Here is a 144,179-nt window from a genome sequence, read left to right on the forward strand (position 1 = left end):
ATCCCCATATACCATAATTTTTTTTCCCCACAGTGATGGTGACACAGCTGTGGCAACAAATTACTTTTCATTGTTTCTGTTTTTTTCTTCTGCAAAAGAGTCATAAAACCTGAGATTTAATGCCTCAAACTGAAACAAAATACAGGCTATACAATGTCAACTGTAGTGACTGGCGCGGCCTACATTTACCCCCTCTGCTCTGGGCATTGTCACTGACACATTTTACAAGGTTTGGGGATTTTTGTGGCATCTATTCATTAGGAGATTGTTTTTTGGAATATGTCGGAATTTCTGTGACAACTTGCGCGGTGAACAGTAAATGGCAGGTTAAAGACATTTCTGGCACTTCAAACTGAACGCTGACACAAATGAGACGATTCTTTGAGAAGCAGTTTGCTTGTAACAAACCACAAACAAATGAAAAGCAGCAGCTGTGTTTTAAGATCTTTATACACAAATTGCAAATGTAAAAAAACCCACTTGCCTCTTAATTCGGTCTTCGTTTGGTTTAGTATGCTATCTCAGCACCATTTTCTTGAATTGCTGGATGTGAAACACTCATGCCGCACTTTGTGGTGAAAGCCAAGACGTGTAATGAGAGCGCTATTAATTGCTGTTTATTCCACTATCTAATGTGTTTGACATCTTGTAAGCAACACTTGGCTTACAAGATAACTGATGAGTACTCAAAAAGCTGTTTTTCATAAGATACTCATCTGTGTTTTTGTCACTGGCGAATGTAGCACTCGTCGTAGCTTGATAAAGATGTGTCGCAGTAAAATGATAGCTCAATTAGCAAAGCTGTCAACCTCGAAGTGATTTCGAGCACTGTCCTGGGTGTGAAGTTTATCACTCTGAGACTTGGCTAAGTAACTCTGTGTGTTTTCCCACATGCACTGGAACCCTGACCTTTCCTAGACAGGCCTGGCAAGCCTGGCACATGGCCGATGCAGTCGGCCATTGATTGAGCTTTAATCCGCTAGCTTTCCTAGAGCAAAGTTGGTGTGATGTCCGATTACACCAGTGTGAAAACAGCGCAGGATACACTTCATATTTGATGAACTAACAGGGTCCTGCTTCATGTATGCTCAAAGTGAGAAAGAAGCGTCACTGAAAGAAGCATTTATGAGCTAGTTGGAAGTTGGAATGAGTGTTTCAATGCTTGTTTTAAGGAATTTCTCACTCATCTAAAGTCTAGATATTTTTTCTTATTTTAAGAAATCTTACCCTGTGTTATCATCTTACTACGCTGGCAGATTATTTCACTTGATTATAGTCTGGATCTTTGAAAATTTTTCTTCTTATATTTAGACTGCAGATTTTTTGCAGTCATCCAGACCAATAGTGTGAATACTTTGAAAGCAGGCTGCCTCCCATTGTGTAACTTTAGGCCCTCTGTTGGTATTGTCTGGAAAATTGCTTTAAATATTTGCTTTAATTGTCAAATTTTTCTTAAGTGAACAATGTAGCACACCATGCTAATCTTGCTATGATACATCAACAGTTAAGCCTTCATTAAATAACAATAGCAAAAGCTGGGTCATTGCTTTTTGTGGGTCTGATGGCTGTGGTGATGAAGACAGCTGTCCACCAAGTTGCAGGGGTTGCAGACTCCAATATGTCACTTATGGCAGGTGAGAGCACCCACTGGTGAGGATGTGTCTGGTGAGCTGTAAAGTGAACTAGCTAATTGTAAAAGGAGCTACAGGCAGTAAGGGCAGACCATTTGCAATTTTATTTCAACAAAACACATGATTTCCTTCTTAGGGCACAATCGCACTAACATCATTAAGAGTGGTCAGACCAGACCATAAAATGAACACAATACAAATTCCAGCATATATAAACAGACATAGTGACAAATGGAACAATGCACTAAACTGGAGTATGCAAAAAACAAAACAAAAAAAGGAGCAATGAGACAGCTGGGGTAACAGATCACTTAATATCATAAAGTCACTAAAGGACGATGGTAGTTATTACTGGTACTGAGATATAGACATATTTATTCATAGGCCAAAAGCAGTCGATATAACATTACCATTTAGATTCTTACACAGTACAGCCGAGCCTTTTGTTGATAGATCCAAGAACTTCTCTGATCAAAGTCTTTAAGTTTATGGACAGATGGTGGAGAAACAGTCTTCTTGCCATCCCATGCTGTTCATAAAGAACATCTGGACCACAGTCAGGTCACTCCTAAATATTTACACAGCCAGGCTACAAACCACCGATGAGAAATATACACTTCCTCTGTGTAACTATAGGTGCAAAGGATTATTTTGATTTTGCTGGTAGGTTAAAAAGCCATGGGGTAAAAAAAAAAAAAAAAAACCCTGTTATTGTAGTGTTATTCTTGTGGTTGACTTTATTCAGCGAGTGTGAAGATATAATAAAGCTGGAGCTATGCAAGAACCAGTGACTCAGATTTTACACTGCGACGCAATGCAGTATTTTTTGTTTTTCCGTCTTTCAGTTTCCCTGGTTGCCACAGAAATAAAGCTCCTTTCTTTTCTACACCCTTGTCATTGCTGCACTTTTCATTAGGAATTAGATAACTGGATAGCTTTGAATGTCATTTATGCATGGGCATGCATCAGTGTTTGTTTGTCTGTGTGTGCATCTGCATCTGCATACGTGTGCTTATCTCCTGATTAGCGCTTTTAGTATCTCTTCCTTTGAATTCCAAATAGCATTCTTCTTATATATATTTAGACCTGACATGAGTCCAACTTGACACAGTCACATCTCAGATCTAACTTGTTGACATGCTGAGAGCAGGCGGGTGGCAATGGAGCAAAGCAAAGCTAATGCTGAGCAGAAAGAGAGAAAGAAAGGAAGAGAGAGTGAGAGAAAGGCTACGCAGCAGCAGGACTCAGCTGTGTGTTCGCCGTTTTATCCACCCCAAAGTTCAGACGAGGACAGACTCGTACACTCGCTGCCTTGAGATTAGCCAGTTTTTTTGGGGGAGGCAGCAGACATGAGAAAGGACTGAACTTCAACCATATAAAATGAATCCTATCTCTAAAAATAGGCGTTTTTTGCCCTATTTATGTGACGATGCACAAGCCAACTGTTTAATCCGGGTCATGTTTTTTTGACCGTCTCAGCCCTCAATGTATTAACAGTTTACGGTGAATATATAGGCAGCATAGGGGGACATTTAAGGCTAATCGAGGATCAGGGGAGGATCATATGTTGAGTTACACATCAGACCGGGCTGAAGATGAAGTAGACATTCATCTGAGACAGAGATGCTTCTCCGTGGTAATTCAGTTGACACATAAATGGCTATAAGGCTATAGGCCTAGGGAAAGGATGGCCCAAACATAATGAGAAGCATGTAAGTGAGCTTAATGAGAAGCAGAGCGTATGTGGAGGGTACGTGCTCGGCATGTGTGAGAGCCAGCATATTTGTTAACTTGCTTATGTTAGACCTTGCTCTCTCCCCACAGATTAGCCTCTCAGTTTTCTTTGTGTTTATCAGATGATGCTCAAAGAGCACTAAATTTTCTCATTAATGTTGTCTTAAATGTTGGAGTTTGATGCAAATTGACATAGAAAATTGCACATTCTGTGTCCTGGCCTATGCACTCTGTTGTTTTTCTTGCATTTACTGTGAACTATTCCCTGAGGTTTCCATAAACTATGCAGTGAGGCCCTCTTTCTATAGCCTACAATATGAAGCTTTCCAAGAATCTGGGGGGCTGTTAACCTAAAACAGCTTTCCCTTGCCAGAAAAAAAGAACTTTTGAACGTCAGCCCAACAGCTTGCCCTTGAAGAGCTGGAGTGAATGAGAGACCATGGTTGATTTTCACATTAGCCAAAATGTTCAGGTTTGCGTTTGTGAGGTGAGTTTAAAAAACAACAAGATGGCCAGTGTGCAAAGCTACAGTTACTTGCACAAATTCAAAGCTTTCTTGTACAACTTAATTGCTGTAAAAGACAGGAAGAGCAAGTAAATACCTCTAGATACTTAGTCACAGGGATCATTTTTGGTACAAAATCCTGGATGGACTTTTTCTTTCATTTTTAGTGTTTGCTTGTGCAACATAAGGCTCTTTCATCAGGATTTACGGGAAAATTTCTTTTAAATGTCTGGCTCGTGACTAATTGTTCTCAATGTCTGGGATAAGGTTTTCGTGAAAACAGGCATGCTTTTGTGATGTGCTGTTGCATCAGAGTTGTCTCAACTTACACTGTGGAAGAAGTCATGCATTTCCAGTAGAGACGTGAGACAAAGATACTGTTACTGGAAGAATCGGCAAGTGGTTAACAAATGTAGTGACTCAGTTCAGCTATAACAACACTGGTTCCGGCATAACGCTGTTGTTGCTTAAGAGTCAACCTGGTATTAGTTTTCTTTGACTCCTGAATTTGCATAAATTCTTCCAAAATTGATTTAAGTTATTTTGGCAGCTGTAAGTGAAAAAAAAAAGAGGTTGTGGATTTGTTGATTTTGCAGCTGCTTTTTGTAAGAAAGAAAGAAAGATCAGAGCAATCAAGTGTTTATCTGACTATGAGACTCAGCCCACACATGTCATATACAAGGTGTGAATAAAAAATTTACAAGGACAACAAAAAAACTCTTATTTAAATCTTATTTGAATCTCCCCTTCAAGGCCATCTTCTCTGTTATGTCCAGACAGCTTCCAGTTCGGCTACATGGAGCGCTAACTTCTAGAAGGCTTAAACGTCAAACATTGGCGTCTCTTTAAACCAAATCATTTTTGAGTCGATTTCCAGCTGCAACCTGTCAATTTTCAGCATAACCTGAAGGCTATGCATCACATCAGGACAGACTGACCAGGAACATAAACACATAAACCATAAACACAACAGTAAAACTGTCAATGTGGACTTTTCCTGTAATGTCCTGATCCAACTGAGGGACAATATTTAGCAGAATGCTAACGTGTATATTGCTAACGTGTGCAGGCACAGAGCCTACTGCATATGCCATCTTTGGTTTGCGATCTTTGGTTGCCACCTGCTCTATTTTCCCCAGATTGTCTGTCGAAAACAAAAATCAAGAATAAAGTTTTCTGTGCTGACAGAGTGGAGAAGATCCAGCATTACAAGTATGAAGGGACATAACAGGACTACTAAAAATAGCAGGCACTGAATACACTGCAGTCACACTGTATATGGGATTGTAGGAGATCAGCCAAATTTAAATCTGACCAGGTTTTTTCATTGTAAGAGGCGCACCCCAGAATTGTTTGATCACGCTTTATGTGAATGTTAATGAAAGTCAAGGGTCGTGGTTATATCATATGCAGAAGTGCACCATAGACAACAATTAGACTTCCTGAACATGTATTGATAATCACCTGGGGCATGCCATATGGGTTGACAAGTCAGCCAGGCCTGCTTAATGAAATTAATGAAAGCATCCACCTTAATGACAATTCTAAATAATGTATAAAATGCACATCAACCTCCAGGATTGAAGAAGGCTTTGGTGAGTGAAACAGTGCGTTATTTGTATGTTCTTAGCACTAATTTGTGCAATGCACCTATATGTGTCTCTGATGCTTTTTCTAACTAATCATAATCTAAATGTGATCTTCTCAACATCCCAAAAAGCAAAACAAAACAAAAAAACCCCAAAAGATGTTAACATAATAGAACTCTAGGCTTCAAAGCAGGATGATGTCACAGGGGTTTTGTGCATTTATTGCAAAGGCCCACAGTGTGTAACTAAAATGGAACAAAAAGATGTGTGTGTCTATAGGGCTGTTATTATATTTTGCAATTCATTTGCTGTCATGTAACTTGTTAAAGGCCCCACCACTACATCTGCCAGTTGTCTGTGTATGAAAACTGCATTCTGTTCACAAAACGAGCTCTGGATCATTTCAGAAGTGAGAAAAAGCGAAAAAAGAATCACTTCCAGCACCTGTTGCACAGGCTCCACTTTGTTTCAGCCCCAGCTGAAGGAGGTGAGATCAGGAAATTTATGGGATGACTTCATGATGCTGAGCTTCTCTGTTTAGATTGTGTGTAAAAGGGAGAAATACGGTTATAAACAAAATGACAGACCATCAGACAACTTGAGTAAGCCACTGATGCACGCTTGCATTTTAATATCACTTTTTCAGTGATTAGGGGCCGGCAGTAAACATAAAAAATTACCATCATCAAAACCTCAAAGAAACAAAACTCTGTGTGGTCCATCTTTCCACCAACTCATTGCAGTCTAGCACAGCAACATCAGCGGCACACATCAAAATAGAAAACTCATAGTTAACCTACCAAGTTATGCTAAGAGCTAACAATCTAGCATAAATGTTCCTGTCCATGTGCTTACTGAAGCCTGGGTTCAAAGCAAGGGCTTAATGTAATTCTCTAGCACAACAGGATTTGTATTAGTTCGAAAAGGGTCAGTGGGGTTAAGAGGCGCTAAGTAGTAGTGTTTAAATCCTTCCTAAGCTCAGCCACCACAATGCAGGGCCCCCCACACTCCTCTGGACTCGTTTCACCTCAGGGTGTGGTTTAGACAACTGGAGAGGCAAAGGGGACAGTTATGGAAAAACAGATATGCAAGTCAGTTATTTCCTCCCGGATTTGTAGACAGACATTTCCCACATGTCCCAAAACCAGTAAGTATGGTTGGTTTGGTTTTGGTGCACTGGTTTTGACTTAATTGTTTAGTCAAGCTTGTTTACTAGAGCTCCAGTTTGGAAGGGTCATGTCGGGTTATACACACACTCCTGGGGCTTAAATGCTGCATAGTATCATTGGCTCATGTGACTTATCTATGCACTGGTTGTCACTGATAACTGGTAGGACTCTCATCACCACCCTTCTGGATCTTCTTTTCCCTTAAAAAGGTTGAAATTTGCGTGTTCTTTATTATCATAATAAGAAGTATGCACGCATTCAAATGAACAACCCTCATACAAGCATCAACACTGAATCATCAGACGTTTGTTGGGTCTGCCCTTAAAAATTGACACCTTGTGCCACATTGCAAAGCTCACGTTTGCCGTAATTAAGGACAGATTAACGTGAGATGCAGATTTTATTAGACTGCGACACTAGGCATTACGTTCCAAATCACCAGGGTCAGGAGGATTGTGACCTGGTTACAGATCAGGTCAGTGGACTAGGCATCCAGGGAATCCCTTAACAACATGACATAGTGCCCCATTATTACCTTCACAACAGCAGGAGATGAAATAGAAACATTCAGTGGTGAGGTTGATAAATAACCCCTGTAACTGGAACGTTACATTAATGTTGAAATCATCTGGGATTGCGCAACGATGTGATTATCAGCCAGTTGTGCTTTTTGATCAAACAGCTTTGTCCAGAGAGAATTACCACGAAAGGGATTGCTGTGAAGTTTTGTGATGATATGTTAACCACAATATCACGATGCTTGTGAGGCTAAGGACTCATAAACTCAAGGCAGTTAGACAGGTATGCGTGGAATGAGTCAAATCTGAAATGTCCTCTCATCTGGCGCCATCCTAAGGTCACACTTTACAATGTGTTACCCCACTAATGGAAGGTTCAGTGTGTCATCAATTTACTAATAATGACAGGGTACATCTCCAGTTCTGCGTGTTACTGTGAGATGGGGTAATGAAGACATGAGAATTACAGGTTTGGAAGCTACCTCTAAGATGCCATGTAAAGATGTCGACCTTTACTTGTCAGTGACATTCATACAACCAGCTGTAATTAAATGTTAGAAACATGTTTGAGGGGTCCATCTGCAGACCGAACACCTGTTGGTTCAAAAGAAGTTTTCAGAATCCTGGTCTAAACTGCATCCACTGTGGTGGTGATTGTTCATCCAGTGCAGATTTACCTCGGATGAACCAGCATTTGGCTGCAGATAGACGTGGGCGAGAGGGAGAGAGAGAAAGAGAGACAGAGTGTAGGAGAGAGACTGAGAGGAAAAAAAAGAGTGAGTGTCAGAGAGGAAGAGAGCGAGAACAGTGTGAGCAATCTGAGGAGACTAAGCAGGAGGTTGATTTATAATTAGAGTGAATGTCGGCTCGATACCCCTGCTGTTTGGGTGATGGCTCGACTGCGTAGAGAGGCAGCTTGGCTCCTGTGAACTTGATTTAAATTCTGAAGCACCAAACATCACCCAGCATTTACGGACAGTCTTGCATGTCTAAGGCTTTGACTTTTGGGTGTCCTATCTCGGTTATGACAGTCATGGGATCAAAAAAACAGACACTAAGATATAACCTCAGATTGGTGCTACAAAAGCTCAAATAAGTCAGAGTTTTAGAAATGATAAGGATACAGTAAAAGGACACCATATGGTTGGGTATAATGAAAATAATTGGAAAAGTATTTAAGTGATTGTTGAAAAGATGTGCAAGTTACTCAAAATACTTAAAAGTGGGACAGTTAAAAACAAAGTTTGTGAGGCAACTCTTATCTATGAATAGTGTCAAAATTTAAAACCTTAATTTGTTTTTATAGTCAGAACAAAATGTCTAGAAAATAGTCATTAGAATCACTCACACATTCTTCTTGTCTAATGTTGAATCAACAGATCTTTAAGTGAATTCAGAATTCAATCATATTGATGACGACTTATCGATAGAGTTAACCAGCAAGTGTTTAGCATTAAGTTGAAGGGAGCCATTGAACCCAGCCACCCTCACACATGAAGATGAACACGGAAATACATGATCTGGCCACAAAATTCAAACTCAGTGTGAACTTCTGACTCAGTGTGCCACCTCTGTTTAATAATGAGAGACGCTACAATGGAAAAAGCCACCGGACACACCATCATAAAGATTCAGCTAACAAGGATGTTGTTTTGCACAGTTGTCCTTTCTCACATGTAGCACACAGCAGGAAGTAGTCTGTTTTAGACATGTTCACACTACTGGGAATACTTTTTGTGGGTTAGGTGTGGGAGCTGCCTGGAGCGTGCAGGAGGCAGCAAACAGGAAGCCTGCTAGTTAACGGTCAGTGCACAGAAAATCAGACGATCTGTTCTTACACAGCACAATCCACCATCACAGAGACTTTGTGAGTAGCAGGTTAAGTTACTGGCTAATGTCTGGTCTGATTATGCTGGTATGTGGCGTGTGTGATCACCCGAGTTAATGTATAACACATAAAAACCTACAATTTCTTCACATTTTCTTCTTCTAAGCTGCTGCATAGACAGCAAGACTGCTGAGATAATGAACCAATCCTGATGTTGTTCTCAGCTTCATGCAGTTTATACATAAGGTATCAATGTTTGCACCAGATGATGGCATGGATATTAAATGAGCACACCAGGAGACACTTTATAAGTATGTAGGTATTGGCTTGCACCGTCATCTTCAACATCTGTCTAAGAAGAGAAAGCCGAATTTTATTGGGACTTTACTGGCAGTTGTGCTCATTAATTTGACATAAACATACGAAACACCAATGACTACATGTTATGTTTTAGCAGGTTTTCTGTCATGTGTTCTCAGAGTCTGTATACCACCCAAGAGGCTTGTTTGTCTGTTAAATGTTGCTTTTTTTCTTTTCTAAAGAACTTCCAGTGATAGTTAAGTGGTCATAATAGGTTTCTGTACGTTGATGTTTGCGTTGCTGCAAGATTTCAACTTTTAAAACACTGGAAATATACGTTCTCTGTCATTATGGATATGGGAGATTATTGCCAACTTTCTAGCAATTACAGAAACGAATGATCTGTGCTGTTTTCCCTTTAAACGCCCGCCTCTTCAAAGAGGAATATAGACATCTAATAACTATACACACGACTAAAAAAGATAGTTAAAGATGAATAAAGTTTTCATCCTTCCCATCACCAGGTGCCTTGAATCTGACTCAAATCTCCAGGATATTTCTCTCATAAAAGAAAATGGTACCCTTTCTCACCTAATAAAAGAGACAAATGAACCCACATCCTCAGGTTATGGAAGGGCATCTAAATAAGTGAATGACTCCGACGTTCACTTCAGCTTCCCCAGCCAAACCTAAATTATCCGTATGTCACGTCATGTAGGATGTGGATGTATATAATTCCACAAACATGGTCATTACTGAAGTGTCAGTATGAACTGCTTACCTTTTCATCAACGTGATAATTATAGCTCAGCCCATTAACCTCCCGTAATCAAGACATATACATGAAGCAGTATGCATTTACATTGTATGTCTTCAGATGTTCGCCACAGATGCCTTGTAAAATTTGCAAGCTTTCACATGATTACAGATTGAAGCAGGCTTGATCAGTAGCTTTCAAATATGTTGTCCATTACCATTCTGTTTCATCTCTGACTGGAAAGTGATGGAGGAGATGTGTGAGACATGGGATGAGAACACAACATGTGCAGTAAGTCCAACATGTTAACCATATGGACGAATCAGCGGGAGACGTAAATGCAGAAGAAGAAAAAAATGTCAGAAAGGCAGTTATAGATGGACAGTATTTTTTTCCCTCCATCACTGCTGCATTCAGCTACAGATATACATTTATATTTATATTTGAAAGAAAAAAAAAGTTGTGACAAATATACAATATAGATAAATGTCACAATATGGAAGGCATTTGAAGGTAACATGAGGCTACAGTAGAGCTAAATTTCCCAGGGATTCAGCAATCTGTGATTTTAGAATGACTGTAACTTATAATGGAAATAATTTGATTTTAACAGCGTTTCAACTGCCATCATTATGTATTTTGTACTTTTTTTTGTCTTTATGAAAATTTCTGCATGATGCGCCTTAGGTGTGAATGAATGTGAATATCTGCTGTATAATGAGCTAAGATGGTTGCTGCGGAAGGATTCATTCATCTTTCTCTCATATCAGCAGGCCACACCTGTGGTTCTTTGCTTGACAGTCTGAAGGAGTGTGGCGGGGCAAACTGCCATTTATTTTCAGTTGTTTTTCACCTGTTCGTGTTAGATAGAGAGCTAAGCTGTCGTATTTTCATTTGTTTCTTTGGGTTATGTTGTTAGGCTATAGTTGTTATTCATTTTAACAAGTTGTTCTGTGGCTGCTTGAGACTTTGGGACTTGGATATTTCATGTTCTGTCTCCTTAAATGAGTCAAAAAAATAGAAAATAGATAAGATCAATACATGATCAATAACATGCCTGTACTGGAGTCTGGATTACTGAATCTGTTGCTGAAGTTGTAAAAAAAAGAGACAATATTTGTTAGGCTGTCCGCTATGAGACGTTTCATGATTAAGAAAAAAAAAAAAACATACCAAAAATTCATTTCTTTTTCTGGCTCATTCCAATTCACTTAAAGTCAATGGCCTGTTTGTTCAGCTTATATTATGCTACATGAGCTCAGGAATACGTTCATACAAGGACATAATACATTGTCACTATTATAACAGATTATACAGTAAAGCCACTGTTGGACGTAATCACTTTGTTAAACACACTATAATAGCGAATCTCAGTTTTCCATCATAACTGACTTATTTGGATTGAGTTAACTCAAGGTCAAAAAATCAGTGAAACATAATAGTTTGGTAACATGACACATTATCCTGTTGAAAGCACCTGTTATACTAAAACCATAAAGGAATGGCCATTGTTAACTACCATGCTCACGCTCTGGTATTTGGATAATATACAAGTGCCACTAAGGATCTCACAGAGTGTCACAAAAGCTTTGCATTTACAACACCAGCAGCTGCCGGTTAAGCCAAGGTTTCATGTTGTTTGCACCAAATTCTGACCCTATCACCTGAGTGCCACAGCATAAATTAGACCAAGAAAAATTTGTAATGTTACATTTTTGCTTTGTTGAATTTTGTGTGATTTTGTCCCCACTTACCAGCAGGGTGTGGTCTTCTGTTGCTCAAACCCACCTGCTTTAATGTTTTTGACATCCTCTGCATTTAGAGATGTTGTTCTGCATATCTTAAAAATGACAATAGTTTATTTATATAGAATCTATTAAGAATTATAGAATCAAATCTGCTGTGTTCAAAGTCTTTGAACATAAACTTAGCTAACTTTTAACTATGTGCAGTTGAACAAGTTTAAGGACAAACACTAATGTAACTGTTGAGCCATTTAAAATGCACACTTGTGGATCTACCTGCCTTGACGGTAGATTCTCCAGTGCAACAAATCAAATATCGTATAGCTCATAAATAAAAACAGGAGACGTGTAAGCTAAATAAAATCTAGTTAGCGTTGGCCAAACACTGCTTAATCTACACCACTGTGAATGTAGTATGAGTGTTGTGGCTCTCCTGGGATTTTACCCCTGCAGTTTCTCCCCCCAAAATGTTGTAAACGACAATCCATCAACCCAATACGGCTTTGAGATGTGTTTATCAGAGAAAATTGTTTGTCAGTGCACAACAATATACAAGATTGTATAAATTTTAAATGCGGATTCTTTTAATCGGTGACTGTTTGTTTGCATAACTGTTAACTGAAATGTTTTCTTTTTACGTGCTTTGCTATAAAATGAGGAAAGTAGAACGCGCTTATTCAGTTAGGTCTGAAAACAAAGCAATTATATAAATTGGCTTCTGAAGAATTTTCTATTCAGTTCTCAAGAAAATCCGATGATAATTCAGCTCTGGTGATATATCACAATTAAACACTAATCACTGTTTTTTAAATTTTCTTTTAATGTTTTAATGTTTGGTTTTTATATAAGAAAAAGCATTAAACAAGGACAAGGTTGTATGCATAAAAAACTCCAAATGTATAAGTTAACAAGGATCCAGTCTATGTTTTGTCAAGAACACATAATAAACACAGTATTATACTTCTGTAATATTGTTTGCAATGCTAAAATAATAGCAGAAAATTCTAACTATTAACAATTACAACTACTTTTCTTCATCTTAATTATCTGGATAATCTTGTGTTTTTACACAACTTATAATAAAACCTTTCCACCTTTTAACAGCTTCAGAAAAAAAAGGATGTAAGAAGATGTCAGTCACATAAATTCAGTGCACATCTCAGCAGCAGTTTGGCAGCTCTTTGAGAGATGCCAAATTCTGCAACGAGAACTGAAATGTGGGTCTTAGAAATGTATGAAGAGGTCTGCTTTGGTGTTATGCTCTTTAACTGCTTTTAGATGACCAGTAAAGTGGTATGTTGCTGGGAAGTAACTATGACAGCTTTAACAGCCGCACTCTTCAGTAGCCCATATGGCATTTCTGGTGTAAAATAGTAGATAATGTCTTTATCCTGTGGGTCAGTCTTTCCCACTGGGATTTTTCTGTCTACACAGTGTGGAGAAAGTGTTGAATCCTTTGTGGTAAATGCTGTCTCTTAAAGACTTTTTTAGATACTCTGATATATTATTTGGTAGAAGCTTGTATATGAGCCATTCTCCAACTCCAAATCATTACGTGTACACTAAAACACACAATATTGTCCTGACTCGGTATCAGCATTAAATTAAATTACCTTAATTCTGTAATTTTCATGCCAGTAAATATCGTGAAACCTGTCTAGATTTCTAGACTTCCTGCAGGGGATACCCAGGCATGTTTATCTCTTGTTTTTATAGTATTTGAAGATAATGAAACGGAAAAGATCACTTAAAAAATGAAGAATAAGCTCATCTTATTTCCCAGAAAGTGTGTGAGAGATGGGGATAAGAGAGTCTCGGAAACACCTGATTAGATTACCCTTCCAGACTGTGTTGAGGCTTCGGGCTGTGGCTTCTATCCCGCCATTCACCTCAGCTGCACTCTCCTCCCTCTCTCGTCTTTCTCTTCCTCCCTTCATCCAGGTGCTCCAGCACCTGCAGAGTAACAACTCCCCCTGTAGGATTAAGCCAGGAAAATCTTTGAGCTATCTGCGATTACTGGCTGCAGTTCATCGAGGCTTCACTGAGGCTTTTGGGGTAAGTAAAATGCTGCCGTGCATGTTTTGAGTGGATTAGTGTTCAATTTTCTTTCATTTGTCACGAATTAAGTCATCATGATGGTATTTTAAGGGTTATTCACGAGTAAACATTCCAATATTACAGCTTATTTGTGACATGACATTTAAATATTTTCAAGGTTTTCCTATCCACTTGAAATCCTGCATTTCTAATCAAGTCAAAATTCGACATGAGCATAATTTTTCCTATCTCTGCTTCATTCATACGTTTTATTTTTTCTTTGTTTTTGTTTGTTTGTTTTTATTTATGCAAGCTGTCTGATACTTGATACTTGATACATTTGATGTGGGTCATCAAATGTGAAAGATCTATGTCAGCTCAAAACATAATGACATGTAGATGAGACGTTATTGATCCCACGCTGGGGAAATCTACTGGTTACATCAGCTCAAAGCAAGAAAAATCGAAAAAGAATTTAAAAAAAACTTGTATCATGTGTGTCTGTGTGTGTACAGTATTGTATTGCTTTGCATTACACATGTTCAGAGAAATGTAGAGCACCAGATTATGGTACAGTGCATTACTGTAAGCCCCAGCGACAGCCTGGCAACCTGTACAGGGTGTACCCTGTTTCTTACTCTATGGTAGCTGGGATAGGCTCCAGCTCTCCCTGCGACCCTGATAAGGATAAGCAGAAGAGAATAAATGGATGGACGGATGGCATTATTTTAATATTTGTTTATTCACCCCCACAGCACTGTACTTTGTTTTTGAACCTTTTCTCGCCCCTGTAAAACATTTCAGCTTCACTGATATTTGGAGATTTTAGGACGAATCCCGATACGCAACAAGAGCCAGCCTCACATGTCATCTGCATAATAGCTTTTATGTCTTCCTTTCACCTTTGAAACAAAAGCAAACATAAAAGAGTGCACATGAATTGTAATAGCTTGAATATGCTAATTTAAGTAAAAAGAAAAAAGTGTCTCATCCCCAAGAGACAAGCAGAAGAAGATCCGTGGATATGACACTCTGTGGGTGGCTCCTATACAGTAGATATTCTATATTAGAAAAAAAGTGTTGTTTACACCATAAAAGCATGCATAATAGCTTAAACTGTAAGCCTGGAGTTCCTGGCAAACAAGAAAGGGACTGAAAAAGAAAATTATACATACTAACGAGGCACAAAATATGCGCATGGCAACTTGTGGCTTGAGAAAGAAATCATAACCAGCACTTCGGATCCCCTAAAGTATATTTCCTCTCATAAGGTATTAGAAATATGTGCTTGTTTAAATGTACGGTATTCCCTTTAAGCTTTGCATTTTTTCCCTATGTGTAAATGCCACATATATGTAGTAAATGCTACATATATGTGGCATTTACTTAACACTTTATCTTACATCAAATGGATTTTAATATCACTTCTTCCGTGTGGATAAAATAATAAAGAAATAGCTTTACTTTAAAAAGATGCATACCGGTCCACACACAATAGTAAGTAAATGTAACTTTTGTCTGTGAGCTGGCTGCGGTTGTTTCTGGCAGGCTGTGATATTCCAGATGGTGGCGAGTTTCCCTTCCAGCAGTCTGTCAGGCTTGGCTCCGAGCCACCTGTGAGTAAGGTAGGGGCAGGTGAGGACAGCTTGGCAGGAAAACACACTGCGATACACAATCCCAGGAGATGCTGTGGGATTTGACAGAGGAGCCTGGTTTATGACCAGGATCAGTAAGAATTAATTTCAGCATTGGCTTTATTCCTACAATACATTTTACAAACAAGACTATCAGTTAGTGCAATGTTAAAGTCCTTGAAAATATAAAGCAGCATTCCAGCATTTTCCAGGCTCCTTTTGTGAAGGTGTTCTGCTGCTTTTTTCAGTTTTCTCAATTTTCATACTCTGTACTCATTTTCTATATTCATAGTCTGTACAAGGACTGGACCTAGAGGATTATAATCCCTATGGGCGAGTCTATGGAATGTAGGTCAAGTTAGAAATATAAACAGAGAAACCAAATGTGATGACATATAAAAAGTATTTTGTTTCTAGCATATAATGTTGGGGACCGTCAGTAAAACATCTTTGTCTTTAAGAAATTGATCAGTGATTGCACTTAAGGGGACATGGGGACTCTTACAAGGAGCGTAAAATGTACAAATCCCCTCATAATCCTGACATCTGTTTTCTAAATGCGTGCTGCTTTTGTATTCCTACATGCCATTTAACCTTTTTGCATTCTAAAAACTTTCAACCTTAAACACTTCAGAGGTAAGCGACGTTTTTTTGGTACATGGTCCCTTTCTGTTACCATTCCTACAAAATTATCTTTTTCGTCGTGGTCCCCAGACCCCACTTTGAGAACTGGTGATATAAGCAAACCCTCGATGATCCCGCTCAATAAGCCCCGAGAAAAGAAGCAGGCTGACACCCAGACTGCAGGTTTTCATCAGGTCACAGTTAATATGCAGAATCATTCGCAGAAATTGCGCCGATAATCCTTCATTATAACTGCAGTCACAGTACATTAAGGGGTTCTGCTTAGAAGTGTTTGGCAGCTGCACTACAACAACTGATTCTCCGGGCCAAATAAGGGCATCAGAGAAACACTAAAGCTCTCATATTTATTTCGCTTTTTTACAGTTTGATGTTGACATGTGACAATTTAGATCTTCGCATTTCGGCTCGTGACCGCGTATCATCTGGATGTAATTGTAATCTTGCTGTTTTGGCTTAAATCTTCAATTTCCTGCAGTCTCCATCGGACGTAAAATAGGATTACAAGCAGCCGTGGGATGCTTTTATGTTTCAGCGTGTATTTTTATGTACAAAACCTGAACATATAAAAAATATATTACATCTGTAATCTAACCTACCCTCATGTTTGTTTTAGCATTATCTGCTTTTGTATCTTTTGTGATTTTATATTATACTGTCTGCAGCTTTTACTGCTGCCTACTTGGTCACAAGTCCCTTGGAAATATGCTTAGTGGGTCTCATCTCGTCAAATCTGGGCTAAACTGATTGGATAAAATGGAATACTGGTGGTTACCTTTAATAATAAAATGCAATACAATATTGCAGACATATGTATTGTAATGTGATGTTTATGTTTTACATTTGTCATACTTTTATTGTTGGACATGGGAAGTATTTATATTGCAGAGCTTGTAAAAGTGTGCCTGTGGCTCTTCGCAACCACGACAGAATTACGTTAAACATGCTGTGAGAAGATGTAAACTGTCCAAGTTGATTGTTTTGGTAACTTTTAATGTAATAAAAACCCAACTTTACTCTATTATCCAATTATTCATGAGGTGCTGCAATAATATAAACTGTGCATGACTGTGATCATGACCCATCAGATTGTAATCATATAAATGCATCAGTCACACAGAGACGACACACGTAGGATAATGATTACGTACCGATGGTTTTAGTGCTGCGTGCTCAACAAGTAAAATGCTGAAGTACAATCAGCCCCCTGTTCACTCTCTACCTAACTTACCTTCTTTTAATGAAGTTAGTCTGAGTTTACAACATTGGACCCTCGGGCCAACTTTGTACTTCAGGGTTATTTTCATCAGTGGTGTCAGCTCAGGACAAGGCAGCAGATCTTTCCAGAAATGTCTCTGGGGAACAACCAATGTCTATTTTCCCTGAAATCATCCTCTTCCGAAAAACAAACAGACTTGTTTACACTTGGCCTTCCGCTCACCAATCCTTTGTGACTTCATCTTCACCTTGTGTAACATCAAGATTTAATACTCTTTCTGCAAAGGGAGATAAGCTACTACAGCCAACTGTTACAGGAAGACAATGACATCAAAAACAAAACACTCATTACTAACAGGAAGTTTTCCAGAAAGCACGTGCAGTAATAAAAAAAAGAGTGAGTCCCTATTTTCTCTTTCTATCTCTCCAAGTGAAGAGAATTTGCAGACACACACACACACACACACACACACACACACACACACACACACACACACACACACACACACCACTTTCTCAAATCCAATCTGTTCAGTGCGGAAGTCATTACACTGAATAACTGCATAACTATAACTGGCAGACGAGATAAGATATAAATAATGAAATAAATCACATGTTGACTGTTTCTGCAAAATTTGCTTGATTTTTAGTTACAGAATTTCCAGTTTCGAGTATTAACCTACTTTAACACAATAAATTGTTTTGTATTTTAATATTGTTTTGATCCTCCATGCTACACTTCATGAACCATGACTGTATATTAAGGGCAGTGGGATTTCATGATGATTGTACACTGTAGTATATATTTATATTCTAGTATTCTGTAAACTTTCCTTACTAATAATATAGACAAATTTCTCTTATATTCTTAAGTGTACATAACTTATACATTCTATATCCTAGAAGTGATTATTCTATTCTATTCTATTCTATTCTATTCTATTCTATTAACAAGGATATTCATCTATTACTGTTTGATGTGATGCCACATATATTTAAGTAAAAAACAAGTATGATATCTTCTTAATATAAATAGAAAAAATGTAAAACTTGTCACCTAAATATGATAAATTCTTACAATCTTGGGTATTCATTTACAGTGCTGTAAAAAAACTCACCCCTCATTTCTTTATGATATCATATTTTACCTGGAAAATGCAGTGATTTATTGGAACATGTGTAAACAAATATGGAAATATAGCAGATAAGATACAATACCAGATGGTATCAACGGTGGATCAAAATCTGATACGTTTCTGTTTATGATCCCATCAAATTTGGGAATAGCACCAACACCACTGGCTGAAACGGAGCCACAGATCATGACAGAGTCTCCACAGTGTTTTACAGATGGCTGTGGACACTCATTGCTTTACCTCTCTCCTGACCTCCACCATAATTTGAACTGTTGCCACTGGTTTTTCAGTCCAGTTCTGGTATAAACTGGCCTTTGTATAATTCAGCCTTTTCTCCCTGCTTCGCTTCTTGATAGCTATCCTTTCACTGATGATTTTTGATGAGGCTTTAGTTAACATTACTAGTACTAGTCTATATACTGTAGTTTTTGTAGGCCTGCCACTTCTTGTTTCCTCCTCAATATGTCCAGTTTCCTCCATTTTTTAATGACATACTGCACATCGTGCTGAAATATCCAAAGTTTTCAGCTAATAGCTTTTTGGAAATCACATTATTGGTGGAAAAAAATAAAATTCATGCCTGTCAAACTTTTATCGTTGGCATTTTTGTTTTTTGTTTCAGCTAAAGAAATTGGAACCAAATATGTGCGTTTGCAACGCAGCCAACTGGCAAGGAAAATCAAACAATCTCCACATAATCAAGTCAGGTAATATATTGGCTCTCTTTCTGCAGTTTTTATATTGGAAAATAACAAAAACATCAATAATAATAATAATGATAATAATAACAAATATTGATTGCAAACATGTTTCACAGTAAGCACTGATAAATACGTCGTATCGCGGTGCTGCTGTTGCTTCAAGCAAGACCGACATTTTCTTTGCTATGTATGTGTGAGGGATTGATTATGAGAAATTTCCATTTGGTTGAGATGTGAATGATATTGGCTTTTATTTACTGCGAATGCATCCAGACGGTCTGGATGACCTGCACATCTGCATCAGTGCTGAGATGCTTATAGTTTTAAGTGGTACTGCAGATGTTTCTGTGCATCTTCTAAGACTACAGCAAGCGATTTTCAGTGATCTGCCTCCCCCTAGTGGCCAAAACAACGCACTAACACGGGTTTTACTTGCCTGTTGACGTTAGAATTTAATCAAGATGTTTTAAGTTGATGCTGGCTGTAACTTCTGTTTCTTACGGATTTGTATCATTTATTTGTATGTGATTATTTGTCCCTTTTTGCTTTTAAATAGAACATGCAGAAAAATTTAAGCCAGCTATATGCCATTTGACACAAACATATTCATGTAAAATATGTATTTTTATGCCAAAAAGCATTCAATATATATTATTATGTTCCAATATGTATCCAAATTGTGCCTTTAGTTATATTTTGTATTACCTCAGATTTATCCTCATTTCAGTTTATAGTAACAGATATTTAAGCTGATGAATCTGGTGTTTGGAAGTGTATCCCTGTGTGGCACACTATTAAAATCTGTATAGATTTACATGCATGATTGTAAATTTGTAAAAAAAAGAATAAATAACGCAACACCCTGATTTATCAATGCTGAGCTTTTTGTGAGCCGATACTCTTCATCGCTGCTGTGGTAAATGTGCATATCACGTGTATTTCATTCAAGACGTCTGGATAGTAAAGTCAGAATGGATGCATGGTTGAAAATATATATTCAAATAATCTCTTTATTCATTTGAATTTTTACACCACTAAAGACAGGGATAGGTTCACACAATGGGCATGGATATTTTTCAGTTATTTAATGGAGGAGGAAACTTTTAATAATAAAAATAAGACCCATTTCCTAAATTCTCATGATGCTGAAAGTACAGCCAAAAAGAGGAGCAATAAGACGGTATGTGCCAGATTGACTTCTTTCACTTGCTATTGATGTTTTATTCTGTACAGAGGGACAATTTGTACAAAATTAATCTAGATATATATAACACTACATGAAACAAGGTAAATCATATATACAATATTAAATGAAGCATATAGTACAGGTCACATACAAAAAGGACACTTTAAGTTATGTTTTGGAAATAATATGTTAAAATTAAAAGATCTGAGAAGATCCTGCAGAAAGAGAACAAGCCACCGAATCGTTTTTAAATCATCTCTTCTCATCATGGTCGACTTGTTTTTCAGCACTAAAAGGAAACCTCCGACCTCTGACTCAAACTCATTAAAACATCTCTCCCAGCAAGCAGGACTGTTTCATAAACAGAAATCAGTTTGGTGAATGGCATTCCTCCAGGGTAAAAGGTACATGTTTAACATGGTAGTTTTAATTTACATCTTTTTGCATTCAAGCAAATACAGTATTAATACAGTTAACAAGCCAAGTCACAATGTCAGTTTATTTTCAGCATCTGGTATTTTTGCGGCCGTTTCACGCCGGCGTGTTTCAGCACGGAGCAATCCGAACGGCCGGAAAAAAAGAAAGAGAGAAAAAAAAAAAAAATCCAAAACCTGACATCCACACTATTAACCTCCAGAGACAATACAAAGAAATACAACACGTCAAATATGAAGACCTCTAGCAGACCTTGGTTTAAACAATGGTACTGACTGGAAAATATTTCCTAAACTTTAAAAATCTTCCTCGCTGAGAAGGACACAATTTATAAAACCTACAAACTAGAAAAGTGAAAGTAGGACTGGTAGCAAAACAAACATGCTACGTCTTTACATTTGGTAACTCTTGTGGGCGGGCTTTAAAAATCAAAACAAAAAAATCGGAATAACTTCTGTTCGACAATAAACCAATTCCATATTTAATTCTTGGAGGATATTAAACCAACTTATTCAATAAACATAATGAGCAAATGTTCCGAGTAATGCTAAAAACCAACTAGTTGAGTTTGCAGGTGTAAATTCTCTCTATTCAACACAAGAAAAACTCACCCTCTATTGCATTCCCTTTACATTTCCCCCATTTATTTTATATAAATATATTTATACCCTATCTTACATCATCACGTGAATGCACCATGCTCTGCATTTCTAGTCAGCAGGCACCTGTTACATGTGACTGAGAGCTTACAACACCTTGCTACAACCAATTCCAACAACATAGGCAGCAAATACACAATTTTCATGCAGTACCATTGTTTGAACTGTAGGCTTTACCATGGTCTGTTTTTTGTTTTGTTTTTTTTAAATATTGCCAATGAATGTCAGGTAGCAAGCATACAAAAGAACGGCATATGGCACAAAACAAATAAAAAGTGTCAAGATGTCCACAGGACAACTAAGTCTTTACTATCCATCTTTTCTGGAGATTGCAAGGCTAAGGACAGGCCTCAGTTTGGTCTTAAGTGGAAAAAGAAACCAAAACAACAACAACAACAAATAAAAAAAAAACAACCCAAAACACCAGTGACTGGAAACAACGTCAGGTCTCCCTGTTAAAGTCACGGATACAAACATGAATCGAACAGAACACAACAGTCTTGGCACTGACAAGATGCGTGTTACAGCAAAAATAAAGAAAACATACAACAGGTAACAGAAAGTTGCGTCTTCTATCTGAACCAATCGGGTCTGTTTTTGTTCCCTTTGACAGAAAACAGAGAAAAGACCAAGAGACGATCCTTAGACGTTTAGTCAGGCAGTTCCTAATTTTCAGTATCCATCCACTGTGAACACATTTGTAAGAAGGAATGAAGAACCTGTGTTGTGCTGTCTGTACTCTCAGGTTCCACATTTACAGTGAGCGCACTGTGACGTGAGAGGAGAATGGAAGGTGAACAAATGAGGAAAATGACGGGAAAATACGGGTCTAAAAGTCACACACATATACTACTACTCCTCTTCAAATAAAAAAAAAAAAAAAACCTGAGAAAGCAGAAATCTGAGGGAGGTGGATACAGGTTTTCTGTGCTGGAGCAGCAGGAATAAGGAAAACTAAATATTCTAGGAGAGGGGAACTGACGGGAGGGGATGGAAAGCCCAGCTTGGATCGCCAGTGTAACTCTGGCACCCGGGCATAAAAGATGTCCATGGCTGTAGAGTGTAGGAGGGTTAGTTGAACCAAGAGCCAGCAGATGGTGGGACCTAGAGTCCATCGTGGGTGGTCAACATGTCTTCAGCTCTGCGGTGGGACTCCAAGGCTTTTGTGGTGTAGATATCCTGAGGCAACTCCGATTTGCGTCGCATCATGGGTCGCTCTTTCCGCTGCTCATGCTGCAACTGTTCGAATAACAGAAAAGAACAAGAGGCGAAAAGTTGGGCTCGTTTTTATTTTCAGGGTTATTAATAAATCTTCAGGACAGTGACAGATATCACGATCCAACAAGTTACAACTACACAATAGCTGAGTTAAGGTTTAATGCAATATATTTTATACAGTTCTTAGTCATTTGCATAATACTGAACTCTAAACTGCCATCACAACACACAAAAAGAAGCATGGACACACACAGACAAAAAAGTGGTTTTCCAGTAGTCCATTGTAGCTACTAATAACAATGATACCCCGATTCCAAAATGTTGGGACGCTGGGGAAAATGTAAATAAAAACAATGTAATGTTGCTAATCTCACATTTTATACACAGTAGAGTATAGAAAGCATATCAAAGGGAAAAAAAAGGATAATGTTAAGTAAAAAACATTACTCATTTTTAATTTGACGTCAGCAACACGTCTCAAAAATGGTAAATAGCCTGTATTTGTACAGCGCTTTACTTAGTCCCTAAGGATCCCAAAGCGCTTTACACTACGTTCAGTCATTCACCCATTCACACACACATTCACACACTGGTGATGGCAAGCTACATTGTAGCCATAGGTGCCCTGGGGCGCACTGACAGAGGTGAGGCTGCCGGACACTGGCGCCACCGGGCCCTCTGACCACCACCAGTAGGCAACGGGTGACGTGTCTTGCCCAAGGACACAACGACTGAGACTGTCCGAGCCGGGGCTCAAACCGGCAACCTTCCGATTATAAGACGAACTGCCAACTCTTGAGCCACGATTGAGCGAAACAAAAGGCTACAAACTTAAGTGGTACTTCAAAAGAAACAGCTGGAGGAACATTTGGAACATTTAGCAGCTAATTGGGTTAATTGGCAACAGATCAGTAACATGACTGGACATAAAAAGAGCATCTAAGAGAGAGGTTTTTTTAAGAAGTAAAGATGGGCACATCTGCAAAAAACTGCGTCTACAAATTGTGAACAATTTCAGGATAATTGTCCTGAAGACTTTGGAGATCTCATCATCTATAATATATAATATCATCAAAAGATTCACAGCATTTGGAGAAATCTGTGTGTGCGAGGGACGTGTCCAGATCAATACTGGATGCCTGGGATCTTTTGACCCCTCAAGCAGCACTATGTTAAAAACAAACATGGCCTGCCATGAAAATCAGTGCATGAGCTCAGGAACACTTCTACAATTCACCATCTGTGAACAGAGTTCTCCGTGCCAGCCGCAAATACAGATTAAAGCTCTATCATGCAAAGAATAAGCCATATGTGAACATGTTGAAGAAATGCTACGGTCTTCTCTGGGCCAAAGCAGAAAACTGCTCTATGGTCAAACGGATCGAAATGTGAAATTCTATTTAGAGAACAGCTTGCACATCTGAAAAGGCAACCTCAATGTTTAAAGGAGCAACATGCGGTCAGATTCAAAATATGTCTTTCAGTAAAGGCCTTGCATATTTCAGCAAGACGATGCTAAACCACATACTGCATTCTAATACAACCCCAGCTCATAGTAGAAGCTGAACTGGCCTGCAGTCCAAACGTTTCACCAACTGAAAACATTTGGTGCACCATGAAACAAAAAGACAAACAAACACAAAAAAAGGAAAAGACAAAAAAGACCCAGGACAGTAGCTAGAATCCTATAAGACAAGAATGGGACAACATTCCTCTCCTGAAAGTCCATTAACGGGGTCGCCTCAGTTCCACACATTTACAGACAGTGGGGTTTTTTTTAAAAAAAAAAAAAAAAAAAGAGGGGCTATAGAGTGGTAAACATGGCCCTCTCCCAACTGTCTGAGATGAATGATGTCTACCATCAAATTCAAAACAAGTTCTTTTTTTCTTAACATTATATATTTCTTGAGTGTAAATACTTAATATTTTCTGTGCTCTACCGCAAATAAAATATGGGTTTATCTGCATTTTACAGTTTCCCAACTTTTATGGAATTGGGGTTGCAACAATAATAATAATAATAACAATAATAATGAATGACGTCCATTTGTAGCTAGTTTTAAAGTATTAGGTAATTTTAAGGGAAAAAGATAGACAGAGAGAAAGTCAGGTTTACCTGAGTTGCGCCCTCCTCAACTGTCTTTTTTAACCTCTGAACATCTTCTATCAAAGGGACATCCGTCTCCATTGCTACAGGACTATTGAGGTCAGAGGAATGAACATAGATAGAGAACTATGATGAAAAAAAGAAACAAAAAGAATGGAGAAAAGACTTTCAGTTGCATGCAAAGAAGAATTAATCCAAAAGGTAGTGAATGATTTAAAAAAGGAAGAGTGTGTCGGGATCAAAATGATTGAAAACATTTTAAGTCATGATTTTAGAAATTTGAGTTTTTACTAAGGAAATATAAAAAAATATTGTATCACACTTAGAAAATAAAAAAAATTCTAAACTAAATATTTGATTGTGCCTCCACAATGAAGCCAAGTTGAGCTCTTTGGGGCGAAAATGTTACGTTTTTGCTTTTGGAAAAATATGGAAATATCCTCATTCATATTAATACCAGCTCTCATGGTTATGTTGTAAATAAGCTACAACTAGCAGGTGCTTGTAGCAACTAGTTTAGCATAAAACCACTAGCCAGTCTTGTGCTAAGCTAAGCTAATCAGATGCTAGTTGTAGTTCCCAGTTTAGTCTGAAGGTATAAGAGTGATATCAATCTTTACATCTGAATGCTGAAATATTCCTTTAATGACGCCTAGCAACCAAATATCATCGTACTTTATGATGATTTCAGTTTTAAAGAAATGATTTTGGATTTCTAACACCAAATTTTTAGCCCAATTCAAATGCCTCCCATAGTTTATCAGATCTCTGTAGAAGGATAGAAATTCCCAATTCAACCATTCACCACAAATACACACACTGTTCCTCATAAAGATCTTTCCACTGTTACTACTGGTAATACTAGGGAAAAATGAATTTCCAAGCTAGGGTTTAAACAAAAACCACTAAACAAAACCTCAACAGGAAAGAACAGAAAGGAAACTACAATTCAGCAACACAATTTTACACACAGGACACGCAGAAAACACACCTGGACCCAAGTATTTGGACAGTTTTGCACATTTTCAGTTTTTCCTTTAGGCTCTGTGTTTCGGTAATGACATCACAGATGGCAAAATAAATTCCAATAAATTGGCTTAATTGGAGTGTGTATGCACTAGAACAGAAAGAACTTTGTATTTGACTGCTTTAAGACAGTCCATTCACTCACCCAAAACCATTATTTTTATAAAACCTTCCTGATGAATCCATCCTCTATCAGACTGATGCCATTTAACTGACTCATCAGACTGCAATCATCTTTAGCTGCTTGCTTCTGTATATCCTGCAGAATAAGGAAAATTCGACTATCACACACACTGCACCTCTATACATCTGCATTCACCATGCACCATTCACTGCACATATCCAAGCTGTGTCAGAATCACCACCACATTTGGAACAACCTGGCCTTAGTTCTTTATGAGGAGAATATATGTAGCATTTGTTTTTAATGCAGTATTTATCAATTTACCGGCAGCACTTCGGCACAGAGACTATCTGTCCAAACAGTTAGGGTCAGGAGTGCATATCATATAGTTTGACACACAAACAGACTCACAAACAGTTAAGAAGGGATTGTGTTTAAATAACTTCACACACTGCTCACCTGTGGATTTGATTTGGCGAGGTTCTCAATCTTGAGCCAAGCCTCTTCGCGTTCTTTTGACTTTGCCTTCTCCCTGTTTAACAAAGCACCAACCCTCCTGTCACTAATCGGTTCCAATCCTCTGATTAATGCGAAATCCAACACAACAACTCATCTGCAGCATTAAGGCTCACTGTAATTATGCCCCACTTCAGCATCGCTTTAAAAGACTGAAAGGAAGATGAGACTTTGATGCTTACTTGTTTTTCTCAGCCCTGTACTGCTGTGTGCAATCATCAAAGAGCTTTTGATTCATCTCCATGAAAAGCTTCAGAGCGTTGTAGATGAGGCCGTGGATGGTCCTATGAACACAAGGAAAAGGTATTGAGAGTCAAATAAGAGCAGCAGCATTTGTGTAAAGGTCACTTTTGCCCTGGAGGATCAAACCTAAAATTATTACCACAGACTGACTGAAAATTTAAAACATACATTTTAAACAGGTGGCATTAAATGAAGCATATTGACAGAATGAGTGCAAACATGTATGGGGATTACGCCTCCTTTAAGCCAGTTTTAATTTGAGTCTAGAGTGATGTGAATAGAGTTGAGATACGAAAGTTCAGCAGATGAAAAGTAACTGAGAGAAATATGTGAACTACTGTGCCAGGCATCATGTCAGATTGATGTTATGTGTACTCAAAAGTACACACAGAACCATCTCCACACCAGATGCAGCTTACTTGTTCCAGTGGGTTTTTGAGTTGCGGTACAAAGCGGGGAACATAATTGGCAGAATCTTTGCTGCGTTGTCGCTGATCAGGCTCATGATGTACTCGTTGTTCCAGTAGTACAGAGCTCTCTCGGCCACCTAGAGAGAACATATACAGAGTGTGTATTTAGGACACACAGCCACTACAACTTAAACACTTCTTTGCAGGGTTATGAAAATTGTGATTATCCATCCGGTACCTGGAAGTGGGGGCTTGAAACACATTTGGCCAGCTGTCTGAAGAGAGGCTCTTGCACCTTAACAAACTCAGAGGGCTCAATAACATCCAAGATCTCCTCCAGCTCATTGAGGAACATCACTTCCTTGGGGCTGTGAGTCTTTGGCCAGTACTTTAGTAGAGCCATTACCACCTAAGTAACCAATCAGGAAGAATAAACAGACAGCAGCTTTGAGCTTAAAAATAAGGAAAGTACACTGAATGAAAAACAAGGTGTCACAGTGTAAAAATCAAACATGCGCATAAATTACAAAGTTTCGACAAACAGCATTAAGTTAAATGACAGCTACCCTAGCATGTTTTTATTAGACATACCGGCTCAGTTAGAGTGCTGTCCTTCTCCAAAAACTGCACCACGCAGTAGGCCAGCTGCAATTCACAAACAAATACATTCATTGGACAGTCAAAGTATCTGAACCTATGCACAAGCAAATTAAAAGGAAACGCAGCAGGAGACACGAGACGACTGGCTGAGACATGTAGCGACTGAATGACCTGCTGCTTTCATGAAAACAGGAGTGTCTACACAAATCATGTAACAAGAACATATGTATACATATATATTTTAAAAAAAAAAGCTTGTATAGCTTACCTGTGGATGGTAGACACTGAGTGATTTGACTTTGTGCAGAGGCAATAAAACCTTCAACAGGAAAATCTTGTGCTCTTCTTTTAGTGGTAAGGCAAATCCATTGATTATGCTGTCAAAGAAAAAAAGAAAAAGCCATTAAAGAATCATTAGAACATCTAAAACACTGTCTGGTATGATGCAACAGCTTGAGAAGAACTTATAGCCTTTATATTCAGAAAGCTTTTACATTTAGTTTAATGTGTTTTGTACTAAAATAAAAAAGAATTAAAAACAACAACTCAGATTTCATAATAAGCACAAGGTGTCCTTGTGCACCATACCTTCCAAGTATTTCCAGTAGTTCAGCTATGCCGTTATGGTGCTCCGTCTCATAGATAAACCTGTAAGAACAAATTCAGACTTGTTCAGTAGCAATAAACAAACTCTAGATAAAGGAGCATTTATCTTATCAAAAATGAACTCACCTATAAAAAATGTTATTGATCTGTTTTCTGATGTATGCTCTCAGCCCCAGGAACTTTCCATAGATCCTGTGGAGGGTGGTCTTGAGAAAGTCTCTCTCTCTGGGATCCTCACTGTCAAATAGTTCTAGGAGCTTTGACGGATGGAAAGTGAAATATTAATATTATTATTATTTATTTTGCTTTTCAAATTTTTTGGTTACTACCATTTTCTTGATTTATTTTTACCCACATAATAGATTTTCAGAGTTCCGTTAAAAAAATATTAGGCCCTCTTCTTACCTGCATAACAAACTTCTGGTCAATGTATTTCTTCGCTATGTTTGGCTGGAAGTCAGGCGATTCTAAAAACCTAAGGAAAAATTCATAGACGAGCTGCAACAGACAAAAGCAGAATGCATGCAAGCACATTTTAATCAATCTCCGAGTGTCTTCTAGGTAAGAAATAAACGTTTTTCGACTGCAGAAAACCGAAGGGAATAAAATGTCAACCTGGAGGTGAGGCCATGCAGCTTCAAGTGTTGGCTCATCCTCTTCAGGATCAAACTCTGCTCCAGTTGGGTTGGATGATGGAGGCAACGTTCGAAACATATTCACAGCAAACTGAAACAAGTAAAAAGGAAAACGATAGCTTACTGTAAATGTTTATGTTTACTGTAAATGACCGCATGCAATTTAAGCAGACTTCCATTTGTTGTTTTGTTTGGGAGCGATATGAACTACGACTTTAGGATATTAAAAAAGATATTTTTGAAATAAAATATTGTCCACCGTTAAACTAAACATAGTTATAAAAGATATTTCAAATAAACAAAAAAGAAAAAAAGACTGATTGACCATAAAATATGTTTTCTTTCTAGGGTAATGGTAGCTTTGTCCTTGTAATTGGGCTCCAAGGGTTTAGCCCACAATAATCCAAGTATCTTGTGTTTCTGGTCTCTCACAGTGTCAACTGACTCCCCTGTGGGCTTCTTCCCCACAAGGCAGATCATGGGACAGTGCAGGTGGCCTACTAAAACACTGAGTGCCTTGTTTGAAAAGACAGGCTTACAAGGTAGATAGACTGTCTGCGCTGTGCTGTGCTGCACTTCAACCAATAACCAAGGGCATTTTCTTCATTTTAGAATGAAAAAGAGAAAAAAAGAAGAGGAAAAAAAAGAAAGAAAAAAAAAAAGAGCGAAAGCCACAAATAAAAATAGGACACTGCATTTTATGTAACAATTGTACAGTCTGCATTTTGTTCAACCTCTATATGCATTTCTGATCATTACAGGTAATCTTTTCAAAATGGGAACAAAGCTATAAAAATACGCAATTTAAAGGTTACGTTGTGTGCTGGTTAATAATATAGAAACACAAACACAACTGCTACACAACTACGAAAAAAACTTATCAGCCGTCTTCTCTCGTAAAGACTGATAGTTTCAGGTAACTCATGAAACAACTGAGCTTTATTCCCTCAAACAACAAGCCGGCATAAAACTCAAATATTCTGTTTTGTTTTTATGCTCCATTTAACCGAGTTAAATGCTTTATTGTTGACGTGAACAGATGAATGCAACTGGATACAATAATTCACAATTATATTGTTTCCATCATAAACAATTTAATTTCAATTCATATTTATCATAAAACACCGACAAGTTAACAGGGCCTTCATTCAGACAAATGAGCTAGCTGGCAGTGGTGTTTCCATGTTATGTTCAGCTCTTTCATGTACATCAAACAATGAGGACTTAATAAGCATTGTTATGGCCCATCTAGGGGTGGCCAGACCACAACATAAGAGTGATCCATCCTCGTCAGACCCCAAGCAGCCACATCACACAATTGGTAAAGTTTGATAATTATTTATTTACATTTTGTTGATTTGTTAGTTTTGTTATTAAACCAAATGACAGCAACTTGCCTTCCAAACTAAGAAAAACATGAGAAAACTATAATCAAACAAAAAGCCAGTCCACCCCTACACACTCCTGTGTAAGGCGAACAGCACTGAGCAAGTGACAAAAGGTCTGCTGGTTGGGATGAGCTGAGGATGAAACAGCCTTATGTTGTGGTCTGGCCACCCCTAGACGGGCCATAGCGTAATTGGGGGCTCGTCCGGGAGTTAAAGCCCGGACCTCTCACATTGTACAATTTGAACTAATAAACGGTTAATTTAACTGAAAATTGATGCAAGTCAAATAGACATTAGACCACCAACCCGCTGAATATATATACAGATTGACACATCTGTGGAAATAAGGAAAAGGCTACAAATGATGGCCGATTACTGGTGAATACATTAACCCCGTAATGTAACCAAGTACATGTTACATTTTGCTTTCAGGAGGAAGTGGATTGCGTAAACGAACATGTAGACTGCGTGTTTGGCGTAATGCTATCAAGCAAAACGACAACAGTTGCTGTCTGTGGTGCATGATGTGCAATAACATTTCTAGACAGGCGAATCTCAGGATGTGGTAGCATGGAATCGGATATGTGTGGTACTTACTTACTGATCAATTAGTGCATCTCTAGTTAGCACAATTCCTCCTGTCATAACAATCTTGTTTTACTTTGATTCATTTTTTAAAGGTTAAGTTGCTGCCGCAAAAAATGAAAAGACCATTCTTTCATTACTTCCCAAAAAAAACTGCTGTAGCTCCTGAAAATATAAAATGCATCCCTGTGTGTGCCAAGAGAAAGTCCTCTGCTGGAAAAGACCCCTTTTAATGTAAGAGCTTTCATGTACTTTTTCTCTCCCATTCCCAGTGGCTTTAACCTACTTCATTCTTTTAGAAAAAAAAGTCATACAAGTGACAAGAAGAGATTTTCTTGTTTAGAAAGGGCTTACACATCAGTAATGCAAAGTTAATGCTAGAAGAAAGCAAAAACTCAAACTTACGCCTTCAACTTCGGATGCTTTCTTTATATATATTTGATAGGGTTAAAAAGCCTCATATTGCTCGTTTTTCCTTAGTCATTGGTAAAAAACAAAACAAAACAAAAAAAACCTTTCAGTTTCCTGTCTGGAAAAATAAATACTGAAAGAAGCCTCAGTAAAAAAAATATGTGAAACTCGAATGAATGGGAAAAAAAAAAAAAAAAAAAAAGGATAAATGGGGGATCTGAATGACACCTGAAGCAAGCCAACCATGATGTACAACACAAACACTCCACTGAAATCTTATTGGAAACATTAGCAGAGACATTGTTCTGCTGGGCAATCCATGCTCAGTTCTCTCAAATTGCCTCTGTCGTGCAACAACTTATCAATATTCTTAGCCCAAGTTTCTACCTCATCTTTAGCATTAAGGACAAACGTAACTCCCTTCAGCTCTACTGACCATGTGAACCACCTCCGGGTAGATGGGCTCTGTGATGACGTTCCTGTTGTGGGTAATGTACTCCACCATTTCGCTTAGAGCCGCCCGCTTCACTTCCTTCCATTTCAGGTCACTCAGTGGGTCAGACAGGAAGTCAAAAAGAACGCAGCACTGTCGCAGCTTCTGGATGAAGAGCTTCTCCTGTTCCGCAGGGGCCACATCTAAAGAAAGATGGAGAGGGGGAAAAAATTAGGTGGGTGAAGAAAAGGCGGAGGGAGAAGAGTCTTGGGACAACTGAAAGAGTGTTGAAGGCTGAACAGTGGTGATGAAATAAAGTGGTTGAGAATATAGAAGAAAGGAGCCGTATGAGGGTGAGCGAGGGGGTCACAAGAGAAAGAAAGGGGGGTGGTTTATCTGTCAAGGATGACAGCTAAAACTGCAACATGTAAAATGGCAACAAAGTGAAGAGTAGCAAATGAGTCACGAAGACTGAGGGCACTGAGAGAAAGACTAAGATGGTTAGGCTAACAGAGCAGAGCAGAAAAGACAGGATGGAGGATAGAGGGAGAAGGATTTGGGAACTAGGTGAACGGTCACACTAACCATTTCACACACACTGAGAGATGTCTAAAGGAACCTTAGCTAGTCATTACATTTGTCCATGGTGGTTTGAAGACTCTCTGTTTTGCTTTGATTCCAACTGAGCTCAAGAGCACAGGCTTACAAACAAACAATCTTTGCCAAAGTGCACACTTCACACATGAAAACCCAAGGAGGAAATAACCATTTTCAGTGCTACCTGCTCATGGGGTGCAGTAATAACACATAGTGACACCATAATTATGTAGTTACTTGACACAACTTTGATGTAGCCCGTTTCTCTCCCTCTTTTATGAGGTTTAATGTTACCTTTGAAAATCAGAACTGAAGAAAAGTCTTCACAAAACCCCAATGCCAACAGAAAACCAGCTGCTTATCTAAAAACTATAAATGAAGACCAAAATTCTGAAAACAGAACTGCATTTTTTTTAAATATTGTAGGCATCTACAGTAGCAAAACACTGAAAAAACAAGAAAAAAATAAATATACCTAGTTACTAAAACTTAAAGTGGTAAGGTATTCATTTGCAACCTTACTGATGCCAATAGTGGCATCTTTGCGGCCTCCAGCTGACATACAGCAATGCTACAGACAGGGAGGCACAAAGCTCCGCCCCCCCACTAGCAGCTGAACATGTCAATATTTGCACAACTGATTGAAGCATCTTAAAGACCGACAGTCTGGGCTCTAAAAGAATGAGAGGTCAGTAAAGCTTCCTTTTCAACAACAATAAAATACTAAACATTACCTAGGTGGTGCATAAATTAAAATTAGCCATTTAACTATTACTCACATGAGCTGTCTCTATCATTAAGGTAGCGACTAGTGGCTATGGCTAATAATAAAGTGATCTTTTATTACTGTTGAAGTTGGCCAGCACTGATGTTTGCTGCCTATGTGCAACACTAATAAATAAATGTTGAATAACAGCAAAAAAATATCTATTTGTCTAAAATGTGGTCTGTTTCCCATAACATCCCAGACTGAAGCTTCAAAAAGTCCTCCTTTTTTTTTTTTTTTTAAATGTTGCCTCTTAATTTGGTCTTTTTTTGTAACCCTATGTGGCATCACAAACAGTATTTTTTGAGTATGAAGTTTAATGCAGTCTAATTCATATACATGATGAGCAACTTGCAGTAACAGAGTCCTCTGTTCAAACCCAAGATGCCTAATCTGTCTTTTCTATGTGGTGTTTTCGTATTCCTTCTCTGCTTGTGTGGTTGTTTCTGGAGCTCTTTTTTTCCTGATCATCAGAAACATGATAGGTTCAATGTTGTTGTTGAAGTGAACTTGAACAAGAAGTCAGGGATTCATAAATGTGACTTAACATTATTTAAGTGTGCAACTTTTTCAACAAACATAAAAATGCACCCTCAAAATACCCCCAAAATACACCATCTATGCTGACAAGCCAGAAAAAACTAAATAACAATCACTCCAGCGCAGCAAAACTGCCCCTGTGCCACATAGTTACTAATCAGTAAAGGTGAAGCCTTTACTGAGCACTGGCACTTAGACTTGGATGCAGCCTGCACTGGAGGAGGCTGATGATGCTATGGGTGACTAGAGGTACATCATATATATGCACAGCAAACACTCGAGGGGTTGGTGGGGGGGGAGGGTATCCCATTTGTCTTCCATGAGTGTACTGCAACTTGTGGGCTTAGAGCTTACAATTACTGAGATAAGCAAATTAGGTTGTGAGGCAAATTATGATTTATGAATTTAGCAGAGGACTAAAATGAGAAAAAGGTGTGCATATGCACCAACCAGCAACCAGCTGATAACACTAAACTGAGCACTGCAAACTGGTTACTTGAAATCAACATATAATCATATTATTCTGAGATTAATTAATTCCATCTAGTCTCATTATGTTTTTCCATCTTGTTTTAATTAAAATTCAATTAATTAGCAAATAAACAAACAAGTAGGCAATCATTGCGACTTGATAGACACTTATGAGGAAACAGCTAAACATATTCAGCCCTGCCCTACTTCTACTGAACCTACACAAAGAGCGACAAAGTCAACAGCACACTATAGAGGATGGTGCACATGCACGCGCGCACACAAAGCCTGTGTGTGTCACATTCTTGCAAACAGGCAGATTCTAGGTAAGAAGAGAGATCTCCTATTCAGACATAATGGAGACTTGGCTCGGACACTCACAAATACACACACACACTTCTGCAGTGTCAGTTTCAAGTTGGCCAATTTATCTTGATGACAGTAACAGATTGGGAATTCCAGAGGAGAGGGCAAGTGTGTGCACAGCCATTATCAGCCACTTCCATAACGATTTGACAGTCGATGGGGCTGTCGATGGAAAACACAAGGAGTGAGACAGAGCTTCATCCAAGACATATATCTTTTTTCATTATCCCGTCAAAAGCAGGTGAGAACCATTTCCCAAAATTGACACAGCGTTTTTTTTTAGAAAAAGGCCTGTAGACTAAACTTGAGGAGCAGCATTTTAAACTCCCAATCTGAGATAAGTGGAACTCTAAGAAGGCTTAAATTAACATTTATTATCTTTTTAAGCACCAAAGTCCTTAAGTGAACCATTCCTATCTATAGCCTATAAGAACTGTGTTGTAACATATTTGGTAATTGGACCTGCAGGACACGAAGCTGTCCTGGGATCAGTTGCCATGCATTGCATCCTTGACCATGCCAGGCTTGTGGCACTCTTATTACATAAGCCTGTCTACGCTGTAAAGTTTCTGTGCACTCCTAATGTACAAACCACGTTGTTGTGTAACACATAAAAAGGCCCAGTGTTGTGGTCTCAAAAATGATGTTAACCATAGTGTGACTTCTATTAATATAACTCATAGAAGCCTTAGGTGGGAAGAAGCATGTGCATGAACACACAAGCCCAAGCATCATGTCTTGTGGAGAACAGAGAAAGATTTATCTTAATACCCCTCTATTCAATCCTAGATAATAAATAAGTGGGAGTCACATTGGAACCATAGTCAATACGGTTTCCTCTGTAAATGGGTCAAATGAACAGCTGCTGGTCTGAAGCCGGGACGGGTTTGGCAATCTGCCTTATTGACGGTACGATATGATCAATGTAAACACTGACCAATTACTATTTACAGCACCAAAGAAAGAAACTGTGTCATAGGTTTGACAGTGTAGGAGGAGCCAGTTTGGCCACTTTCTGCCATTTCAACAAATTTGAATGGGCTGTAGGCAACACCTAAAAATACATCCATGATATAGATGCTGTCAAGTGCAGCACCCGGATGAAGGTCCCTTTTATTGTTTGGCAACAGTTAAAAGATATGCATCATTGACGCCCTTGAGCCACATTTATAGCTGGAGCTTCCACTGTGACTAATAATGGCGAGGAGTGCGTCTCAGTGCTTGCTGTTTAAATAATGTCTGACGAAACAGACAAGGAGGCAAATAAAGTTTCACATATAAACTTAGCTTTGGATCGAGCCCATTGTTCATGTTTTCAGAATATTTGGGAGACAAAATGTATCACCACACATTTCATTTGTTTACTTTGGGCTTATTTTTCACAAACTAAGTACATAAACCCACATTTCTGTCAAAGTATCGGTGGAGTGCCTAATTTACCACTGTTCAGCTAACTGTGTCAAACGAGTATAGTGTGAATGCATTTGCTCTGCTAACAATACTTGTAGTGTAGTGCGTGGAAGGCTCAGTTAATCTCCTAAGACTAAGCAAACATAGATGCACGTCTTCAAGTCTATCCCCGAGATGAGTCACCATATTCCGGTATGCATTTACACACCTATGCAAGTGTACATACCTTTTTTGTTTAGTAACAGAATAAGTGTGTCACAAAAAAATGCAAGAGGAAGAACTGAATTGAAACACAGCAATTAGCCTGATTCATTCATATGCCAAGCATGAATGGCTATCAGTTTCAGCTGGATCAGGATTTAATTTGCAAAGGCTGGGATAAGAGATGTTTGATCTGAACACGGCTGGAACGACGGACTCACAAAGAGAGGAAACAGAATGAGAAAGAGAGCCCGATTGTACCACAACACTGTTGTCATTCAAGGCATTTGCCTCTGTGGCTCAATAGAGAGTAATCAATAATTGCCTAAGGCTTCATCTAACGCTGGGCTGCACCCGGAGTACAGTGGTAACAGGCTGGCCCTTTCAGACATGACTGAGTACATTGTACAGGCATTAAGAGGCAGAGTCCGATGTTGTAATCCTAAAATATTGCTGCTATGCTCTGACAAAAATGGCTGAGTTACAGTGTTTTGCTTACAAGACGTGCACCCGTGAGATGCCTTCTGCTTTGAATTTCTTGTTTTGAGCAAAAGGTTGCCTTCAAGCATGCCACTGGCAAGCCGGTAACAAGGGAAAAGGGTGGGGGAGCTGGAGAAAGGGGTTGCAGGCTGCTGCAGAGCAGTGGCTGCCTATAGCCCACTCACTATAAGATGACAAAAATACACTAGGCCAGTTAAGAGTCACCGAGAAGGTGAAGCCATCAGACAATAGATGACTTCCACTTAGCTCTTCCTTACGGACAGCGATTTCCAGCTGCACAACAAACCCAGAAATACACAATTACATCCAAACACAAGAAAAACTAAAGAAGAGACCCTTCCCTAGGCTATGACCTCACTTCCTTTGACATCACTAGCTTGGCGGGGGGATGGGCAGCTAGCTACTAAAACCAGATTTTTTATGTAGCTCCCGGATCTCACGGCTAACCACCGAAACATTAAAAAGCAACGACTGCTTCTCCGATAAAACCGCTCGCTTTCTAAAACTAAGACGCAATAAGCGTACACTAAACGGCTGACTAGCCAAGCCAGTGAAGGGGAACAGGAGCGCAGCAACACACATCTCTCTCTCGCTCTTCTTAATTTCCATAGGACAATACAGGAAGAATAATTTCTCCTTACATACCTCTGAAGTGCACAAGAGCCACCGGCTGAAACGGCCCATTGGAATTGGGTGCATCCACAACCATCCTGTCTCCAGATTTATTGCATGTCAACATCTAAACCTCAACCAGGAAGGCGATTCCACTCAGGGCGAGAGGCCAGCCTCCATTTTAGCACAAAAGCAGATCAGAAAATGAAGCTCTGTGCCGCTGGAGGGAACTGGCTAGTTAGTGACGTAAACCGCGAAGGGGCCAGCTGATTGGCTGAGCCCATGTTGCTCTGGATCAATCGAGACGAGGACTGCTGCGAGAGAAGGGAGATGATTGGATGAGAGCTTGCATAGGAGGTGGGTCATACGTCGGATTTTTTTTTTTTTTTTTTTTTGGTTTTGGTTTTGCTCCTCCTTTCCACTCACTGGTCTCCTGTGACGCTCTGCAAGGCAGGCCCTGCTACAGATCTTAGATCAGATTGACTTGAATCTTTTCTACAGTTCAGCCATTAGCAGGGGGCTCGGCATAATCTGACTTAGGATAAGCAGCTGGAAATAACTTACTCTGAGAGAGAGAGAGGCCCTGGCTCAATCTTCAAAGTCTTTCATTGTTTCCTCCTGTCATTTCTCCTTGGTTCTTTATCAAAGGGAGCTGGAGAAGAGGGTCAGATGGGGGCTAAAGTCTCTGGATTCAATGAGCAACACAGACAAGCGGAAACCACATGAGAACTGAGACCTGGACGGCTCAGGGTTGAAACAACAGTGGTCTCCAGCAAGAAGAGCCACAGAGAGCCAGTGGAGGCACTGCATACAAGATGAAAGACCCATTTCTAGCATGTAAAACAATGTGAAATTAAATAAATATAAATAAAATGAAGCTGCAATAAAATTTAGTTGGTGCCTGACATACTTTGTGAAAGTGCCTTATGAATCGCACACTGTTCTGAGCAATGGCAGGACATACTGCATTATGTTGTGAGTGATGCCGGCATTCTTAGTACAATTAGCTGTAAGCAGGAAATGAAAGCGAGAACACAGAAAATTAAATGCATAGAGACACAGAATAGAAACTCCAAACAGCAGTGGTTTCCTGTCTCACAGTTTACCTGATCAGACAAATGTTAAAGTTAATTAGAAATATGAGACAAATACTACATATCTGAGTATGCCATGTCCTACATTAATCTGTAAAATGTAGTATTCGGCTATGCTTATTTCTTCAGTTACTGTTAATAACGTGACAAATGTTTTTGTTTGTGAATAATTACTTTGGGAATGTTTACTCCAGCACAAGTAATTCTTGAAGACACTGAATGATTAATCTGCATTTCATCTTTACATAATGAAGAGGCTGTCCTGCTTTTCATGTGATTTATCAGAGGACACAGTGAAACCACATTCACACCACAAGACAGACCAGGCTTTTCATAACAGAAAGGGCTTCACAAAGCCATTTTCACAGTCATTTCAAAACAAAGGGACTGTGCTGTGTTGCAACAATGGACACAGTCAGACAATTAATTGGAATTTAATGAAGAGTCCAACAAAAAGGCCAAGATGTACAGTATGTTCCAGCTATCCTGAGTCTCTTATTAGTCAGTGTTCGCCCCATCCTGATTCCACTTAAAAAATGTTGGATACGTTCAAATAATTTACAAATCACAATTAAGCAAACACAGAAGAAAATGCATTAACTCTAAAGAAAATGTGTTGCACAAAAAATGTTTTATTTAAAAGACATGTATATTTTGCTTCCAAGGAGACACACTTTGTTATTTTTATAGTGGTCTTGAAAAATAGTTCTTCAGGCATTTTGAAGGTCTTTCAAAGTTTTTTCAAAGGACCATTTTCAAAGGAATGGTCATGTTTTTTCACTAAGCCACTTAGCATTGACCTATGAATCATTCAAGCATAAAAAGGCCCCTAACGCAAGGGATGAAAAAGAGTTGTGCCCACACATAACACAACTTAGCAAAACACCCTGCCTTGGCATATCTCCCAAGGCTGTGCAATGTGTCCTTAAAACATTTGAGGAAACTGAATAAATGGATCACAGAAGCAAAATGACAGGGTAAAAATTGTCTACAGTAGATGAAGCAAAGACCTGACAGAAGACGCCGTAAATGCATCTGGTTCTTTAGTTGATCCATTTACTGTTCTCTAAAGCTTGATCAGAAATGGTCCCAGTGGAAGGGTGGCTGTCAATAAGCCATTCTTAAGGAAAAGAACAAGGAGAAAAGGCACCAAATTACACAAGAACTGGACTCAAATTTAGTGGCAACATGTCTGATGAAGTGATGAAATTTGACATTTTTGGTTCAAATTATTGTTAGTATGCATTCAGGCCCTGTCATGGTTTGGGGCTATGTTGGAAGCATCTGAGTGGCAACAGTCCAATTTTCGTAATCTGACAAACACACTCTCAGTGCAGTACAAGCATACCTGGATAGAAAAAACACACAATGGTACATTATCAGTCATGAGCTGTCCTCCTCAGAGCCTGAACCTTAACATTAATGAAGCAGTGTGGGATCATCTTGGCAGAGAAGAGAACAAAAGGCAGCCAACATTCAAAGAAGAGCTTTGAACGTCCTTCAAGAAGCCTGCAGAACAATTCCTGAAGACTACTTTAAGAAATGACAAGAAAGCTGCCTAAGAGAGTTCAGGCTGTGTTGAAGAATAAAGGTGGTCACACCAAATATTGACTTTCAAGCTTATTAGAATTGTACAAACTCTATTTTTGCCTTATGTACTGAAATTCCATGTATTTTTGCACGTTTCAATCAATCGCTACACCTATTTCTCATTTTCCTAGCAAAATATATGCCTCAAGACCTTTGCACAACACTGTATATTGCTTCACTTATAACAGAAAAATAAATGTCTTCATTATTTTAATTGGTAAAAATTTCTCTTGGCAAGTAATTTCTGCATTAGCAGGTACAACAGTAAGTTTACTTTGGGTTCTCTGCACCTCATTACAGTGTGAATTAAAAGTCATTGAAAAGAAGCACCCAGTGACACAGAGGAACATATTAAGTAATTAAAGCAAAGGCAGAGGAGAGGAAGGCCAAGTGTATCGCAGTTCTTATTCTTGTTGTTCTCTTTCTCAGGGGCCAAAGCCTCTCCAAGAGGTGCCATTACATTCCACAGCCATGACAACGGGAACCAGTATTTACTGAAAGCTGCCACTTACTTCCTACAAATTGGACATACTCAAAAGCTTCAAATACCACTGTTACTCTATGAGAAATACTTCTGGTTTCTGACATCTAGCATATTAGTTCACTGTTAAAAAGTCCCACTCAAAACCCACAGCACAATTTATCCTATTGACACGTCTGAGTGGTCAATTATACATTATGTCTCTCCCCTAAGGCCTCCACTGTTGTACGAAAGTGTTGAAAATACAATAATAAGCCATACTGTTGCACTTGGTGCCATACATACACAAACTGTCTTTTACTCAACAGATATACTATTTATACCTATTTAGAGTCACATGTCCAGGGAAATCATACAAAAAGTAATTAATTTGTTGAAAAAGAAATCTATTTAAATAATGCTACTTGTCTTATTCTCAATATACAGTCAGCCATAGGGCAGTAAGGCTTGAGATTATTGAGATTAGAATTCAATGAAAAATCTCAACATTACAGCTCCCAAAATAACAGCTCTTCCATTTTCAGTCAAAAGGTGGCAGCACAGACTGGGCCATCTGTGCAAGAGCCTTCTGAAACACAAAGCTACTACTAAATGTTTTACTAACACCTGGTGCAACTTGCTGTTTACTCGCCTTCATTAAACATGCAACGTTGTCCTACTGACAAGATTTTGTCCATCGCACCAAATGAGACCATGTGAACCCACGGTCGCGCTCCATGTAAGAAAGAAACAGATAAAAAGTTTCATATATGCAGCAGATCTAACACATGCATGACCTTTGTACACTTGTAACAAGTTTTACTTTTCATTACTATCAAAAGCATATACACAGAGGACAAAAGTAGTGTCTATTTTTATGTATTTGATTACTGTGAGTATTGGGACTCAGTGTACTCTTGGGGCATATCTCATGATATATTAATATAGAAGAAAACATTTAAATACTTTCCAATAAGAGTGAAGAATTTTAACCTAACCTCGGCTAAGCTCCTGCACGTTGTCCTAATGAAAGACCTTCACAGTGAGCTGCTGCTCAGAGTAAGTCAGTAACTAATAAAGTGTGTGGGTGGTACTCACTTATTTTTTTCAGTCATTGATTAATAACTTGGTTTAAAAAATCTGCAATGAAAATGTGAACAACAATAATCACAATCGAGTTCATGTAAGTCAGGGTGTAACATGTACATATATGTTTTAGCATTTCCATTAATATTCATGTTAACATTTAAAGCTCTTCAGTCTCTGCCCTGCATATCTCACTGATCTGGTCTTCATCAGCAGGTTTATTTGCAAGAACTCTCATTAAATCTCAGAAACGTGGGTGTTCGGGCCATTTCTTTAAGCTACATGTGGAACTCTGTACCTCCTCACATTCATGCACTGGACTCATTGATATAATTTAAGACTGCTCTTCAAACTTTTTAAACAAGTTTATTCACTTTGATTGAAGCCATAGCCATATTCTCTTTGTTTTATTTTATTTATTTTATGATACAACTTTAAATACTACTTTTAACTAACTGCTAAGCTACACTCTGTTATGGTATGTTTCAGGTTTGCTGTTTTAATTGTATAAGCCCATTAAATGTAGTCTTCTTCTTCTTCTATTATTATTATTATTATTATTATTATTAAAAAACTCCCAATACATGTCCAACATGTATCCAGTGCTGTTAATATGACTTATGTAATTTTCACAGTCATCAGACAGCTTTATTGATTTGCAGCCATCAGATCACCTCACTGCAGGGTTCAAGAGAACATTCGGTAACAGAAACACCAAGCTAATTATTACTTTTCAAATTATCATTAGACAAACTGCCACACTCTGCCAACCGTGTGCGTGTCTCACTCCACCTCACAAGCTGTCTGTGCTGCACGCCTCTATTGTTCCTTTGTAGTGTCACCCACCTCATCCAGGTATGAGAACAAAGCATAGCTGGGTATAGTTTACAGGAAACCACTTAGGCCAAATCCTGTCTGTAATGTGGGGTGTAAAGAAAGAAGCCATGAAAGATTGATGCAAATGTTCAAACCTCAACCTAACTCAGAGTCAGCATCCGTGCAGTATGTACCAACTGAATCAGTCAATACTGTAAATTGACAAACTGACAGTGGGACATAGTTGCTATAATTACAGGTGTTTGTTTGCTGGTTTGTTTAATATTAATACTAAACTGACACTGAGACAAGTACAAATCTCCCATTGCAGTTATCCACATGGCTTGGCCAGGCTGTGTTATAACATTAGCTTATGCAACATTGTTTATCTGACATGATTAACGTTACGGGCCATGCTCAAGCTTACGTTTAATGTTTGATTTGGAGTTTTTTTTTTTTTTTACTGTTATCCAGTGGCCCAGATTCAAGGATTCTTTCAGTCCATTCGTTCAGTGTTATCTTACATGAGCCCTCCACGGTGGGTAATACCTGCTTCTTCCAGGTACGATTGCAGATACAGCTGATTGCACATCATTTGCATTACAGATAAAGCTGATGGGCAGTCTGCTTAGATATAAATTATGTAGTGAGACCTCAAGGTTAAAAAGATGGTTATGAGGATCCACCAAGGCTATGAATTGTTAATATGATTCCCTTCATCCATAATGGCCAAACGTGCAATCTAAGATAAAGGTCAGCTTGTGTTTTCCAGAAGAAGTGTAGCTTATCTCTGCATATAAGGGAACTGTAGTTGAGCTGCATTTGTAGAAGACAAGAAGAAAAGAAAGACAGCTCCTTTTTGGGATACTGTATACTGAAGGAGGCATACCGGCTAGCTCGGGTAGCTTCTGTAGTTCTCTGTTAGCACTGAGGGGGAAAGAGGAAGTGCTGAATCTCTTCTCCCTCTTGACGGCCGATTGTGACCCTGGCTGCTTTACCCTCATCAGCTGAGTTGCAGGAGGCACTTTCTTGTTGGAGCCCTGCAGAAACAAGAGTCACAGAGGAAGGGCTCTTGTTACTAGAGCAAGGTAGGGCAAGGTAGTTCCTGCCCCAAAGGAAATGGCACAGGAATTATTTTTCTCAAGTGTCACTGCAGAGTCCAAGGGAGGAGGAGGGGGAGCAGAAGGGGCGAGGGTGTTGCAGTTAAGGCTCAAGTTCCTTTCTGAATCAGATCGGGCGATTCTCAATTAAGCAACCTGATCACAGCCGGCGGTGTGCTGTACTGCATCTCCTGACAGAGATTGTGATGGACCTCAGTGGATAGAATAATTGAACACAGATGGAAAGGATACAGCTGTCAATGGGAACACACAGCAGGTCCAGGAGTCAATCAATCAGATCTTTTCCAAACTCCACTCAACATCACCGATGTACAAATGACAAAGACAAAAATAGCCACGACAATGGCTGGTATTACATGCAGATGTCAAACAGGGCACAGTGGGGGTAAAAATAGGGCTTGAATGCAAGCATTTTCCAAAGAAAATAAAGTCATAAGATCATGCCACAGGTCACATGAGTAGGTTTGCCTGAATTTGAGGACAAAAAGCCATTATACTTGAAGAACAAAAGTGCAATGCTCACAGAAAGCAGTAAAAGCAGAAATAGTCGAGGTAGCGTTATAATATGTGCTCATGATGCATATGATATGCATGAAGTCTGAAAACTCATAAATCAACAGAATCAGAATCAGAAATACTTTATTAATCCCGAAGTGGAACATGCTTGCAGATCTCCTCTCTTTCACCTATTAATGCTGGTAAAGCATTTAAACACAATAAATACAAAGAATTGCATAAATAAACAATAAGTAAAAGTGTCAGAAAAAATAAAAGTTTTGGCCTACAGACATTAGATCCACGTAGTAACAAATGCTCAGTAACCTTAACTTTAGTACTTATAGTTCAATGCAGGTCCTCGCTGGACAGTGAGAAGTTTAAAAATACTTACGTCTTGGTCACCTGCAGGCCCATTTTTACTCCCAGATTTCTTAGATCTTCCAGATTTGGAGGAGTCCTAAAGAGTGAGCACGGGAATTAATAAAAAAAAAAGAAAAAAGAAGAAGAAATAAATAAACAGATACATGAATACAAATATTCAGTATTCCTATCCAAGTCCACTTTACCTTTTCTTTTTTGCTCTTGTGAGGCATACTGACATGGGAATCCCCAGTGTCAGCAGTGAAAGTGTGGCCACACACTGACAGCAGGCTCCTGGTTAAAACACGTCTGCTCGTATACACTAATAATGAGGCTTCCACGACTGACAATTCAAACACCATGTGACTAAGTCGGAGCCGCAAGCAGTCATCCTATTTGTACGGCGGCTGCACAGCACTACTCACCCTTTGTAGAGATGTAGTTAACAACTGAAACAAATACAGTCTATGTCCGCTGTCAACACCCAACTTACTCTGGCCATAGCTGCACTTTCCAGCCCTGAACGAGTGATGTGTCTCCGGTGTCGCTTGTAAACGTGGACTACCGCCACAAGAGGGCAGGGTTGTACATGGAAAACCGGAGGTAGCTCTCTCTCTGTGTGTGTGTGTGTGTGTGTGTGTGTGTGTGTGTGTGTGTGTGTGTGTGTGTGTGTGTGTGTGACCAGTTCAACCATCTCCTAAACGGGGGCAGTCATGCTCTGTCAGTGTCCCGGGATGGCCTGCAAGGCACCCACTTAGTTGAGGCTTTGACAACTTTTAAAAGTTATGTAACAACAGATATTTTGCAAATATGACCGCCAGAGGGGGACTGGACTCCTAACTTTTCCCCTCAGACTGGAGAGGAATTGGGCTCAACAGTTTTTAGTATCTGTTTATCGACTTAATTTCCTCCTGCAGGCTCGTATTCTGTGTTTTTTTAAGCATACATAATAATTAACATTATTGGCTATAAATTATAACTATAAGTCAGCTGGCTAAAGTTGCTGTAGGATCCAGTCAGTACAGTCGCTTGCTTTGGAAAACAGCATATAACAAATAAAAAAAAATTAAGCACACTTGTTTCTTCAATTTATGCCCACAATGCAACATCATTCCTACAAATCCTCAGGACTTAAGGTGTGACACATTTAAATGAAAGAAAATACTAATTGGATTTGCTAACTAGTACTTTATTTTTTTTAGATCTCGTATTTTTCCATTTTTTTTTACACTTAAATCATGAATGCAAAGTTTGAACACTATGTTTTATTGTAACTGAGCTTCTGAATCAATAGACCAACTGAGTAATAACAAAATGTCAAAAATAAATAAACTTTTACAATTATTATTAAAAATTCACAGCCTGTGAATATTGTTGCATTGGAAGTCAAAAAAGCCACCCAAAGCGGCTTTGTGGTTTAGTGACCTGACACAATTTATACAGCTGGAAAAGATAAAATACGCTCTTAAGGGGTCGAAGGAGAGATTTTTTGTTGTTTGGGAAAACATTGCTAAAACATTTAGAGAAAATTAAAACCATACCCACCTGAAAGAGGCTTGACAGCTGCCGTAAATCCTTGTTTTTGTGTGTGATTGGGATTAATTTTGTGCAAACTATTCCCCTTTAAGTGCACATCTTCAAATACGGTGAATTTCCTTGTACTTCATTTAAATTCATTTTATTCATTAATTCATTTTATTGATTTATTTATTTACTTTTTCCCCTCTGGATCGGTGTCCAATATGTTCTTGGGGTGGGGTAAATATGTAAAAAGGAGCATTGTGGCCTTGCTATATGTATGTCTTTGTACTACATTGTTGATGCTCAATTTAAAAAAAAAGAAAAAAAAATTCACAGCCTCGTTGCAAATTTCAAGTATTTTTTAAACTTTAGCTTAAAAGGGGTCTCAAAGACAAATCGTCACATCTATAAATATATAAAAACACCAATTCAAGTTTTTCAGCCAACAGAAAGCATCGTGAATGAAACTGTATCTTTTTAACCATGTTTGATAAAACTTTCCCTGCCCCCTTACCTGACCTATCTTCAGTAATTGTATGAATGGATATAGCAGTGACATTAACTAAGTCTTTTTGCAAACAACTGTTTAATTAACTAGTTGTCCTTGGTTGATTATCCCCTTGTTTTTATCCCCATTTAACTTGCTACGTTGTTGTAATAGGCATCTCTGTCCATAGGGTGGCAGTGGTGCATCCTTTTGAACTTTGTGTAACATTCATTCCTGGTAAAATGTATTTGCCCCAAAGCAGGTGTTAATAAGAAGATCAATATAAAATTTAAACCGAGGACAAACTCTTTCATCCGTGAGTGTTCTGTTGTGTGTAGAAAATTCAGCAATATTTATGCAACCCTGACAACCCAAACACCAATTACTAAGTGTAAACTTGTAGTAAAAATTAATTAAGCCAACCTCTGGGAGATTAGGCTTCTTGTTTTATTATTTTTTCTCTGAAAACCTTATGAACTCCTACTTAAACCAGAGCGAGGATACAGTTCACCTCTCTTGACACCTGCTTTTTTTTGGCAAATACAATGAGCACAGCGTTTTATCCTGACTGATTGGAGAAGAGAGTGCAGATTGACATGAGTAATAAATGCATGTGTGGGCTACAAACAGAGTAGGATTGTTTTCTATTCTGGTTGTTGATGCGGCACGCTGGCGTGTATTGATTAGGTTGTGAGAGTGTTCTGTTCTCTGAATCATTGTGTTTCCATCTCCCTCCCTCTCTGTCCATGGTCAGAGCTTCTTCATCATCGCAGTGTTATTACATGATGATACGGCTCCCTTCATTTCCTGTCTCACCAACAGCAATGCAACAACATAAGGGGAAAAAGGGTCTGCTTTTTGTGCCTGGGTGCTTGGGTGGATGAATGTGCATGAGAAAGCACAATCTGTCCTCTCCTCCCAAAGAAAGATAATAAGTGGAGTAGTTTTTATAGGCAGTCCTTGTAATGACAAATTATCCGTAGTTTGAGGGGTGATTTTTTTTCTCCTTTTTAAACTTCCCAGTAACCTCTTCCTGTTTATCGACTTAAAACTTAGCCTCACTCTTCTCTGCTCTCTTTTCCACGCTCTTCATTAGACAGCTCTTTGTGAGATCCCCTGATGTAAATTATTTAATTATTTGCTACAGCCACTGAACCTATTATACGGAAAGCTATGTAGCACAGTCAGTGAAGTGAGAGTTACCATAACACCAGCTTTTTTTGTAAGAAAACTGTCCTGGAAAAAGAGGCTAATGAGGGGGCTGATCAACAAAAAGCTTGTTTATTTTTCCAGGAGAGGGAACAGAATGACAGGAGAGAGAAATGGGCCGCTTGTTATAATAGAAGAAGATTGCTTGAAAGGACAAAAGAGAATCGGTAGGTAGAAATGGCTTGGTTGACTGTAATCATTATGCTTTATCACAGGTGCACGATCTCCATTGATAACACACAAATGTGTATTGATTATGTCACACAAGCTGGGACTCATATGCTGGTCTGTTTGCTTGCTTTCACCATGAAAGGGAACTGTGATTGTTCAGCAGGTTGATTAAGTGGGTAATTAATTTTATTTGGAATGAATCAGAATTAGTTTTGTGATCCTGTATGTGCAACCAACAGCTCACAATTTCCCCTTTCACAGCAGGTTGAGTGCCTCAAACCAAAACCTGAATTCTCTTCTTAATGTTGTATAAAAGTGTCCAGTTAACTCGTATAATAGACAGAGTTTAATAATAACTAATGATTAAATGCAAAGTGGTTACAACTTCATGGTTCACTTTTATACCCTCATCCAGCCCTAACTATAAGTTCTATCAATAAGGAAAGTTTTAAAGGAAAGGAAAGGAAAGGAAAGTGTATAACCTTAAAATTAGTGAGTCTGTCTCCTAAATCCAAACTGGGAGCTGGTTCCACTGGAAGAGGGGCCTGAAACCTCCCATTCTACTTTTGTAAACTCTAAGAACCACAAGCAAACCTGCAGTCAGAGAGGTGTTGGGATAATAAGCTGTCTTTAATATATGGTGGGCCCTAATTATTTGAGATTTAGCATGAGAGGAGAAGGGTTTCAAATTGAATTCTTAATTTAACTGGAAGTCAGTCAAGAAAAACTAATATGGGTGAAACATGCTCTCTCTTTCTAATCCCTGTCAGTATTTGTACTGTGGCATTTTGGATCAATTGAAGGTTTTACTAAAAAGTCTTCAGCTGATCCTTTACTAAAAAGCTTAAAAGGAAAGACAGTAGTTATGGCAAAACGATAATGTGTAAATCACAGTACTGCATCAGGGCATGCTTACGCCTTGCATGATGCAGCACTCTCACACAATGAATAGAGGTAGCACCCTGCTGCTTTCAGTTTGCTTCAGCAGATGACTGGCTTGATGATTTTGAAAAAACAACATGTACCACCTGCTTCTGCAGCATCCTCCTCCGGGATTCAACTTTCTGGTTTCTTCAAGGTGACCTTTAACTCTTTTCACCTGTAGCTATTCTCCGCAGTCACTTTGTTGTTTCGTGCCATCTCCACTTGGTCTCAACTCATATTCTGCAGGCTATGGCTCATGCTGCGCCAGCGTCCACCTTTTTTCCTTTCCCGTGGGTTTTGGAGAGCTCTCCAGATAGCTTTTCCCTGGACTTTACCCTTTGCGTTTGTGTTTCTGCCTGACGTCTGTCTTTTACAGAGATTTTATACTCTACAGTTTTTATCAGCCAACCTGAAAAGTTCACATAACATATTTTGGTTGATTTTATATCTAAAGAATGTAGCTTTAACAAACAAAGTGATAATTAAAATACTGAAACAGACTGGACCTTTAAGTACTGACGATACCATGTGCCATTTAAACAGAAAACAACAACAGCATTGTCAAGACATTAAAAAGAAAGGAATCTTAAATTTAAACAAATTTAAAATTTAATGTATTTAATAGGAAATATATTTTGCTATTCTCTGTCTCATCTACGGGCTTTTGGACTTTTTTTTTTTTTTTTGTCCCTGTACACCGCTGTGGCACGGCGTGGTTTGTGGCGCGGCTGTGGGGAAGGCAGACACACCTGACCTCGATCGGCTCATCACGCCTCCCATATTAAACCTGTCGGGACCGGAGGAGTTTGGTTGTTGTTGTTGTGTATGTGTGGCTGGCAGCTGAAAAGCTGCAGCTGAGTATTGGACCAAAGAGCAGCAACCAGGAAAAAAAGTCTGTAAACCAGTGAAATATGTGGTCAGGTCCATCATTCCTTTTACAACCACCAAAGTAGATTCCAAATCAAACAATCAATATGAGATCGACACGCAGCTTTAGTTAATAAAGATACTGACACTAATATTGGTTCCCAGAAACATTTTGATTCCTCTTTCGGAAGAAAAGATGTGGATGAACTTTGGAGCTGCAGACAAATGCATGGCAGAGATTGCAAGAATGAGAAATATATATGGTTGTAAAACATTTAAAACATCACCACATACATGAAGGATAAAAACAAAAACAGTCTAAATGGACTTGATCCAGGTTAAACACATACACTATCCCACACAAGACAAAAGCGGAATGATTTTCATATCGCTTTATGTCCTACACTTGGGTCTATGATCATCCCTTCTAGCTAAAGCCCTCCATGACCTTTCGTGCAATGATAGTATAGAAGCCATAGTAGCTATTGATGTGCACAATTTAGCCACAGTCTATGCTACACAGCAGCAGTAGTTGTATGTAGTCAGTGTCAAATATATTCCAGCTACGTTACCTCTCAACGGGAGGACTGCACAATCATATTCATATTTTTGATACTACTGATGCAAGGGAAGAATGCAGCTGATTCCATCCATCCATTCTCTTACTACATTATACAGTATGTAAAATACTATCAACCAAGACCAGAGGCACTTTTCTTCTTTCTTTCTGTTTTTTTTTTTACCAGTTATTCTAGTTAGATTTTTCATAGTTCACTGAGCAAACCTGCATGTTACACAAGAAAAGACTGACATCTGGCAGCATGTGGTGCACAGTGCAACAAGGTTTCCTACTTTATTGCTGAAACTCCTTGTCAGTTTAATAGAAAGACGAGTATCTACATTTCCAAAAGCATCACCATCTGAATTGCTAAGTAAATCACATACAGTAATACTGTTATACCACCCAAGTATTGCACCTTCTTTCATGTGTTTGTGACTTGCTATCTCTTCTAAAAGGGGCAGTCAGTTTGTCATCTCAGTGTTACGTTCACACAGACACTGACACTGTCAATCTTTGTTTGCAATGAAAGAGGTACGTTTTGTTCAACAGTTTACGTTCCTGCTGTCCCGAGTCATTTCTCCCACTGCTCCAGCGAAAGAAGAGAGCGCTGTTCTCCACTGGGATAAAAACTGCCAGTTCTTCAACCCCATGGTGGACATCAAGAATAAAGTTGAATTCCCTTTCATTATGTAGATCAGTCCTTTCTTTTATTTTTTGCCTTTGCCTCCCTTTATCTGTTAAAAGAAAAAAATTGGAAAAGAAAGACTGATCAAAAAGGCTGTCACAGCTGCAACTGTCAGTGCCATAAAATGAGAAATAGAAAGAAAGAGCAAAAAGGTGACGGCTCAGACTAAAGACAGGAAGAACATTTTAATCAGATTCAACTGCTAAGACTTAACATAAAAGCTTTTCTATCTTCTTTTCACGACAGTCGATATGATTGATTGTTTGGCACTCATGAGACAGTTCAGTGTTTTCTTACGCGTATGTGACGATAGCACTGGGTCACCAACACATTACACATACAGGAGCAGGTTAGCCGTGGAAACATGCCATGAAGCTCCCATTGCACAGTTTTGCAGCTGATGTTAATGCCAGAGGAGATCTGGACCAATACAGACTTTCACACACTATGTGTCATGATGACTAGGGTGGACTCAAGCGCAGGACTCAGAACTGTGCAGACAGAACAGGGTTTATTTACAGCGCCAAGTGGAATATTTACATGTACAGTGAGAGGGAGAAAAGGGGTCCAGGGATTCCGGGGGTAGCTCTAGGGCTGGGGAAACATACACGCTCACACTCCTTTTCAATCTGCTCATGAAAAACACACACTCAGTCCAGATGTCCACACCGTGCCTCACTCACGCTCTCGCTCATCCAAAGGGTTTCCAGGGAAGACAGGCTGGGGTCCAGGGAGGTCTGTGCAGGAGGAGATGGAGAAACTACGATTAGCCACAGAACCAGGGAGCACAAGGAAGAATGTCATAGAGAACTGGCCTACACAAACTGAGAATAGTACAACGATCAAGTGAGTAGAAGGAGGGTGAGGATCCAGGGAGGTGAGTACCACATCCAGAGCAGCCACCCAGAACCCTGACACTATCCGTCTCAGCACTCCGTAGATACCTTTTTACTAGTATTTCAAAGCAGTCTTGTTCTTTTTCAAAATCTGGTACTGCCATTATTTGCAATACATCTTCCTGACCAGCAGTTATTTCAGTGTGTCATGTAGCAGATACTCACCCTTAAGCTATGATTAAATAAATGTTTACATCTTCATGACATATGATCATGTCTTTGCCCAATTCCATAATTTATTATGCATAAACACCATTCAGTGTCACAATACATCATGTTAGTACCTGAAAAAAATAACCTGCTGCTGTTAACTAGGTAGCTAGCATTAGCTAAGTTTCTCCCTCCTGCTTGCTGAATTTATGATCCCTTCCTTTCACGCTGATTTCGGGTTGTGGAGCCACAATTGGCTGTATGAAATGTCCCCACTTTTGCTATCATACACTCATGTTTCTATTTTAAATATTAATTTAGTTTAATTTGGGTGAAGCACAGTGTTCTAAACTTCCTTAAAAACATTCATATTGCTCTTCTCCAGGGACTATTAGTCATATCTCTTTAAATTCCATCAACAGAAATGTAAGCAATGATAAGATTTGAAGTTTCGGGCATTGTTCCACTTTCCTACAAGTGCTTAATTTGAAATAAACCAACGCTTTCATGGTTTCAGTACACACTAGTAACAAGAGCAACGCACGAGCATGCAAATTAAAAGAGACAGCTAACATTTAGTCTAACCCTGATTCTTTGAAAAATGCACACAGCAGACTTTAAGAGAACAGCAACAAATCAAATATGCTCCAGTCAAGTAGTGCAAGTCTGCTTTGAGTAATTTCCTTAGAGAGAGCTTGTGATGGTTTATCCGTGGCTGCTGTGTTGGTGAGAAATGCGGGCTTGTTGAAGGTTGTGTTACCATAGAAACAAAACAGGATAAAGGACAAGACAGGATGCCTTGCATATTTCCCCTTGAATGTTCCTTTTGAATGTTTTGTGATCCTAAACACCTTCTAAAATATTATTCCAGCTTGGAATCAACTTTAGCATTTATAATTGTCTCATTTCGTTACTTGACTTTTAGATTTAACGGTACCTTGACAAATGAGTGGGGAAACGTGTGGGTTATGATAGTGGCTTTTAAGAAAGCCTCAATTCTCTGGAGTTTCTATCTTGCTTTCATACCCCATATTTCATTAGAGATAAAGCTCGAGTGAAAAGCATTCTTCTGAAATGAAATACCACTGTCTCATTCAGTGAGTCAGTGGCTCCTCTGACTCCTCTCTTCTGCACCGCTGACTCTCTCAGAGCGACTTTGCTTTCCCGTTTTCCTCTATCCTATTCACATTTCTTCATCCTATCTCCTCCTCACACTATCCTCTGCATTCTCTCTCAGCCTCTGCCCCGTCCTCTCTGCTTGGGAGTTACTCAGGTCAGAAAATGAGCCAGCTGCCCAGGCTATAATCTGGGGAATACAGGCAGCTGAAGACCAAGACAGAGGTTGACAGAAAGGCCAGCTTTTCCTGGTTGATAAAAGGCTGTGCTCATGCCTCAAGTCAGATACCATCCAACCTGACCTATAAATGTGCTTGACCGTTAGAAAGAGAAATGCATCTTCATATCTAGAGAGGCTCTATCGCCCAGAATGTGAAGTTCAGAATCACTTTGTAGAAGTAGAAATTTAAATTTGACTTTAAGACTCCGACAGACAGAAGAGATGATGCTGTATATTGGTTATTTTGAGGTTAACAAAATTCACCAATAACAGGAGAATAATAGGAAGCCTTTTTACATCAATCATCTGTCTACAAATAAACAGCTCTTTGAATGGGTAATTGCATAATTGTACATTACTTTATGTGTGGGTGTTGTGGATCGCTAATGAGGGTTTTGTTAATTCATGCTTAAAACCTTTTATCACTGCAGTGAAATTTTTTTTGAGGGAGTTCTTCACCTAAGCCCTGAGCACAGATTCAGGAATGTAAAATGTGATTCCTGCAAAGTATGGATTCACTTAATTAGCCTTTAATGGAGTATTTCAAAATGTGCAGAGAAAAAAAAGAGTTTTCTTTTGTCATTCTGCACTAATTAGTCCCTCAGTTACTTTGCAGGCAATACAGCAAGTATGGAAATTACTTGCCATTTTATCTCGCTCCATGGTTGCATGGCAGCACTGTACAAAGACTGGAAATTGGGATGAATCTTTTTTTCTGTCAAAGTTAGGCAGAGAGGCAGTTCTTGGAGGATTTGTGTGCCCTTTAGGTAGCGCAATGATCTGATAAGTGTGTGTTTTGTGTGTGAGAGAGTGTGAGTGTGTGTGCACAATTTGGCTGCAAAAATGGTCAGGACTGTTCAGAATATTTCTTCCTGAGACGTCTTGTGTGCATGCTTTAAAGCTGGAAGAAAAGAAGATTTTCTGGAATAATAACGTTCAATAAATTCATTATTTCTACCTCAGTTATTTGAATTGCTCATTTTTACTAGTAGCGGGTGTTTATAGGGATGGAAATTTTGGCCTGTCTGTATGCTACATTTATGTAGCATGCTTCATATATATCTGTATGACATGGTAAGTAGCAAATAAAAGAATGTAAATATGATATCTTCTTCTGAAAACAAAGCCTAAGGGAATAATGAATTTCCATTGACAACTGCTGCTGCCTAAGGTCTGAAAAAGAGGACATTTTCATTCCAGGATGAGCTTTCCGGAGCAGCAGCAGCGATGAAGTATTTATTGGAGCTGTCACTGGCCAGCGTAGGAGGATCACTGGGGTTGGGTTGTCCACTCAGCAGTGCAGTTGCAGGCATTATGTCCTATTATAATTAAATGAGAGCTGAAACTATAGCAGCTATTAACAAAGACAGACATAATAAAGGCTATTTATCTGTAATAATGCCAAAAGCCATTTATTTTTGGAGTGATCATTAATATCAGTATTTATTAATATGAATTTCTATAGGTGAAGCTTTTTTCATATGAATATCAGAGATTCAACAGCTCTGTACAGACATCATCTAATATTGACTCTGAATAATACATGCTTTAATACATGCTATTATGAGGATTATTGTGTTTGGTTGTCACAAAATCTTTCTTTGTATTTATAAGGAGACTCAGTCTAAGAATGACAACACCAGATTAGTGAAGCTATTTGTTTATTGTGTATGTATACAGTTTCACACCCCATCTAAGAGCAGAAAATAAATCACTTTCTCAATATTTGTTCAGACAAAAGTTTAAAAATGAGCATGTTTGCAGACTTATAAATAAATATGATTTCCATGCTTCATTCTGTTTAGGTTCACCTGTGGTTCATCTGCTCTAAACTAGGTAGATAATCTTGAACAGACAACCCTTGTGTTGTGTGTGTGTCTGTATATATGTGTGTCATTCCCGACTTCCCTTCGCCCTTCCACTTTCTCTCTCTACTCCTCTCACCTTAAAACCCAGTATTTTCTCTGCCAGGAACTCCTCATTGTGATTAACATTGTTGGGAGCAGAAGCCTACACACTGTCACTGGAGAATTTTTTGTATTTCCTTAAGTGCATCAATCCTTCACTGTGTGTTTGTATCTGTGACCTGTATTCAGTATTAGTGTCCTTTGCTGTTGTTATGGTAGCTGACATTACTGTCTGGCATTGCCGTCACTGCGTAAACAGGTGGGTAGATTTAAAAAGGGGGTTTATAAGGTTAATGTGTACTTCCTTGGTGACTGTCCAATTCCTTCATGAAAGGCTTTACCTGCCATGTGTTTGTTAATTGCTAAAACCTCAGTGACCAAAATGTTACAGTGACCTTTAGTCACCTTTAATATCATGACCTTTTCCTGTCCTGCATCTCAGAATCATCCAGTGGAGAGAATATCAAAGGTTAATTGTGGCATGACAATGCAAACTTGCAAGGTCCACATTAGCCTATCCACTACAACTCAAGGGTAGGTAGATTTTGGATATCTCCGTTCTGAAAATCACAAAGGGAATTTTTTATCATTGAGATGGCAACAGAAATAATGTTTCTTGAAGTCTGTGAATTGCCAACACTTAAAAATACCATTACACAAATGCATGTGTAATTGCTGACATTAGGGACAATTCTATTTTGCCTATGTTGCCCTGTTATAGTTCATTGTTTATTAGATTCCCCTTGTGTCTTCACGCTTGTGTTTAAGTCTCCCTGGCCCTTCATGTGTGTCATGTCTGCATCTCATTATGTTTCCTGTTTTATTTTGAAGGGGTCTGGTGTCCCATGTTCATTGTGCTTAGCTTCCCTTGTGGCATCATTATGTTCATTCTAATCAGCTCTTTCCCCATGTGTTTCCACTTCCCCTCATCATCTCCTGTGTGCATTTAGTCTGTGTATTTTCATTCCTTCCTGGTCAGGTTGTCTGTTGAGTTCTCGTCATGTTTCCATGTCTCCATGCTTCCAGTTTTTTCCATGTTTTTCTATGTTCAAGGTTTTGTTCTTTGTCTATTGTGTTTAGCATTTAGTTTTTCCTAGTGTGCATCTGCCTTTTGTTTTGTACCTTTTCCCAGCCACAAATAAATGGCTTGTCTTTTGTTAAATTATAGTTTTGTTCCAAGTGTCTGCGTTTGGGTCCTCTTCCTCCTTCCACACAATCTGCCAGTGCAAACAGAGACAGTGTAGACACAACACTGGCTCATTCCTCGAGTGTAGTTAGTGCTTTTTTTAAGCTTGAAAGATTTGTAGGTTGGTGTTAAGCAGCTTAACAGACAACAAATATTTTTCTGAAAATGGTTAGGTGCGGGGACTGAACTGAAAATGAGTAAAATACCAGCCAAAGTCCAAAGAAAAAGCCTGGAGAACTACTCAACACGACTTAAATGACCAAAATGCCTGGCTTATTTGAAGCTTAAGACGTTTGCACAGTACTGTAATTTGTTATAGCTGTGTGTGTTTTTTCACTGTTACACCGCAGTTCTTTATACTCTAATCCTGCTTTAAACAATTATCATCATCATGAGACTTTTTGTAGCTCTGAAAACTCTTCAGGACCGAAGACTGAATTGCTGTATCACAGATCTTTGGAAAGCAGTACAAAGAAGTAACAGATCTTCAAAAAGCTCTATGAAGGTGTGCTTACTGAAAATTTACTCAAAGATTTGTAGCGTTTGTAGAATCCACATCAAAGGATAAGTGGTCTCAACTGGTTGCAAATCCAGGCTTTCTGGGCGTAGAAAATATCAGGTAGTGTCACAAATAGAAATTTGATATATGAAGCTTCTTAGCTGAATAAACACAGAATATTCACACTCAGAATATTGCCGTTGTGTAACAGCACCCCGAGGATGCTATGTTTATATGTTTTGGTGGTGGTGGTGTTAATAGCATCGTTTGTTGTTATTTTCAAAAGAAGTTAGGCCCTTATTACAATTGTTCTTTTTATCCAGCACTCACGAGAGATTTAAGAGCGTTAGTGGCATTCAGTAATTTTCTCATTTTAAGGCTGGTCATGCTTTTGTGCAGTGTGCCTGTCTCCACAGGGAGAAAAACAATTGAAGCGCACAACTAAGACAAGCTTAATGCAAGATTAATAGTTTATCCTTATGGTGGTTTGCACTTTCTAAGTATCATTCTGTGTTTTGGTTATACTCTATTTATGTACCAGCTTTCAGTGAGACAGGGGATGCTGGGACATAAAGACAACGACTGGCTTTACAAGGCAATCCAATTAAATTAAAAAAAAAAACCAAACAAACTAAGAAAACCATCTTAACGAAAGTCAAATTCTATACATGGTTTAATTTTGGATGTCATACATAATTATGGCATTTTGTGGTATCCAGAAAACCAACAGTATCTTATTGTAAAAACTGATCTTGTACAAATGTACTGCTCAAAGATAAGAGAGGGAGAGGGTTTGTGTTCACATTTTGTGATTTTCCCATTTTTGAATTTAGCCTCTTCAGCTATTTATCATGTTTTTAGCCCATCTGCCGTACACCGGTGTTTCCTCTGTGCCCATTTTCGTGCTTGGTTAACCTTCAGTCTCTGTAGTTTCTTGTGGATTCAGCAAATCGTTCTTTCCCCCTACTCCCTGATTTTAACTCTTTGTGTACTCTTTATATGAATTTGAAAGTCTCATTTGGTGTTGAATGGTAAGCTGGGTGGCTGGCATAACTGCCACCAGATAACTTACAGTGCTGATGCCAATACTTGACAATGCAATCCACTTGAAATAAACCAAGAATAACTTACCTGTGCCATAAGGCAGAGTTCTGCAGAAATGTGTCTGAAGCTCATACATGTTTTAAAGAAATATCTTTTACACACTCCTGCTGTTCTGTCTTCATACATTAAACATGAGTTCCCAGCTCGGGTAAAAAAATTAAATAAAAAAATCTGTAGGTATGTATCTGTGCACGTACAGGAGAGGAATAGAACAAGATAATCTCTGAAACAATCCATTCACATTACTTATTCATTTGTATTTTGAATATTTCTACACTGAAAGCACGAGTATACACAAGTGACTCTAATCTCAGTCGACTTAGTTTATCACTTTTTATAAAGCTATGATTCAAGGTTCACAGATTCCTGGTGGTTGGGGAAATGCATTCAATCTACCGACTGATTGCTTTAGTTTATGATGTGATTGCAGTGCTTTTATTCTTGAACAAGTCCTGTTAAAACGTTCACTGACTTAAATGTTTGTTTTGGTCTAAAAGAAGATTGCTTCTTTTATTCTAGTATAGCTATTGTATCACCATAATTAATTTAATGTCAGCTTGCTTGTTGTGGTATTACTACTCCATTTTGTGATTGTGATATTGTGTCTGTGTGTGTGTGTGTGTGTGTAAAGACCTGCAAAGACTTTTGAACAGCTGTTACTTTTAAGTTCATGTGGTCTTCAGGCACATTTGGCTCAGTATTTTTTATATTTCAGGACTTTGGTTCATGACTACATCGCCTACAAATAAAAAGCAGTCCTCTGAGACAGTAAATACATCCCATGATTCAGTAGCTTGCAGAATCACCTTTAGCAGCAATAACTTGAAGTGATCAGTGTCCATTTGACTTTATTAGTCTCTCACATCATTTTGGAGGACTCTTGGCTCGCTCTTCTCTACAGTATAAAGTCTTTCCACAGTATTTTAATAAGGTTGAGGTCTGCACTTTGACTGGGCCATTGCAACACCTGAATTCTTTTTGTTCACACATTCTGTTGTAGATTTGCTGCTTGTCTTGGGTTATTATCATCATTGCCTCACATTTGACTCTACAGTACTCTGAATACGGAGGAGTTCATATTTGACTCATAGACTGCAAGGTGCCCGGGTTTTATGGCTGAAAAAACCATCACAAATCATCACCTCTGTGCCCCTATCTGTTGGTGTAAGGCGTTTGTGCTGCAAAATGTGGTGCTGATCATGACCAAACATCTTCACTTTGAGCTTGTCTGTTGCAGAAGTCTTGTGGTTTGTTCAGATGAAACTTTCTGCCATTCTGCAGTGTTCTTTCGGAGAGAAGAGGCTTTCTCCTGGCAATCTGTCTAAACAAGCCAGACTCACTCAGTCTGCTTCTAATGAATGAACTTTAACATTTAACATCCTAAATGAGGTTGGAGAGTCTGAGATGCAGCTCTTAGGCTTCTTGCAATTTCTCTGAGCATTTCACAGTCTGACTTTGGGGTGAATTTGCTAGTATGTCCACTCCTGGGAAGATTATGGCACTCACTCACTTAACACATAACTGAATGCTCCAGATCAGCAAACAGCCAACTTTAGCTTTTACACTGTGCTGATCTGAACATTTCGTGAGGAAGGTGCTGAGAGAATGTGCAATTTTTTTTGTCATGACATTATGAAAACATCCAATTTGAGTTTATATATGTAAGTTTGCTATTTAAACAAATCTAAGGACATTTTTATAGAAAATCTGCCAAAATACTTAGTAATATAGTAATATAGTGTGTATGTTATATACCAAGTGGTACTTTATTACACTTTGGCCTGACTTGGTTAGCAGTTCAACAGTCTGTTGGACACTTTCATTTTGTGAGCTTGTAGGACTGTCACTTGCTTTAAATTCACTTACCCTCTTGCAGCTGTTTTCCTCTGTGCTCCCTTTCAGCCTTGCTCAGGTCGGGAAGTGGCAGTTCCCATCTCTTAAGGTTAAGTGCATCCTGACATTTTGGTTTCACTGCTTCAGACAGCCTTTCGTTATCTGAAGCCATCTCCTGTCCAAGCTCATCCAGAGTGACAGGACTGCTTTTGGCTTTCTCATTTTCTTCATCCATATAAATGTTTGGAGATTATTTTAGAGAACTCAGTAAAAAGAGACACGTGCAGCCTGATTTGAACCCAAGATTATGTGGTATTTGTCTGAGCAGCTCAGCTGCCAGAACACTTCTTTTGCTCCTTGACTTATATCTTTGTACAGATATTCTTTTTTCTGTGATTTGTTTTGATTTCTGCTCAACATTTATCAATTAAATTAATTTAAACACATATCTATGACCTCAGAAATCCCAAAGGCCATAGCCATCTTACTAAATGTGGCATGTTTAATCCTGTATCCTGAATTACATGATCCACAGACAAATTTGGGCAAATGTGACCTCTTTTCACAGATCTTTGTATATTCACTGTCTAATTAATTTGACACTGTGAAGGCCATTGGCTTTCAAAACGATTACTTATTTAAAGTCTAGCTAGAATGTTAAAGGGAAAATCTGACTACATGTTGTCCCCCTTTTACTTCCGCCCTTATTAACAGTCAGTGTGCATTGAAGCAGCAATTCTGACCTAAAACCTTTTCTCCTTTGATGACTGGGGCAAAATTAAAAACTACTAAAATGACTAAAATGATTGCTCATTTTTACACTAGATCGCATTTCTGCATGTTTGCAGTAATAGATCTACATACAATTACCACCTGGCTTTGGAGCTATCGTCAGTTTTACAGAACATTTTAAAGTTATGAGCTTGATTAATTTATTGTTCAGGCCTGCTTTTACTATTTCAGTTCAGGCTCAATGCTCCCATAGCAGTATGCATCTATTTTTCATGGCTAACAAATCTCACCTGCACTAACTGCCCAGCATTAAATGGTAGATGATTGATGATATGCTAATATTTATTTACTGGATTTGCAAAGAATCGGCTGTTTGTTTCTGGTGTTCACAACTTCAGTCTGATACTGAAGCTTTTCAAATAACAATCAGCATATTTGCCCCCAGTGACACAAGGCTAAAGACTGACTGACTGATATTCTGATTGGCTGCTCTTCATCTGACATCTTTAAAGAGAAACTAGAGCCTTGCCTCCTCTAACTGAACCTGTAATTACCACGTATGGAAATCCATGCCAAAATGCCAAACAGCAAAAAGTAAAAGAAACATTTTGACAACCAAACATTGTTAATAGTTTTCAAATCAGATTTTTTCTCAATTCTGGTTCAAAGCTAATACATATGGTTGCCTTTTTTTGTTTTCGTATTTTTTAACTTCATCCATGTCAAAAATATATGAACGTCCAAGCATTTAACAGTATGTAAATGACAGAAAATGAGGAAAATGTACACCATTATTGAGATGCCTTTGCTGAGCTCAACAAAAAAGAAGCATTTCATTAAAAATACATTTCGCAGTAAGAGAGCTTTACTCTGCTGCACAATGAGCTGAAGTATCAAAAAGCACACTCAGGAAATGTAAACATATAAATTGCACATAAATAATATATTCATTTTAAGGGTCTGAGCTGGTGGTTCAGCATAATATCTTCAAAGACTGTCCATTACACTGGGCAATCCATCCGATCATTGTCAGACTGATCTAGAGACAAAGTGAAGCTACCACAAATATGTACATGTATAGCCAGCAGTGTGTCCACCTTGTGTTGTTCCTCATGGTAGGGAGCTCAGGGATTCTCTAAAAGTTTGCAAATCAGTCATTAATATCAGGCCAGTATTTGTGTTAATCAATAAATTACAAAATAAACAGAATATAAGACTATAGAGTCACATTATTTCACATCTATCAACAAGGAAATCCCTCATTGTTGCATTTTTTACAATCCAAATAAAAAAAAAAAAGATTATTCACTCAGTTAACATGAAGCAATGACGCTGATGCTGCTTATTTGTTAAGGAAAACGTTTTTGGTAAGTAAATTTCATTTAACCAGATTCCATTAAATGTAACATTTTACATTGTACTCGTAGCAAAATTACATCCAGATTAGTTAAAGTCATTATTTTGGGCAGAATTCCTTTTGAGCATACATAAAAAGTTGGTTACGTTAGTCATCTTTTTAATTAATTTTTTTAATGTTTCTTCATGATCAAATCACATGTCAGATCTGTTTTTCGTTTGTTTGTTTCTAAAACATGAATGGGGAAATACATGCACGACTACTATAGCTATTATGCCTTGGTGGAAATGAAGCACGTGTAATCCATCACAAAAACCTGAATTTCGCCTCAAGTCTATTTGTCACAATTAATATTCAGACTTGAAATGCAGTTTCCTTTTCAAAATCCTCCTTTCTTCTTCAAACACATATCTGCCTTTACTCACATGTGCGCGCACAGAGCTCCCACCACCAGCACACACATTTAATGCACATTTGCATACATGGACAAAGCTTTTCTGAGCTTTTAGAAGTTGGAGTCTTTCTAAGTACTTTACTGTTCCACAGAAACTTTACAGTACATAGGAAAAGCAGCATACAGTATGACACAGAGATGAAGACAACATACGGTTCATGGCTTTTCTTTTTTGGCTCGATTGAATTCAGTCGTTCAGAGTTTGCTCCTTCCAAACAGTCGCACTGGTCCTTATCTGTGTACAAGCTTTTCCTTGCTCCAAGAAATAGCAATAATGTCTCTCTCATATTAAATAGATTTCCCAAACTTCTTTTTTAGTTTTTCTTAGGTTTGGGAATTCTGGTGCATCGCAATGTCTGGAAAGGGGGGGGGGGGGGGTCTTCTTTAGGATGCATGCACAAGTCTTTATAATTGAAATACTGTAGGTATCTAAAGGCCTATGCACAGATATTTCATGTATTTAAAAAAATCACATTTATCATGTGTTTACAAGATGGTACATTTTTTTGTACAATATTTCCACTCTGACTATTATCTATTTTCTTGTTTTTGTTTTGCCTTTTTCACTCCATTTTTTTTCACTGGATATGCCAGTTTTAATCCACACTTGTCTTTTTTTCAGGAGCACCGTCTGAATTTGATGAGCTTTTGGAAAGCCTGCTTGAATTCGTCGTTGAAGACTGTATAGATTACAGGGTTGATGAGGGAGTTCAGGTATCCCAGCCATGTAAAGATGTCAAACAGCACTGGATCAAACCAGCACTCTTTGCATATCGCCATGACAAGCGTGCCAACAAAGAAGGGAAGCCAACAGACAATGAACGCGCCCAGGATGATGCCCAGTGTCTTGGTTGCTTTCCTCTCCCGTGCTGCACACAGACGTTTCCTCTCCAGTACGTTGTCTGCCAGCTTCACTTTCACGCTGTTCATGAACAGAGGCGACCCTCCCCCTCCTCCTCCCACACCTCCCGCATTGCCAGAGTGTAGGTGTGCTTCGTGGTGGGAGGAGGAATTAAGAGAACAGAGAGAGGACCCTGCAGAGGTCTGGATGAGCTGCGCTGTGGTGAAACGCTTCCCAGACGACGACGGTGTCTTAAAAATGCGAGAGCGGGCTGCAACGTAAATCCGACCGTAGAGGATGATGAGAAGCACTGTGGGAACGTAGAAGGCGCCGAAGGTGGAGTATAGGGTGTAAGAGATCTGATCTGTATTCACCATACACTCTGTAAGCTCCTCATGGGCTTTGGCCTGCCGCCAGAAAAGTGGAGGCATGGAAATCGATATAGATATCACCCACACCACCCCAACCATGATCCCTGCACGGCGCATGGTGCGGCGTTTTGAGTACTCCAGCGCATGCGTGATAGCCCAATAGCGATCCAGCGCAATTACACACAGGTGCAAGATGGAGGCGGTGCAGAATGTGATATCAGATGACAGCCAGATGTCACAAACAATCTGCCCCAGCGACCAGGTCTTGCTGACAGTGTACACGATGCTAATTGGCATGACTAAAATGGAAACCAACAGGTCTGTGACGGCGAGCGAGCCAATTAGGAAGTTGGCAGGTGTGTGGAGCTTCCTGGTCAGAAAGATGGTGGCGATGACAAAGGCATTTGAAAGGACAGTAGCCAAGGTGACAATGGCTAACAGAGCAGACAGAGAGACCTGGAGACCGAGGAGTGTGGCCTCGCTCCAGGGTGGTGTTGTAGTGGTGTTAGGAATCTCTGTGAAGTTTCTAATGAAGTAGTCCAGTGAGCTGTTGTCCAGCTCCATCTCGCCTCCACTCTGTAAAACCTGCTTTTAATCCAGTCTCATATCTTTAATCTAAAACTGTACACGGATCAGTTCAGGTGTAACACTGAAAAAGGCCATGATGGTGTGGCACTGATGGTTTTGACCAGAGGTCCGTCTTTTAATGTTCTTTTTTCTAACTTTTTTGAAACCGCATTTGTAAATGGAGCTCTCCTTAATTCATCATCCCTTTTATTCAAAAAAATGATTTCATATTAACCGTTAGCAAACAACTCATTCCACAGTTTCAGTTCAGAACTAATGATACTGATGATTAGTTGGCATGAATCAGAGACTAATTTGACCATTTCTCCACTTCAGTATTGATTTGCTTAACTGGCGTAGCTGCAGGAGGGCAAAATCCTAATTTGTATTCATCTCCCATCAGAAAGGCATGTCTTGTCTCTCTCGTTTCCCAACGCTCTTATCTCATCTCCAACCAGCAGCCAGCCAGCAACCACACCTTCAGACCAAGCTTTTCCTATCTGTCAAATGCTTTAATGGGCTCCTCCTTTTCAATAAAGCAAACCAGGGAACTGTGCGTAGGAAGATGATGACAACAGATACAAAGGTTTGCTTGCGCTCTCTCTCTCTTATCTTTTCTGAAGTCCACAGGAAAGCTTAAGGATTGAGGTTCTGACTGTAACTTGGCTTGCTCACTATTTCTAATGATGTCGGGAAGCCAAAGCACTACAGTTACATGATCAGCATCAAACCAAGGAAAAACTTATAAATGTAGCTCATAGGTAATTCTTCAACATCCATATGTCTCTTCTCACAGCATCGCCTGTCAGACAGATGTTCACTTGTAGAGTCTGTACAGATTGCGAGGTTTTGTCAGATTTTCATCCAGCTTCTTCCGAGGCATTTTCTTCCTAGGTGAGACAAATGAGAGAAAAATGATTAGCAATGTTGCTTTTTGCAGTGCATCATCCTGTGCACCATATTATTTATATGAACAGAGACACAGACAAACAAGCCACCTACAATCACCGCATGTGAATAAACTGCAAACTCAACTGTGATTTCTGAAAGGAGTATCGTGACTTGATCCATGGATTAACACCCACACTCCTGTTGTGTGGTTGTAAGACTAAATTGTCAACAACCACATAAAAACGATTTTCTCTCTCCAATAATTGCAGCACAAATTAATATTTCATGGAAAAAATGAAAAAAGTTTCTTCAAAAGTCAATACTTTGGAAAGTATTTACTTTTTTATTCACATTACTCTGAAGGGAGATGGGAAATTGGAGTGTAGCGGTACAAAGGGAAATGTTTCTTCCAGGCAGCAGTAACAGAACATTATCACATGATGGAAGCTGACTCAATTTCAAATACAACAAAAGAGATAGGAACTGAAATGTGGAAATGTGGCGTTATGTCCCAGAAGGAACGAAAACTTCAAATGACTGCTAATCACGACCCTCCAGCTTTCCATCCATGTATTACGTTTGCTTTCATTTATTATTGAAGAGCAACAGCATGATTTACTTACCACTTATAGCGTATGTGGCAAATTGTCATGTAAATCTTTATTCTTGTCAGTTACTGTGAAGAAGCCACATTGTAAAATCTCAGCTGAGTTTTGTGTGGGAAGTGGGTTTTATTCATTTAAACATGAAAGGATTAGGGAGAGGAGTTATTAGCAGAACAAAGTCTGCAAAGTTGTTAATTATTTTTAGGGATTTTGTTGATTTCATTTTTCACACATCAACCAGCTTTGAAGTGATTTCGGAGCGTTAAGGAATGTCGTGGCTGGAAAACAAACAACTGCGTTTGCCACGGTAATTACAAATGTTTGCCTTTTCACATTTAACACATCCTTCAGCTAGCACATTATGGCTGTCAAGACCGATTTCCAAGTGTATGTTTGTTCCTGATACAACTCCACAAATCACCTCCATTAAGTGAAGTGTTGATTGGCAGCTGGGCTCTTGAGAGGGATTATTGTGCTTGGGCTGTGACAATAAATTGGCATATTAAGTAGCAAAGGAAACATTCTTGGTGTCTCGGTGCCCGTCTCACCAGTCTTGATGCATTCATTTGCAAACTCTCAAGCGGCCATGACCATTTTTATAATTCATCCTCAGTACAATTTATAAAGGTTTGTTTTTGCAGTGTTTGCTCTCATATGTGCTGTTTTCTTAAGAACCATCAGGTAAAACAAAAACTGTTCACTCATTAAATGAGATGAACACAAATTTCAGGACAATCAAACCAGTTGTTATTGAAACACAACCATCATCTGAGGACCACGAATGACCAAATTTATTGGCAATGCATCTAATATTTATTAAGGTGTTCCAAACAAGACTACAATGGTGGATCTAACAACCAGCGCTGACTTCCACAGAGCTCCAGAGGCAGCATGATTCAAAGTGAATCATATCCAAACACTGAGACAATAAAGGTCAGCTGACTCTAATCTGAAGTTCTGTGTTGTGTCTTTCAGCCTCTGATGGGAAAATAGGAAAAGACATTACTAATCAATTTCTCTTTCCTGTAATTGATGGTGTCTCTTTAACAACATTTCAACAAATGCCGCAGCACAACAGTAAATGTGTCACGATTAGCTATGTGGAATGGCGTACTTGCAGATTTACTGCTGTAATAGCTGGTTAGACCACTATGAAAAAATAAAAAGTTCAAACAACCTAAAACATCTAAACAACACAAGGAACAATTTCATTTACGTAGTGCTAAAACAGGGTGCTGTGTATTGTAAGCACGAACTGATATCGTCGTGTTGGTGTTGTTCCCAGATCATCATACTAAATGTTGTTCCAGGATCAACATTGCAAGTGACCAATCAGAATGTTGTGACGTCATACTTTTGCGACTTCGGGAAAAACTGCCGTAAAACAAAAAACTGTACTTAAGCTGCGAGAAACCGCCTCTGTCCACCGATCAACGGACCCTGACCCTAATCCTAACCCTAACCCTTTAATAAATGGTAAGCAGAATTGATATTGTCCTTGCAACATTGGAATTTCATAAATGCACGAATGGCTTGGCGCGCAAAAGAATAACGTCACAACAATGTGATTGGTCACTTGCAATGTTGAACCTGGAACAACATTTCCATGATGATCTGGGAGCAACACCAACATGACGATATCAGATCATCCGTATTGCAAGATAAAGACAATATTAGAAAGAAAACCCCAACAATCACACAATCCCCTACAGAAAACACTTGGCAACAGTGGGAAGGAAAAACTCCCATTAAACAGGAAGAAAACTCTTAAGCAAGCTCAGGGAGGGAGATCCATATGTAGTGACTGGTTGGGGATGAGGACTACTATTTTGATGGTGAATAACCATCAGCTGGCAGCCTTGTCTCAGCATCTAATCTTAGTATAGTTTGGATCTATAGTAACAGTTCCAAAATGAAAGTTGAATCGACATCATGGATATTCTCTTAACGCTGATTCGAGGCGACATTGCCGTGATGTCTTTTTAGCAAGAGCAAGTTTAACAAAAGAATTGTTTTCTACTGTTGATTTACTGTACAAAACCATAGATATATTAATGTATTAAAAGTTTTGTTTTAAAAAATAAAAATAATACTAGTCAGTATAGGCGGAAAAGTTGTGTGAACATGTTAACAACTGTTAACAACCATGTACTAACCACATTAGTTGTTACTGTTTAAAAAAAAGACAAATACATCTAATCCCTTCCTTATAGTGACCTAACCTTCAATATTTTTCTGCTGAGACCGCTTTTAAATGTGGAGACAGCTTTGATATTCATTGGTCTGTGGTTCATTTCTTTTGTCATTATAAGTGTCCTATGGACTGCTTAGCAAGTATAAAAGAGTTTTAATTCATCCACTCATTGATCAAACCCTTCAGTCCATTTCAGGGCCCGGGTAGTCGTAAGTCTCCTTGCCTATAGTTACTTCATTCATCTTCTCCTGTGGGAGCCCCCCTTCACTCCTAGGCAGCTAGTGTAAACTGAGATAATTTAAGTTCCCTCACATCATACAACACAAATTCTTTGTACTTGCTTTGTTTTGCTCCAAGCCTGGACCATGACATTCGAATAGCTGAGAGGTCAGTCGACTACTGGCTTTCCTCCATCAAAGACGTGTACGCTTAAACAGCCAAGAAAAGGGCACAGAGTACTGACTGTACATACAAGCTTATTACTAAAACTGAGTCAGACACACAAGGAATGGTAACCGAGCCCTGCTAATCTTCACTGCAGCTTCATTTACAATAATCCTTATTAAAAGGTACTGTGTAGGTAAGTACTTACTGGTTTTGAACATTTTTTGTCTTTCTTTTTTTAACCCCAGGGTGAGGGTTGCTACACCATAAGCCAGCTGCTTAATAATTAGAAAACTAAAATAATAATAATTTTTAAAAAAGACTTGGCTAAAAATCCAAGTGGGTTACATCAAATTTTTGTTTTGTTTTTTTTAGATCTGATTCATGCATAATCCACAACTAAGCAGCCACTGTTAAAACTGTCATACTGAGTCGTTAGGATGGCCACTTCTGGCTTTACTGCATATGCATTCTGCCTATCATCATCACTCAGTGTCCACACAGCAGCGTAAACAGTAACACGGTGAAGAACAACAACAACAGTGACCATGGTTAACGGAGACACAGGAGTGGAGATTCATTCCCAGATGTGCATACAAACACAGCGCTGTCATCCTTGTGTATGAGAGTAGCTCAAGATATTGTTATTCATAGTACACATAAAATATCACCAAAAAACACGATGTGCACATGTGTCAGAGGTGCTGAGTGAAACATCACACAGCTCACACAGCATGACTACTTTGCAGTCATCCCAGTGCTTCATTGCATCAGCACAGAAGTGACTGATTCGTGCGGAGAGTGTCTGGTAATGACGCTTACTCCTAGTGTTGTAATACTGAATGCACCACAGAGTGAGGCTGCAATAAGACTGTTGTGGACAACGCTGAATTATTCATTCACTTATCCCTGATGCAAGCTGCTATACTCTAATATGTGTCTAGTGAATGTCACCCCCCCACCTACACACTCACAAACACATGTGCTAGTAGCATGTATGATAGATGATTAAACAGCTTATCTGTTTACACATCAGACAAGTGAAGGACAAAGCTTATCTCCTAAGGGCCTGGTTTACAGCACAATGACTTAATGAGATTCATAATGAATGGATAAGAGGGGAAGATTTTCAATCAAGACCAGACCTTGCCTAAAATTGGCTCTATACTGTTTGTGTGAAAGCGATTATGTCTACATCTGGCTTTGAAATTGAAGATCTAATGCAGTAAGGCCTGGTGCTAAGCTGAAATGCGCATTTATCATCCTTTAAAAAACTTAGTGGGAACAACATTTCAAGATTGCAATAATAAAAAGCAAAAAAAAAAAAAAAACAAAACTTAAAATTACTCATGTGGGTGTGACAAAAAAGAAGAACTGAAGCACCCACAATATTGCATCTCTGCCCAGTTGGAGCCATTGCTCCACATGCCATTCACAAATCAGAAATTAATTTATTTCAAGCTTGGGTTAAGTCCAAGCAGATGCTGCAGCATGTGAGGCAGGCTGGTTGTTAGTCTGGGTGAAAGGGTATTACCCTCCAAATACAGCAGGCCTGCATATGATGTATGGCCCAGTGTAGATAGGCAAATTGATTTAACCAAGAGGCAGAGCCATTGCTACCTTTGCTGTCAGCTAATGTCTAGTGTTTACTCAAGCATGCACTAAATGGTGGCTGAGCATGGATGTGCTATGTTCCTGAATGTGTGGTGGGCTTATGAGGGTTGTGTCTTTCTCAGTTTATGCCAACTGAGAAAGACATCTGGGAACCCAGTGATGGTGTAAAATGATGCATTCTGAGACAGCATCTGCAGTATCTGTAGAGGTGCATCGCACATGAACTCTAGACAACGTCCAAATTTGTACTTGTGTCTCTTTTGTCCTGCCTCCCTCTCTTAGCCCAGCAGATGATTGTCCCTCCTTTACCCTGAGGTTTCTTCCTGTTAAAAGGACGTTTTTCCTTCCTACTGTTACCAAGTGATTGCTCATAGAGGGTAGTCAGATTGTTGGGTTTTCTTTCTACTACTTGTCTTTACCTTACAATTTAAAACACCTTGAGGTGAGTGTTGTTGTGATTTGGTGCTATATAAATAAAACTGAATTGAATTGAACTGAACTTGTCTGAGCACATAGCTGGAAATAGTCAACCCAATGTCACCGCAAAGAATGTAACAGACCGGGTCCACCATTTCAATTTCAAGCTTTGCCTCTCCAAGTCGTGAAAAGGACAGGCATGCAGACGTTTAAGTACCAGCAGGGGCAGATAATATATTTAAGGCCAAGAAGTCTAGTGACAAAGAAGGGTATGAAGTCCATTCTAGGATCCATCTATTAAGATAGGTGACTACTACGTATTTACACGCAAATGTGTTAGTAATGTCTGTTTAAATGCTTTCCCATGATTATTTTCATTTGGGTTGTCTGTTACATGTCTGCTGTCATACTGGATTGAAAGAGACCTTTATTTGGGTTTAAGGAACGGTGGTGGCCAGGTTGGATTGAAGATTTGCTGTCCACTCTATTGTTGTGAATCCTCTGGACTTGCTCGTACTACATTAGACGAGAGACAAGAGCTTAAAGACCATTTACTATCATTTCTGGCGTAGGTGGACATTTGGTTTCACAGATGCAGTGGTAAAGTTTATTGCTGCAGCACATGCATGAAAACTGTTTTCTTGTCCAGCAATCACAGTTATTCCCAGACCACTCAGATGAGAGATTGCCTAATTTGATTACAAATGTTGATATAATTACATCAGTTACTATGACCTGAAAACAGTAAGCATGGCTAAGTTACTGCTGCAACAAAAGTAACTGATTTTTGCATCACAAAAACATATTAAATCAGTATAACATTTCTTAAATAAGAAACCTTCCCAAGGCTAGAAATCATCTTACAGTGGGATTGCACCGGCCACAAATCCTGTCACAATGTTGATGATCTGACCCATGAGTAGTTGCTGAGTGTTACTACATTACTGTATCAGTACTCAGTACTAATGGATCAGACAACACCATTCTGATCTCAGTTAAATTTTTTAAAGCTTTATTATTCCTTAAAGTTCCTGGAACAATGACGCAAACACAAAAACACACAGACCTAGAAGGTGTACACATAACAGCTATGCACTTGTTGTTAAAGATTTCAAAACTTACCATCACTCAGTTTTTTCTTGTGCACAATAATGAAAGTCAAAAATGAATAAATGCATGAATTAAGAACTTTCTTGATTAATTTAAATGCAAGAAATATACATTTTATGCTCCTCGATTTCACTTCTCAAACCTACGTGCCTGGCTTCAAACAATAATCATTGTTCATTTGATTTGAGTAGGTGAACTGCCTTTTAACTGTGTTCTAGCCAAGCGTGTGCTGCCAATGCATTTGGATGCTGTTTCTTATCATTATAGTCAGCACACAGGCAAAAGTTTTTTATGCATATCCAGTGATCTCCTGTATGAGCAACCTCTTTGCAACAGTTGTAAGGAAAAATTGTCTTTTAGCAGCTTAGTGCAGAGCAATAACATAGTTATACATCAGTGGGACACGATCGAATAGGAGTCCATATAACAGGTGTATATGGACTCAGGTGTATACAGGTGGATATATATATATATATATATATATATATATATATATATATATATATATATATATATATATATATATATATATATATATATATATATATATATATATATATATATATATATATATATATATATATATATATATATATATATATATATATATATATATATATATATATATATATATATATATATATATATATATATATATATATATATATATATATATATATATATATATATATATATATATATATATATATATATATATATATATATATATATATACATATATATATATATAAGAACCTGACCTTCAAACATAAAAAATAAAACATAATATATATATAAATATATATAATTTTTTGGTTCTTGGGTGCATAAAGAGTAGGTGTTTTTCTCAACCTGTGTGGGCTGCACATGTGGAGAAGCATGCATATGTAGAAGCACAAATACATGCAACATCTGCATCACCGAGCAACACTCAAAAAAATGAAACACATATATATATAGAGAGAGAGATATAAAAACATGAACCACACAGTTCACTCCAAGGACCACACAGTTCTTGGAGTAACTGGCACTAGAGGACACTGAAGGAGCTTCATGTTGATTTATGGTGCCAGAAAATGACTAGAAAGTGTGAAAGAAGAGGAGGTTAACCTGCGGTATGGTGATAGTTTTCGGTATCTACTTCAGGACGTATTACAGTAGCTGAGAAGGATAATCTCTTCTGTAAGAGATAAGAAAGTGACAGATGGTAGAAAATTCATTCCTATAAATTAAAGTCATCCAAATGGTTAGTTTTACCAGGCTGTATAGCAGCTTCATAAAACTGGTTTAAAAGCAAATTCTGACTTTTGTTCTCTCTTCATTTCTGCACAAAATAAACTTTATCAACACACAGACAGCCTTCCCACCAGTAATATAATGTATGTGACCCTTTGAAAGTGGAACAGGACCGGTGTAAATCTGGGACACCTGAGATGCCCTTCATTGAAAGCTGGCCTAAAAAAAATAACACGGTGCAGAGATTATCAGAATGCAAATGTTAGAGGATGCTATAGGAGGAAGACTGAGACTGAGAAAACTGTTGGTATATTCTAATTTTGTGAAGAGCACTGGTAGTACCTGTGGCTGGCTATAAAGACAAGCTAATGTCCTGTGAACGTTTGAGTCACACAGATTACTTTAATATATACTCACCAGACACCTTGCTAGTACCAGGCTGGATCCCCTTTTGCCCTAAGAACTACCTGAATTTGTGGCACTGATTAAGTAAGGTCTCAGAAACATTCCTTAGAGAGTGTGTTATATATTTACATTGTAGTTGGTTTGTCAGTTGCACATAACATAACACTGATACAAAGCAGGATGGCTCGATGCTTTCATGTTGTTTATACCAAAGTTTGATCCTGTCCTGTGAATGATGCAGCAGAGACTGAAACTCGCCAGATCAGGCAACACTTTTCCAATCTTCCAATCAATTTCCCAATTTTGGTGAGCCCAAGTAAATTATAGTCTCAGTTTCCTGTTCTTAGCTCACAGACCACACAGTGTAATCTTCTAAATACTTTGTAAAAATTATTATTTGAGCTACTGTTGCCTTTCTATCAGCTCAAAGCAGTCTGGCCACAACGATGGGGCATAATATTAGGACCACCAGCCTAATATTGTGTTGGTCCTCCTTTTGCTGCCAAAACAGGCCTGACCCATGGGCTCCACTAGACCCCTGAAGGTATGCTGTGGTATTCGGCAGAAAGATGTTAGGAACAGATCCTTTAAGTCTTGTAAGTTGGGAGGTGGAGCCCCGATAGTCCACAGACTTGCTTGTTCAGCACATCCCATAGATGCTCAATTGGACTGAGATCTGGGGAATTTTGAGGTCAAGTCAACACCTCAAATACATTATTGTGCTCCTCAAACCATTCTTGAACCATTTTTGCTTTGTGGCAGGGCTCATTATCCTGCTAAAAGAGGCTATCAGAGAATAATGTTTCCATGAAAGAGTGCACTTGGTCTGCAACGATGCTTAGAAAGGTTATACGTGTCACAGTAACATCCACATGGATGGCAGGATCCAAGGCTTCCCAGCAGAACATTGCCCAAAGCTTCACAATGTCTCTACACGCTTGTGTTTTTCCCACAGTGCATCCTGGTGCCAAGAGTTCCCCAGGTAAGCTACACACAGACATGTTGTAAAACATGCTTCATCAGATCACGCCACCTTCTTCCATTGCTCCATGGTCCAGTTTTGATGCTCACATGTCCATTGTTGGTGGTTTTGGTAGTGGACAGATGGGACCCTGACTGGTCTGCAGCAATGCAGCCCTATAGACAACAAAGTGCAATACTCTGTGGATTCTGACACCGTTTTATCAGAACCAGCAATAACTTTTTGGGCAATTTGAACTACAAAAGCTTGTATCTTGGATCAGTAAGCCTTGCCCACCCATGACCCTGTCACTGGTTCCTCACCGTTCCTTTCTTGGACCACTTTTGATAAGTACTGACTAATGCAGACCAGGAACACACCACAAGAGCTATATTTTTGGAGAAGCTCTGATCCAGTCATCCAACCATCACAATTTGGCCCTTGTCAAAAGGATAAAATGTTCACTTGCTCCCTAAAATATCCCACCCACTAACAGGTGTCAGGATGAAGAGATAATCAGTGTTATTCACTTTACACTGTAAGAAAAAGTCCTAATATAAAAGTATTTTACTGTGTATTTTACAGTTTTGTTCTGTTCTTCTAGAATATCATTAAATTTACATAAATAGACTGTGATTTCACATTTCAAATGTAAATTAACGTAAAATCACTGTAATGTAATAAAACATAATTTTCTTGTGTTTTAAGTGTATTTGTCTGTACATATGCATATTTAGATTGTTAAAATACATTCACAAATGTATCATGATGTCACAAATATTTGTCCGTTATTTGAAAGATTGAACTGTTAAATTCAAATGTAATGCTATGGAAAAATATGTAAAATGATTCTCATAAACTTTTTTAACATCAAATAATTATTACTATTATTGCTATTTAGGGCGATCGTGGCTCAAGAGTTGGCAGTTCGCCTTGTAATCAGGAGGTTGCCCCGGCTCGGACGCTCTCCGTCGTTGTGTCCTTGGTCAAGACACTTCACCTACCGCCTACTGGTGATGGCCAGAGGGGCCGATGGTGCGATATGGCAGCCTCGCCTCTGTCAGTCTGTCCCAGGACATGCAATCCATTATTATTTAAACCAACTGTTAACTGTATATTTCTGTACATTTAAGTATTATTATTCATATTGCCACATTCATTGACCTTGTTTAAAGGTAATTTCATTGTTTAATCACATTAAAATGTTCCTAATTTAATGTTTAAAAGCACTTGCAAAAGGCAAAATCCCATGTAAAATTAGGGCAACAAACTGTATTGTCATTACTGAAAATAACCGTATTTTTATGAGAAAGTTATTTTCTGTTATTTTATGGTATTATTTTGGTGCCCCAGCTGCCGGAATATTACTGTTTTTCTAGGATTTTTTTTTAACAGTGTACCTGTTACTTTGGGCATTTAAAAAAATGAAATAAATAAAATTGTCTGGATAATTGTAACAACAGTATAATTTGCAGTGTGTGTGTGTGTGTGTGTGTGTGTGTGTGTGTGTGTGTGTGTGTGTGTGTGCTTTACAGAGAGAGAGAGTGCAAGAGGAAGTACTAAAGCTGGATTTCATATCACCTGACGGTGACAAACAGGAGTGCTTTTATCTTTATCTTTTGTGTTAGACTGTGTATATGAGTCATAAAAGTAAACGGGCAGTGATTCACCAGAGGTTAGGAAACAACGATCCATCCAGGAGACAACAGCGGATGTTTGATACTGAAGAGGACAACATGAAAGCCTATAGTAGGTTTAGTCTTCCTATAGTGACAAAAAAAATGGATGAGGCAAAAAAAGCAAAGAGAGCCAAAGATAGACCATAAATCCAAATACTAAAGTTTAACCTAATACTATGGGAAACATGACAGAGAATACAAATAGCAATGTACAGTACTTAGCAAGGGAAACAATGTTTACATTACACCTAATTAAAAAAAAATAAAAAATGTTCGTGTTTCTTTATGTGACTCCTGATTTACTGAATTCAGACTTTGTAATGCTGCTTTGTTGCAGACTTATTCATCCAAAAGCTGTATTCCCTTTTTTCTTATTACACTATTGCTTGTCATTTTGTTTACTCTTCATTGTTTTTTAAGCTTCTCAACACATGCCTATAATGTACGTAAAGTTTTTTTTAAATGGTCAAGTTGTGGTGTGTTTAAAAATAGCAGAAAAATAAACTTTTTGACAGTAAAACAATGGTTTCGGAGTGCGCCTAAAAAGGAGCGGTAACGGTTAGTTGGTGAATAAACCCAGACAGCTGTAGCTCTCACAGAGATGGCATATCGATTTTATTGTCAATTAAACTGGATGGATCCATAGAGCATTGCAGAACCCCAGAAAATATGTGTGTAAGCCTATTTGTAAGTAAAAGGATCAGTGTAGTCTGACATCTTGACTATCTAATTTAGAAGAAGTTTTGAGCAAAACTTGAGTAACATTTCTAACAGAAAGATGGTGTCAATTAACACATTTTCAGCTACCTTTAAAATTTTAGGGATGAGCTGACATCACTGTGTTCAGGATGCAGTTACACAGCTCAGGTGTGTATCAAATGCCAAATGCAACATTTGCCTGCAGTCTTATAATATTAAAATTAAAAAATTCTGCAAAAACATTTCTTTAAACATCAAAATGACATTAACACAATTAAATCTTCAGTCTTATTCCAGGTTTATTTCCCCATATCTGTTTCCTTTTAAAGGTCAAATACTACGTTGTAGTCATAAGTGGTGTGCTAACTGTCTTGTATAGGGAAAAAATGCTGTCCCTGTCTCAAAAAATGTCCCTTAGCCCAATACTCTATCACTATTTCCCCTGATTTCTCTGTGGTTTACTCATAATAAGGCTCCAAATGAAAAACTGTCTCAAACATGCAATCTTATGGAGTTGATTTTAGCCTCAGGAGTGCCACCTGTTCATGAGAAGGTGTGTTTGTGTGTTTTCATCATTATATTAATGCCGTATGAGATTATCCATTCTGCTGTGTTTGTGGTGAAATTTCAGTCACGTGTTAGCAAAAAATTAAAAAAGAATATGTCTGTGAAGGTTCTCAGACATCCATGTCCAGGTGTGGGTCACAATCACCCAAGGTTTTTGGGTGAACCCACTGTCAAACCTAGCCCCACCCTATCATGTGATTTATTGAGGTCAAATGGCCCAGGATGTGAGTGGGCGTTAAGGCGTTTGTTTATATTATTTGTTTATATTTGGCTGCATGTCTTTACCTCCCTGAACTTCTGCATTTCGCATATGCACATGAAAGGAAGAGCTCTCCACTTTGCCATTTCATCTGCACACAGAATATGATACCTAATGATTAAGTCTGCAGCTGCATGAAAGGAAAAGCTTGAATGGAAGGGGGTTGTAAAGCAGCTTGCAGATAACGAGCAACTGTGGGAAGGCTAAAGCATCTTAAAAAGGATACATTTGGATACACTGAAGGCTATCAGCTGAGCTGGACTTTGTGGAATACGTGAATTAACATAAATGCTACCCATATGGAAAGATATATATAAATATTATAAAGTTTGTATCTGTCTTGTGTGAAACTTGTATGAAAAGCATACAAGAGTGAAAACAGATATAAGATGCCTTGAAAAATTATATAAATGAAACTTGTATGTTTTGGATACTTACTAATACAATATATGAAAGTAATGAGAAAGTGGCCACTTTCATGAGTAAATCATATAAGCCTTATATGATTCACTATATGAAGTAGGCCACATCTTATGCAAGTCTTTTATAAGTTTTTTCTATTTCTTTTCCATATGGGTAATGTGATCAATTTTTTTGTGTTACTTGGGACACAGGGGTGGGAAATTAATTTGCCATTCCCAAGGTGCAACATTACAACCTGGACTGGGCCACATCAGTTGAACTCAGTTCTGCTTATTATGATTTTTTTCTCTTTATAAGCTTAGTCATGCAAGTGGAGTGAGAAGCACAATTCCCCTTTGGGGTTGCATCAGGAGGAGCATCTCTGTGTACAAGCTGCCCACTGGGATGATCACTTGTGGCAAGTGAGCAGGTGAAAGAAGGCAAAGGTGGGCTTCTTCCTGCTGATTCTGGACCGCTATGACATTTTTTTTGTATCTAAGAGAAAATTCAAAGTACAAGAAAACTTGGAAATTCTCTTAAATTATGCATGTCACCTATATCTGTTTGTATCTATTCTATTAGATTGGTTTGGACCTATAAAAAAACTTACAGCATTCAGCTTGCCCTTGTTGTTGTATTTCTGCATTTTACAGTATAAATTATTAAACTGCAAAAATGAATTTTCCCTGTAGAAGCCAAAACACATAACATTTCATTATTTGAGCTATTATAGTCATATTATGGCTTGAATATCATTAAAATATTTTTATTATAGCAAGTAACACGTAAAACTACTAATATTTAAACTTTTCTGGTCCTCCTCCTACCCTAAATTATCTTTTTAAATTTCAAGTAAAAGGAAAATTGTAAGCGTCAAACAGAACCTTAAAACCTGTTTTTCTACACTGTATTATTTCATTTTTATTTGACATTTTTAACTTAGAAGCTTTCAGTCAGCAAATTACAGGCTCTGAGATAATGCGAGCTAACTATTTCCTTGAGCTGCCTTGAAGTAACGGAAATAGACATCTTTCAAGAAGTAGTCCATCTTGAAACACTGACCATTAATGGCCTGATAGGTTGCTGCTGTGAGAGCAGGGAGTGCAGCTTTCTGTGAAATCAGACATGACCCCTGCTGTCATTTTCATAGCAAGTGACAAATTCTCATGGTTTAAAATTACAGCTTTCATCTGGAGGGCCCAACCCTAGGAATCAGCTCTAATTATACCGACAGCCTGACTGCAGATTAGTTGAAGGAGGAGGGATACAGCAATGAAAAAAATACAAGGCCGGAAAATAAGGAGAAAAAAGGGACTAAAAAGAAAGTGAGGACAGCAAAAGAGTCAAGACCAGAAAATATTTGAAATCGAGGGCCTGGAAAGAGAGCCAGGAAAACAGACTGAAAACAGATATAAACTTTGGGTGACTGAGGTTAGAAATCATCATGAAAAAAAAACAAAAAACTTAAATAACATTGCAAGGCCTGAGACAACGTGGTGGGTTGTCCCCGCTGCTGGAACAGTGATATGGAAACGATAAACAGGAAAAGAGGACAGACTGACAGAGGCGTGTTATTTCCTGAGTGAAAAAAATCTCACACTGATTGCGTTCCCTGTCAAATAATCTCGCCTGTAAATCCAGCAGGATTACCAGTGATACAGTGTTAATGTTCTGGGTTGCTTTAATTCCAGTGTAAAGTGAAAACCAAGCAGCATTAAAACTAACAAGAGGATTTAATGAAAGAAGCGACCCGTACCATGAAATGAAGACTGACTTGGAAGAACTTGTATCTGTAGAAGACAGTTTGTGTAGTTGTGCCCACATTCACATATATTTCCAAGTGAAAATATATTTTTTCAGCATAGTTTAACAAACTACACTGTTACTTCTAACTTCCATTTGGCTGTTTTAATGTTTTGACACTTGAGGAAGTGAAATGGAAAGCTAACACGGCATGTAAATTCAAAACAAGAGTCTGATTTATCAAATCCAGGCTCCAATATAAGTAGTAAGGAAGAACATCTGTATAAATGTGGACATGTGTCTGTTAGGTCAGCCAATATGTGAAAAAGAAAGTTTTCACAGCTCTCTGTGCAGTCATGTGAAACACTAAGTACACCATTAATGCTTCCATAGGAATTAAGAGGTTAAGTAGTAGCATTGTGCTGCTAGTAACATGCACTATATTTTTTAATCATCAGCAAGTGTGACCACCTCTCTAAAGCCACAAGTTTTTTGCAGCTTGGTAGTTTGGACCGTTCAGGTTTGTGCCACAATCTTCACAGGAGTGGACGTCAAAGCAAATTTACCTGAAGGTCAGACCGTGTATTACTCAGAGAAACTGAAAAACAAAAACAAGTGTTACATTTGAGACTCTACAGGTCTAAAGGTCATCACAGCACAATTAGAAAGACACTAAAAAAAGCACGGCTTGTTTGGAAAGATTGCCAAACGAAAGCCTCTCCTCTCTAAAAAGAACATGGCAGCATGGCTTAGCTTTGCAAAGCTGCCTCTGAATATACCACAAGACCTCTGGAACAATATCTTTTGGACAGGTTGGACCAAAGTGGAGATGTTTGGTCATAATATACTGCACCATGTTTAGCAAAAAATAAACACACCTTATACCGCATAATGATTCTCAAGCACGGTGGCGGAGGGGTGATGATTTGGACTTGTTTTGCAGCCACAGGACCCGGATGCTTTGCAGTGCCTAAATCAAACAATAACTCATCTGTACAGCAAAATATTCTAGAGTCAAATATGAGGAAATCTGTCCAACAGCTAAAGCTTAGCCAAAACTGGGTCACACAACAGGACAATTCCATGCACATAATGGTGAAAAACAAAACAATCAAGGTGCTGCAATGTTCGAGTTAAGGTTCAGAGTTCAGCCTGATCACGATGCTGTGATGGGATCTCAAGAGAGCTGGGCATAAATGAATGACTGCAAACCTCAATTTCTTCAAAACAATGAGAGAGACTAAGAAAGTCATACAGAAAAAGTTGTTGCTTTTAACGGTGGTTCTGCAAGCTACTGATTAATGAGATGTACTTAGCTTATGACAGGACTGCAGAGTCCTATGAAAACTTTTTTTTTTCTCACAAGATGTTTGGGTGAGCGGTCCTCATATAGTCGAATATCGAAATTTCATAAATGACATCCTCAGCGGACCACTGTCTTCTGGACTGTTGACAGCGTGTTTACAACAGTTTTCATTACAGGTCATCAGCAGTCCATTACAGCCTGAAACTGTCTGAGTGCAGTGACTTGTTCACTTCTTCTGGACTTAATGAGCGGAAGCACGAACAGAAGTCTAATGTATGTAACCTTCATTGTGTGACCGACATTTTTGTTTAACTAAACTCAGTATAAGAATGCGAAGCTGTTTCGGTGCTCATGCAATAACATGCAACACTAGCTCTAGTGTTCTTACATTTCAAGATTTCTAATACTATATACCTTTCATGCAAATCACAGAACTCAAATATGAAATGATTCAGTTCTAACATTTAGCTTGAATGGCGACTGTGAGCTGGCACGTTTTATCTAACAAAGTCTGCTCATTATTCTTCTCAGAGATCAACACCTGATTTTGACTTGTGGGTCTGTTTCTCTAAGATTTTCACAGCTTTTAAAAACATAGTTTATAGTTAAAATACTGCAGCAGGTCACTCACCACCTTACATTGTTGTCTTAATTACTGCAGATCTAGCAGACAATGTGATCTCTCAAACCAATCAGACAGTTTGTCTCAGTAATTTTTTTCATCACATTAACATGTTTCCTATAACACCTCTATGACACTTAGCAGGACTCTTATTACACATCTCCACTTTATAGATTACTGTGCTTACAACGTGCTGACCCACTTTGCATATTTATGTATCTGATGACAGTTCCTACAGCTTTCCCACCTTATCTATTCTCCGTTTTGTGTTACTAATAAAATATAATTAAACTAGTAGTTTAATTATATGTAATATTTCACTTTTGAGTGGTTTGCTGGTAATTCAGCAATAATATATAGCTGATATTAAATATCTGCTAAATATAGCCTATATTTGTGCATGTGCGTGTGCATGTGTGTGTTTTTTAATAACATTTCAACCCTAATGTAATCGAGCCCTCTTTGACAAAGCAGCACTCCCTCTTTCTGTCATCAAGACTGCTGTGATGGCCTTTCCACCGATCACAGCTGAATTTAATTTTATTATTACGAGATTTAATACCTCACTAAAATCTTTCCCCATAAGTTTTGTTTGTCTCAAGTCTTATACCCGTCATATTACTCACATATTTTATCTAAGCTTATGTTATTTATTTTTCTTGTTGTTTTATTGTTTTTAACAGGCACCATGATGGTGTGGTGGTTAGTACAGTCACCCAGTACCAAACTAGTTTGAATCCAGTCCGGGGCCTTCTGTGTAGTGTTTACATGTTCTCCCACTGTCTGCGTAGGCTCTCTCTGGGTAATCTAACCCCAATGCATGTGGGGTTAGATTGGCTGTAGATGTAAATGTGATTATGAAAGGTTGTCTGTCTCTGTGTTAACCATGTAACAAATGGGTGACATGTGTAGTACGTGTCCAGTCTCTCACACTGTGACAGGTGGTATAGGCCTCCACCACCTCACCCCACAGCCCTGAGTCAGTTAATGTGTTCTGTAAAACACCTTTGTAACTATCTTTTGAAAAGTGCTATACAATTACGTTTTTATTTCTGCTATTGTCTGCTTTTGATAATCAAAGACAGTAAAGCACTGTGCAGCCTTGTGATTGACAAGTTGCTACTGTGTAGACATTCGCAGTAAGGTACACCGCTCTCCTTTTATATACAGTCGATGCACTCACACAGTGACAAATTCATTATGCTTAGAGCATTAATGCATTGGTCTGTAAGTTATGCTCCACTGAGACCTGCTATCAGACTGAATGATAGTGTCTCACAGAGCTTGGGAAATACACTCTATCTGCCAGTAGTTAGCTCTCCTTTATGTCAGAAGTTGAGCTACTTAATGACTAAGGCACGAGGGCTCATCCTGAGATGAGATGGATGAGTGATGCCACAGACAGTCAGTAGCAGTCATTACATTGGCACTGACAGTTCTTTGGTAGTGAAGCAATAATCAAATGAATATAGCTTCCACTGACACTTGAAGGAGTTTTAGCAAAAATATGTTGTCAGAGTGGTTTATAGCCAAATGGTGAACTCTTCTTCACAGACACTGCTTGCTTCACCATCTGCTTAGCTGTAATGCTGCTAGTCAGTCAGCACTCGTGCTGCACAGTACAGTGGACTGCAGAACAAACTATGTAAGGATGACACTATGCTTTCAGTGTTTTTGTGTCTTGGAAAAGTATATTATATTACATACTAAAAGTGTGAACCATAGCTCTATAGTTCTCAATTGTTCAGCTCTGGGAAGCAGCTGAAGTAGTTACCTTCAGGTGTTTACTCACATGCACTGGAAGACTCAATCATTTACTTCATTACTGTGCTTTGCTGTCCATATCTTTTGGTAATCCCTGTGCCAGAAAGAAGAAGCTGAGAGAAATAAGCTGTTGGCGTCTCACTGGGATCCTCTCTACTGACTTTCATTTAATTATATAATTCTAGATTTTACAGTTAAACATTTAATGAGGCTTGTCTCTCTTAGTTACCATTACTACAACTTTACATTCTTTCACAGCAAATGTAAAGTTAACACTGAAAGTGGTGGACCATTCACCTCTTGATCTCAGAGGTAGACAAAGACAGAGTTCTCATTTGTATCCAGTGGACATATAAAATGACATGTGCTGATTTCATCAGCTCTAGCATTAGCTAATGATGCTCCAAGAGCTGGATAAAAATGTGCATGGATGATTTTTGTAAATTTTTTAAGCTAACACATACTTATACAGTAACACGGATGGCTGCATATGAGATGTTTTGCTAAAGTTGAAAGCTGCATGTTAAATGCTGAAGCAGATGCCCATCCCACTCGTCTATCCTGTGTTATACATGATAAGCCCACTATTCACCAAAATGCCACTATAAGCTAAAAAGGGGCATATTTACTTCCCACAATAAGTATTCAACCTGAAATTGACACACAAAACAAACAACGTTCACTTAAGTCCTCATACCTCACAATATATTATAGCTCAATATTCTATAGGTGAAAAATTAATGTGACTCCAACAAGTGAGGCATAAAGCAACCAGTGATTCTTGAATTTCTATATTCTCTAAATGTAAGAGGAGATTAAACAGCTGTTTTTCTCTGCACTTGTGCAACATGAACTGATAAACCAGAATTTTATATAATGCCTAAAAAACTGCAAATGAGTCGTCTGCGCCCGTCTGTGCTCGTCTCCTGCCTGAAATAATAGGAGAAAAATCTTTTATCATAATACGGTAAGGCTACTTATTTAAAAATATAATAATCTTCAATTTTTTTTCTGTTTTTTAATTCAGTGTTATTAAGCAATGCCTGGTTATAAATGGATGGTGGATTCAGTTCTTCATCTTCAGTCACACCCTGATAGTTAAGGTGTATGTGCACCGATGAGTCTGTGTGTGTCTCCTGGTGTGTGTGTGTGTCACATTTCTGCTTGACTGTGAGGGAATGGGGGAGAAAATGGTGTGAGGGTGAACGTGAGAGTGGAAACATGTGTGAGAGTCTCTCAGTGGTGAAATGGGGGTACATTCTGTGCTGAAAGACACATTTCATCAGAACACTGTGGTGGTGAATCTCTTTATTTTGCTTATCATCTATCACATCACTGTTCTAATAAGGGGGGGGGCAAAAGAGCACAGAGGTCTATTTTTCCAACTTGAAATTGACTAATTGACTTTGCTGCTCACTAATCCACCTTAACAGTTGTTAAGGTGGAAATTCATTTAAATGTCCTGCTCAAACCTTCTACAGATACCAAAGTACAACATGTTTTCAAATGTGTCCCCCCACTGCAGCTTATGCTCTGTAATACATGAGATCTGTAGGTTTGAGCCTAGTACTTAAGAAGCTTTAAAGAGCGTTCTAAATAAATAAATAAAGTCAGGTCCAGCAAATAAATGCTACCATTGTTTAAAAAGAATGACTCTGCAACATCAATGATATTTATTGGAGACCTAAAAGGTCTTTGGGGTTTTCCTGATTTCCCTGAACAAAACTGTGTTTTTTGCCTTTAACCGCTGCAACAACCTTCAGCTGAAACCGACAAGATCAGGTTTACTCGCCCTGTGAATCAGTTTTTGGCACACTGGAGCTTCATGCAGGTTCATGCAGGTTCATGCAGGTCTTCTACATGTGGGTTTTGTTTTTTGTTCTTTTCTCATCTCACATCTCTTACGTCTTATCGCTTATGTTAAGATCGCATTGGTTTCTCACGGGGACTTCTATATTTAGCCTATAGCATGTTGTTGCCTTATTGTAGCCTACTTTAAATGTCTTCATTCCCTACTGTGTCGCTTAAAATAATCCTTAAGGGACGTAAACTGCGCCAGTGACCTTATCACACTGCGTCGTATCTTTTGTATATACATTATTTTAGAATTCTCCGCTGACCTGTTTGATTTTTATTGAGTACCCCCTTTTACTTGTGTCTTTGTGTTAGTTCTTTTTGTACTCAAAAATATTAAACTTTACTAGATGTCTTTGTATTATCGGCTCTGCGCTCAGATCCATGCGTAATGGTAACAAACAGTCACCGGTCTACCCAGAGGTTATTAAAGAAAGAAAGAAAGAAAGAAAGAAAGAAAGAAAGAAAGAAAGAAAGAAAGAAAGAAAGAAAACGTACCGTGGATGTTCTCCGTCTGTTGATATTCAGTCTTTCTTCTTTTGGAGTATAAAAGCTATCCCGGAATCTCTTTGGAGGCGTCCTTTATTTACGCACGTCCAGTACAAACAGTCGGAACTCAGACTGGTTATACTAAAAGCGCATCTGCTTCTGTAGATGTTGCTGCTGTATGCGCTGAGGTTCCTTCAACTCTTATCTGAAAGGCAGATCCTTCGTGTGGGTATAAACACAGTTAAGGCGGTCGTGTGGTTAGCGTTCAAATCTGATATTTGACACTTTCTCACACTTTCAGCGACTTCTTCACAGTCACTGGCAAAGCTGCTTTCTTTTTTTATTACCAGAGTTAAATCCCCACGGTCTGAAAAGTGTGAAAACTGCTGTACTGGCGAAGCTTCGTTGTATGCGCAAGGATGCAGTTCGTTGTGGGGTGTCTCCAGTAATAATTTACCCCCACGGTGGAAGACACGGGGACTTCCTGGAGCTGATGCGAACGATTCTCCACCGGGAAGATTAGAGAAACGTCAACAAGTTGCATTCAAACCTGCGTTTTAAGAAGGTTTAGTTGAGACTGGCTGCATGGCTGCACTGAGAGCGAATTTACCCGCTGCAAGCACAGGCGCGTTTCCAAGTAATTCATTAGACAGTCCGCCCCGTTAGTGTTACAGCGTTGGCTAGAGGTGTTCCAGACCGGGTGTAGGGTCCAAGACGGCATCACAGAGTAAACAACATTACTTTGAAGAAAATAAAGAGAAAATTCATGAAATAATGCGTTGTACTTAACACGTGGGCTAAATTAAAGACTCATATTTCCACCAAGCTCTTTCAGGACTAAAATTGTAAAAGTCATTCCCACATGCTGGCATTGCAGTTGCATGTATTGCCTTCATCAAAATTTCATGATTTTTAAAGCTTCGTGCAAGACTTCACTGCATGCGCTGCAGTGCTGATGCAGCATGCGGTGGCCTCCCGCTTACAATGAAAATGTAACCCTCACTGTAAGTTTGCATTCACTTTTTGCATACTTTGTCATATAACATCACTATCAAAACAAATAATTTTGTTGTACTGTACCCTGAACAAAACTATTGTGCCATTAAACTTTGCTATTTACAAAAAACCCCACCATGTGTAATTGAGGTTCATTAAAATTGAAGAAAGGCACATTCTTAAGAGCCTTGGGCATTCTTGAAAGAGTGATACACTTTGTTTAACTTGAAAGTGAAAATCATCTTGTGAAAATGCACATGCTTTCAGTTTCTTTCTAGATAAACTCAGGGGTGTCAAATCAAAGCGATTGCAATTTGTTGCTTCTTACTCTTTACATTCTTGTACCATACACACAAACTGGAAGATGGTCCAGATTTACGAGCCACAGTAAGATTTTTATCGTAACCAATAGCTGTCAAGCTCAAAGTATGCATAACCTTGCTGCCTCTAGGTGAGTGCATGATGTAGATTACGCTACGATCTAGTTGGGGGGACTGTGGCATAAGTGGTAGAGCCTTGGGAAAGATATTGAACCCTGAGGTGACCTTAAGGCATACATCGGAGTGTGAGTGTGTTTGCAAAAGTTAGAAAAGTAAATAAAAGCACTGCATGAATATGTGTGACTGGGAAAAGCACTTTGAGTGCTCAGCTGAGTAGAAAGGCACTGTTTAGGTACCAGTCTATTTACCACTTACCTTCAAATGGAACTCGGAGTTCATGATAGTGACATGGAAAAAGTTTGTCATTTTGGAAGCACACCAGAATCAGAAGATTTCTTTTTTCTTTTTGCCAAGTTTTGCACAAAGTTGATCGCATTTAGAGGCTCCACACTTGAGCACATAAAAGCTTATATTCTTGACAGTGTTTTTGTTTTTCTCAGCTCTTTGCTTTCTTGTTTCTATCTTCTATGTTTGCATATAACATGCAGTACCTTATTTCAGTAGAGCTAAATTCCCAATAAAGCTCATCTCATTGGCATATTTTCCTATGAGATGAGGGCATCCAACATCACCATTAACTACAAGATAACCTGTTCTGACTTACATGACAGTTTTTCGCGCCGCTCCTTTGCACTGCTAAAACCCCCATTTTATTATTGCAACCTCTTCTGACAAAATCATGATAAAACAAAGGCTGTGATGTCAACGGCTGTATTTATATTGAAAATGATCAGTCGCTGAGGAAGATGGAAATGACAGGATGATTTATTTGTGCCTGATCAGCTGCCATGTAGTCAACTAAATGTGCTGTGCATTTCCAATTGGTTACTTCCCTCTGTCATTCACCAAGCTCTTCCAGAAAGGAGTGTGGGCTGGAGCATCTCACTGGGAATGAAAACAGACACTGAGAGAGTCTATTTGGAAGAGTGCTAAAAGCAAGAGGTATATAAAAGAGACAGAATTGGCTTCTGCGTCTGAAAAGTGAAGCCAATACCTTAAACCTGTATTCTTTCTCATACGCAGCAGGGGATCCAATCCCCTGCTTTGAATTCAATGTGATTGCATAGAAGTCTGTTAGAAGAACACTGATCTATTTTTAACTGGCTTTATTAGCACAGGAAGCAGTTTACCAATCATGCTATCATCAAACGTGCTCATTTCATGTGTCACTGAATTTAACACTATGTTTATTTTGTAAATTATTTCTTTTAGAGTCTGATGGGGAAAACTGTTACAGGCATGAGGTCTTATATATTTACATATGGTACTGTTTTTGTTTTGTTTTCCACATGGGGCATGAACGGATTACCTGAGCAGTGTGTGATTTCTATCAAAATAAAAGTTTAAATTGATGTGGACAGCTGCAGCTTGCAGTTCAGATACCCTCTTGAGCGTTGCTGTGCAGTGATGAGTGTGCAGAAACTTGGTTTACCAGTTTGCAGTGAACTTCCAAAAGTGGAGGTAACTACCTAAATGCTGAAAGCGTTATTCATCATATATCCACATCTCAGCCATTTTTATATTGGCGTTGCCACACTCCTGGGAACTTTAGTGGAATTCAGCACAGATGTCAGTAATGAGAAATAAGCAACTGCCATAAGGAAATTATTTGGACCTCGAGGGAAACTTCTGCTTGGATTGATTCAGAGACTGTAGAGAAAACGAGCAGCCATAGAGGCCACATACATTAAGAGTAGCCCGCGTGACTTGGACTTTGACAGCTTTGCTGAAATTGAAGAGTGCCCCCAAGGAGCAATGCTAGGTGGTCAAATTATTTTTAAACAAAGGTGTGATACAGGCTGCTATTGAGAATATGTAAAAGTATCTGCCTGTTAGCAACTGGTTTCTCTTTAAATTTGCATCTTGCTTAAGCACGTCATGTTAGAGTTGTGGTTTCTTCTGACATCAAGGATTTAGCCTCAAAAGAATTACATGACAAACTGTAGGAACGACATAATTTTACATGAGCCAAACTAATTCACCCAAAGAACAGCCTTGTTAGTTCATTAAGTACTTTGAGTGCACTGCTGTTTCTCTCCCATCTTCTGTATGTTTTATCTTTAATTGAATCAATACCAGCTCTTTGAAAGCAAATTAGCAGACTCTTCATCTACAGTAAATGTTAAGGAAGAAATGAAGCGTATCACTTGAGCTTGTGGGCTCACATTTGTACATAAAGGGTTTATGTGATGTTTTACACAGAACAAAAAGCTGCTCAGCTCCAAAACTGAATTTTTATTTTTACTTTGATTTCATCATCTCTCTGAAACACAGAGCAATGAAAACTGATGGTGTGTTTTGGTGTGAGTGAAATGCTTCTCCATAACTGGAGAGTATTAGTGGCCTTAAACTGTTGTTATAGCAAAGATTAGGTTAGATTGATTTTCTTTTCTTATTTTTGATGGTAAATTATGGCTGTTTCAACATGTTCTAAGACTTCAATCCTTTATCCATAAGAGTGGAGAAAAAGCCATGTAGGTGCAAAAGATGATTTCTTCTCCAAAAGCCTTTTATTTTTAACAAACCAGCCAATTTGTAACACGTTACCTACATAGTTGTTGGTGCTAAATTCTTAAGGCGCGACTTGATTTTTTTTATATTTTGCTAGGCAAATGGGTAATAGATGCAGTTACATATTGGACCATGTGCAACCAAACATGGAAATACATTATATAAGGCAAATAACAGAGCTTGAAAATAAATATTTGGTACCACCTGCATTCTTTAGAAAGGCCTGAACTCTCTTAGTCAAGCTTATTTGTAATTTCTTTAAGTAGTAATAGATCTCCAGACTTCCTGAAGGACATTCAAAGCTCGTCTTTGGATGCTGGCTGCCTTTTATTCTGTTCTCTGTCAAGATAATCCCACACTGCTGTAATAATGTTGATACGCTCTGGGGAGCCCGATCCATGACTGATAGAGTTCCATTGTGTGTTTTTTCTATCCAGGTTTACGTTTAATTCAGTGACAGTGTGTTTGAGATCATTGCCATGCTGATATTTGAAGCTGGTGCCAATCCCATACTTTCCAGGTGGTATTGCATAGTGACTCAAATCTGGCAGTACTTTTCTATGTAAAGCCATTTTGAGAAGATCCCCAACACCTCGTGCTCAAATGCAGCCCCAAAGTATGACAGAGCCTCCACAGATTGCTTTTTCACCTTTCTCAAGACCTCCTCTGTACAGTGTAAATGATTTGAAGCAAACATGTGTCACTCCATAAGATCTGTTGGTCTTATTTTTAGTACAGTTCTTAGGTAATTTGGCACACCCCCATCTTTTATCCCTGTTCCTGGCTTAAGAATGGCTTCTTAACACTGAGACCTTCCTACCACCTGTCCACTATGATGTGAACAGTAGATGGAACAACTGAAGGTCCAAATGCATCTCTCAGGTCTTTGGTAGATTTTTTTTCCCCCATTTCTTAATGACTCGACTTTCAGGTACTGCTCATCTGCTGTAGATAGTTTTTGTAGGCCTACCGCTTCTTTTTTTCCTCCATGAATCCAGTTTCCTCAATTTTTTTTCAACATTGAACACCATGCTGAGATAGGCTAAGTTTTCAGCTAATAACACTTTGTTAATCACTTTGCTGGTGCAAAAATGCTATTTTTATTACTTTTTTAAAAATTTATTTGCAGACACAACATGTTGACTTTTGAATCATGTTGACATATTGAATGATTCATAGGTCAGTGTTAAGTGGCTTAATAAACAAAAAAACATTCCTCTGAAAATGGTCAGGTACACGGACAGGACTGAAAATGAGTGGAAAAGCAGCCAAGACCGTCAGAAAGTCTGGAAAACTACTGACCGACACCACTTTACATATAAGAAAGTCTGGCTCATCGGAAGAAAAATATAAAGAAACGAGGGTTGGCTCGAAGATTTATCATAGTACTGTATATTTTGTTGCCATTAGACACACTCTATATTTAAAACATAGAAATCACAGTTTCATGGCTGTAATAAAACTAATCTATATCTGACATCACATTTTAGAACAGGAGGAAATGGGTTAGTAGGTTCTTCAGCTCACAAATCAGTAAAAGCAAGGATGCTGCAAAGATCAAAATAAAAAAATATACAAATTTAATTCCTTAAACTGTCCCTCATTAAACGGTCATACTAACAATGTATTTTTTTGTTGGTTTGTTTGTTTTTTGAATATGTTAAGTACACTTTCAATGTCACATGTACTAAGAGATCCAAATGCCAAATATAGGTACTACATACAAGTAGGCTACATTTTAATCATAATTTCTGTCTCTTTAATATTCAAGTAGCACCATGTGGTAACAGTAAGTGTGTAATAAATCCTGTCATATCTTTATGGAGTGATATATTGTCTTAGTAGGTGAAAGAAAAAACAGGATCAGAGTGCACATTAGCCTTCTGGAGATCCACCAAGAAGGAACCAGATATCTTTATTGCATCTCCAATTTAAACACATAAAAGATTAAAAGCGCAGCCCCTCCCTTTTGGCAAAGTGCGGAACAAAAAAATCATTGTATTATTATCACACTCACAAAGCAAAAACACGTCCCTCGTGGTAAAAGACTACTGCAAACAGGAACTGGTGTTTAAACAAAACGGTTGTTTTATACTCAGGTAGGATTTCCAGAGATAAATTCAATGTTTTGAAGTGAGTCACTTTTGTTTCACGATAGGCGCCTAAAATATGAGAGAAAGATTTCAGCATTCATTATCCAGCTGTGTCCCCAGAGGATCTCTCCTCTTCATTTTAGGAACTCAATTAGTTTTCCACTTGCACTTTCTTAAGGCCAAAAGGCCAACTTCTCACTTTAACAGGTTGATTGCCATGACATTCCTGAGCACATTAATGCCACAAAGATTGATTTTAATGACCTCAAGGTCATTTACCACAGTAACACTCTCAGACAAACTTTCAGTCCCAATAGAGTGATGTTGTTTTAAAGCATATTCCCTTTGCATTACACTGTAGGCTCCTGGAGCTTGTAGCACTACACTCTTAAAAATGGGTGCTTTAAATCTATTTTTGTAACTGGAAGAAAAGGACATGATCTGAACACAATATTGACATGCAGCCTTACTTATTTGAAATAAGTTACACATTACCTAAATTTAACTACATTATAATTATATCTTTGTCCATCCATCCATCCATGCATCCATCTTCTTCCGCCTATCCGGGGCCGGGTCGCGGGGGCAGCAGCCTAAGCAGAGAAGCCCAGGCCTCCCTCTCCCCAGCTACCTCCTCCAGCTTGTCTAGGGGAACACCAAGGCATTCCCAGGCCAGTCGACAGATATAATCTCTCCAGCGGGTCCTGGGTCTACCCCAGGGCCTCCTCCCGGTGGGACATGCCTGGACCACCTCACCCGAAGGCACCCAGGAGGCATCCTTTTCAGATGCCCGAACCACCTCAACCGGCTCCTTTCGATGTAGAGGGGCAGCGGCTCTACTCTGATCAGCAGAAATCCCTCTCTTTCAGCTCTGATTTTGGTCTTTTAAATCTTCCCAGGAAAATATCTAGTTATGGCCGAACTTCTCACCCTATTCTCTAAGGGAGAGGCCAGCCACCCTTCAGAGGAAGCCCATTTCTGCCGCTTGTATCCGCAATCTCGTTCTTTCAGTCGCTACTCACAGCTTGTGACCATAGGTGAGGGTAGGGACGTAGATCGACCGGTAAATCGAGAGCTTTGCTTTTACACTCAGCTCTCTCTTCAACATGAAGGACCGGTACAGCGTCTGCATCACTGCAGCCACAGCACCAATCCGTCTGTTGATCTCCCACTCCTTTCTCCCATCATTCGTGAACAAGACCCCGAGATACTTGAACTTCTCCACTTGGGGCAAGAACTCGTCCCTGACCTGGAGTGGGCACTCCACCCTTTTCTGGCTGAGGACCATGGCCTCAGATTTGGAGAAGCTGATTCTCATTCCCACAGCTTCACACTCGGCTGCAAACCGTTCCAGTGCGAGCTGGATGCCATCACCCGATGAAGCCAACAGAACCACATCATCCGCGAAAAGCAGAGATGAGATTCTGAGACCACCCAAGTGAAAGCCTTCTGCTACTTGGCTACGCCTAGAAATTCTGTTCATAAAAATTACAAACAGAATCGGTGACAAACGGCAGCCCACCGGGAACAAGTCCGACTTATTGCTGGCTATGCGGACTGAGCTCTTGCAACGGTTGTATAAGGATTGAATGGCCCGTAGTGATGGGCCAGACACCCCATGCTCCCGAAGCACCTCCCACAGGACACCCCGAGGGACACGGTCGAATGCCTTCTCCAAGTCCACAAAAGACATGTAGACTGGTTGGGCAAACTCCCATGCACCCTCAGACCGACTCTCTTTTCCAGCACCCTGGCATAGACTTTCCCATCTTTGTTTCCTGTAAAAATCTGAATTGTTACTCATTTACTTGTTGTTTTACTCGAGCTGATCCAAAAAATGACACAAATCGACCTGTGTGAAAGGCAGCAATAAGAATAGGTGAGTCTGAGAAATATTTTTAATACACAAAAGGTGTATAAAGGATTTTAGTCATGGGCCATAAGTTGAGATTGGTGGTGTCACCAATCTCTGTAACACCACCAGTCTCGATTTACATTGGAGGTGTTATGGTCACCTGATCAGCAGAATTCCCTCTCTTTCAGCTCTGATTTTGGTCTTTTCAATCTTCCCAGGAAAATATCTAGTTATTTAGCTGCACAATTCCCCTCCGTCAGCCAGTATCACTAAGTTGTTGATACTGGCTGTTAGCCAAAAACAACACAAAAGGAGCATTAAGAGTGAACCGCAATGATAGTGGGCCAGACAGATAATCAATTGGATGAAATTTACTAAGTTCTGTAATGCCAAGGGGAGCTGCAGAGTCAGGTTACGCTTCGCTGTAGATTTATCAGTATTGACAACTAAAGCCATATTTATTTGGAAAATTGGAAACTTTTTAAGAAAAAATTCTCACTTAGAAAACAACAAAAAACACTATACTGTATATCTGTGACGTCTATAAAGATTTATGCTTTTGGATGAGGTGCCAGAGGCAAGGCAGGGAAGTCAGAGAGTATGAGAGACAGTCTAACATATTTCTGGTGTGTTTCTCATGAGATTTACTGACAATAAATAAGTATAAATAAAACATGTGAAATACTCCTACCAACAAAAGACAAAATTCTTACTGAGTCCACAAATACCCTTTTCTGCAAACTCAAGACAACAGCGTGTTCTTTGAAGAAGCTACAACAGCAGATATCAGACTGACAGAAGAGTGTCAGCTGCAGGGTTTGGTATTATTCACTGAGAGCGTCAACAAGCTCATTCATTTTCAGAAAGACGTTTGCACTATCTTCTTCACAGAATACTAATGTCGCCATCTTTTTTTGATAACTTTGAGGCCTGCGTTTCTCCACAGTGCAAGAACTTTTCAAAACTGATCAGTCATGGACTTCACAGAAAGGCCTTTGTTGCTTGCAATTGGGCTGCTGCTGATAACAAGCTCATTGTTAGATTATAGAACAAGAAGAGACTATTTTAAAAATACAACATATCAAATATATAAAAATGTAGCATGTAAAATGTTCAGTTCCCTTAAATTTTATTTGTACAGCCCTATACTGCATAAAGAGGTTCAAAGGGCTTCATGGGCATGAAAACATAATAGGAAACAAAGACACAAGTTAAAGCAGAAAAACAAGCAGCCCATCAGAAATATTTACACACCCACACAGTCATAAAAGCAGTATTACTAAGTAACAGAAGTAACTGAAGTAGAAGACCAGTGAAGACCAATGATGTACGTGGTCTGTATCTTCCAAAATACTAAATGTGGCTCAGCAGGTCGGACTGAAATTCCTGAAATTATCTGTAGAGTTTGCTTCCCTAATATTTTGACGAGCGCTATTACCGAATTTGGCGGTATAAACTGGGAAGGCTGCTTCCTCCATTTTCCTCTGTGAGGAGATGATTAGGATACTTTCTAATCACCTCGCTTTTCCATGCAGTAGCCCCCTGAAACCTGGCGATCACGCACAAGGGCGATGCCAGCAGATACAGCCATGCCAGAATGTGCAGCAAGCCTAACCAAATACCCTTAGTTGTTTTTATCAGTTGTATGAGCTCCAGTGGTCTTGCTTCACCAGAGCAGACTGCTTTGTGTGTGTGCATGGAACTAGACTGTGACAGCAGCTGCCCAGCCAAGTCCACAACTGGGTTTGTGATGAGGTAAACCAAAGGGACCTTCATGATAATACAATACTCTACCCATAACACTGGGGGAATAATACTGTGGTTACAATATATTTCTTAACTTGTCTAAACATTCATCTGCAGAGGTATGTGTGAAAATGCAACTGTCCAAGGCATTCAGATCAGGACTTAAATTATTTAAAATTTTAATTTGCCTGCTCATGTTTACAAATTCAGTGTGATGTTCTGACTGCTGGCATGTGACAACACAGCTGGTAATTGTCCAGTGAATTCACAGCCAGCGAATTAATGTCCGGGTGTCTGCATGATCTTCACAGGAGCTCCCTCCCTAAACCAAAACGTGAATAATAAATTTTTTAAGAAATAAATTGATAAAGAATGCGTGATTTAGCAAATATGATATCAATTTAAAATCATATATGCAAATTATTTGTCAGAAGGCTCACTAAACACTTTATTTTCCATAAAACATTTTTATATGTTGTAGGCCTTTTTTAACTGTTCTTTGAAATGTTTAGCCATCAAACCAGTCACCAACAATTATTCGTGTTCCAAAGTATTGTCATCAACAGTGACACCTTGAGGCGACTGTTGTGATTTGGTGTATATAACTAAAATAAAATTGAATTGATTTGCACTGAACAGTCAGACTTTGTTGATACAGATTAAAAGAACAGGTTTGAAAGCCTGAAACCAAACCATGTTTGATATCCATTCAAACCAGCATACATCACTTCAGCTGGACTTTTAGTGCATGAGAGATGCCTGCATGTACAGAAAATATTATGTACCTTTCGACTATTCAAGATCTAGTTTAGAGAAGATTTAATGTAAGCATGTATGCACAAAGCTAATCCTCTAAGTTGTATCATTCAGAAACAATAAAGAGCCCATGCAGCTAGTATTAGGCTGCCTTTATGGATTCCACAAGACCTCTGATGGTATCTTAAGAGTTTTGCAATTTGGAGCCTAAGTCAACACCCTGAACTCTTTGCCGTGTTGTCAAACCAATCCTAAACCATATTTGCAGTGTTGCAGGGTACAACAGCCACATGAAATAGGGCATTAGGGGTGTTAAGGTCAGTAGCAACATCCGGTAGGTGACATAAGTCACAGTAATATCCACATGAGCTTTAGGAACTGTGGTTTGCCAGCACAACATTGCTCAGAGCATCTTACTGTTTCTGCCAGTTTGCTTTCTTCCATTTTATTTCTTTAACCTCAAGACCGTGCTCCACAGAGCAGTTTGAGCCAGTTGTTGTTATCCATGTCCTTTAGTTAGTTTTGTTCACACATGAACACGTCAGTGGTTCACTGGTTACCCTTCTTAGTCAGATGTTTACATACATTCATCATGGGCATGAATCTCATGGTCATTTGAAGCTTTTAATGGTTTCTTTTAACTGTTATTTTGTTTCCAGAGTGGATTGATTGTATGTCATATATCGTTAATGCCTTTCAAAACCAAGAATTGTGTACATACGTTTGAAATTATTTTTGATTTTCTCTAATCTTTATATCCATCCATTCGCTTCCGCTTATCCTTTTCAGGGTCGCGGGAGCCTATCCCAGCTGTCATAGGGGGAGAGGCGGGGTACACCCTGGACAGGTCGCCAGTCTGTCGCAGGGCTAACACATAGGGACAGACAACCATTCACACCTAGTGACAATTTGGATTATCCAATTAACCTATCCCCACAAGCTGTATGTCTTTGGACGGTGGGAGGAAGCCGGAGTACCCGGAGGGAACCCACGCAAACACAGGGAGAACATGCAAACTCCACACAGAAAGATCCCGGCCTGATGGTGGAATTGAACTCAGGACCTTCTTGCTGTGCGGCAACAGTGCTAACATAAGCATAGTCCACAAAATGTCAGTAGGGTTGAGGTCACTGCTTTGGAAAGGCCAATCCAAAGTCTACTTTATCTGTTCCAAAACCAATAACCATCATTGTCTTGGTTGAACACACAATAGTTGTCAAGTTTCAACTGACAAGCTGTTGAGTTGAGTTCAAGTTGAAGAACTTGGAGGTAGTACTCCTTCTTCATTATTCCATCCACTTTCCACAGTGTACCAGTACCACTGACAGCCAAACAGCCCCACAACATCAAACTGTCACCACCATGCTTGACAGCTGGCACTGTGTTGTTAGGTTTGAAAACCTCACCTTAACTCCTCCGAACATACATCGTGTCACCGTGGCCAAATAGTTCAGTCTTTGTCTTATATGACCATAAGACTTTTCTCAAGAAAGCATTCGGCTCATCCATGAAAGCAGCAGCAAATTTCAGTAAATTTTTCAAACTCCAAAATCAAGATTAATGCTTTTGCCAGCAGTATGGGAAGGGTGAGCCTTAGTGGCTCCTGGGTGGTAATGAACTAAAACAATGCCAAGAAGAGTGGTCAAATATCCAGCCAGAAGCTTGTTGAGGGACATTTAACCAAATATTAGTGAGGATGTATTTATATAGACAGCCCGTATGTATATTTTTGGCCCAGTATTGATTATAAAAAAATCTAAATAAATTCAAATTTGTGCACCCAATTATTGTTATTGAAAGTCATTGAAAGTTATTCTATCCTGAAAAAAGAAAAGAGAAATCAAAAGCTCCAAGTTACCATAACATTCACGCTCATCATGACTTTATGTAAACGTTTGACCACAACTGTAAGACCTCCTGTTTTTGAAATGCTGTGACCCAGTCATGTAGCCATTAAAGTTTGGCCCTTGTCAAAGTCATTCAGATCCTAAGTCGTGCCCATTTTTCTGCCCCCAGTGATTTACAAGACCTGACTGTTTGCTTGCTACCCAATATATCCCATCTCTTGACAGGTGCCATAGTAATGAGATAATTAAGGTTATTCACTGCAGCTGTCAGTGGTTTTAATGTTGTAGCTGATCAGTATAGAAGGCACTTTTCCCCTCACTTGTAACATATGAAGTAATATAATCAGTAATATTTTAAATATACTGTCATTTTTAAGCCCTGCTACTATGCTGCAACATGAAAAGACTGGCGCATGATAAATGAAGAAGCAATTCATTTGTATATAAAGTATTGTTTTCCTTTCTTGTTCTTGTTCCTTCCTTTATTTTCAGCAGCCTGTCCTCTTGCTGTGCGAGCCGAACTCATTTGTCAGCAAGCAGCTCACTCTGTTAACGATGCGTATGGTTAGCTGGGGATGACAGGACCTTGTTTCACAGTTGAATAAGCCTCTCAGCATGGGATCCAACCCTTTGATTAAAAAGTAAAAGGAAAACGCCCTGTGAAAATATTACATATGATAAATAGCTGTGCTCAGAGGGAGTTAATAGCATCTGAGGTGAAGCGGTGCCAAGAAGCCTGTGAGGGACAACATAAACATGTTGGATGGCCAGCAGGAAAACAAAAAACAGAAACAACTGAACTCAAGCATTCACATGCTTACACGCATGAACGCATGCACGGGCACTCTTATTACAGTGTGCATGAGATTAATGTAAATCTTACAGCCTTTGTTTCTCCTCTTGTTATGTATGATAAGATGATCTATTTTAGGCTTGTACAAATATTTTCTTCCTCCTACAATTTGATTTGCACTCCAATGCTTCTTGAAAACATTCCCAGTTACAAAAGATTTCTTCGTGTAGCGATCAGCTTAAATCTCCACTGTGTCATTAACTTGGTATTTTCCTTTACGGAGATGCTCCTTCTCTTCCTACATCTTTCATGAGGAGGTCTGGCATTGTTTGAGTATATAAAGTTGTCTGAAAAGAACATCAACTCTAAACATACTCACTGATTTGAATAAAAGCTAGGGACCCGAGTTTTGGAGTAAAGGGAAATGTAAATTTAAGGAATTTAGCTGCACATAAAGACAAAATAAATACCTTGCCTTGTGTTCACTGAGCACAACCAGACTCCTGACCCTAACAGATATTAAACGTCTGATCACTGAGATCAGACTCCATGAGTTCAGCATGAAAAGGACCCTAGCTGACAAACAAGGGGTGGAAATTCAGATTTAGAAGCATAGTTTCCGATTTAACAGACAAGTGACACAAAATCTGGGACGTCTCACGACGAAAGAGCATGTGAGTGTTTCTTTGCTCTCTCTTACCTTGTTTGACAACTTCTATGATGTGTTCTGTGACAGAGACCATTACAGCAGGAGGACAGACTGCTTTTCCATGGATAACTGTAAACAGTCCTGTGTAAGAGGAATGAAAATGTATCATTTCATTGAGTCTGTAACCATAAGTTAGATTTTAGAAGCAGTAAGTGCAGCTGCACAGGTACCATGTCTGCTATTTATCTACATGCTGACCTTGTTTCTATAGCTATAGATGGTTAATGGTTTTACCTGTTATTACCTGCTACCAATAAACTCAATCACTGGAGTTCTTTTAATCATATTTAATCATTGTTCAGGTTTTAAAAGGTAGCTATAGATCAGGGTCTAACACATACATTCATTCCATTTCCAGTGATGAGAATTTGACAGTATACATGCTTGAGCTGATGCAGTAATCCTCTCAAAAGTCTGTATTATGCAATTTGTTCTCCCTGCGGCCTACTCTGTTTATGACTCTACTCATGTGTACAATTTGTTTCAAAAGTCTGAGATCACATTTCAGAACTTCATCCAAACTACTTCATCACAGATACAGACTTCAGAATTTTTGTCCAGGGTGTCTTTCAGCAGATGAGTAGTTGACTGTAAATCACTTCTTCGGGGGGGAAAGTACTAGTTGAACCTTTCTGAAGATGACTTGCCTACACTGGAATTAAACACCTTCGCTCACTGGCTCCACTGTGGCCAACAAAGAATGACAGAGACATTCTTCATTCACTGGTTTGTTGGGGGATTATTGCTACAGAAGAATAATGATCCGAAACACACCTTAAAGCTTTGCAAGAACTATTTAAGACTCATGGTTTTGTTTCACAACTGCTGCACTGAACATTTAATGAAGAACACAAGAAAGACAAAGTCAGTGTTTTGAACATTGTACGATTATACTAGAATAACACAGATTTTGCACAAATTTCTTGGTATTTTGCAATTCATATGCAATAGTGTGCAAATTTTTGCCAGGATAATGGGAAATTAGTGCAGTGATTTATTATGCAAATATAAATGAAGGAAATACAGCATACATGACAACTCTAACTTGCTTAAATGTTAGAATTTGATATGACCAACTTTATTCTTCAACATTGATGTCGGCTGTCTTTTGGTCCATTTTCAGTCAAGGTGATGCCACACTCTTTCGGAAAATGTGTGGTGTTGAATGGTGAATCTGACTGTACTTTTCTGTATTCATATTTCCATTTTTTAAAGATTGCCAACACCACTGGCTGAAATGCAGCCGCAAACCATGACAGAGCCTCCACCGTGTTTTACAGATGGCTGTAGACACTCACTGCTGTACCCGTGTCCTGACCTCCTCTGTACATACTGACTGTGGTTTGAACCAAAAATGTCAAATTTTGAGACCATTTCTTGTGTAATTTGGGATACTTCAGTATTTTCACCCTGTTTTTCTCCTTTAAGAATGGCTTCTTGGCCACCCTTACATTTCTCATGAGTCTTCAGTGAATAGTAGAACTGAACTGAAGGTCCTGTGTCCGGTCTTAAGGGCACGACTTTCAGATACTCTTGTTTTGCTCTAGATTAGATAGTGTTTTTTAGGCCTAACACTTCTTTTGTTCTCCACTTGTCCAATATCCTCTACATTTTTTAGGGACTGCACATCATGCTGAGAAAAACCAAGAGTTTGGCTAATAGTTGTTCATACTGTCAAAATTTAGACCTCACTGTATGTTCTAATACCACTCATTGTTTTGATTCTCATTTAATTTCAAATTATTCATGTGTAATTTTTTTGGACAGCTTATTAATAATGTCATATTACTAGAACTAAATGAGGCATGATATTGCTTTATAAAGTATTAATTTTTAAATTATTTTTTTAATTAATTTGTTTAAAAAAAACTTTTTTATTGAAATATAATCTCCCAATGTAGAAGGTCCAAAGTTATTATTAATGCTACCTACCCTGGTCAAGAATAAAATTAATAGTGGTTAGCAGCCACCACTGTGACTAATAGCTCCTGAATCTAAAAAGCAAAAAAGCAGCTGTTTTAATGCTCAATAATAAAAAAAAAAGAGGTAAATTAGGTTTTTATTAAAGGTTGAGATGCCTCATAGAAAATGTAATATGCATCCATTCATCAGTTTTCTGAGCAGCTTATCATATTCAAGGTCAGAAAGACGTAACCTATCTTATCAAGAAGGTGACTTAATTTAAGCTATTAATGATGCAATTATAGCTTTAAAAATGTAATTAAAGCTGTAAATAGGGAAAGAAAATCTTGCACAAGATTAATGATTAACCCACTTAAGTAGTAGTCATCATTTAAATGCTGAATATTTGCCTTTAATGCAGGCAGGAAATTAGAGTTTCTAAGTACTGAAAGCTGATGTATTTTATCAGAAGAGAAAATATATTTCTATTAACACATTTCACCTTTCGCAGAAAGAAAAAAAATATCCTCTGCACCTTCTGGACTCTGACTGAAAAAACACATTTGCATTCCATATCTCTACACATGGCACCTCTATTTCTGTTTTTGGTGACGGGGCTTTACCTCTAAGCAGTTCTGTTGTGCTGACACAGCCCTGCGACTTGCTCCACTTGTCTGTATAATAGGGGTGTCACCCCACCGGCAGCATGCAGCTAAAGTCTATTATAGACTATTGTTCCGATGCAATTTTCTTAATCTGCAAGTGCCTCTTAGCATTTAGCCAGAATACGATGACACACGTGCACGAGCCCACAAGCACACTGGCTTTGACGGATGGAAAGACAGACCAGCCGGGGAAACGGAGAATGACATATAGACAGATGGGAAGAAAGAAGAAAGGCATGTCGCTTTGGGAATCAGTCTAAAAAGAAAGCAAATTATTACATTTATTTATCAATAAGAAAACATATTGCTGTGAGATCAAGCACCACTTGTTTTTATTATTATTTTTTCTCTTTTTTTAAAATCAGGAAATCATTTAAGGAACACAACTGAATCCCTTTTTTTTGGATCCCTTTGTCTTTGTGTGATGTTTAGGTGTTTAGGGGAGAGCCAGGCTCTGAGACCTGTCCCAGAAGTAGCAATTTACTATTGGTACAAACCCAGCAAGAGACATTAAAATTCTGACTGCTGAAAACTGAGATTGCTGAAATCTTACCGGGAATGTGGAAATCAAGAAAGTCAGATGGAAAAATCCCTCCAGCTCCACCTGTCAAACCTGTTTTTGTTGCCATAAAGTTGCCAATGATAGAGTGAAAAAGTTTAAGGAACCCTTTAAAAGGTCTACAAACAAGCAACATTTTCAGGTGGTTTTGACTGTTTTCTTCCGCCTGTCTGTTCTGCTCTGCGGTGCAGACATCTACATTTTTCATTCTTTTGACATAAAGAAACATGAAAGAAAAAACTGAACTTTACCACCCAGTCAGGCTCTACATTTCAAGGACAAGCTAACATGGGCAAAGGGACAGCTTAGTAATAACACATTATATTGCCCGTCAGTCATTGGTTTGCTTTTCACTGCTTTTGAAGGGAAGGGACAATTCCTATTTTATAAAAAGGGTTATGGAGAAAAATCACAGTATGTCAATGAATCTGTTTAATAAAGCTATTTCAAAGCTGATGATATCAAACAAATTCACATCAGATTTGAGAACTGACTATAAATCACAGAAAACATCAATTCATAATGAAGAAAACTGACATGGAAACCCAAACTGTACACATTACACATGATGCAGAAATAAAATATAAAAGGAGTGCACTGGTTTTACTCACATCATCGTGTGAGTTTACTTATGAATGACTGTGTACAGTAGGATAGGATGTGTAAACATCCTGAAGTACTCATCTGGACACCAGTGTGGTAATTTATTTTATAGCAAGAAAGGGAGTTAATTAATAAAATATTGCTAAATGACTTCAGATCAGCTCTAAATCCAACAGAGAGATTTAAGTGTGCACGTTTCTTTGCTTTAAAAAAAGGACAGTGAGTGAAATGTTGCTTCCTGTAAGGAACCAAGCAGTCAAAGGCTGTACTGTCATGTTTAGCTGTGTCGCAGGCAGACTGTAGATCCAGATGCAGGACACAGGAAATAAACACAAAGTGAACAAAAAGAGCTCTTTTATGCCGAATGTACACAGTAATAAACTCCAAAGGAAGATACACAATAGTCAAAAGGAGATACACAATATATACACCAAGTAATGAGACTAGGGGAAAAAGATGGGAGACACAGCAGGAACAAATCAGAGATAACAAAACTTGGGAAGTTAAACTAAAGAAAAAGGACAAGAGACAAAAGACTAAGACGCAACAATCCAAACTCAAAACGGAAAAACAGGAAGACAACAACATAATCACAAAAAGAAATCAAAACAAAATCAAACATATCATCCTCTAAAGTAAAGAACTAAAGACACAGATAACAAAGAAACTCAGACTCAACGGGGAACATAAAATAACACAATAAACAGAAGACTACAACCAACATACTGCTAGAATACAAATCCCTTGTCGAAATCCAAACGAAATCATGAACCTACAAAAGTCAAAACTCTGATTTCAAGACCATGACATGTACAGGCACAGGTTTAATTTTCAAGATGTGGGTTTTATTTTACCCCCAAAATATAACGATGCATCCATCCATCCTCTTCCACTTATCCAGTTCAGGGTCACAGAAGAAGGGCTCCACTATCATATCGTCATAAGCTGAGTAAGGTTACCCAGCTGTCATAGACGGGCTACACCTGGAGAAGTCATCAGACTGTCGCGGGGCCAAAGATAAAGATGATATCAAAAATCCATTTTGAAAACAAGCATCTTTAAGACATGAAAGTCCATGACAAAGGTTATGTTGTTGTTGTTCCCCATGTGGTCATAGCTGTTCAGTCCTATGGTTGACCTTAACCTCATCCTCCAGTTTGAGGACAGATTATAAATATCAGAACACAACTTATTTATACAAAGGAGCAGCTAAACATAGATTCTGTAAACAATGTAAGCTAGTATGTAAGTTAGACTCTTTTTCTCCAATTGATCTTTCTGAGTTAACTTCAATAATTAATTCCTCCAAACCATCAACGTGTCTTTTAGACCCCATTCCTACAAAACTGCTCAAAGAAGTCCTGCCATTAATTAATTCTTCAATCTTAAATATGATCAACCTATCTCTAATAATCGGCTATGTACCACAGGCCTTCAAGGTGGCTGTAGTTAAACCTTTACTTAAAAAGCCATCTCTAGACCCAGCTGTCTTAGCTAATTATAGGCCAATCTCCAACCTTCCTTTTATATCAAAAATCCTTGAAAGAGTAGTTATCAAACAGCTAACAGATCATCTGCAGAGGAATGGCTTATTTGAAGAGTTTCAGTCAGGTTTCAGAGCTCATCACAGCACAGAAACAGCTTTAGTGAAGGTTACAAATGATCTTCTTATGGCCTCTGACAGTGGACTCATCTCTGTGCTTGTCCTGCTAGACCTTAGTGCTGCGTTTGATACTGTTGATCATAATATCCTATTAGAGCAATTAGAACATGCTGTAGGTATTACAGGTACTGCGCTGCAGTGGTTTGTATCATATCTATCTAATAGACTCCAATTTGTTCATGTAAATGGAGAGTCCTCTTCACACACTAAGGTCAATTATGGTGTTCCACAGGGTTCAGTGCTAGGACCAATTCTATTTACATTATACATGCTTCCCCTAGGCAGCATCATTAGAAGACATAGCATAAATTTTCACTGGTATGCAGATGACACGCAGCTTTATTTATCCATGAAGCCAGGTAACACACACCAATTAGTTAAACTGCAGGAATGTCTTAAAGACATAAAGACCTGGATGGCCGCTAACTTTCTGCTTCTTAATTCAGATAAAACTGAGGTTATTGTACTCGGCCCTGAAAATCTTAGAAATATGGTATCTAAGCAGATTCTTACTCTGGATGGCATTACCTTGGCCTCCAGTAATGCTGTGAGGAACCTTGGAGTCATTTTTGACCAGGACATGTCCTTCAACGCACATATTAAACAAATATGTAAGACTGCTTTCTTCCATTTGCGCAACATCTCTAAAATTAGAAATATCCTGTCTCAGAGTGATGCTGAAAAACTAGTTCATGCATTTATTACTTCCAGGTTGGACTACTGTAATTCTTTATTATCAGGATGTCCTAAAAACTCACTGAAAAGTCTTCAGCTAATCCAACATGCTGCAGCAAGAGTCCTGACAGGGACTAGAAAGAGAGAGCATATTTCTCCTGTTTTGGCTTCCCTTCATTGGCTTCCTGTTAAATCCAGAATTGAATTCAAAATCCTGCTCCTCACATACAAGGTCTTAAATAATCAGGCCCCATCTTATCTTAATGACCTTGTGGTACCATATCACCCTATTAGAGCACTTCGCTCTCGCTCTGCAGGCTTACTTGTTGTTCCTAGAGTATTTAAAAGTAGAATGGGAGGGAGAGCCTTCAGTTTTCAGGCCCCTCTTCTGTGGAACCAGCTTCCAGTCTGGATTCGGGAGACAGACACTATCTCTACTTTCAAGATTAGGCTTAAAACTTTCCTTTTGCTAAAGCATATAGTTAGGGCTGGACCAGGTGACCCTGAATCCTCCCTTAGTTATGCTGCAATAGACATAGGCTGCCGGGGATTCCCATGATGCATTGAGTTTTTCCTTTCCAGTCACCTTTCTCACTCACTATGTGTTAATAGACCTCTCTGCATCGAATCATATCTGTTATTAATCTCTGTCTCTCTTCCACAGCATGTCTTTATCCTGTCTTCCTTCTCTCACCCCAACCGGTCGCAGCAGATGGCCGCCCCTCCCTGAGCCTGGTTCTGCCGGAGGTTTCTTCCTGTTAAAAGGGAGTTTTTCCTTCCCACTGTCGCCAAAGTGCTTGCTCATAGGGGTCATATGATTGTTGGGTTTTCTCTGTATTTATTATTGTGCTATCTACTGTACAATATAAAGCGCCTTGAGGCGACTTTTGTTGTGATTTGGCGCTATATAAATAAAATTGAATTGAATTGAATTGAATAGTCAACGTTAAGCCCCAAAATTAACCACAGGTGCAGGTTAGCTTGGAGAAATGGGGTTTCCATGGTCATGTCTCAATTATGTAATCCTTCTTCTTGAAGCAGCATTTTCTGACTACTTTCTTATTTGGTAATCTTGGTTTATTAAACAGCCCTCCATCACTGAGTGCATTTACATGAGGCACATGTTCTTTTTGATCATCTGTCATATGGTGTTAACAACAATCTGCCCTGTATCCTTGACAGTCTGTGCCACTTTTATATTACATTTATTTCAGATGGAACTACTTTTAGATTTACAGCAGTCTGGAAAATGTTGGCTTTCACTCAGCTGTGTTAAAGTGTCAATGACTTCATCCTCTTGCTGATCTCTGCTAGACTTTCATGTTACATAAGTATTTGTTAAGTTTGGTCCACAGGTATTTGGACAATGTCTCTCAACACCACTGCAGCACACCTTGAAAGGCACAGTTAAGATGTGATTGAACTGTAAACTTTTACCTTCAAAGGATTTAACAACAATTGCTTTGGTATTGCTGCCACTTTTATACATATTTTTTTCAGAGGCTCAAAATTAATTTGATGATTGACTGACAGGCAGTTTTATGGACAAACCAAGATCTGGAGCTGATTTTAAGTGTTGAAATTGATTTTGACTTTTCACTGGAACTCCCAATATGAAGTCCAAGAAGATGCAAATGAAGGAAGCCAAAATTAGTCTGAAAAATCCAAAATCAACCTTTTGGCAAGATCGAAAAAAAGTCTTAGGAGTAGTCAAATCAACAATCAGACAATTCTTAAAGAGAAGGAGAGCCCCGAGCATCTGAGCAAGACCAAATGATTTGATAGAGTACAGAAGACAACTAAAACTAGAGAAAGTTTGCATTTCCTGCGAAAATGCTGTGTGGATGCCGGAACGCTGAAGCTGTCTGCTGAAAATGACTGAAAAAGATGAAAACCTGCAAAAAATTGTATGGCATTAAAGGAACTGAAAATTCTGCTGAAAAGAAGTGAAGAGGCAGAATTTTTTTGCTGAAAAGTGGTGAAAAGCCAAAAATTCTACTGAAAGGGGTAAAGACAGAGACATTTTTGCTGAAAAGTGGTGAAAAAAAAAAAAGTTGCCATGAGCAGGATTCGAACCTGGCCCTCCTAGTGTCAAAGCGGGTACTCATCTCACTAAGCCAAAGTCACTCTCAATGAGTCAAACTCATTCTCACAAAGAAGAGGTGGAGAGACGGACAATTCTGCTGAAATGAGCAGAAGCTGCTGAGAATTGTGCTGATAAGAGGAGAAAAGGCTGAAAATTTTGCAGAAAAGAGGTGAATCAGCAGAATTTCTGCTGAAAAGAGTTTTTCCTGAAAACAGCTGAGATTTGTACTAATAAGAGGTGAAAAGGCTGAAAATTTTGCTGAAGAGGTGAATAAGCAGAATTTGGGCTGAAAAGAGGTGAAAATTCTGAAAATTCTGCTGAAAAGAGTTCAATCAGCAGAATTTGTGCTGAAAAGAGGTTTTTGCTGAAAACAGCTGAAAAAGCTGGGATTTGTGCTGAAAAGTGGTGAAAAAACTGAAAGTTCTGCTGAAAAGGGGTGAAAAGGCTGAAATTTGTGTTGAAAAGAGTTAAAGAAAAAAGTTTAACTGTTAACTGAAATAAATGTTGCCATAAGCGGGATTTGAACCCGGGCCTCCTCCATCATCGCTCAACAGTGTTACTACCAAAAGTAGGTGCATTACACTTTATACTTTTGTTAAAAGTAATGGAGTACATTACTTAATTACTCATCAACAAAAGTAACTCTTACACTACTCAATACATTACTTTCTTCTTGTTCTGTAAAATGACCTGAAATGCATTTTCTCATAATTACCACATAACAATATAAACCACAGGCTACATACAGTCCCCCACACCGATACAAACTTAAAAAACTTAAGAGTCAGAGCATAATTTAAGCCAATGTTCTTGAAAATCCCAAACCTTAGCATTCATTGTCATTCATTGTAATTTGGAAGAAGTTTGTTTTGCTACATTTGCTGAAAATAGCAGTGTTTGGAACATACTGAGCATATGGACAGTGAAGAAATGCATTGTGCTCAATGAAAGGTTTAAGAAGTTTCTTTGGACATTCTGCAGTCATTCTGGAGCTGACATTAATTGAAGCTGACGTCAGCTGCTGTTACCTGAAAAAGAGGATTCTCCCAACTTTTAAACAATATATCATTAATCACTCTGCTGAGACGAGTCAGCAAAGTCAAAAACTGTTAAATCAACTGTTTTAGACAGAGCCTTTCAGGGAAATCTATGAAGAAATCCTTCCCTTTGGCTTATACTGACTGTTCTGATTGCAACTGTCTTTATGCAAGACACTATGTGTGACTTGCTACAGTAATTGCCCACTTCCTTCATTCCTATTACTGTGTGATGTTTACATTGTGTGATAATCCTGTCAAACTGATTACTTGAAGCAGTACAAGCAAGATGCACCTCAAGAGTTAGTCATTCAAGAATTTTACCCTCCTGATCGTTAGTGGTTCAACACCAGACTCAAGGTCAAGAACCCCTATTTATAAATGCAAACTGCTGTAAACACTCCAACACTAGATTAATACACAGTTTTCTGCCTGGATTATAGTTGCTGTTAAACCAACAACTGAGGCTTTGACTTCAGTCAACTGTAACTGTTTCTGGGTCTTGGTAATGCTGTGTCACAGATCTGGGTTCTTTGATGTGCTGTGGACTCTACATGTTATGCTCAGATCAAATACAAATCAAAATCTGTAAGTGCCTGTGTAATTTTAGCTTATAGAAATAGGTTCAATAATATGCAATGGCAATATTCTGATTATTGGTTAACAATGGCCAAGTACTGGATATAAACAATTTAAAATCATACTTTGGCGATAGAGATAGGTAAAAACCAGAACAAAGACAAATAACAAATATAAAAAAAATAACGCTCTGTCTTCTCCACTCATTCTGAACTCTCTTCCAGCCTCTCTGTTTTGTATTTTCTCATCTTCCTTCTCTCATACTCCAGTCACCAGATTTACAGTCCTCCTTATTTCTCAAAATCAGGACAGCCAAAGAGTTGAGTGAGGTTTCCCACAGGAGTGACTCCTCCTGATCATGTGCTCCATATATTACCTTATGCCAGCCTGCTGGCAGCACAGTGCCATCTTCCCTCTGGCCTACACACTGATCTTTAATTACTCCAGCCATTTGTTATCTGAACTTTAAAAAAGAATTACCAGACCACAGACTTCATAAGACCTTTGCTCTCCCACTTCTCCCAGCATTAATGCAGTGTATAGAAGTGAATTTGTACACCAACCTCCCTGTATTTACTAGCTGAACGGTACTTTAGGTAACAGAACGGTCATGTTTATCCTATTAGACCCACTTCACTTTATCAGCCTCCACCTACATGAATTCGCGAGGCAGATTGCCAATATTAGCCTTGTAAACTCTATTAACCATCAGCAGGTGAACTTCATGACCAACACAGCTGCATTAACAAAGGCAAAGAGTTCATAATATTGAATCTGCTTAATCAAGATTCCTATTGAAGCAAGCTTAGTGACAGCACACATGTGTGTGAAATGTGTATGTGACTAAAGGTCAGCATCTGTTCCACATTGCGAAAGCAATCAAATGAAGCAATATGAGATGGGAATTAGTGGAACGCACATTTTGCTTCTCACCCCCTAATTTGCTCATCTCTGAGACAGACGTCCTGGAGAAGACGTGCTGAGTAGGTGGTTGATATGTACAACTGTAATTTCCCACTGCATTAAAATTTGATGAGTACGTGAATAATTTTCTCTTGAAAGGTATATAAGAGTTCCTCACCAGAAATATGCTACTGTCATAATGATAATAAAAACTAATAAAACATAGCAAAACAAAAACTAAATCCAGCATCTTAGCATGCATCAGATACTGGCCTCACTTACTGACTTCTAATGTTCATCTTCTACAGATACAGAATTTATATTTACATAAAATAGAGTTTGGGTTTTTGGACATGCGGGGTCCTTGCTCCTCCCAGCATTGGACATTTGATGGGTGTGCTACTACACACTGTATGTAATGGTCCCTGCGTCTTTGTCCCAGGGACTTGAGGTTTTGACTTCATAATGCCTTTTGGTTTTGAGAATGATCTGTTTTATTTTTGGGGGATCATTATTTATAATGGCTATATTCTTCATTACCTCCCCAATGGCCCTTATAAATATTTAGCGCCTGTATTTAGCAGTTTAGAAACCTTGTTTATTTTCTTATGAGTTATTTTCTAGTTTTGTTTCTTTCTGTAATCATTTATATGTATATAAGATGTATATCTTATATACCCTACAATAATACAGAAGACCCACTATGAGAAAGCACTTGGCAACAGTGGGAAGGAAAAACTCCCTTTTAACAGGAAGAAACCTCAGGCAGAACCCATCTGCTGCAACTGGTTAGGGGTTGGGAGAGGAAGACAGGACAAAAGACACACTTAAAAAGAGAGTCAGAGTTTAATAATATGGATTAAGAGCGAGTGATGAATAAATACTCAGTGCATCATGGAAAGCACCGAGCAGTGCAGGGAGGTTCAGGGTCACCTGATTCAGCCCTAACTGGAGTTCCCTTCAGTTGTTTTATTTCCTGTTTTATTTTGGTAGTGGTTTTGTTCGTGTTTATCTTATGTAACTTTACTTCCTCTGGCTCATTATCTAGTTTGTTTTCAGCTTTAACCTCTTTCCTCCACCCCTCTCGTTTATATTATCTCAGTCTTCCTCTGTTGTGTGGTGATTTCGGATATCTTGGATTTCCATGCTTTGGTCTTTCTTTGCCCCCTGGACTTATTAGCAGTAAATGCTGACTTTATCTCTTTGGTCTCTTGCGCCTTTCTTTTGGGTCTCTAAACAAAAACTCCACCCAGCAGAATACAATGTCACAATAGATAATTAACAGGTTTTTACACCTGACTGGGTTAACACGTCTTGCGGGATGTCTTTTCCCAAATTTAAGGTAGTATCAACATGGTAGCTAGTTTGAGAACCTAATCTTATATTACACAAACAATTCACAAAAATGTGTTTATAAAACTATTTTCATTTCATTTTTCACCACCTTAGCAGATGCCGAGAATATGTGCAGCAAATAAATCATGTGAATGGTCTGCTCTTCACAATGTTCTTTACCGTGGGTATTTGAGGAAATAAACTATTCAGTGATTATTCCCGGGAAGTCTCTTGTTCTTCTTCTACACAACACAGCTCAGAGTTAGACCCCCATGCCATAATTTACATGTGCTGCATTAGCCTAATGCATGCAGATTACACTGGAACCTGATTACATGGTGGCAAACCCAAAGCTTTATTCCCCTCTTTTGTCCTATCTGGCATATTTTCAGATTACTGCAAACAGTATAGGTTGTTTACATGTGCCAACATTTAAACAGAAGGTTTGAATGTCTCCAATCTGCATATAAATATGCCAGTGAATAACTGCCTTGAAATTAGCTGCAGCAAAATGGGACAGCCATTTACACTGTGTTACATCTTTGTGGGGTTTGTCTGCATTGATCATAGGCTGGCTATACCTCGCTTTGTGAGTGTAAACCACTGTACCACTGAGTAACTGGGAATGGAAAACATTTTTAAGTTATAAACATGGCCAGTTTTTTCCCTGCAGGAAGACGGGGTTATAAAGCTTTGAGCTTATTCACTCAGCTATAGTAACTTATAAATAAAACACCTACTGCTTTTGGTGGGCATTTTTTATCTTATTGTTTTTAAGTGACAGTGCTCTAACTAGAGAGCAAACAAGTGAGTGTAATTTCTATACAATTTAGCAAAGTGAAATTGCTTTCAGGACCATTTAGTTGATAATCCTCAGAGAATCACAGCAAAGCTGTTTTCCACTGCCTGATTCATTTGCTTCCTTTTAACTATGCTAGTTTAATCAGGCACAAGTAAGTTGGGCGAACCAGCATACTGTCACCAAACTAATGGCTCATGTTCCCAGTGATGATAATGACATCTTGCTTAATCTGTATTCAGTATCACCATGCTGCTTTAGTGTTACATATCTGTTTAGTCCTGCATGAAATTAACTGATTATCTGATGCACAGCGGTAATGGGAACTCCTTTATACTTGCTGATGAAAGCCAAGATTCAGAATTGTTTGGTTTTCCTTTAATAAAGTAAGGCTAAAATTCAAACTCGTCTATGTTGGTGAGCTTTTTATTTTTACAAAGCCACTGTGATCTGTGTGAGCCAAGGTGATAAAAATAAGGTTACCATACAATACAAAAGACAGAAGCGATCAAAGAGGGGTTTTTTTTTTAAGTTCCATTCACATGAAGTACCGACACAAGTTCTGAGAAGAAAGCGTCAGCTTTAGAAAGACATTTCTATTACACAAAGTTTGATGGTGCTTTCTTTCAGCCTTTCAAGGAAAAGTTTGAGCTTCAACTTTAATCTAAGATCACACACAAGAGAAGAGACGCAGACATAGACTCCTGCTAAAGTACTGAAAACTGTCTTTGTAATAGTTTGTGCTATAGTAGGTCAACATGACCTTATTTTCCTTGTTGGTAAATACTGTATGTCTGCAATTTTGCTACTGACAAATATATTTTATTTCTGAAATGTATTTGTTGGGCAGATATAAAAAATGTGCTGTGACTTTAAGGCTGCTGTAAGTTCCTGCATTAAACATCTGAAGTTGCTTAATAATAATTTCATATGCAGTCCTGTTAAAAACTAAGCAGCAAGAATGTACGGTTGCTAATTCCATAGGAACTAACAGGATAAGTACTGGGTGCTAAAATCAAAAGCGCTTGATTAACTGATCATAAGCAAGTGTGACTTCAAGTCTGGTTCAGTTGTGTGTTAACACAATGTCACAGTCTTTACAGGAGTTGACATCCCAGCAAATTCATGCAATGCTTAGAGAAATTGCAAAAAGACCAAGAGCTGCATTTCAGACTCTACAGGCTTCAGTTAGCATTTTAAATGTTAAAGGTTCTTGACAGTAAAATTTAAAAAAAGATTGAACGAGTATGGCTCATTTGGATGGGGTGCCGGGAGAAAGCGAAACTTCTCTTTAAAAGGAAAATGGTTCGCAAAGTTCTGAACAAATCACAGGACTTCTGGAGCAATCTGCTTTGGACAGACAAGTTCAATGTGGAGATGTTTGGCAATAATACATAACACCAGCTGGTGGAGTGGTGATGACTTGTGCTTGTTTTTACAGCCACAGGACCCGGGCACCTTACAGGGTCTGAGTCAACCATGAACTCATCGCTACAGAAAACTATCAGAGCTAAATGTGAGGGCGTCTCCCTGACAGCTATAGGTTTACACAGCAGCAAATCTGAATGGCTGAAAAAGAAAAAATTCGAGGTGTTGAAAAGGCCTAGTCAAAGTCCAGATCTTAACCTGACTGAAATGCTGTAGCAGAAACTTGATAGTGCTGTGTATAAATAAATGTCTGTAAATCTCAATGAACTGAAGCAACGTTGCAAAGAACAGTGGGCCAGAATTCCTCCACAACAAAGTGAGACACTGAGAAAATCATACAGAAAACAATTACTTCAAGTTATTGCAACTAACAGTGGCTCTACTGCTTTTGAATTAAGGCTCACATGACTGTATGTTCTTACTTAAGACATGCTGTTGGACAATGTCCTCAGTTATGTATTTAGAGTTGTTCCAATAACCAAACTGGAAGCTTAAAAAAACTGACCTGGGATGGAAGTTATTTAAATATGGTGATTATGTCACAGATTTGAAAGTCTGTCCAGGTAGGTACTGATCATGCTGTATTTGCAGTGTTAAAAATTGCTTCCAGTGGTGTAGTAGTTAACACGTTTCAGGTACTGGTTGGCTGGAATCAAATTGCTGGTTCAGTTCCAGCTAGAGTCACAAATCCCCTGTGACAATGGAGTAGCTGTATATAAAAAGTCCCATAAATATTTAACAGTGAAAATAACAGAGTCTCGCATGCACATAGTTACCTAAACACAGAGGAAAATTAGTGTTAAGGGGAGATAGTGAATTGTTGATTTTAGAAGGCTATAGAAAGTAAAAACATATATAATGGTTTGTTGGGCAATTTGTGTTGCAGAGGATTAAACTTGATACATTTCAGGCTCCTGAAACACTTAAATGTATCTGAAATACATCTGAATTAAAGAAGTGGATCAGACGTGGACAGCGTAAGGCACAGTAGGTCTTACAAGGTCAACAGCTCATCTATTTGCGGCATTGTTAATAGGTCAAGATCAATGACTGTCTTTTACAGTCACTGGTCAAGATATACAACAAATTGCCTGTGGGATTCAGTGGTAACTCAGAGGTATATCCGGCTTGCAGTATTGCTTTATGTGTAACAGAGAATGCAAAATGAGAGCTTGGAGCAATTAATCATGTTTTATGGTATTGCATGGATAGGAGTCTGGCCTCAAAGTACAACAAAGTAAGAGCATCCAGAGTAAATAAGCAGAACTGGAGTGAGTATGCACATGAAAGGAAAACAGAGAGGCTCACCATTATGCCCCAGGCATTATAAGGGAAAGGGATGACATTTTGCTATGTGGTCCTCATGCACAGAAGGGTGGTGATAAACAGACTCTGTAAGCCCTAAAATCATATACACAGGGTTCCCATGACTTCAAAGAAAACATACTAACTTTTTATATTTTATTTACTCTTTTTGGACCAATGTGTGAATGGATTGAAATGTAACTAAGAAGAATAATAATATTTACTCTTGGTTCCAAATGTCTTACCTTAGTGTTTGTTCCACTCCATTACAGTGTCAGCAGTGAACAACACTAATATCCTAGGAGAACATTAATCATTAATGACAAGAAATAACCAGTCAGCCGGCACAACATAAACTCCACATAAGAACAAGAAAGAAAAATGAGGTGCCTTCAGATGGTTCTTTGCTAGTGACAGCATTAGCAAGCTATGGCTAGCAACCTAGATACAAATTGGCAGGGTTTTGGATGTCCGTATAAAGCCTCACGTTTACTGTCTGATTACAAAATTTATGTCACATGTACTAGGGCAAGTGGCCCCCGTACACTCATGGGTATAGAAACTATAACACACTATTTAGCCAAAAAGCAGTGCAAAACAGGGGCAGTTAGCCTCCTAGCTTCTAACTTGGCTAAAAAGCATATAACTAGCTTTGGCTAAAATTTGTTTATCACATGCAAGACAGGTTTTTTTCTTCAAATGGATAGATACAGTGACCGTGTTTCACAATGCATGACAGTCTTATGTCTCATCATTTGATGCTACTTTGCACAAAGTATGAGAACATTTGCTGGAACAATGCAGAAGACTTTTGGTGACCAATCAGCATCATAAAATTTTATAATTTAGCCTAATGATCACTTTATTTTGTATATAGAATTGAAGTGACTGTGTGAACTGTTTTATGTCCTTACACTTAACATGCAGTATTGCTTCCCATAGTCTTAAATGGATTTTGTATAAGCTGTCTCCAAACAGTTCATGTTTACTGTTTCTTCAGTTTTAGCTGGTTAGCAGACAGACAAAAATATAAACACCTATAAAGTAGTGGATTTGTGGTTGTTCGTGCTTGTATTCAGGTTTGCCGTGATGACAGACACACGCACACACACACATACGTCACAGCTGGTAACATTTGCACAACACCTTTTCATTATGTGCTGTAAGAACAGCAGATAACAGAAGGCAATTAATTTTTCATTAAGAGAACTTGTTTTTGTATGTGACAAACCGCAACCTCATATTCCTAATACTTGTATTTATACCATTTAGTGACGAGTACAGAAGTGAATTATTGGAATCATTCATCTGTTTGAATTCATCTGTTTACCTAAAATAAAAAGCAAAAACAACAAAAATGAAACATGCTTTGAGTTTTCATACTGTAAATTTAAGTTAGAGGTTTATCCAGAGAGACTCCAGAGAGGTCATGGTGAAAGCATTTTGGCACATACTCTACTAAAACTCTTTACATGTGCATGAGTTCTGACCTTAGCAACCCTGAAGACACACGTTTTTCCACTCAAGTATATTGTTGCTCTACAAAGATAAAGAGCTGTCAGGACCACATGACACGAGGTTAAGCCAGTTCATTCGTTTCACTGAATTACATTGATTTCCAAATCAACACAGTAGGTACATATCGTGGCCTGTGTTGTAAATCATGTTGGGTTATTGATCAGAGTATGATTACTCCAATGCATTGTTCCACCTGCAGTTATGAGTCAAAAGGTCAAGTGATGTCAAGTGCCAGAAAGAACGTGTGTGTTCTTTCCTCGAACTATATAAGATTTTTTTCAGGCGTGAGCTTGCATTACCATTCCAGTTATCCTGGTGTGCAACTAAATTATTGAAACCCATTGAGCCATAAGAGTAAAGACTGTTTTACAATAACACGCAGCTGCTTTTGTTGAGTCTGAAGACAATTATTTGCATTGATTTTGCTGTAATCTGGCTTGCAACCCTGAAGATAAAAAATGTGGTGCTTGAGTCGTGAGTCACACTTTTAAAGTGAGAGCTGTTCGTTTGAGGCTTTTTACAGGCCTTCTGTATGTTACAGCATGTAAGAGTGTAAGAAAAATGGCAGTTTCTTTTAAATAAACTTGAATTAAAAAAATAATTGTCATGGTTGGCTGTGCGGCAGGCGGAATCAAACCAAAACAAAGTCCACTGAGACCGTTCAGGAGGCCGACCCGGAAGCCAGCAACAGGGACAAAACGGGTCTGCCAACCGCGGGGAAGGCGGGGAAGGCTGCGGCGAAGGCTGCGGCGATGAGGCAGTTCAGACAGTTCAGGTGGCCGACCACGCTGACAGCAGCGGCGGCGACAGAGCAGGTCCGGCGGCCGACCACGCGGGAGGCAGTGGCGGCGGCGACAGAAAAACTCCCTTTCAACAGGAAGAAACATCTGGCAGAACAAGGCTCAAGGAGGGGAAGCCATCTGCAGCAACCGGTTGGGAGCCAGAGATGACTAATAACTAATTATTAAATGCAGAGTGGTGTATAAACACATAGAGAGTGAAAAGAGATGAGTGAACAAGATGGGAACATGGGAAGCTCCCAGCATCCTAGGCGAATGTAACATAACTACTGGAGGGTTTAGGGTCACCTGATCCAGCCCTAGCTATAAGCTTTATCAAGAAGGGAAAGCTTTAGCGTAATCTTAAAAGTAGAGAGGGTGTCTGTCTCCCAAATCTGAACTGGAGCTGATTCCACAGAAGAAGGGCCTAAAGGCTGAAGGCTCTGCCTTCCTTTCTACTTTTAAATACCCCGGGGACCAAAAGTAAGCCTGCAGTCTGAGAGCAAAGTGCTCTATTAGGGTGATTTGGTACTATGAGGTCTTTAAGATGGGCCCTTAATATTCTGACCTTGTATGAGGGGAGAAGGATTTTAAATTCTATTCTGGATTTAACAGAGAAACAACGAAGAGACGCCAATATAGGAGAAATATGCTGTCTTTCTAGTCCCTGTCAGTACCCTCTGCAGCATTCTGGACCAACTGAAGGCTTTTCGGGGAATTTTAGAAGAACCTGACAATAATGATTTACAGTAGTCCAGCCTAGAAGTAATAAATACATGAATATGAAAGCTGCCAAACAACAAAGCAAGTAAAGTGTAAACACACATTTATGAACACAAAAGTTTTGCTTTGAATCACTTAAAAATGTTTAACAGAGTTAAGAGAAGTGGGTCAGCAACAACACTAAAATCACAGACTGAAGGAAAACCATACCCAGCAGTGTAGCTGTATTTTTGAGCATTGATTTAATCTGGTTTAATCTGGATTTTATTTACTTTTTTAAAGGGTTACAGAGCACTTCTTATGGTAAAGGCTAAAACCCAGGAGGCATTAACAACATATATCCACCATTTCAAAGGGGTAAAAAATATACAATCAAATAAATACACACCCACCTCTAATAAGGTAATACTGTGCAAATACGTATAACACCTCCATACCAGAAGGATGGTGGTGGCATATTCACAGGCGATATTAGCTAAGGGCTTAGAGAGTTATGGGATCATTGTCACCATTCAATGTCGATTTAAAAAAATAAGAATATGGAAATGATTACAGATTAAAGAGATTTGCATTTCCTGTGTGACTGACTCCATACCTGAAATTCTGGTTCACCACGAAGTAAATACCTTTACATGTTTATTATAACATGTCACTAGAGGTTGCCACTAGAATCCAAAAGGAGCATAAATTTGGGAAGAGCATACTTTGTGATCGACAATTTACTGTAAGTGTGCAACATCCTCAGTTTCTCAGTGAGATCCAAGAAACCATCTGTGTTCTCTTCACTGCTGGGGGCTGAGTTCATTGACGATTTAGTCCAATTTAGGGTTTTTTGAAACACTTTTATACCTGTGTTGTTTAGTTTGTTTAAATCGAACTCTGGTTCATTTTCCCCTTTGGTGCTGTTTGTTTGTGCAGATGTGAAAACACCAAGATCACAGACACTTTTTAGACAAGTTGGTCTCGCTGTGGTTTCAATCAATTTCAGTTCTGTTTGTTTATGTTGTGAACGTGATCCGAGCTTCATCGTAACTGTGTTGTTCTGGGATGTGGTGAGGCAGTATAGATATGCAAAGGTCTTTATGGGCTAACAGCTATGAAATGAATGTAAATTCACCAGGATCTCCAGTAGTCCAGAATACAGTACCTTCTTTGTGTATTTACTCCCGCCCCAGACACATCCGGCCAATAAGCAAACTGAACATTCTCATGTGGTTTGTAATGAAACATTTTGGTTCACTTGGATTTTTCTCTGTGTGAAAAGAAACCAAATCACAGGAAAAAACTACACGTTTACAAACTCATCAGCCGATTTGGACCAGAGTAAACGAACTGTAAGTGTAAAAAAAACACCCCTAATTATCCAAAACAGGCACTGAAAATAGCATTTGTTCAATTATTCAGTTGGAAGATCTGTTAAAATGCAAGTTTAATAGCTTTATATAGGACTACATATATGAAGTTGGAGTTGTGGCTGTAAATATTGTGGGGACCTTTGATGATTTCTCCATTGATTATCTCATTAATTAAGCTATATTTTCATTGTTTCCTATATTTGTTGTTTTCCTACAGGGAAATTTCAAGATATAACACTGTTTGAAACAAGACCAAGTGTGGTATCAGCTGATATTCACTTTCATTGTTCAGTGCATTACGTGGTGCACACAGGGCTTTTCCATCACTATTATCAACTTCAGAATTTGATTAAAATTTGAGTTTTTTCTGGGATTTTATTAACACTTTCCCTCCATTTCACCTCTCTGCCTGCAGAGCTGTGTAATGATCTTCCCCAGTCCAAACCCTGGTTTGGTCTGTCAACCACAGTTAATAGTGGTTGTAACCTCATGTAGTAATTCTTATCTCCGGTACCCCGCTGATGCTGCAGGGAGCAAAGCATCGTCACAGGCCGTGAAACCCACGGAGCCGTGAAAAGAGAGCCTGCTGTCGGTGGCCTCACACACTTGAACGGTGAAAGATGTAGTGAGTATGCACGTGATGAAAAAATGTGTTCAGACATGCATGTTGGAGGGGAGTGAGTTGACAGATTCCCTCCAGAGTGTTAGACAGTAAAAAAATATCTCATCGCTGGGAGATTAAAGAAGAACTGGGGAAACACAATCAGAAGCTTTCTGACAGGATAAAGGAGGGAAAAGAGAGTAAAGACAGAACCACTGATCCCTTTCATATATAAAATTCAAAACAGCTTTTTCAGGAGGAAAAAGATATGATGCAACAAGAGCACACATGATTGCTGGTGAGGTGCTGACTACAGCAGGTTGTTGCCAGGTAAAAATAATGAAGGTGAGGGTTTGAGATTATGTGATGTGACAGGATGCCAGTTTCTTCAAATTTATTCAAATGTACTATGAGATTAGTGTATGTCAGAGCCCAGTGGGTTTTATCTACTTGTTTTTTAGCTTAACAGAAAAATGCAACCAATAGCGATGCACAAGCGAATGTAGGTTGAAATGCAGGCTTTCAGCAGTCAGAGAGCACATGGGCAAGACTGAGGCAGGAGGTGAGCCATGGACAGATGTGAGTTCAAACAGGAAGAATGTGGTGTAATGTGGTATAATGGCATGGAATGGCTGTAAAAAATAGGGGACAGTTATATTGGCAGGTGTGTTGTGTGTTTTTGTGTGCAGGGTTCACACTTTAAAAGTGTCAAAATAAAAGCAAAGAATGTAAAAGGCACACTTTACTGTGAATGTCTGAATGTGCCATTTATACTATACTCCCACATCCTAATTGCATGTTACAGATGCTGCATACATGTGTGGTAGAATGCTATATGCAATAAGAGCCTTTTAAAGAAGTGATCAATCTATCAATCAATATAGATAGATAAATGAAAGCCATCTAAGAAAAATGCATTGTGAGCTGTCATTGTAATATCAGGTACACTGATGGATTGAAACGACTTCTGCTTGAACATAAAGTCCCTGTGGTTGAGCATCTACACTATGAACTTTACTGCAACAACAGCTGGACAAGTGGTTTCATGCCATTCAGGGTTAGATGCTAGGTCTTCACAGTCCACTCCATCTCTGCAGCCTTGAATGGTCTTGCATATTGTGGGGGAGAGGAAAGGCAAAGTTAAGCAAGGTGTTAAGAAGCACTGCCAGAGCATTTAACCACCTGGATGTAAGCTGAAACCTGATAAAACCTCAGCTGGGAAACCTGGGGGAGGATTTTCTGAAGAGGAAAAACCAACAGGAACACAAATGATGATGTGTTCAAGGCAGTCTCTTCTCTTCTCTTCTCTTCTCTTCTCTTCTCTTCTCTTCTCTTCTCTTCTCTTCTCTTCTCTTCCGATATGTAAATACACCAAAGATTTCGTCATTAATATATTAATGCGCTGCCCTGACATAAGATGAAACAGTCAGATGAGCATTTTGTTCTGTCTGTTCAGTATGCAGATCACTTTTACATATGCAAGTACGTGGAGGAGTGTACATACATACTGCATATCTGCAGTTTCTGATTCATCAGAGTCCATGTGTGTAGAGGAAGTATGTGCTGCCCTTTGCTCCGCACTCATCAGTTTGCCCTACTTTCTGTCGAATCTATATAAGCCGGAATGAAGCTACATTATACAATGATGTGGAAATCCGTGGAACTGTATAGGGCCCTTTCTTTTCTTTTTTCCCCACAACTCTCCAAGTAATATGTTATGATATAGAGCAAAAGTGGAAATGAGACAGCGCCTTCTCTTTACCCTAGATCCCAAAGTCCCAGGCTTGTCAGGAGAATGAGATGGGGACAAACACCAAGTTCACCTCTACATCCCTCTCACTGCAGCCTTTCCTACTTCACACTCAGCCTTAGCAATAAAACATGTAGATGCTACATCACATCTTCAAGTGTCTCATTGAACCCATGTAAATGGTTCTAAACTAAAACTCACTCAAGAGTGGAAATTTTTTATAAATGATTCCGGCCGTTTGTTTGTTTATTTGTTTGTTTATATTTTATATTAGATATGGTTGTGTTTGTATGTCTACTTTTAAGTTCCTACATGAATGCTGACCCTCCTGCTCTCCCCAGCCTACACCCCCCTCAGACGCAGTGCCAGGCCCACCACAAAGACTGTTACAACCTGGCCTGAAAATGTTCTCTCCAAACTACAGGACTGCTTCACAGAGACAGACTGGGACATATTTGAACACCAGGACCTAGAAACTTTCACAGAATCAGTACTGGACTACATTAAGTTCTGTACTGCAAGGCATTCGGGTTTTCCCAAACCAAAAACCCTGGATGACCAGCGAGGTCTGCTCACTCCTCAAAGCCCGCGATGCCGCCTTCAGGTCAGGTGACAGAGCTCTGTACAGGGCTGCTCGAGCTGACCTGAAAAGGGTCAGCTCGAGAGTCCTCAGGAAGTACAACCTGAACTCCAACCTGCTGCTGACCTTCTACCGCTCGTCCATTGAGAGCCTGCTAACCTACTGCATCACGGTATGGTACGGCAGCTGCACCAAGGCGGATAGAGTGAGGCTTCAGAGTGTGGTCAAGACAGCACAAAAGATCATCGGCTGCCCTCTCCCCTCCCTGATGGACATTTATTCCTCCCGCTGCCTCAGCAGAGCAGCAAACATTATCAAGGACAGCTCCCACCCTGGTTTCAACATGTTCAGCCATGTTCACCCACCCTGAACTCACACATGCACCGATAACACAGCCCCCAATTTTTTTTTCTTCCCACTTCCTATGGACCACCACTGTGCAATACCAATTGTATGTGCAATAACCCAACTGTATATACACAACACTATTTATTACATATTACTTTTTAAAAAACAGCTCAGATATTTGTAATTTTATATATATATATATATATATATATATATATATATATACATATCTTTTCCCTATGTTAATACTGCCCATATGTATATAGCGCTGCAGAACTGTACCACCCCACCCCCCACCCCCAGCATGTAGGAGATGCTCTGTATCTCATTGTACAACTGTATAGTGACAATAAAGGCATTCTATTCTATTCTACCATTCAAAACTGAGAAATGGCTACAGCCAGGCTTCCCTACTGGGCACTCTATACAATCAACATAGTCCTAAAATTGGTTTTATATCCAGTAACTATTTTTAACAAGCTGTTTCTCTACAACATACATTTAGTACTTGTGGTGTACTTCTATGTGGCAGTCATCACTGCATAAACAAATGAGAGGATTGAGTGACCACTGACTAGCCTTGGGGTGGCTGTAGCAGGTCATCTACTAATCGAAAGGTTGGTGGTTTGATCCTTGGTTGCTCCAGTCTTCATGCCAAATATCCTTGGGTGAGATATGAACCCCAAGTTGCTCTCCACTGCATCCATGCATTATGAATGTGTGTTAATGTAGGCTAGAAAGCACTTACAAAAAGCATAGAAAAAAAGGGTTTTATGAATGGGAGAATGAGGCAAGTTGTAGAAAGTACTTTGAGTGCTCAGGTAGAGTAAAAAAGCGCTATATAAGAACCCGTCGGTTTAACACTGCTACAGCGATTTGCCTTGAAAACAACCTGCCACTATAAAAATCACCTGCCTCTGCCACTGCCATTAAAATGCCACTTTTTTTCTTTCTATTACAAATAACTGTTACAGTGAGTGGCCATCAAATCACTTAAATTTGTAAAGTTCACAAGCTTTCAAAGTAATCACACCTCTCCTTTAAAATATTTAAATCAAGCAGTTGGCATTTTAAGTACATTCAAGAGAGATAATTCTTAAGACACTGACGTGTTACCTGATTTGGCCTGTTGAAAAAGCAGCGATTACTGCTACCACACATCATGTCATCAATTCAAACAATCAAACATAAACAGGTTTAATAGAAAAATGATTTCATTCAGTTTTCAGAAAAGTGTGAAAACACAATATAACTTGCAATGATAAATCATTTTTTAATGGAAAAGACAGTAAGACATTTATCTAACAGCTATGAATAGTATTGTGAAATAAACAAGACTGGATGTTGTGTCCTTCAGCATTGTTTTGACTCCACATCAAACATAGGCGATATCTGCCCAAGGAACCAGCAAAGAGTGGGAGAAGACTGAAGCTCAAATAATATAGTACATAATTCATGTAGTGTCTGTACCCTCTAACACTGTACAGTTTAATAATGCATATGCTTTATCCACCCTTGTACTATATGCCTCCACCATAAAAAAAGAATACTTACAGTATAAGCCCCTCAGAGGTACCAAGTCATACGAGATTTAGATGTGGATTGTTTTTTGTTTTTGCAGTTTCATCACCTTTGCACCACATGAGCACGCACAAAATTTAGCAGAATCAGAGCAAATACCCAGAAAATATCCACAGTTTTGGTCAAGACTGAAATTGAAAATGCAATAATCTGGGTAATTTCATTTAATTTTCATTTGGTGAAAATTTTAATCTTTTATTCTCATTTTTTGATGACTTAATTTTAAAAATAAATTTAAAAAAATTCTAGCAAGCAGGCAGATCTTCTAGTGTAGCTGCAAAACTCTTAGTCTTCTTTAAATTTAATTTGCTCTTTTATTGACCATGCTGCCATTAAGAATCAGGTGACCTGAGAGCTGAAGGGTTAGAATGCCAGTGACTATCAGGAGTGAGTGGTTCAATTCCCTTTCCCATTTCCCAACTTCCTCAACTGATGAGGTCCATCCATTTTCGTAACTGCTTATCAAAGTTAGGGTTGCAGGAAGGCTGGGGAATATGCCAGCTGAATTTGGTCGAAGGGCAGCATGCCACCCTGGACAAGTCACCAGCACTTCACAGAGCCTGACAGCCAATAAAAGGAAAACAATAATCTTTAAGGGCTCTAAAACGAGGAGGACATTTACTGCTGACTTTCAAGAGAGGAGTAGAAAAAAAGAGCAGAAAATCAGTCAAAGACTTTCCTCTCAGCTCACAGAGATTTCCTTTTATTTAGAAATACAGAGTTCATGGGGTTGAATAGCAGAATGTGAAGCCACAGAACTTATCTTCACGGTTATCCAGAGGAGTCTCAACTCAGGCATAGATTATGTAATATGAAAGCTGAAAAATGTCTTTGGTCTATCGCATACTGTCATCATTATGGAGTTCATACCACCAGGTCACACATGCATGAACCTGGAGGGTCTATTACTCACATCTGCCTTTCATTTAATTAGGCATCAAGACAAGAATCACTTTGATGTACTGCAGCACAGAATAACTGATGTGATGTGGCTTTAGTCAGCTAAGGGCTTGATTTTCAGTCTGTCTGATATTCAGCTGTTGGTGGTGGCAATTAAAATGGGATATTATTCATTGTAGAAAGTAATATCACCTCTGGAGTTCATTTAGCTCAGGGCAATCCAGTCATCACTGGTAATAGACGAATATCATTTAGTAAGAGTGGAGGAGCTGTGTTTTCTCTCTGTCTGACAGCTGCTTCTCTGGAGGAGAGCAGAGCTTTTGTGAGCTTGCTGTATTAAAAGTACTGCAGCGTTGTGCATTTTATTTATCATCATTATTATTATTAAGAAGAGGAAGAAGAATCATTTAATAACTTTTAAGGCGGCAGATTCTTGTAATGTCACAACAAAGGGGACATTTCACATACACAAGTCTGTGGTTGCATTTTTGCTAGTTCATTCTTCGCAAGTTTACATGAGAGGGAAAGTTCGTGTGTGTATTGTTTTTATTCTTTTCAAACCATATAAATGTGCTTAAGACTGAGACCTACAAGAAAAATGACACACTTATAATTTAAAAAAAACTTGTATACATTCAAAATTCTTTGAAATATTGTCGCTATAAATTTAAAGATTTTGCTTTGCAAAATATAAACATGATGATACCATAATCAATGATGATTAGTGTGCTCTGAGTAATGATATTGGCATTTTCTGGGAGAAAGACTCTCCAAAGATGAGCTTGCACTGACTGATTTATTGCTATTATAGGGTGACCTGCTCAGTTTGAAGTGTAAGTTCAAGTGGAATCTGAACACTGCTGCACAGTCTCTGAACTCTCTAATCCAACAACGTGATGACAGATAGACTTTTCTGTTGGATTCATGTCCTCTTGACTGTGGAAGGCAGATAACTCGGTACCAGCATGATTGAACATTTAAACATAGATGGTGGATTAAACTGTAGTGAGCCTCAGCATCTTTCAGCTCAGTTTTTGATTTTATAGCTTATCTGTTTTTTATTCACTTCTACAACGTTCAGTTTATGTGTTGTAGGACTGGTGCTTTCAAATTTCTCCCCACCAAAAACTGTGAACACTTTTGGTTATTAAGCCTGTTCTTCTGCATTATTTCACCCTCGGTTCATCAGTTATTCTCAGCTAGATCTTTCTGCCTGCTGCAGTGGTGGAGACACTAAGGCCCTTCTTAAAGTTTGCTCCTTGGGTTTTTGCTCTGAATTAATTTAACTCTCTTAGCTTGACCACCTCATCGCCTGTCAGCCCAGCCAAGCTTAAACTCTCACTTTCAGCTGCTTTCACCTTCCTGCCCACTGTCCACACTCGCATGGCCACTTCTAGTTTTCGGTCTGCCTCTCTGCAGGCTCTGCTTGGCTCACTCTCATTGGCTCCCCTAATCAGCCTGCTTGCTCCATCCCCAAAGACCTATCTCATTCTCATACATGAGTATTTTCCAATAAAATGCCTTCTAATCATTGTCAGTCCATGTGTTCAGCCTTTTTAGGTCCAAAACACACTGGCTCTCCCAGTATGTGTACACAGTTTAGGGTTAAGTGAAGTGTCTACCAGCCATAAGTGCTTGTAAAGCACAAAATATATATCCTAAATATAGTCTTACTTGTTTGCTCTATTGGTCAAGTTATGTTTTTGTTGGCACTTGTGAAGTCTTGCTAATACGACCAGCTGGTGGTACAGCCAGCCACCTGATGTTGCATTTATACTTATATCTATCCCAGTGTCTATCGTGCAGCTTTAGGCTCCTCTTTAAGCAACTGAAGGTACTGCAATAAAATTGGTCCTTTTAAGGGTCGTAAGAAAGATTAACTTTTACGTCACTGCTGGTGAAAAGTCTTAAAACCACCAATAATGCTAGAAAGTGCCTATGAATTGAGATGAAAAGAGCTGATAAATAGCTAAATCACACTAGACACGTGTAAAGAATCAGAATCAGAATATTGTATTAATCTCAGGGGAAATTATGTGGTCACAGCTGCTCCAAGACTATTTTGTTTAACTAAACTAAAGAAAATAATACAGTTTATTACAAAGTTATAAAATATAACAAAATAGCTCTAATCATAAATGTCCAAGTATACAAAATTAAATATTTATAGTTGACACTGAGGTGCCTCTTATTATATTCACTTTGTAATTTTGTCTCTAGAGGACGCAATATTGAGGGTGTGCAGCTACTCCAGTGTGTACTTGTGCTTTAGATGGAGGAGTTGTACAGGGAGGAGTGATTTCCTGTGTCATTCACTGGTGCATTTGGGTAATCTCAGTCTTTCACTGAACATGATCCTGTGGCTAGCCAGCAGGTCATAGAGTGGGTGGGAGGAATTTTTGAGCGTTGTCCTTATCTTGGACAACATCTGCCTCTCCGACACCACCTTAAGAAAGTCCAGCTCCATCTCCAAAACATTACTGGCCTTTCGGATTAGTTTAATGAGTCTGTTGGCATCAACCTGCTGCCCCAGCATGCAACAGAGGATGGCACTGGCCACAACAGACTCGTAAAAAATCCTGAGCATTGTGCGACAGATATTTAAAGACCTCAGCCCTTCCTGTAGAGTGCAGTGGTGTTTTTAACCCAGTCCAGTGTATTGTCAGTGTGCTCCAAGGTATTTATAGTCCTCCACGTGGTCCACATTGACCCACTGGAGTGAAGCACTTGTTTCCTGGTCCTCCTAAAGTCAAAAATAATTGCCTTGGTCTTTGTCATGCTGAGCTGCAGATGATTCTGCGCGCACCACATGACAAAGGAGTCCACCACAGCCCTGTACTCTGTCTCATCACCCTGATTCATCCACTGCAGAACTGTCAGAAATCTTCTGATTCTGGGTCTCTGTGCAGTGGCTGAAGTCTGTGGTATAGAGTGTGAATAGCAAAGGGGAGAGAACGGTTCCTTGTGGTGCACCTGTGTTGCTGATCGCCTTGTCAGACACAAGTATCAGCGTTGAAGACGGACATATTGTGTTCTCTCTGTAAGGTAATTGTAAGTAATTTACATTCCAGGTTACGAGAGGTATCCACCTGCATCGCTGTCAGCCTTTCACCCAAGACAGTCTGGCTGATGGTATTGAATGCACTAGAAAAGTCAAAAAAGCATGACCTTCACAGTGCTCACCGGCTGATAAAGGGATTATATAGTAAGGGTTAGCATGTTTTTTTAAACCACATACTGTCAGACATTGTGTTACAAAGGGAAGACAAGCCCATCAAGACCACCAAAATCGAAAATATCTAATTGCCCCAAATTACTGTGGTGACTTTTAAACTGTGCTGTCAGTGCTGTAATGGAGGTATTGTTGCCTGGGAGTCAGGTGCGGAAATGGTTGTTCGATCCTGGAATCTTAAATCACATCAGAGGACACTTAAATTAAAAAGGATGCTTGAGTATTCAGGGCAGAAGGTGACAGCCAAGGTGGATTAGCTTCAAACATGACACCTTAAGTAATTTGCACTTGAAAATTGGTAAAAGGAACTGACTTATACTAAGATTTCTTATTTTCAAGGATTAGTAACTTTTATCTTGCATAGATGTCATTGTGTTTATCATAGTGACAGTTCTCTTATAAATAAGTAAAAAATAATAATGATAATAAAAAAATAAAAATAAAATAGATTTTAAAAAATAACTACTGAATAAATAAGTAAGCAATAGTCACAGTCACTGTGTTCAAATGGGTTCAGTGCTTTGAAAATATGTGATTAATAAAATTAAATAAAAGGAGATTAAATATTGTCAAATGTAGTGATTAGTTGGTTAAATCAGAACATGAGACGATTTTAAAGCAACTTAGTACTTTGAGGTGAGCAGGCTATATTATGGAGTTTCTTAACCTCCCGATCTTCTGAGGTTGTTTACTAATTACCACTATTTACAGCCTCAAGCTGAAACCTTCTTACCTCCTCATTCTAGTGTAGGAGAATCAGGTGTCATGGGCAGTATTACACATTGTTCTCTGAACACACTACACTGTACTTTCATCTAACTACAACAGACACACCTAATCAAATGAATGGATCCTGTTGAAGAATGACGCTTACATTGATCAGTGTACAATAAAGTCACAAACTATCTGTATTCATTGTATCACACAGCTCAATTCCCCAAGAGCTGATGACAGGCTCTTACATGAGTTCAGGGTTAGCCTTGTGATCTTGAAGGGAGTCTCCAATACTGCTTAGTATTGACATTTCTCAGTGGCATCCAGCAGGGACTTGTACAGGAGAAACAATATCGACACCTTCATAAAGAAGATAAGGGCGAGACCAAGGTCACAAGGGTTACTTTGTACCTGTGAATTCTACCAAAAGCTGAGATTTTCAAAAAGAGCACTGAGAAAAGGACATTTAAGATGTCAGCTTTGCATCCTTGCTCTGATTCTAGCTGGAAATAATATCAAACTAAATTTTTTGATGTCACTAGTAAGGGAAACGATACAACTTGGGTTAAAAAAAATGACAGTGGATATAGATGACATGCTTGATGTGTACTTTCCCTTCCTGACAACACTAATGATGAGACTCTTGCCTCTTTTCCACTAGTATTTACTCAATTTAAACTTGGCTCGACTATACTCTCATCAGTTTGGGTCATTTTCCATTACAACTGAGTATGACCTCAATGTGCGTGGGGTCTTCATAGCAACACGACTGAAAGTCCTGTGAAGTAATTTGTATGCGACACAAACACAACACAACAATGGAGGCTGTGGAGGCGATTGAATACCTGCAGGTCAGTCTACGGCTTCTTGTCAGTTTAAAGGACCACAGTGTTTGTTTTTGTGCAGCCATTTCCCTCTTTGCCGGGTATCAAAAATGCCGGTTTTAATGTTTGTGAAGGAGTTGCTCTCATGACTTATCAAGTGATCCCATTGACTGGTTAACTGGTGGATTATAATGGGTATGCTGAGTGGTTAATGAACTGACCATCACAAGCATCTGTTTTTACAGATCCATTCCAGTTTTTCACAACTGGTTTGAAAACACAAAGGTGATCAAAGCAGAAAACGCTCAGCTTGAGGCTACAAAACAGGGCACTACAAACCGGTGGGTTAAGTTACAGTGACTATGTACATAGTTTTTACTGGCTATAGTCTGAAGCTAAACTTTGAGTAATAGCCAATAAGGTCTATGACCAGTTAAATGAGAAAGTGATACACACCATAATGGCAAGTTTCGATTTAGGGCTCTGAAGAAAAAACAATGCTTTTCAAGATGCCCACCCAAACCTTTTAATACAAAAATCAAATATGCAAGTTTGACCGGTACTCTCTATTTCTGTATAAATTATCCTTGTACTACAGTTTGCAATATATATTAAAACAACATGCAAGTTGTAAATTGAACCCACTACTTTGCAATGGCAAAAATTACAGAACCCATTATGTTCTATAGGACTAGCAGACTTCCAACAATTTGTTTCAAATGCTTGTATTAAGGAGGGCAACACAAAATATCATTAGTGAATGTAATATATATCCCAAAGTAATAGCAGTGACATTTCAAAGTTTAGCTCTAAGACCACTGGACTTAACACAATCTCCTGAGAGGTATGATTGGAGCTGAATATTAACTAATGACTCCGGGACTTTCATCACCACCCTTCTGCAGAGAGACTAAAATTGCAGATTTCCAGACCTGAGGGAAAACTGCAGAAGATTAAAGAGATATGTAATTTGTTCAGAAAGGCACATAGCTTTAAAAGATATGCAATTGGTTTAGATTATCCTCCCTGATTGCAATCTATAGCTTTAAGTGCTTCCCTGAGAAATGTGAATTGAGTGATGTCATCGCACCAATGCTTATTCTGAAGAACTCATTAGACTGGGTCACTAGGTTAGAGTAGCCTGTTGGAGTTACTTAGGTTAGAAAAGCCATCTTATAGGTGCTACTTTTGGGGTTGTCACAGCAGATCATCTGCCTTTATCTCACCCTCACATCCTCCTCTGTCACACGAGCTCTGTGCATATCCTCTTTACAACATTTATAAATCTTATCTGTGGTCTTCCATTTTTCCTCCTCCCTGGCAGCTTCATCTTCGACATCCTTTGTCCAGTGTATCCACTATCTTTCATCTCCACGTCTAAACCATCTCAGCCTCGTCTCTCCAACTTTGTCTCCAAACTGCTCAACCTTAGCTGTCCCACTGATGTTCTCGTTTCTAATTCTCTCCATCCTGGTCACTCCCAAAGTGATCTTCACATCTCCCACCACTAATTCACCCTACTGTCTTTTTGTCACTGCCATCTGCCATCATAGTAGGTCTCATTACCGACTTGTAAACCTTTTATTTTACTCGTGCTGCTGTCCTTCACTCACAAATCACCCAACACTCATCTCCACGCACTCCACCTGCCTGCACACTTTTCTTAGCCTCTGTTGTGCACTGTCTGTGCACAACAGGTGTTTAAACTCATCTCTCTTCACTATCTCTGCTCTTTGCAATTATACCCATTTCCCTCTCACTCACACAAAATGTTTTCTGTCTTGTTTTTACTGACTTGCATTCCTCTTCTCTCCAGAGCATACCTCCACCCCTCCAGGCTCTTTTCCACCTGCTCTCTACTCTCACTACAGATCATAGTCCACAGAGACTCCTGTCTTGCTTCATCGGTTAACCTGTCCATCACCACTGCAAACAAGATGGGGTTCAGAGCCAATCCCTGATGTAATCCCATTCTGACCTTGAACCCATCTGTCTCTCCTACGGCACACCTCACTACTGTCATCATACATGTTCTGCACCAGCCTCACATACTTCTCTGCCACGCTGACTTCCTCATGCAATACCACAGTTCCTCTCTCAACATCCTATCATAGGTTTTCTTTAGATCTACAAAGACAATGCAACTCCTTTGACCTTCTCTATCCTTCTCCATCAGCACTTTCAAAGAAAACATTGCATTTGTGGTGCTCTTTCTCAGCATGAAGCCATACTGCTGCTCGCTGATTGTCATCTCTTTTATTAACGTAGCTTTAGCAACTCTTTCTTCTGGCTCATCAGCTTCATCCCTGTCTAGTTAGTACAACTCTGCACATCAACCTTGTTGTTGAAAATCAGAACTCTTTCTCTATTCCTGAGGCATCCTCTCTTCTGGTTAAAACCTCTACTGTCCCCTCTCCTAGAGATCCCCATGCCTCCACAGGTATGTCATCTGGACCAGTCACTTTTTATGTTCTTTATAGGTGCCCTCACTTCCTCCTTACTAATACTACACTTTATTATTCACTAAGTTTCCTCCATCCATCCCTTTCTCTCTTGCTCTCTGTCTCTCTCTCATTTTACTCATTCACTAGCTTCTCAAAGTGCTCCTTCCATCGTATTTTGCACATTTCCAGCTCTATCCTTAATCACCCAAACCTGCTGCACATGCTTTCCAGCTCAATTGAAAAAGGCATCTTTGAGTTAGTTTTGCTAATTGAACAACGTTATAGAAATTGGTAGGGCTTGTGTTGTTGGTGATATTTATAACAGGAAGCACAAAAAGTTCTTCACTTCACTTCACTTTAACTTCTCACCAGTGACAACAGCATCACAATGTGAAACCCCCTTTACTCTTGACCCATTGGAACAGGAAATGTGAACAACAGCAAAAAGTTTATTCATTATTAAATCCTTTTTTCTCAAAACCTGCACTTTCTGAGTAAATAAACTTGAACAATAAGAAAGAACTCTTTTGCAGACAGCTAGATGAATAAAAAAGGAGATTGTTCGTGAGATGGGCAACTAAAAAAGTAGTACTTAAAGTACTTTTGAGTAGACTTAACTTTATTGTATGAGGATTCTTGTCACAGGTTTCATTTCCCATTTAAAGAATTCAATAGTTACTCCTTAGCAGTCTTGGTTTTCTACTTGCTGCAAATGTTTCTCTGCACTCGTGCAGTTTATTATGGTTTATCTTAAAGTTAAAGATGTCTTTAACAGTGTGCTGCAAAACAGTATCCAGGTAAGGACCGCTGGGATGAAGCACATCTTGAAGACAGAGATACTGTAACAATGAAGCTCCAACTTTCAAAGGAACAACTAAAAAGGGTTCAGGCTGTAGTGCAAATGATAAAATTGATGTTGAGACAGCGATAACCCTGGAGACTAAGAAGTCATTGAATCTGGAGCAGCAATATGTCAGACCTTGTGAGCAAGAGAAGTCTGTTTGAAGGTAAAATCCTCCGTTCGCTATCGTACTCAGGTTTGTTGTTGGCTTTTCTTCTAGTATGAGGGAACAGAGACTGATCACCAATTTTTATGCAGGTTATAGTTCTGTTTATTACAGCATGCAGTATGTCCATGAACAGAGCAGCAGTACTTACCATATACCATATCAGCTGCATAGTCAGCAGTTTTGGATTGCTTTGTGACTCTGAGTCACATTTGCTTTAGAAACATTTGATATAAATTTTGTTTTTTCACAGTTAGAAACAATTCACAGGGGTTTGAAAAGCATAATAGAGCAATTTAAATATATAAAATGTAACCTCTTTCAGCAATGCTTATCTAATTTCATTATGCTAAACTGTTTTGCTGTTGCCAGCTACACCTCTGGGGCTCAGTCACATCCACATTCTGCTGATAATACCAAGGGCTTGTATTATTATTCCTGCTCCTCCTGCATTGTGCTAGCAGTAATACGAGCTTGGTTTCATATCCTGTCACTGAGGGCGGCAGCTGACTTCACTGTCTTGCTTGCAGCCCCTATTCTCCGTCAACTTCCAAAGACAATGCTGAGCATGTGGGCTGGGAGCCTTATTCCACCTACAGCAACCTGCCAGCAGTAACATCAACCTCCTTGTATTTTCTGGTTTGGAAGGAAACCTTGGCCATCGGCTGCAGCTCAGGAGTTCTGTCTCACTCTTGCTCTACTTCTGTCCTAAGGGGACAGATGGGCTCAGAAGAGTAGAAAATAGAGACTAAAGGGAAGAGTTGATATCAAGGAAATAAATGTCAGTGTTATACTGAGCTGAATATTTAATGCAAAACACTTGGTTAAGAACACTTGGTTAAGAAATTAGTGTTTGCATGCTTTTGATTATTGAAATTGAAAACATAAATTCACTAGGTATCTAATTAGCTTTTGAAATGGTCTGACTAATTAGGTTTGCTGGTCTGTCAGTTTCCCCTTAGGCCACCTCCTGTTGCACTGATGCTCCTTTGGTTCATGTTAGATTTTAGTGATCATCTTCTAAATTGTAGCCTTCTATTTATTTTTAAAGTTTCAGCTATGATACAGTGTTTATCTATAACAGTGAATTTTTTTATGAGAGCTGGATACTTTGCAGCACTGAATATTCTTAGTCCAAACAGCTTTAAAAGAAAAATGTAAACACCAAAAAAATTCAGTGTGGACATCAACATTGGGATCCTAACTCCTTCATAGTGAATAAATATAGTAGAGTGTACATTTCAGATTTTCATACATACTTGATGTAATGGAGAATATCACTGATGAAGCTGACCTCCATGACAACGAATGAGAGAATGATAAGTCGACTCTAGTCATCTCCAACCTCAAGAGGTCTGCTGGATAAGATCAGATCGATGATACCTAATCAATCCACATCCAATTACACAGCTCTATTTTTTTCATTTATTGAACAGGAACCAGTTACACATTCAAAATATAAGTGTGTGGATGTAGAGTGCAGTAAGATGGTGTATGCCATGTGATGGAGTGATGGTGTGGTTTCTGCTAATGCAGCATATGGAGGAAAAAATCTGAGTAAATCTCTGCCAACTGTCCCTGAAGGAGCTCTGACAAAACTCTTTGCACCAAAGCGTGTACCTGATGAAGAGAATCATGTCATCTGATTTGTGCAGATAATGCGTTGAATCAGTGGTGATTGGCCAACCAGCAGCTGTATGCTTATTTATTTTCTCTATAGATGTGGTTACATAATGACTACGGATAACTGGCTGGCCTTTCGTAAAGATGACCCCAACTTTGCGTAGCAAAGGTGCAATTCACTTAATTTGGTCAGCCAGTAGGCTGAAAAAAAAATCGGTGGGAGAGCTGGAAGTCTGATGAGGCTCCTGGAGTTCAGAGTTGCCACCTTTGAAGTAGGTACCTTGATCAGATCATAATTCGAATGGCTTTCTGCATCTTGCGATGAAACAGTCCCATCAGGAATGAGTCATTGTCCATGCTGGTAAGCAGATCAAGATAGACTGCGTAGGTCACTAGGCACTTGAAGATAATCCCCCGCCGTTTCTCTGTGTGCCACCCCATCTTGACGAGGTGTGGACCAAAGATGTCCACCCTAGTGGAATAGAATGCTGGATGATGGAGTCTTACATTGGAGGGGGGAAGGTCAGTGCTTGGGAATGACTGGCTGGCTGCACCACTCCTTCCAGAGGAGTGCTAGCTCCGCTTGCCTGTAGTCCTCTGTCATGGGTGTCAAATCAGCAGCTGCCCCATAGACGGTTAGAACGTAAGCTTTCAGTAAGTTCTGGAAGGAACTGACAGCACCTGGATCAGGTAGCTGTGGATCAGGGGTTATGTTGATCTGTCCACAGAAGATGACCTTGCGTAGCACTGATGGATGACGATGGGATCCATCAGTGGGATCCACTACCGGGAGTAACACATCTAGGCGCATAAGATAAGATAAGATAAGATAAGATAAGATAAGATAAGATAAGATAAGATAACCTTTATTAGTCCCACACGTGGGAAATTTGTTTTGTTAGGGCAGAAAGTGGACAGTGCAAAGTTACATTGTGCCATTGCCATTGTGATGAACCAAGTGGTTCAGTATATATCAGGTGCTGACATTAGTCACCATGTCTGCTGTGGTCAGTTTGCTAACATAGCCTGCATCCACCAGCTTCTGAATTTTACAGATATACTTGGCTACTCTTACAGGCTCCTTCAAGTGGACGGAGTCCTTATGGAATGAAGCGGGCCTGGTTCCTTCTTCCAAAGCAACGGGGTGGCATATCGGTTGATGCCATCCACCTCCACTCTGATAGTCTTCCCCTCTAGTGTTTTGACAGCCATGGTATCCTATTTTGAACGCATAGCCACCCTCTCATTCTGGTATGGGACAACATCCATTTGCGAGAGTTTGGCCACATTACTGAGAAGTTAAGCACAAGGAGTCAGGTTGCTCTTGAGGAGACACTAAGGAGTGGATACCTAATGTAGTAGAACTTTGGTTGGATCCTGCAGACTCCAAACAAGTTGTGCCTAAAGTGCAGCTGGTCCTCCTTGTGGACCCAGATATCCAGGCTCCGCTGGAGTCAGGAATTGGGGGTAGTCAGAGCCAATCAGTAACAACAGGTTGAGCTTGACGGAAGGAAGGGGAAGACCTCACAGGTCTTCTGCAGTGCTTACACTAAAACCACCTAGCTAACTTCCTGCTAACGTCTAACTCTGCTACACCTTGTCAATCCTCTTTTTATGGATGCCTTAAATGTTGTTAAATGTTAAACAACTGGGAGAGCAGCCACACTGGCCATTTAATTGGAGCTGAAAGAATTCGGACCATTTCCAAATTTCAGTGGCGCCTCTAACTTGGCTTCATTTTGGAAACAAAAGGAACACTCAGACCCAGAACTGGCTAACAACGTCAGACTAAACCACCAGATACATGTTTCCAGGTAGCTCTCCACACTCTGTTTCCAAGTGGTAAAGCAACTCCATCTGGCATGCACACACCTGCAGTCAGAGTGAGAATTTATATGTGACCTGCATTTAACTTTATGTGATTTCAAAATGTAAAACACCTTACAACATTTATTATATTTACATACTGTGCGAGTAATACTGGATATTTATGACTACTCAGAGGAGGATGTGTGTTTAAGTGTCTGTGCTCACTGTAAACTATTGTTGGGTGCAAACAAGCTAGCTAATTGAAAGGAAAAGAGTAATTAGTGATAGTTGCAGGGGTGGGGGAAAGGTAAAGAGTGCTTGACAATGACAGGCATCAAAGCCTCTCCAGCTATCCCCACTGGCCTGACACTGCACTGCTAACAAACAGGGTGTCATTGTAATAATAGGTGCTGCTGAGTGGATAACCTTTGATCCTGCTGAATTAGTGATAAGGCTCACTGAGTGAGCATATACCTGCCTGTGGTGGAGGACTGTGCCTCCCACAGCCACTCACTCCAGTAACTGGATGCATCAGGAAGGGTGAGAACAGAAGGTGATAAATGTGTTGGGGGAAACTTTTTCAAACAGAAATAACACTAAAGATGACTTTTTTTACATAAATTAGGGGGACTCCTGCCATTATTCAGCAGCACAGAAGCCAAAATTATGCACAAACCCAACTCACCAGTGGCATGTACCATATTCTCTGAGATTTAAAAAAATAATGCCATCACATCATGGAAAGTAAGATGAAAGTTAACTTGAATTATTGTAGGCTGAAATGACCTGCTGTGCAAGACACTAAAACCGGTAATCTGTTTTGTACGGCATCAAATTCAAGGTTTCATTACCTTCTCGAGACGTTTGAAAGAAACAATTTGACAGAGAAATTAAACTAATTTAGCTGTCAGTGTGCCGCGGCGCTCGTGGCACAAAGTCAAACCTTCAAGGCCGCCCGGCTCATGGCAAACTCTTGGAAACGTGCTTATCCCCAATGTGAGGCACATGACTGACTCACTGATGTGTTGTGACATTTCAGCCCACTCTAGTGAGCCTCACTGTACACGTACGGAGATAAAGAAAGTATAAGGAGTGAAGGTTTGTACAGAGAAAATCTAACAAACACGCAAAAAATGATGAAGTAACAAAAGAATAGTGAAAAAAAGAAGCAGAGCTAAAGAGAGTGACAGATAAAAGAAAAAAGATGGAAAATGAAATAGGGTTGTGACCTTTTCACTCCTTCTCCATCTGTTAGTCAAATGTCAGCTGTGACAGGAGAGAGTGAAAAAACACAGTATTAGCAGTGTGATAAACAATACGTTGAACCTTGAATCCCATTCTCCTTCTTCAGAGGCTTTTCTTTTAACTAAAATGACTAGAACATCCTGTATAGTAATCATGACATGTCGTCGCTTAAGTGTTGTTAGATCTGCAGGGCTACAGCTCTGAATGTTTTATGAATAGCCCCAAATCTCAAAAATGACAAAAAATCACCAAAGAATAGCCTATGGTCTGTCACTCCAGCTATGCATTAAAGCCCCCGAAATAATACATCTTTGATCAAAAGGAAAAACTTGGATGGGTGAAGGTGGAGGTGGATCATTAAAGCAGGAGATCTTACTGTAAGGACTTTGTACTTCACAGAACTTGGCATGCATGCATTTTATGTGAGAGCACTAGTTAGAGGGTTTTTCATTGTTGGCATCTGGTGGGAAGGCTACTGACGGTGGAAGAAGAGCTATCTTCTGTTGCATTAGTAGCTGATGAGCCAGGATGAGAGAACTGTCACTGGCTCTGCTTCAAGCTCCTGATGAAAAGGGCTGTACAGCTGATTAGCATACCTCAGTGGTTTTTAATATTGACGCACGAGGAAACCGTTTATGAAAACCAGTGTATCCAGTGAATACCTTTACATATCATTGTAGTTTAAATATTAAAGTTGCATAGATTGTGATAAATGAGTGTCCAAAAGCATCTGTTTTGAATACCCTTTGAGCCTGACAGCGCTCTCTGTGATATTAATAAGAAAGCAGGATGGCATTGCTTCGCCTTTGTAGATTTCAACTGAGAAGTCTTCAAGTGATAATTAGTTTTTGTATCTCTTTTTTTGCTTGAAAATACTGTTCTTGAGGTTTGGATTCTTTTGCAAGAGCGTGTCTATATCTAGCATTCATTTATGTCATAGTAGTTATTTTATTTAGCTTTATATTATTGGGAGAAACCTGAGATTCTGTGCAAAAGCTAAGAAAGCGTGAGAGAACATACAAACTCCATGCAGAAACAGCAGTGGTAGCCATTGAGTCACTGTGATGTATGAAGCAGATCCTTCTCTGCAACTGATGTGGCAGCTGAAATGAATGCCATCAGAGAGAAAAACTGAGGGACAAGACTTGGAGGAAGAATGGGAGCACAAGAGAGGAAGAGATGAAGCCAGGAACATGAACACAGCAAATAACAAATAGCATAGAATGTGTGCGGTAAATACTGGCCAGTATCTGACATACTGTTATTATGGTGTGTGACTGTCAGGCTATGTGAAAGAATAACTATTTAGTCTAAAACTGTATTAATAGCTAACATATAATACGATTGACTGGCTCCTTTATATCAAAAGAAGCTAGTTGAGGTGGTTGAGGCATCTGACTAGAATGCCTCCAGGGCGTCTCCTGGGTGAGGTGTTTTTGGGCATGTCCTACCAAGAGGAAGCCCGGGGCAGACCCAGGAGAACACTGGAGGGATCGCTGGGATGGCTCAGAAGGCAGAGCAGGTCATCCACTAATCAGAAGGTTGGTGGCATCAGGTGTCCCCTTGGATGAACTGGAAGAAGTGGGCGGACAGAGGGAGGTCTGGGCTTGTCTCTGCTTAGACTGTTGCACCTGCAACCCAAATCTGGATAAGCGGCAGAAAATGGACGGCTCGATGGAATTTGACTGCTATGTTCTGGCAATCTGGTTATGTTTGTTATTTTATTATCACATCAAAAAATTTAAGATTTTGCTAGACTTTAGTTGAAATGTCCCCCACATCCTTAATATGACCAGAGAATAAGAAGAAAGAAAAGACAAAATGAAAAACTGACAGATTTCTGGGTTGGGCTCATATTTCCTAAACCTAACAGTGCCTCTGTGCTATAGGGGAAAAAATAATTATGGGTTTGTTTATTTCTATATTTATCATTTTCCTTTTAAACATGGGAACAATTTCACGTGCTTCTATTTCTTTACTTGTAATTTCATCATTATTGGCCCAGTTATGAACTGAAGTTTGGGGCGGGGTAGAACTTTCGCTCCTTAGCCTTCCTGTGGTGCCTTAGATTGAGTTCAAGACCCTGATGCTGTTCAGAGCCACACCGCTGACAGCTGTCAATGCTCAGGCCATAGTCTTCATCAGGCTTGTCAGAACCTTGGTCCTCTTAAACTGGTACCGAATCCCCTGGTACATGATATCATGCAGACAAAACTCTCCTCTTCTCCTGATGAAGTATTCAGTGGACTGAGACCAAAGATTAATGAATGCCAGATCGTGCCAGAACACGATTTCAACTCTGGCCAAGTGGGATTGGCACTAACTGGCATTTTGTATAATTTGGCACTTTATCTGTTACTAATAAAATCTCTGAATTAATTTTCTAAAAATACATCTCTGCATTCCAATGTCTAAACTAAGAACTGGCTGGGGCTAATATTTTGTTTAGTCTATGTTCAAACAAAATCTGAGGGTTTTATTTTTACATATAGTACTTCATATTGAACTGAACTAAAAACATTAAATAAACATGTGTTTTTAACATCCACCTGAACAGAAAATGTCAATATAAAGGTCAGCTCATGTAGTCGAAAGAAATATTTGGAAGTGCCAAAAAAAACCTGTTTAAACAGATTAGTAGCTGAAACTAGACGCCTTTTCCTGATTTGTGTTTGGCATGAAAGACCAGGTGTTGGAATACAGTAAAAATATTATTTATTATCATAACTTTTGCAGCAGTTATTCGTGGACAGATTATCAATACTGTGTCTGCAATACAACTCTGAGGACCTTTATAAATTAAATTTTTCACTGATTTAGCATAAAAGCACATGACAGTTGCAGATGATGTGCAGTTTTCATGGTTCACATGCTGGTGAGCGTTTTGCTGCATGGTTTTAGGAAAAGTTACGTAACTGTGGGGGTTTACAAAACACCGAAACTCTGCCAATAGTTGGCACACAACTTCTTCCTGTAGTCTGATCCACTCCACAATGGTTGCCTCTATTTATTGCAGTGTTTTCCTGAACGATAGCTGTCACCATTTGCACAATACCGCCACGTTATGTGTTGATATAGGAAGAGAAGAAGTCAAAACCGGAAGCAAAGTTTTTACCACAAAGTCTCAAGTTTGCAAACTGTTGCAACATTTCTCTCTGTATAACTATGAATGTCTAAGCTTCTGTACTGAAATATATTAAAACGACAGTAAAAGATGACATAATCGTACACTCATCTCTTCAACCCAGCTGCAGGGGCCACGGCGCTAGTTTGCAAAAATCAAGAGTTGCACGACAGGCACGGTGGAGCATGCCAGAGGATGTGACATCAGACATGACAAGGAGAGTGCAGCAGGAATAAAAGGGATACCTAATATGATTGGGAACTGAGTCGTTTATATCAACACAATGAGGTCAACACAATGGGGTGCTTGTATTTTCTAAGCTCTAACATATTACTACTCATTCACCCATTCACACCAGCACTTTTTTTCTATGTTTAAGTGTTTTCCAGCTACCATTCACACGCCAGTGAATGCACTGGAGAGCAACTTGGGGTTAGTATCGTTCCCAGGGATATTTGGCATGTAGACTGGAGCAGCCAGGGATCAAATCTTAAACCTTCCAGCTCGATTACCTGCTATGCCTCCTGAGCCATCCCAATGTGAAGAGAGAAATTGTCCCGTTGGGGATGGAAACTGTTGTTGGATGTGTGTTACTAGAAAAACTAAGGTTTGTGGCGTTCAAAACACAAGAAATTTCTGCAGTCATGTGGTTTTTATTTATATTTTTTCCCCACTGTATATTTCGTTTTGATGTCTGAGTTTTAATTACTTTTATGCTGCAATTTCAAACAATAGTCATCCCAGATTTCTTTTTTTAATTGCTGTTTGTCCTAATGCCGTAAATCAACCACGTCCTGAATAATTTCATCTCTCACTTGCTCTCTTACGTTTTCCATTGATTGCAAGATCAGAAAGAATAAACTCAGGAGGCATGTGATGATTAATTTGCCCATCCCTGCTGTTAGCTACATGCCGGGCCAACAGTGCATTGCCAGGGAATTACAGTATACTGTAATTACTCATTCATATTCACATTCATAGATTTAAGAACCATATCTCCTTTTAAGCTGACATCTTTGATACTCTGAAGTATAGATTTGTTAACTGGGTTTTTGTGTAAGTTCTATTTCCACATCTTTTGCATAAATAAGATGTAATAGTGACCCCTGTTTTGCACACTTTCTTCATTTAGATTGAGTACATACATAGGTAGGTAATGAAATGCAAGCATTTTGAAAAAGCTCAGCTATCCAGAGGACAGAGCTCCAGGGAAAAGACTTGGCAGACCCTGCATGTGGTATGATGCAATGGGCCAGCACTACATGACATCAAGAAAAAAGGCAACTTTACATCAGTTTGAGAATGCCAGATATGAAGAAAATGTAATATTTTTAGGACAAACATCCATCCATCCGTCTTCTTTCACTTTTTGCAGTGCAGTTATTTATAAGAATAGCATGCTCGCCCATATTAAGCACACTGCACACTGTAAAATATGTACTCACAGAAGCATCACTTTGTTATCCAAACCTTCAGTAAATGTAAGCCATGCATACAGACTAACTCCTAACTTATTTTCAACCTAGCCCTGAACTTAAAGAAGAAGAAAACAACTTTACTGCCTCGTATAAATTGAACAGGATACAGAAGCAGTGTCTAGGTGAGGGTTAATACGGTGTGGTGACAATCTGTCTTGCATTCGCTCCAGTCATCAAACTGCAGCTGACACCCATGTGCATATTACCCTTGTCTTCATCCATCTCCGGAGCTGCAGCATCTCCCCTTGAACTTAAAAGTCCCAGACACATACAACCAAACTTAAACAGCCAAGTGTTTGCATGTAAACTTCATAGCAGAGATACTAAAGCTTTTAGGTAGTTTTGCTTTTTCTCATTACGTACTTAAAGTTTGCTGCTAAATATTAGCATTGTGTATGGTCTGATCCACTAAGTGTGCTTACATGTACATGAAAACACACTCAAGGGGTCACCTCACGTAGTTTCCTGAAGTTTCTCTGTTGGAGTGGAATGGTTTATATAAAACCTTGACTTCAGAAGGAGAACTGTCCATTCTCTCTTGGCCGTGTAACAGTGGTGGGCTGATGTGGAAGGAGAAATGTTGCCCCAAGTGAAGGATTTCAAGTAGCTTGAGATCAAAACTGAAGGCAGACATGAAAAACACAGTAAGTTGGAATTTTCAGTCTATATGGAGGAAGAAGCAAAATGCCAGTCTATTTACATTTCCAGGATAACACCTCCTAGGAAGTTATTTCGGGGAATCCAACTGGAAGGAGATCACAAGTCACGCAAAGACTGCACCAGAGGGATTATGTAGGCCTTGTGGCTTGGAAACACACTAGGATCCTGACCAGGGTTCAGACATCTGGATTACTTTGTTTAGACTATTGCCTCTAAACCTGATTCTAGATAATGATACAAGAGACAGAATCAAACTGGCAAACAGATCAGGCCTCTGCCTTTGCTGTAAAGTTAGCAGGCATATCATTTTTTGGACTTTATTTGTTTTATTTGTCCTTCCATCCACCCAACAATCCATCCATCCATCCTTCTCAGAGTTGCAGGGCATCTGGAGTCTATCTCTGCTGTCATAGGGTGAAAGCTGCGGCACCCTGGAAAGGTCACCAGTCTATCACAGTTGAACCAGAATATGCAGAGAATTAAATGGAAGATCAAAATATATTTAAGTGTTTGCAGAAGCAGAACTATGCTTTACAGCACTAAAAGATGGCGCTTGTAAAGACTCACCTCTTTTTCACAACTGTGATCAAAGCTATCAAATCCTTTCATGATAATTTTTCTAATAATAACTTATTTTGTTAAAGTATACGCATGCATATTGGTTATAAGGGGCTGCTTTCTTTATTTACATTCAGAGGCAACTATTTGAAATGATTTACGGAGGAGTTTTTGTGCTTCTTGCCTTGTTTCCAGAGCTCTATTTACATTCCTTTGTGTAGAGGTGACGTGATAGGTTCACACTATAATCAGCTGTGAGCTGCAAGGAAAAGGCACAAGATGTTGCTAAATCCAGAAATACTTGACCTGATATAAACTTCACTGACAGGAAAACTTAACATCACCCACACTACCCCCACCCCCACCCACCTCTGAGGTGAAAAATAGCGTAGTCTTATTAAAGCTGCCCTCTCATTAAATTTTAATCTTACAGTTCAAACTCAGATCATCTAATAATTCTTTGACATTTTCACATTTAAATACTTTAATACTTTTTACATAATATCGTTTTACTTCTTATTTGCCCGCTGTGTCCAGCTGTCATATTGTATCATATTTTATACTAAGGGCTTTAAAGCTCTGGCACCATCGTTCACTAATGTCAGGGTGTATTTGTACTGGTAAATTGTAAAAAAACATAATAAGTACTGATCATCATAATAGTGCTTGTGTATCACTATTAGCGGGGAACGCCATTTGACACTTTGCGTAAATTGGATCCACAGTTCTACCTCTGAGTCAAACTGCCCGTGACAGGAAGTTACACTCTGCAAACTGGGGTAATGAAGCGTGCACTTCTGTGTACCTGGGCACAAAATTAGGATTTGAGCCTGTTTGCACTTCTTTCTGTGGCTGTTTCTCTGTCAGTACTTGTATTTGGGTCTAAAAGAATAAGACTGAAGATGATTTATATGTTTCTTATTATTACCAAATTCCACAAAGACCAAAACAAACACTGGATTGAGA

General features: G+C 39.0%; 2 protein-coding genes and 2 long non-coding RNA genes across 7 annotated transcripts; 1 reads left to right on the top strand and 3 right to left on the bottom strand.

Moving 5' to 3' along the window:
* Window positions 1-20,136: 20,136 nt before the first annotated feature.
* On the bottom strand, window positions 20,137-44,691 carry ppp2r5ca (protein phosphatase 2, regulatory subunit B', gamma a). 4 transcript variants are annotated; one of them, XM_039603336.1, is made up of 16 exons: window positions 44,422-44,691; window positions 44,247-44,312; window positions 43,126-43,276; window positions 31,730-31,929; window positions 28,890-29,000; window positions 28,680-28,772; window positions 28,401-28,531; window positions 28,257-28,316; window positions 27,937-28,045; window positions 27,660-27,713; window positions 27,307-27,477; window positions 27,078-27,205; window positions 26,598-26,699; window positions 26,359-26,431; window positions 24,759-24,875; window positions 20,137-22,663 (listed from the first exon to the last, which is right to left on the bottom strand). In XM_039603336.1, the coding sequence occupies exons 1-16, from the start codon at window positions 44,575-44,577 to the stop codon at window positions 22,529-22,531; spliced, it is 1,857 nt and encodes a 618-aa protein (XP_039459270.1). In that variant the 5' UTR covers window positions 44,578-44,691; the 3' UTR covers window positions 20,137-22,528. The 4 variants fall into 4 exon arrangements, with proteins under 4 accessions (XP_039459270.1, XP_031614072.1, XP_031614073.1 ...); XM_031758212.2 differs by lacking the exons at window positions 43,126-43,276; window positions 44,247-44,312; window positions 44,422-44,691 and adding an exon at window positions 37,224-37,443; XM_031758214.2 differs by lacking the exons at window positions 43,126-43,276; window positions 44,247-44,312; window positions 44,422-44,691 and adding an exon at window positions 37,224-37,443 and having other exon boundaries at window positions 22,528-22,663; window positions 24,759-24,840.
* LOC120434856 lies at window positions 37,413-38,095 on the top strand. The gene is made up of 2 exons (XR_005609395.1): window positions 37,413-37,547; window positions 37,839-38,095. It is a non-coding gene; the product is annotated as an uncharacterized LOC120434856 (long non-coding RNA).
* Window positions 44,692-60,938: 16,247 nt separating the features above from the next.
* htr1d (5-hydroxytryptamine (serotonin) receptor 1D, G protein-coupled) lies at window positions 60,939-85,597 on the bottom strand. Its single transcript, XM_039602980.1, has 2 exons — window positions 85,085-85,597; window positions 60,939-64,764 (listed from the first exon to the last, which is right to left on the bottom strand). The coding sequence occupies exon 2, from the start codon at window positions 63,869-63,871 to the stop codon at window positions 62,714-62,716; it is 1,158 nt and encodes a 385-aa protein (XP_039458914.1). The 5' UTR covers window positions 63,872-64,764; window positions 85,085-85,597; the 3' UTR covers window positions 60,939-62,713.
* Window positions 85,598-97,821: 12,224 nt separating this feature from the next.
* Window positions 97,822-114,737, bottom strand: LOC120434755. Its single transcript, XR_005609332.1, has 4 exons — window positions 114,606-114,737; window positions 114,364-114,456; window positions 98,813-98,902; window positions 97,822-97,947 (listed from the first exon to the last, which is right to left on the bottom strand). It is a non-coding gene; the product is annotated as an uncharacterized LOC120434755 (long non-coding RNA).
* Between the last annotated feature and the right edge of the window lie 29,442 nt (window positions 114,738-144,179).

Source organism: Oreochromis aureus, linkage group 19, assembly GCF_013358895.1.
Source record: "Oreochromis aureus strain Israel breed Guangdong linkage group 19, ZZ_aureus, whole genome shotgun sequence".
Classification (NCBI taxonomy): domain Eukaryota; kingdom Metazoa; phylum Chordata; class Actinopteri; order Cichliformes; family Cichlidae; genus Oreochromis; species Oreochromis aureus.

Excerpts from the sequence above, each read along its gene's own strand:
- htr1d (XM_039602980.1), bottom strand. The coding sequence starts at position 63,871 with ATGGAGCTGGACAACAGCTCACTGGACTACTTCATTAGAAACTTCACA.
- ppp2r5ca (XM_039603336.1), bottom strand. The coding sequence starts at position 44,577 with ATGGTGTTTGAATTGTCAGTCGTGGAAGCCTCATTATTAGTGTATACG. Across the intron at positions 28,046-28,256 it reads CTACTGGAAATACTTGGAAG|CATAATCAATGGATTTGCCT; the intron begins GTATGGTGCACA and ends TTTCTTTGACAG. Across the intron at positions 27,714-27,936 it reads TCAGTGTCTACCATCCACAG|CTGGCCTACTGCGTGGTGCA; the intron begins GTAAGCTATACA and ends TGTGAATTGCAG.